Source organism: Amborella trichopoda, chromosome 11, assembly GCF_054954075.1.
Source record: "Amborella trichopoda isolate Santa Cruz 75 chromosome 11, AtrichopodaSantaCruz75HAP2 v2.0, whole genome shotgun sequence".
In the NCBI taxonomy this organism is placed as follows: Eukaryota; Viridiplantae; Streptophyta; class Magnoliopsida; order Amborellales; family Amborellaceae; genus Amborella; species Amborella trichopoda.
The window spans coordinates 47,466,017-47,575,461 of NC_142346.1; the positions used below are offsets into that span (position 1 = coordinate 47,466,017).

The 109,445-nt window shown below is 35.7% G+C and overlaps 6 protein-coding genes across 54 annotated transcripts; 2 read left to right on the top strand and 4 right to left on the bottom strand.

The window, feature by feature from the left end:
- Positions 1 to 653: 653 nt before the first annotated feature.
- Positions 654 to 6,935, bottom strand: LOC105420156 (pentatricopeptide repeat-containing protein At3g13880). Of its 2 annotated transcripts, none has more exons than XM_020663382.2 (3): positions 6,666 to 6,935; positions 6,323 to 6,382; positions 654 to 4,724 (listed from the first exon to the last, which is right to left on the bottom strand). In XM_020663382.2, the coding sequence occupies exon 3, from the start codon at positions 4,214 to 4,216 to the stop codon at positions 2,252 to 2,254; it is 1,965 nt and encodes a 654-aa protein (XP_020519041.1). In that variant the 5' UTR covers positions 4,217 to 4,724; positions 6,323 to 6,382; positions 6,666 to 6,935; the 3' UTR covers positions 654 to 2,251. The 2 variants fall into 2 exon arrangements, with proteins under 2 accessions (XP_020519041.1, XP_088707276.1); XM_088851150.1 differs by having other exon boundaries at positions 654 to 4,718; positions 6,666 to 6,934.
- Positions 6,936 to 8,381: 1,446 nt separating this feature from the next.
- Positions 8,382 to 24,108, bottom strand: LOC18427761 (CCR4-NOT transcription complex subunit). Of its 5 annotated transcripts, none has more exons than XR_016043784.1 (12): positions 23,753 to 24,108; positions 22,303 to 22,416; positions 18,079 to 18,165; positions 17,294 to 17,347; positions 16,175 to 16,332; positions 15,159 to 15,354; positions 10,684 to 10,821; positions 10,292 to 10,363; positions 10,109 to 10,182; positions 9,704 to 9,845; positions 8,884 to 8,962; positions 8,382 to 8,645 (listed from the first exon to the last, which is right to left on the bottom strand). XR_016043784.1 is itself a non-coding variant. In XM_006836807.4 (12 exons), exons 1-12 carry the CDS (start codon positions 23,906 to 23,908, stop codon positions 8,548 to 8,550), a joined length of 1,326 nt encoding a protein of 441 aa, XP_006836870.1. In that variant the 5' UTR covers positions 23,909 to 24,108; the 3' UTR covers positions 8,382 to 8,547. The 5 variants fall into 5 exon arrangements, 2 of the variants coding, with proteins under 2 accessions (XP_006836870.1, XP_088707277.1); XR_016043785.1 differs by having other exon boundaries at positions 10,292 to 10,370; XR_016043783.1 differs by having other exon boundaries at positions 10,292 to 10,370; positions 15,201 to 15,354; positions 23,753 to 23,879.
- A 7,504-nt stretch (positions 24,109 to 31,612) lies between these two features.
- On the top strand, positions 31,613 to 47,169 carry LOC18427762 (eukaryotic translation initiation factor SUI1 family protein). Of its 16 annotated transcripts, none has more exons than XR_016043788.1 (10): positions 31,613 to 31,691; positions 32,985 to 33,129; positions 36,788 to 36,899; positions 37,468 to 37,658; positions 37,794 to 37,888; positions 38,060 to 38,522; positions 40,557 to 40,665; positions 41,472 to 42,120; positions 43,948 to 44,038; positions 46,624 to 47,169. XR_016043788.1 is itself a non-coding variant. In XM_088851158.1 (10 exons), the coding sequence occupies exons 5-10, from the start codon at positions 37,809 to 37,811 to the stop codon at positions 46,727 to 46,729; spliced, it is 1,470 nt and encodes a 489-aa protein (XP_088707284.1). In that variant the 5' UTR covers positions 31,613 to 31,691; positions 32,985 to 33,129; positions 36,788 to 36,899; positions 37,360 to 37,658; positions 37,754 to 37,808; the 3' UTR covers positions 46,730 to 47,169. The 16 variants fall into 16 exon arrangements, 13 of the variants coding, with proteins under 13 accessions (XP_088707284.1, XP_088707279.1, XP_088707283.1 ...); XR_016043787.1 differs by lacking the exon at positions 46,624 to 47,169 and adding an exon at positions 44,807 to 45,388; XM_088851158.1 differs by having other exon boundaries at positions 37,360 to 37,658; positions 37,754 to 37,888; positions 38,060 to 38,494.
- CXE18 (carboxyesterase 18) lies at positions 47,116 to 67,537 on the bottom strand. 18 transcript variants are annotated; one of them, XR_016043790.1, is made up of 6 exons: positions 66,981 to 67,537; positions 63,034 to 63,337; positions 60,065 to 60,122; positions 50,936 to 50,982; positions 50,112 to 50,415; positions 47,116 to 47,444 (listed from the first exon to the last, which is right to left on the bottom strand). XR_016043790.1 is itself a non-coding variant. In XM_020663405.2 (5 exons), the coding sequence occupies exons 1-5, from the start codon at positions 67,528 to 67,530 to the stop codon at positions 50,313 to 50,315; spliced, it is 1,062 nt and encodes a 353-aa protein (XP_020519064.2). In that variant the 5' UTR covers positions 67,531 to 67,537; the 3' UTR covers positions 49,941 to 50,312. The 18 variants fall into 18 exon arrangements, 11 of the variants coding, with proteins under 11 accessions (XP_088707292.1, XP_020519064.2, XP_088707289.1 ...); XR_016043789.1 differs by having other exon boundaries at positions 47,116 to 47,460; XR_016043795.1 differs by lacking the exons at positions 47,116 to 47,444; positions 50,112 to 50,415; positions 50,936 to 50,982 and adding exons at positions 54,747 to 55,176; positions 62,246 to 62,333 and having other exon boundaries at positions 63,034 to 63,202; positions 63,294 to 63,337.
- Positions 67,538 to 73,284: 5,747 nt separating this feature from the next.
- On the bottom strand, positions 73,285 to 78,236 carry LOC18427766 (putative carboxylesterase 18). The gene is made up of 3 exons (XM_006836812.4): positions 77,586 to 78,236; positions 75,196 to 75,499; positions 73,285 to 73,591 (listed from the first exon to the last, which is right to left on the bottom strand). The coding sequence occupies exons 1-3, from the start codon at positions 78,178 to 78,180 to the stop codon at positions 73,441 to 73,443; spliced, it is 1,050 nt and encodes a 349-aa protein (XP_006836875.2). The 5' UTR covers positions 78,181 to 78,236; the 3' UTR covers positions 73,285 to 73,440.
- A 10,745-nt stretch (positions 78,237 to 88,981) lies between these two features.
- Positions 88,982 to 102,895, top strand: LOC18427767 (Zinc finger C-x8-C-x5-C-x3-H type family protein). Of its 12 annotated transcripts, none has more exons than XM_088851170.1 (16): positions 89,004 to 89,648; positions 90,958 to 91,113; positions 91,534 to 91,668; positions 92,001 to 92,193; positions 92,863 to 92,943; positions 93,180 to 93,308; positions 96,165 to 96,257; positions 96,355 to 96,471; positions 97,398 to 97,472; positions 97,708 to 97,922; positions 98,001 to 98,183; positions 98,262 to 98,429; positions 98,547 to 98,714; positions 99,768 to 99,926; positions 100,368 to 100,532; positions 102,149 to 102,895. In XM_088851170.1, the coding sequence occupies exons 6-16, from the start codon at positions 93,225 to 93,227 to the stop codon at positions 102,324 to 102,326; spliced, it is 1,605 nt and encodes a 534-aa protein (XP_088707296.1). In that variant the 5' UTR covers positions 89,004 to 89,648; positions 90,958 to 91,113; positions 91,534 to 91,668; positions 92,001 to 92,193; positions 92,863 to 92,943; positions 93,180 to 93,224; the 3' UTR covers positions 102,327 to 102,895. The 12 variants fall into 12 exon arrangements, 11 of the variants coding, with proteins under 11 accessions (XP_020519018.1, XP_020519019.1, XP_088707303.1 ...); XM_088851175.1 differs by having other exon boundaries at positions 98,013 to 98,183; XM_088851176.1 differs by having other exon boundaries at positions 89,018 to 89,648; positions 93,183 to 93,308; positions 98,013 to 98,183.
- The last annotated feature ends 6,550 nt before the right edge of the window (positions 102,896 to 109,445 follow it).

Sequence of the window (109,445 nt, forward strand, 5' to 3'; positions counted from 1 at the left end):
TATAAACAGGGGAAAAGTTTATATAAAGTTACAGAATTAAAGATGCATCTCCAAAATCAATAGAAAAATGTTGTTTTAATGTTGAAAAGACACGTTTTTTATGCGGCCAAGCCCGCATATGTAAAAATGCGGGCCTATTAATAAATCTATTTTTGAGTTTGATTTTAAGACTTAATTTTTAAAGACATGTAATCTCTAAGATAGAGATCATGAATATAAAAAAAGAAATAAATTTTAAAAACTAAAAATAATAAATTCAGGCAAGAAAATATTTGAACCATTAGTTTCCATTGTTTTTAGATGAACACCTACTTAGCATCCTTCTTTAAACACTTTCTGGACCACATATGCAGAAATGCATCCAGCCTGTATGAAAAAAAATTTCCTCTAAGGGCATGTTTGGTTTACATGAAAATGCTTTTCAAGAAATATTTTCATGTAAAAAAAAATCCCTCATGCGATTAAATGTAAGAATATTTTCTTACCAAGTAACTGCTAATTGGTGTAAATAGATGCACGGGACTAATAAAAATATTCTCACACCTACCCACATGAAGGAATTATTTCATGTGAAAATATTTCTTGAAAAATAATTTCGCGTGAAACAAACTTGCCCATAGAGATTTCAGTTTTCCACGACCAAAGGGAACATATGTCTAAAATCTTCATATTTTTTCTGGATTTAATTTTCAAATCTCAGAGATGAGTGCTTTAAACTTCCAAAGCACATGGAAACTTCTTTCACTACCAGTAAACTGACAGTTATCTTCACCATGGTTAGAACTCGCCTTCTATATCTCGGTTATACAAACAACCCAGAAATTAAAGAAGTATCCTCGACTAAAGAGTACTCCGTACGAACCTCACCCGATATTGTTCCACAGTAGATGGAAAAGCTTCCTTGTGCCTCCAACAAATGAATTCTAGCGACCTTCCACAAGAACCTGAATGGATTGATAGACTGGATCCATTCCTTGTGACAAGAAAACCCACTCCAGCTAAAGCCTTGCACTACTCTAGTAGTAGGGTTTGACAACGAAATGGACTTGTCACCTTAGGGGGCAAGAATAAAGGTTTGAATCTCAGATTTGAAAGAACCGGTCTTGCGAAAATGGGAAAAGGGGATCAGTATAACTTCGAGGCGATTCAAGAGATTGAGTGGAGGAGAAAGAGTAAAAGAATCCTCCCAGTTTGCTTGAGGTCTGGACAAAGGATGTCTTTCCATGTCAAGACAAACCCTGAGAAAGAGATGCTTTTCTCAGGTCTCATGAAAAGCCTGCCTCAGGCTTAAATCAAGTCTAAATTGAGCTGCACCCATGTACCCTTTTGACGGTATCTCGTCAATTTCTCTCACATCTGTTACATTTGCAAAAATCTCGATCTCACTATTAGCATTGAGTTTACATTCAAACCAAATAAAGTCATAACTTTGCATTCATTTGATCTATTTCTCCCTCCTGATCACTCTAATGTCTGCTCAAATCTACCCATCGCACAAGTTGTGCCATGTCCTCTCTTGACCCGCTCCTCTCTCGTCAATTCTGTGCTACCTGCTGAGAATTCCCTCTCACAAGAGAGACATGATCACCATTGAACCAGCCATTTAAAGCTAAATTAAGTTGCATCATTGCACTCTTTTGACCTTTCTCTCTGTAATTATTACACTATCATCTACAAAAAATTTACTCTATTCCCAGTTGGGAATGTCATCAGCACCGAACAAGCATTCAAGCTAAATTAATCTGTGTACCCAGTCATAATTTGACCTTCTCTTTCTAAACTTTTACCACATTTTCAGTGATTGCAAAAGATTTAACCTCGCACACTTTTGATTTCTATTTTCCCTCATCTCTAATATCTGCTCAAGTCTCCCTTTCACTAATTGTGAAAGGTAATCTGGACTGAGCCAAAACTCAGGGCAAATTAATTTCTCTCTCATCATCTATACTTGCACTCTCTTGATCTTCTCTCTTATCATCTCTCAAGTATTTTTCATAACTCTTTAGATCATTCTTTCACAAATATTCAGGCATTCTCTGCCTTCATCAGCTTTCCAATATCTGCTTTAGACTCCTTCACTGGTTGTTAAGACCATCAGCACTTTGACCAAAAATGAAGGCTAACTAAGATGTATACATGCACTCCTTTGACCTTCTCTCTCTCATCATCTCTCTTAACATCCGTAGCAATCCACAAGATTTCCTTTCTCTCAATAAAAAAAGACATGACTGCCAACTAAAATATCTCATTCTCACATTATATATAAGCTATACCCAGGCTCCCTCTCAAACTTCTTCTCTTTCATCATCTCTCTAATCTCTAATGAATCAGTAAAACTCTCAGTCTCACTAAACATATTCAAAGCCTGCAAATAACTTGCTGCCAATTCAGGTTCCAGCTCCATTAATGCCTCCGCGACTCGTCTACCCATCTTCAAATTCCCATGAATTCTGCAACTTCTCAGCAGTGAGCTCACCATTGTTGAATTCACCCCAAATGGTGAAGCTTTTAGTAATTCCTCTGCTTCATTTAGAAGCCCTCCTCTTCCAAGAAGATCAACCATGCATGAATAATGGCGAATATCAGGAATTATGCCATGATTCTTTTCCATTGTTTCGAATATCCTCTTCCCCTCTTCAATTAGGCCTCCATGGCTACACCCAGAAAGTAGAGAGAGAAACGTTACGCTGTCTGGTTTCAGTCCTTTCACTAACATGAGATCAAACAATTTCAGGCTCTCTCTCTCGAACCCATTTCGAGCACATGCCGAAATAAATGCAGTTAAAGAGGTAGTGGTGGGTGCCTGAATTTGATAAAAAATAAGGTGAGCTAGTTCAATCTCACCAAATTTTGCATAGGAATCAATAAGAGAGGTGGAGACCACTAAATTTGATTCAAAACCATTTTTTATGACTTGGGTATGGAACTGTTCATTCATGTTCAAGCTTGCCATGGAAGCACAAGCTTTGAGAATTTTAGAGAGAGAAATTTCATCTGGTCTTATGTTTTCAAGCACCATTGTTTTGAAAGCTCTAATGGCTTCCAAAGCAAACCCACACTCTGACAAGGCACAGATCACAGAGTTCCAAGAAACCAAGTTTCTATCATGAATTTCATCAAACACGTTTAAAGAGCTTTCGATGTCTCTGCTATTCCCATACATATCTATCAGAGAAGACCTCACATAATCAGAGCCATTTAACCCTAGTTTTAGAAGCAACCCATGAATTTGTTTCCCTTTCAAAAAGAGTTTCAGGCTACTACACTGGTTCAGAAGCTTGGGAAAAGTAGACAGAGAAGGTCTCTTCCCCCACCATAGCATTTCATAGAGATATTTTATGGAGGGTACGATATCTCCATGCTCTGCAAACACTGAAACAATTGAACTCCATGACAAAACATCCATGGCTGGAATTAGTTTGAAAAGATGCAGAGCCTCTGATAAAACCCCGCAAGAACAATACATATCCACAAGAGAATTCATCACAAATATGTTCGATGTTGCAAGCCCAAGCTTGATCATGTGGCAGTGGAGCTCTCTTCCATGGCATAGCAACCCTGCTCTCCCAAACCCCTGAATCAAGTAAGAGAAACTCACAGAGTTAGCCTCAATTCCTCCCTCTCTCATCTCAAAAAACAGCTCCTTCAACTCCAGGCCAAAACCCCATTCACTGTAACCTTTCAAAACGCCATTAAAGGAGGCCAAGCTCCTCTCTTCCAAGAGCTCGAGAAGCGTGCGAGCCTCTTCAAATCTTCCACACTGTGCATAAAGAGTGATCAAAGAGGAGCCTACATAAGAATTGGACTCAAACCCAAGAATCACAGTCTTGGAGTGAAGCTCCATGCCTTCAATCAAGGCACCATTGCTGGCGCAGATGCTGAGAAGGCTACTAAACGTGGAGGAGCTGCCATTTAGGCCACGATGGGTCATTTCTCGATAAAGTTGCAGAGCTTCGGATGAGCAGCCATAGCGTCCTAGACCTGAAATAACTTGATTCCATGTTATTGTATCTCTGGTTCTTATATGGTCACATGGGAAGGAAGCTTTTGGGAGGGAGCCTTGGTCTATGATGCTTTGGTTGGAGAAGAAGGCCTCTTCTTCTCTGAGAAAAACTGGGTAGAAGAGTTGGGAAGAAGAAGAAAAGGAGGAGAAAGGCCTAATTTTCGTTGGGAGGTTTAGGAGGGGTTTTAGTGGAGGGTAGTTTCTTTGGGGCATTTCATAGGAAGAGGTTCTTGGTCCTCATGGGATGGTGTGTATATTTCTTTGGGGCATTTCATAGAGAGAGCTTCTTGGTCCTCACGGGATGCTCTGTGGAGAGAGAGAATTGTCAAATACTTTTCCCTTGCTTTTGAACCTTCTATGTCCACTTTTCCCAAATACTACAGTTTTCAAAGTGTTAGGGGGTCCATAGTGTTGTGAGAGATTGTTGTCATTAATATCAGGATCATCCCACAAGAAAACAAACAAATTGAAGTAAACTAACGAACATAGTAGACAGTGAAATTAAAGCTTGTCCAACCATCCAAAAAGCAAACAACCAAACATAATGTCCGAGATGCCTTTAGGAAGACATCAACACCTATTTCTTCCCCCTTCGACATGGCTTCAACTATCCACGTGCATCACTCCCTGTCCTTCCTTGCCTGAGCAGCAGCAGCCACCTCCCTGTCCTTTCTTGCCTTGTCAAAATAGTGTTCACCAAATGTTCACATGTACTCTTAACCTTCATTAAAAGCATAAGCTCAGTCACTATCATTTATGTAATGCTCATGTTTCCCTACCTAAGTGATAGTCATTACAAATTTATTTATAGCAGCATAACATAGTTAATCAAAGTCAGCCTACTACTTTCTAAAGATAAATCACAAATATGTAATACATGCTGAATGGATACTTATTTCTCAAAAACTGCAGTCTCTTGATAGAAGTAGCAAAATAACACCCAAATACAACAGCAAAGCAGTATTAAAGCATCCTACATATAAGGGCTTGCATTGTGTTGCTTATCATGTCTATTGATGACAAATAAAAAAAATGCAGTTGCCTCAAAGGCATCGGCCTTACGCTTAATTGATGCCCGCAGAGATAATATACCCAGAAGTTGGGCCAGAAATCACTAGGTTTCAGACTAGAAAAGTGGATTCCAGAGTGCTAGAGTTGACCACAACTGTTTATGGATCACTACTGCTCTTAAAAATATTAAAGATAGCGGGGTGCTCCCCTTACAATCCCAGTTGCTTATGAAGTGTCACTTTAATTTTCTACTTTTTTTTGTTTTGCACAGTTAATAGGAAATGTCAATTTGAATTTCCTCATCATGCATAAGACTTGCCTCAGAATTGTTGATAATAAGCTGCATTCCATGAGGCTAAAAGCAATTGTTTAAATATTCACAAGCATTGAATGCCCATATGTAAAATGTTCAAGGGCGAGAGACATAAAAGAGTGCAAAGGGGCAGAGGGAACACATTGCAACGGCTGATTGGCAAGTGGTGTAATAGAGTTGTCCATGCTCTTTAAAACTCTAAACTAATAATCAAACATTATCATTAACACAAAACAATATTGGCTCTAAACAGAGAAAGCAGCACAACTAATATAATCACCAAACACCAAAAAACATGAGAAACATCCAGGAGTGAAATAAGACTTCAATAAAATTAGCAATACCATTCATCATTGTAAAGCTTAAATCCCATTTCACAGTGGTCTATGCAACCAGAATTCGAATAGTCATGGATATATGAGGGCCACTTCCCAAAATAGGCATACCACTGTATATGTGCTCATAGACAAAAAGAGGGACAATACCATTTTCAGGGGAAAAGAAACTTGGGTTGAGCAAGCTAGATAACTTGCTCGGTAACACAGGAAAAAAAAACTTGGGTTGCGGAAGCTGATAGATTGCCATACAATGTATAAATGAACAAGGGGAGAAGGAAATCAGTAACACAGAAAACTTTGGGTGTGACCGTTTGTTTACAGCAAGGTTTTCAATCTGGGGCCTTCAAATTGGGTAAAATGTTTCGACTCTGTGGGTCATTTTTGACAGTCTAGTACAGGGGAACAAATTAATGGAAAATCACACAGGGGATCATTGCCTTTAATCTAGCATTACTCTGAATTAACCAGACAAATTCTTGCAAAGAACTGTGACAGAACAGAATACGGATCAGAAACCAATCAACCTCACGAAACTCATTCATAGACATCCCATTTCAAGAAAACTCCAAACCATTAACCATAACAAAATTCGGAAAGAAAGAGATTCAACAGCATAGACTGTCAGTGAAATTGAGCCAGAAGTGGTATTGTACTCACACGGGGTGGGATGATGAAGTTCCGCGGTGCTGCCCTAGAAATCCACTCAGAGCTTCACTCCTGCCAGAATTTGCAGGATTCCATAAATCCCAGGGAGTGATCGCAGAGAGAGGGAAAGAGTAGAAAGAGAGGGAGAGAAATGGCTGAAATAGAGCAGAGAGAGAAAGCAGGGGGAGAGGAGATAGCGAAAGAAGCAAGGAAATAGAGCTCATAAGAGAGGATGAGAGAGAGAGGGAGAGAAAGTAGCAGGTAAGGAGAGAGAACAGATGAAAGAGGAGAGAGATCAGAGGAAGACGGGGATGAGAGAGAAGATGAAAGAGGGGAGGAAAGAGAAGAAGGTTACCTGGTCGCAGACGCTAGAGAGAAGAAGACCGGGCTAAGGCTTGCGACCTGCGGGATGGGAGCTTGAAGGCAGTGGCCAGGTCTAGGACACTGACGGATGGGAGCTTGCAGGCAGTGGCAAGGTCTAGGGCACTGAGCTGCGAGTTGGGATGGGGGATTGAAGGCAGTACAGTGAGCTGCGAGTCGAAGTCAGGGGGAAGATGGCGAGTAGGGCTGAGATGGGAGACAGGGAAACGTATTGGGTCTTGGGCACAAATAACTTCAAAATACAAGTCACTATAAAAAAGTTACTTTTTTTTTAAAGTAAAAAATAAGATACTTGAGGGAAAAAAATCTTCCAGTAAATTCCCGATACTGTAGTTTTTCTTGTGCGCCCAAAACAGGATTGCTACAATGCTAAATGACCTTTTCTTTTCTTTTTTGACTCAACGCTAAATGACTTATTTATTTTAAAGAACTAAATTCCCCCAAACAAACACAATTTAAAGAGAGAAAAAGAACTTAAATAACAATGAAGAGAAGAGCTTAAATACTCGAGAAAGAGGTAGCAAAAGAGCTTTGAGATGAACACAATCATCATTTAGAAATAAATGGTAGTTAGAAAGAGAGGGAATGGTATTAGGGAGAGAGAGAGTGTGGGCGTTTCGATCATATAGAGAGGTTATTGGTCATTAGAGAATTGCATTTAGAGAGAGAGATGCAGGGAGGAAAAAGCTTTGAATTGAACATTAATCAATGGCATTTTTAGAGAGAGGAGGGGGTGGCCTTTGAGCTTAACATTGGTCACTAAGGTATGGCATTCAGAGAGAGAGAGAGAGAGAGAGAGAGAGAGAGAGAGAGGAGGATTTCGAGCTTGATTCAAGGACTTTCGGAATCCAATTGGCCGAAGAAACTGCCCATTTTGCTATAATATGGATCTCTATTTTCCATGTGCTAATGAATAACTAATTACAAAATGAATAAACAATTACAATTAACTTAATTAGCTTAATAGAGAGCTGTAGGGCCATCAAAACAGAGCCTAAATTCCTCCTCTCGCGTCAGGGAATGAACCTGCTTGGACACATTGGATGACCACGGCCCTGTTTGGACACAATCCAACGAGAAAATGCTTATTTTCATAGCTTGTATGGTTCATGGGAAATCTCTATTTAGAAGAGACTTCTTTGATTTAAGCAGCTTTCTGGTGTTTGTTTCGTGGCAAAGGAATGCCTACGAAAGCGGGAATTCTTCAAGAGCACTACAAATTAGTGATGTTTCTTCGAAACCCATTTCTCTACTCTGGAGAGAAATACTGTTCATCAAACATGGGTAAACCAAAAAATATGTGGCCTCATAGCAGTGGTAGGCATAAATAAATAACTGGAACTTATCCAAAAATCCATGAAAGATGAATTACCGAACATTCTTTTGGTTTAATTTCCCAACAACATATAATCATGAGTTGGAATAGTTGAAATCGGTTAAAATGCTAAATAATTCATCTCTTATAGGTATTTTAACAAATTTCTCATGAATAATAAACAAAATTTCACTGGGAATAAAGAAAACCAGGTTCCCTTTTAATCTAACAAATTATTTAGAGCATTTCAGAACACTTATGAAAGCATTTTGAAAAGAGTAAGCATATTACAACAGATAGGCCCACCCCTAAATAATTACAAACCAAGCAGATAGGGCAGAGAGAGAGAGAGATTACAGCAGGCGAAGACCTGGCTAAGTTCTCAACAATGACATTCTATATGGTATAAAAATGATATTGTTTTTTATGCTGTTAACTTATGGCATAAAAATGATATTCCACGAATAAACAAATAACCAAGGGGGAAAGGTAAAATTGCGATTTAAAATGGCTATTTCTCAGCAAGCAGGTGTGCTTCTGCTCACTCTAAGGTCTTGAGTAACCTAAACAATCCGGCCGCCTCTCGTATGCGTGAGAACTCAATACAAAATGCCTGCACTTCTATAAACAGATCCTGAACTGCACATACAAACCACCAAAAGAAGAAGAGGAGAACAGTTTTCAGGTTATTTTTTCATTTTCCTTCAGAACCAAATGAGTCTCAAAAATGAACATTCTACCTGAGCATGCCAGTATATTGCAAATATGGAATGCAGTATTGCAATAAGATATGAGAGAGAGAGATGATTCTTCTAGGGTTATGCGTGCAAGAACACACAGATAACGAGGACCTTAGTTTTAATTCAGTAACAATTACCGTTGATAATCCTGTTTCTGATGAGGCTCTGTAGAAACACGCATACAAGTCTCACAAGTCTGTTCTGCATGTATTTGTCCTGTAGAAATTTTTCAAAGAAAAAACAGAGAAACAACAATTCAATAAAAGTAAACAAAAATGCTGTCAAAATTTCAAAGCTGTTTGAAAAAGCAAAATATGTTATATTTCCTACAAGTTCACTTTTCAGCTTTGGCTTTCAAATGCGGTTACAAAAAAATAATAGACGATTTTAAGCCAGCACACATTGCTCATTCAGGACTATTTTTCATTAGAAGAATAGAGAACTCCAAACATTGCTAGATTCATTTAATACAACCACATGCCTTAGCTTCTTTTGAGGTCTAAACTACGTTCTTATGTTTCTTTGTTTTGTACTATGTACAGAAATACCACAAAATGACATGCATGCATGATTAAGATGCCTTCGAGAACAACGGTTGCCAAAATGAGCTAGTGTGTATGAAACCCATTCCCCAATGCTGTTTCAAATTCCTTCCATCAGAGACCTAAGTTCTTACTCTAGATTTCTTTCTCTAGCTGAGAATGCCTTTATTATCCCACGATATCTGATGCAGTCTCATTAACTTTCATTGCAATTCTCTCGCTCAAGATTTTTTGTTCTAGAGGAGAACGCTCTTACCTCTTAGTATCCCATCAGTGTCTCAAACACCTTCGACAATATGTCTTGATTCTCAGTTTCTCCCTCTAAAAGGCCTTATCTTATTATCACACATATGAATCCTATTTTCTAAATTGAAGCAGCAGACAAAAAGAGGAAGTTGGAGAGAGAGAAAAGCACCTTGATATTTTCGCAGGAAGATATGCAGTTTGTGATGTACATATGTACGAACTCAGTTGGAAGGTCAGTAACTGTTGTGAGCCTGTTTACGACTTCCATCGAGTGCAAACTCATGTCCATGTTAACAAGAACTGTGAAGTAACTGCACCAACATTGACCAACCATGAGCTCTCTCTCTCTCTCTCTCTCTCTCTCTCTCTCTCTCTCTCTCTCTCTCTCTCTCTCTCTCCAGAGATGGCCATAATGAATAAAGGAATTCATAGAGAACCTCCACACATCGAGAGATAAATTAGGAAACTGAAATCGCACAAAGTTTCAAGACCTTACATCACAAACCAGGAAACTAGTCCAGAAAGAGAGAGTGTGTATCAACCTGACTACCCTGCAGTATCAATAAAAACTTACTCTGTGATTTCTGGAGAATTCATCAACTTTATTAGGACTTCAACAGCAATAAGTGGATTGTTTTCCACAAGTTCCTGAAGAAACAAATATCAAAACAATGTACAACCATCTCAAATATCAAAACAAAACTCACAGATTGAAATATAGGGTCAAACTAATACAGCCAATCGGGAAAATACATACAGGTAATCTTCGAGGAGCCAATCCGCAGTGATAGACAAGCTTTGGATCACTCGCGAGCTCCAGTAGAACTTGCTGCATCCTAACATGTGTTAAGAACAAAAGAAAAGTAAAAAAGAAACAACAAAACCCTTTCCCAAAGGACACTCATGTAAGTTGGAAGAATGCACCACTACACTTCCATAGAAGAATATATCAAACAAACAATTTCTCTTTGGTGCAACTCATATTGGGTCAAATTACTGTCATTTATTTCATATTTTGGTCAGCCATGTTTAGTCCAAACAACATGAATGGTCATTTCTTTATATAGATGCAATGTTTACAACTGAAAGAAATGGTACAGTGATACTTGTCAAAAGATAATCAAAAGTTAGATGAACATAAAAAACTACCTGTTGTTGGGCTGGTGCAAGTGGCCCCTTCATAGCACTTGCCATCAAATCCCTCACTGCAGCTCCCTTGCTAGAGTCAGCACACATGGTGTGATCCCATAATAGGTCATGGGTATTATCCGGGTGGAGCCACATAAGCTGACATACATGTAAAGAAGAAATGAGTATAATATTCAAATCCAGAAGTTAATGGGTTGGCCAATGGCCAAGATAAGTTTTGTTGATAGGGTCACCGAGATGCCACCTTGACATCTCTGATATCCTTGTTTCTATTTCCCAACATATTTAACCAGTATTTGAAAATTCGGCCACCTAGCCGCCTAGGCTGACCGGCCAAAGTGGCCTAGGCATTGAGGCGCCTAGGTGCCTGAGGGACCACCTAGGCACCTGCTGCATCCACCCTGGCATCTAGGCAGTGCCCCCAGCCCTTGGCGAGAAGAGGAGGGGATGCCCTCCACCCCTCACCCCAAAAAACAAAAACAAAAATAAAAAATAAAAAACTTTTTCTTCATTTCTCTTTAAAGGGAGAAAAGGGTTTTGGAGGACATTGCAACCCCCCCAAACCAGTTTTCCTCTCCTTAGAGAGAGAATAAAATATTTACAAAAAAAAAACAAGAGATTCAAAAAATTTCTGCACTTTTTGATTTAGCAAAATCGAAAATTATTCAACCCCGAACCTTTTGTGGGTTGAACTTGTTATAAATAAAACTTTTGGAAACCAACAGTCACTGACTTGAGCCATGATCTATTTCATCTTAAAAGGTCAGTAAATTTAAATCTTTTGTAAAGGGTAGGTCTATTTGATTTATATGAGTGTTCAGTTTATTTTTTCTTTCCCCTTTTTTTTTTGCTTGTTTGTTTTTTGTCATTGCAATTTTTTCCAAGTTTATATCCGGATTTGGGGTCCATAATCAAGAGTGTCTTTGAGTTTGTGATCAATGGCATTTAGTTAAGATTGGGTAACACAATCATAATAAAATTTCATGAAACTTAATCCTAATGGATTTTATAGTTTATTGATTGATTATTTGGCCTTCTATTTGTCTCTTGACTGTAAAAGGGCAACTAATGTAATTTTATTTTCTTATTTGGTTTTTGTTCCATTGTTCTCGTATTTTTTGCTTCAAAATTATATTTGGCTTTGTTGCCCATAACAAAGAGTGAGTTTTTGTTTGTGTTTAATGGCATTTTATAAGATTGGGCAACCCAATCTTAGGAAAACGTCAATCAACTTTAATCCAAATGGATTTCTTTACGATTATTGCCCTTAAATTTCTCTTTTGATTGAGAAGAAATCTCTCAATATTGAGCATTTATTAATTATATCTAGGTTTGGTAACTTCAGTACATCAAATTTCAATGATTACTTTAGCTTTTTATCCTCAACTAATTGCTTGAGTTTTGCAAATCATTGAATACTTATTGTCTTTTTCTTTTTTGAATCTAATTCTTATTGTCTTCTTTAATCTTCATATCCGGCAATTCTATTTTCAATGAAGTTTCATTTTATTTTACAGGGATTGATTAGGTGAATATGCCTTCTTCTAGTTCTAACAAACAATCCAATCCGCGATGGAAATATGGCTCATACCCAAATCCCAATGGTAACAATAGTGTTAGAGGCAAATTTTGTAAAACGAAATACAAATGTCGGGATTAATAAATAGAAGAAACATGTAGCAGGTATTAGAGGGGATGTAGCTCCAAGTAATCAAGTCCCTGCAGATGTTAGAAAGGAGATGTGAGACCATTTGCAAAGGATAAAAATAAGAAGGATGCGACAAGGAAAAAACTTGATGATATCACTAGATCAGGAAGGGGACTCCATTAATAGGCCATTGGAGATTGGGCAGAGCATGCCTAAAACAAGTAGCCTAGGAATTTTAACTTGCCATCCCCTAATCCTGAGGTTGCAATTTCAAAAAGAAGGGGCAAACAACTATAGATAATTTTCTCCATGTACAGAAATCAATATGTTGCAAGATAGATCTATCAAGGTGGCATCCCATTAAATGCCACTAGTTTGAAGAGCTTCCATATCATGATGGATGCAGTGGGGCAATATGTGCCAAGATTTGAAATCCCGGCACAATACCAACTCAAAGAGCCCCTGCTTAAAAAAGAGGTGCAACTCAGCACTAACTATGTCTTGTCAGGACTAACCATTTCAAGAGACAAAGGCATGTAAGGGGCAGATATGGGGTAACTATAATGACCAACACACGGACCAATGGAAGGCGCAGGAGTACTATGAACTTCCTATGTAACCTTGTCAAATAGAAAAAACTTAATGCTAAATTGTCTAATGGAGACAATGTTCATAAGGTCCATTGATGCATCAGAGAAGATGCGTGATGCACCTTTCATTCTTAACTTGCTAGAAAAATGCATCCAGAGGTGGAAGAGAGCCACGTAGTTCAGGTGATTACAGACATGGCTGCAGCCAACATGGCAAAGCCACACATCCTTTGGACACCATGCACAGCTCACAAAATTGACCTCATGCTTGAGGCAATAAGCAAGATGAAAGTCCTGGCCTCAACTAGAAAGCAAAAGCCCTCACGATATTCATATACAACACATATATGTTGCCCATGTTGAAGTTCACTGATAAAAAGGACTTGCTGAAGCCTGGAGTACCTAGATTTGCCGCCTCTTATTTGTGCTTGCGTTTTATTTGAGAACAAAACCTCAAGTTCAGGGCCATGTTTGTATCGGAAAAGTGGGTTCAAAGCAAGTGGCCAACACAACAAGTGGGAAGACGGTGGCTTATCTAGTTTTGGCACCTAAGTTTTGGAAAGTTGTTTGCACCCTCAAAACCTTTGAACCTTTAGTTAAGGTTTTGAGCCTTGTTGACAGTGAGAAGGAGCCAGCTACAGTCATATTTACAAGGCAATGGAGGTTGCCAAGGAAGAGATTAGGAAGAAATTTGAATATAATGAAAAGCACTCTTCTCCAATTTTGAAGACAGTTGATAAAAATGGAATACCCAATTAGAGAGGCCCCTTCACCTAGCAGGTATTATCTCAACCTAATTTATTTCTATGAAAATTCCCACATTGATACTAGATGATGCTTTACGCCCGAAATCAACTAGTGTTTAATGAGAGTTGTCCCTACTGTAGAAGAATGTGACCTAGTGTCAATGGAATTTGACAAGTATAGATTATCAATTGGGACACTTGGCATTAAATTGGCAATAAGTCAAAGGAAGACATTCTTTCTTGTTAAGTTTAAATTTTGTCTTTTCATGGTGAATTTGTGATTTGAGTACTTCGTTCTAGCCTTCTAGGTCTAACTTCTAACACCCAATTTGATGTCTAAATAAAGTTATCTAAAATAATACTTTGACTATATTTAGACATCACTCGCATAGTTAGTGCTGACCCAACACTATCAGTGAGATGGATGATACATGCGAGTGATGAGATGATCCTATATTCGATGGAGAGGAATTGACTTGGAGCCAAGTTTGTGAGGAAACAAGAAGTCAATTTAGCCCCATGAGAGCCACAAGATCTCAAACTCAAGGGTAGAGAATGAAGAGAGTGAGGGAAGAGGATGGGGAGAAGGCAGATTCACAGGAGAACGAGGAAGAGGAAGAATATGTGGAGGGAGACGACTTTGACGATGATGGCATGACATCATCATCGTCAAATGCATTTGGTGGTAGTGTTGGAGATCGAGATGTGGTTGGCAGTGATGATGAAACTCAATTGCCAATTTGAGTTCATCATAATTGATGCAACGTTAGACTATGGAATTTGACTGATGAGTTTTATTAGCTATGGAGGACTTGTAACTTACGATATGTGTCTTTCGGTTGCTAATAATGAATTGATAATAATGCAGAATGTTGATTTTGGGAAATGGGACATCTTTTGATTCTTTATAGTTTTATTTTTACTCTTTTTTTGAAGCCGATTTATTTTTAGACTCTTAGTAATCCAATTTCAAAGTCAAGGCAAATATAACATACATGCACATGTATCAGGGACTTGGATAATGTTTTATATTTGTATTTAAAATAAACAAATACTGTTTCTAAGCTTTCTTTGTGGGTTTTGGTTGGAAACCAAACCCCTCCAACAACATCCGTGGGGCCCAGACCCCCCAACATCCCTGGGCGGCCTAGGCAGCCTGGACCTCTAGCTCTCTAGGCGGACAAATCTGAATTTTCAAACACCGTATTTAACATAATGGTTATTTTTTAAAGGAAATAAAACTTAGTAATGAAGGTTCAGATTTTGTAGCTAGGAATGATAGCCTGCTAACCAAAAAACAGAACAATATACAACCAAAGAAGCTGGAATAGTAGTTCTTTTGACTAAAAAAAATACGTTGAAAGAAGCAAAATTTTAGGATTTTGGCCAAAAATTCATTTCTCAAATCCATAATAGAAGTTTAAACAAGAATTTTTCCCTATTTTTGGTCAAACTTCAGAGTAAATATCTTCCAATTTTGGCCAAATTCACCTATTTTTCTTCCATGAGCACTACCATTAGTATGGTGCTTGCCTCATTATCTTGTATTGGAAGCATAGGTGGAATGGGCCTAATCCATGGTGGTTCCAGCCCTTTCAGCGACAAATTGCTTAGAATTCCAGCTACTGCCCCACCCCTATCTCCAGCACCAATTCTTGTTTTCACTCCAGGAGGTGTGACATCAAGCCTGCAATTATTAAACGAAACCAATGACATAAAAAATATGGGACAGAATATAAACAGAATGCAAATGTAATAAGAATGATATAGCCCTACAATTCCTAATTTGGATATTCAAACTACGTGTTATCTGCATTTCTCCATATCTCAAGCAAAGAAAAAATGAGATAAAAGTTATCAGCCACAAGGGATTATAAGCAAAAGAAACAAAATAATATAATCACTTGAAAGCATATAGTGGAGATGGATGTTCAGCTAGTCTCAGTACAACTAAAAAGATAATGGGAGGAAAATAGAAGAGATAAATATATGGAATAAAAACCTAATAGAACATAGGAAGTTAAACTTGGTGTTAAGGGGACTTGATGTGACTCAGGTGCCGCTTTCAAGAACAGGAATGACGAACAAGGAAAATAGACAAATCGACATCAACTATCAAAATTCTTAATTAAAAAAAAAAAAAAAAAATTCCAACTTATGCCAAAATGTTCACAAATGACAAAATCGAAAAAACATTCCATCAGGTCATCACTATCCAGGGAAATTATGGATAAAGATGGAGCGGCAGGGACCCACCAGAGAAAGACATGACCTAAATGCTGGTTTCCACATCTCGCCATCACTGCCCATCATTCCAATGGACACTGATGACCTGATGGCCAATTCTTTCTCCAAAATGCTTTGCATTGTTTTACACTTCCCTATGAAAAATACAAGGAAAAGGCTCTGATGATTATGATGACGACAATGACGGAGAATACAGGGAAATAGATGCCAACATGCTCAGATTTTGAGGCTTAAAATAAGCCGTTAGAGAAGGCCCTTACTCTGGCAAATCTACATCGTAACCAGAAGGGATGTCGGGGTCTGGTATTACATTATTCACAGCACTATCCTTAAAGGCAAATTTTTTGGGGTCTGCTAGCTTCTTGTCGTAGTAGTATAGCTTCTGCAGCTGTTCACACTGCATGTAGACCCGTTCATCCTTCAAAACAACAGAAGAATTTGTTAACAATCATAGACAGCTTGCTGTTTAAAAAAAACAAAAGGATAGAGTTCTATCCACCAAACAATTTATTTATTATATTCCTAAGAGAGATAAATTCTCAAAAAAAAATCCTGAAACGATATTATAAGAGCATGTATGTTTGTATGTTTGTATATTTGTATTCTCTCAAAAGCACAGAGTAACCAAAACTAGATACATTACAGAAACTCCTTCTAGTAAAACTGAAATAAAGAAGACTTCATGTAATTCTGAGATTTCCTCAAATATATCACCAACCAGTAGTTTCTTATTTTTAGATAACTTGTAAGCTATAATTTTTCAAAGTGTATCCAGTATTAAAAAGAATAAAGGTATATTCACCTGGTTCAGTGTTTTGAGACAAACCTCAAGGGTTCAGATTCTTCAGACCTTTGAACTCCCTCCACAAACTGATAATGTCTACCACTACATAACAGACAAATTATAGCTGGTGCGCTTCTAAATACATCTTCTTTCTTTTGATAAATGGTTATTTTGAATCTTAAAGTTCGAAAGTATACAACCATACATCCCTTCTCCATGCTTTTGTAGCATAGCTCGTAACGTATAATGAGGGCCCTGATTGCTTGCACACAATATCAACTAAAAGGGTTGCTGTCTTTATATCTCCTAATGAAAGGATAGTACAAGAGTAGAAAAAAAATAATGGATGTTACGAGAGTTAAGGCGCGGAAAATTGGCCATTGTGTGAGGTCAGTTGGGGAGTTGATAAACATATAAAAGTGCTTACCGAGGGTAAAAATGAAAATTTCCCAACTCTATTCTACAATAAGCATCTGAGTCCAGAGCAAATAGCTTGCTCATACAAGGAAAATATTTCATTGTTCCAAATAAATATGCAGGATTACCCTTCAGACAAAAAATATGCAATAACAGCAGAATTTCAGGCAAAACTCACAGGTGACGCAGGATCGAAACTTTTGATGAAATCCACAGCAGACTGTTTGAGAACCTGCAGTTTCAATGCCACATTCACGAACCAAAACAAGATTGCATGAGATATTACCTTTTTCAATACATAATATTGATCACAACATGCAAAATAAAGGATTTCAGTTACGACCCTCCAAACTGAGCCCATTGGCAAACCCATCCATGTGAGATAAGCTTTTAGCAGTTCAATAGTAATATGAAAGTTAACTCATCCATGCTAACTCAGACGGATAACTCATCCATGCTAACTCAGACGGAAAAGAGAATCAGTGACAACTTTAGAACCAACAGAAGTCTAAAAAGATCTCGAAATTTTGGGGACTGTAGCAATGGGAATGGTATCTGTGGATATTGATACTGACATGCACCACTATGTTAAAACTGAGGATGAGATCATGTCATATTTAGTAAGAATAGAAAATACAAATTTATGTTGCGGTCACCAGGTCCTTGGTATTACATATTAACAAAGCACATAGGGCTCCAAGAAAACATATCCACCACAGCAACACGCATCACAAAATTGAATTCAAAAGCATGCTTCCAAGCTAATGACTCGCTCAAATTTAAATAAAATGAACCCCAATATGTACCACGACACACCGATACGAATTGATCTTAAGGAACTGTCAATATCCCAAGGCTGAAATCAGAAACCAGAAACCAAAACTCTTTTTTATTAAGTATAGGGGACCAGAATTTTCAAATCCAGATCCACTGTAATCTTATTAATTAAAAAATGCAAACTACCTCTTTATTGTTGTTGGTGGTAATAGAAGTCAGTAGCTGATGTACAAATGCACGCTCCATTTTCTCAGAAGTATCATTACAGGCTGCCTGCAAATTTTCAAGCAAGAAGAATCATTTGCATGTCTGGCATGCATTCACTCCAGAAGAAGACGCAAGATTGACAGGAAGCAACATACATCGATGAACATCCCTTTCTTTTCTATTTATTGACAATTCATTTCATAGTAAATAGAAAATAAAAATATAAGTCATATTAGTTAAGTCAGTGTAAACAAGACATCATCAAATCAATGAAAATGATTGATTTAAAATAACTCGTACTTGATATATCCAGTTTTTAATAATTCAAAGCATCATACATTGTAAATGAAAGCATTGGGGCCTGAGATAAATAACCACAACAAACAACTTCAAGGGCCTGGTGGGCAATTCAACCGGAAAAAAAAAGGCCATGTATAGACGCTTCAAAAGGTGTGTTAGCCTCAACCAGGTCGGCGACATGATAGGCAAGTTCACCTCATATTTCTTCCATGGATCCAAGACACTAAGGGTGCGGTGTGCGGTTGATAACAGAAAAAATAGGGGAAAGTCCACGACTTTCCCTTGTACTGTAGCTTTCCTCAGTTTGGGAATAGTAAAACTGGGGAACTCGGAACTCACTTTTTCCCCTTTTCATTGTTCCCTGAAAGGAAGTTGCCACCCAAGGGTACCCCTAGGCTGCAACTTTATCGGAAAATAAACACACGCCCTGATCCCATTAAAATGCAATTGAGCCCTAACCCTCTCTCTCCATTCACCTATTGCTCTTTCTCGATTGCACTCCGAACTTCACTGCGAGTAGCAAAGGCTAGAGGAAATCTCTGACTTTCATTACCTGCCCACCTTCTCTCTCTCGTTCCAGGTCTGGGAACACATTTCTCTGTCTTTTTTTATTATTTTCTTTTAATACTTGGATATTTCTTTTTGAAAACCTCTTCATTCAGTAATACAAAGTATATTTGATATTATGTAAATTTTTCTCTAGATATATTTTCTGTGAAACTGGGTTCACTTTCTCTGAGTTTTTAAACGAAGGTTTTCATTGAGACCAAATATTGTAATATATCTATTCATTCCTTTTGTCATTATATAAAAACTTTGTTTGTTAGGGGCAGAGCAGTTAGTGAAAAGAGAGCGTCCTGTTAATCGGCCCAAAAAAAAAAAAAGCGTGTCTTGTCACATAATTTGGGAATATTAATCTAACATTAAAGTAAAATTGTTTCTATTGTGAATCATTATCAATTTGGGTTTTGTGTGATCAAGTTGGTGATGCAGATAGGAATATTAAAACGCAATTATGTAATTACAAACTGGTTCAAATGAACCTATTAGTGTTCAATGTGTCCACCAATTTCATGCTAGATACATCATTAATGGCCTCCACCAAAACCCAAGTATAGCTAGTGAGCTAACAAACTCTTCCATTTGAGTTTTCAAAAAAAAAAAAAAAATCTATTTTGGCTTAAATGTACCTAGATGAGTTTAGTTTTCCATTTGTGCTTAAATCTCGCTCCTTTGAAAGAGCATTTCAGTCTGGTGAGCAACTTCACTCTAATATTTTAGCCTATGAATCCTTTGCTTTTATGAGTTGAGCACTTCTTCATTTGTACTGAACAACTGGATAGGTTGTGACGCAAGGATTTGTTTAATGAAATGCTCGAGAGAAAGTTGGTACGATGATCGAGGGTTGCAATTTGTCTGGGGATGCTAATGGCACTTTTAATTTTTAAGGGAGACAAGAGAGAGGTAATTGTCCAGATTTTGTTACCATGGCAAGTATGTTGCATGCTTGTAGTAAGGCTGCGTGTAGGAAATCAGGCCTGGCTATTCATTGTGTGATTGTTTTGAATGGTCTAGAGTGTGGCCTAGAGAGAGAATTATCTAGTGGTACTGGTCTTGTGTAGGGGGTATGTGAGCCATGACGGAGGTGTTAAAGCTCTGGTTCTCTTTGCCCAAATAATGTATCAGGCAAGGTTTCAAAAAACGCTAGGAGGCCCCTAGGCAGCCTGCCTGGCGCCCAGAACCTCGGGCGCCCCGTAATTTAAAAAAAAACAAAAAAAGCCTAGCCCTCCTGGGCGCCCGCCCAGGTACATCCGCCTGGGCGCCCGCCTAACCTGCCTAGGCACCCGCCTGGGTACATCGGCCCGTGTAGGGCCACTTGGGTCTAGGCGGGAGGATTTTTGGTCCAGGTCGCCTAAGCGCCAGGCGGACCGTTTTTTAAAACATTACTATCAGGGCATGAGACTTGATTCAGTCACACTTGTTATGGCCATATATTTATCTTTTTTGGTGTACTGGTGTCATTGCAATTTCAATTACTATTGGGTGTCTTCCACTTCGGTTACATAGATATAAAAGTAAATTCAATCGCAGCTGTACATTTTATAAGAACTGCATTAGATGGGTTGTAGCAAAAAAATCTTCTTTAAAATATGCATTTTGCACATCAAGTCAATAGAATACACAATGACGTTAAGACGAGAAGTTTCCGATTTTCCCCATGCCAAACAGGTGAAAATACTAGCACCACAGTTTATCAAATAGGGTTCCCAGCTTTCATGCTACCAATTTTTACTTTCATCCCAGATTCCAAGAAAGTTAACAGCAGGGATTTTCCGAGGGAAACTGCAGCAGAAGTTATCAAACGCATCCTAAGAAAGAAGGAAGAGAAGAAGTCTACAGGCACAACAAATAGGTGGCTTCAAAATGTTTTTAAGGTAAAATCCAGAATTATTAACTAGGCAAGAATCACATATTCACTGAGGTTATGCAAAGTTCACTTCGGCTAAATTCCCTATTTAATATGCACGTTACCTATTAGACTCAGAGAATACAAAGGGATTTTCGAAATAGGAGAAAGGTTCCACCCCGTCCAATAGAAGGATGTAACCCATATGTGTGTCTGTTGTGGGAAATTATGAATGAGAAACATGTGAAGAGTTTAAGTTTGTGTAGGATGGAAAACAGAAGTGACTCTTTCACATTGGACGGTCACAAAGCCATCGAAGAGATGATTGAGGATGTGTAGCACGCCTGAACGTTGCAGATACAGGAAAAGATACCAACTTAACTAAGACAGATGATGGAGAAAAGCTTTCAATGCTCGCTTCTTGAGGGCTCGGGCCTTCATATTTAACCTGCAATCCAAAACAAAGTGGTTTTCTAGAAACCTCAAAGGTACAAATGAAACCCAAAACTTAGGGAGTATTATGGTTTATGAACTACGAGACGGCCAGATGGGTGAGATGGCCATTCTACTAGTAGAATTTAGAATGATGTACATGGGAATGGTGATAGGAAGGAAACAATGATTTGGGAATTGGAAGAGTTGGCCAAATTTTCTGTTAAGCTTTGTGATGAGAAGCATGAGGCATCACGGATAAATGAATTTGGAGGAATAAAGGTCCTACATTAAGCTTGTGTTTCTTTTGCTCTCTGACAAATAACAATAAATTTTCTATGACCATTTGTAGGCATACAGCCATATGCATATGAGAATAGCTAATATTTGTCTTCTGTGTAGGGAGGTGGTAGAAACAGCATCTTTCATACTCAGTGTGTGCATGGGTGTGTGTTTGTCTTCTAACTAGAATTTATTGAAAAAAAAAATGTTAATCTTTTCTTTAAAAAAAAATTGTGTTACACACACATACACCTACTATACATACACGCATGTTTCAAAAACACATACACACAAATGCACATAGATATCCACATTAATATACATATAATACACTCAAACATAGATATCTTAGAGCAACAAAGTTGACCAAACCATGTTCCATCTAGCACTTCAAAATGCATAACAAAAACAGTGAAACCAAACAAGCACAGTTATCAAGAGCAGAAAACACCACCACCAGCTTGAAAAGGCAAGTGTAGTCTATCAATTGGTTAATACTAATGTTCTAAAGGTCATGCTACCATGAACTTGTATGTCAAGGATATTTTGGAAATACCGTTATGTATATCAAGTGCATACATCAGAATGTCATGAATAGCAGTATGATTATGTAAATAGGTTCTACACATAATCCTTTTGGAATAAGAACTCAGTTTTCTTAGTGATTTAGCAATTAAATAGTTGCAATTGATTTTTTATGTTAACAACAACTAAAATAATCAAAATGAAAGGTTCACAAGTCAGCATTCTAAAAGCATAATGGAGAAAGCCTAATCACTTACATCAATCAATATAGAAATAAAGGGGTTTGAAGGCGATTGCTGTGACGAATATATTTGATGCAGAATTGTGAAAGCAATCAACCGCTGATCGGCTGGAAATAGCTTTTTGTCAAACTGAAGACAAATGACGAGTGTGTAAATCCTCGTTCAATATCAACAATAATGAAGCAATTGATCTAAAACTAGTACATTTAAATCGACCACAATTTGAAACCCCGCCAATTTTATTCAATAGCAATTAAAAAGAGACATGAGAGGTGGACAGGAAACATTTAGGGATTGGATGAAATCATGTAGAATAAAATTTTCTTAGAATCATCATACAACTTGGAACATCAACCACAAATTAATCACCACTCAGGAAATATCCTACAGTAGAAACTCCATGATAATTTGTATATTTGAAATTAGGGCATCCAGCATTGAGATCCCAGAGAAAGAAATGATTAAAATATATTAGTGTCTTGTGATAATAATAGTTATGAACACTGAGATAGAAACAAAAGAAACAACATATGAATTAAGAATCATTAATTCTAGTCTCCATTCCAGCCGATATAAATTCCTCATTTCAAAGAGAAATTCCTCAATTAAGAGAGCGAGGGCAAAAAAAAAGGTAAAGAATCAAATGAATAAACTGTATATTTAAAAATACAAAGGAAGAATTGAAAATATTTTAATTTCATCTTTGATAAGAACCATATATTTAATCGCACAATACAAAGATTTGGATGGAAAGAAATGAAGCAGAACAAATTATAGGACCATTAGATGCTAGATTTCGATAATGTGAAATTACAATATGAATTCAAAACCACTGACAAATTCTCCATGCCCAGTCAAAATGATAAAGAGAACTAGAGGATTGTAAATAGCGTACGAGTAAAAAGAAGTCAACAGCTGAGTAAACAAGAAGCCATCCATTGAAAACTGTGAATCATGAAACCCAAAATGATCCTCACATTTCAAAAGTGTGTTGTTATAGTCTGGATTCAGAACAATTGACACTACTCGCCATTATCAGTGTCACTGGTAGAAAGAACTAGAGGATTCTTAAACACGTAAAGAGTTAAAATAAGAAACAAGTAGCCATGGAAAATCAACAATGAGAAAACAAGTAGCCATGTATCAAAATCAGTGATAAGACGCAAGTTTAAAAAATAAGTAATTTCTAGACTTTCTCCGTACAAGCCCTGACTCAATCCACAGTAGAGATAGAGAGAGAGAGAGAGACAGAGACAAGCCAAAATCATAAAGGACGAATAAGAAACCTAGTAAAACAATATCACTTCCTCGAACTTATGCAAAACCCTAACTTTTCATATCCATGGATATAGATATCACCAAAGCGAGAGAGAGAGAGAGAGAGAGAGAGAGGGAAGATATAGAAAGAGAGAGATGAGATGAACAAGGGAGCAATAAACCCTAAAAGTTCAGAGCTCTGAATCACCTCGAGCATTATGGCGAGCGCACCACATATGACAAGGTATCTGTCTTCTTGGAAAGTGGCGATGAAGTCTGAGACGATCTCATTTAAGGGCTTCTCAACAGAGAGCAGCGCCATTAAAGCCTGCGTCTCTTTGAAGGTTATCTTGTTAGGTTTCATGGCTCTGAAACAAAGTCGAAGAACACCCACCAGAAAGCGAGGGAAAAATTTAGAGAGAAATTGAGAGAGAAGAGAAAGCCGAGGAGCGGTATTTATATTGGGGAAAATATAAATCCGTACAAGTTTAGAACCTATGGCACTGAGATCCTTCTACGAAAGCAATTGGAACTACTTTTACCTGAAATTTGGAAAGTGGCACTCGGGAAACCATTAGTGGTCCCGTAGAGCCAAATTTGTACATTTAGTCCCACATGAGAAATTCCGCAATTGCTAATTCCAAGCCCCGATAAAGGAGGAGGTAGGGGTAGCAATTGACCCAACCAGACCCAAGACTCGACGGGTAGACCTGACTTCGGGTTCATATATGAGTCCGATTTTTTGACTTTATTGGTCGTATTTGGGTCTGGGTCCAGTTGGACCCGACCCTTACCCGTTAACCATTGGAAATAAAATATTTTACTTTAAGCCCTATTCATTTGGGTGCATTAAGCCGAACCTGACCCTTACCCGTAAACTATTGAAAATAAAATATTTTACTTTAAGCCTCATTCATTTGGACGTATGAAGAATCGTATGCAAAAAGAGCTCGTAATTATCTTTATCTACTAGACAACAAATAAGATGGCTTTAAATTTAATGGTGAGTGATTGTGACCTTGTTGCCAAATAAAAAATAGATATATGATTGTAAAAGACAAGGTAAAAAAAATAAAAAAGAAGCTCATAGTCATATGATGGGAATTGACCTATGGATAGACTTGGACCCGACAAATATGGGTATGGGTATGGGTCTAATTTTTTTACCCAACTCTCTGAGTCCAGGTCCAAAACACGGACCCGGATACCATTTGGGTCCGGGTCCAACCGGATCTGTTGCCACCCCTAGAAGGAGGCTTGTGTATTTGTCAAAAAAAGTACAAGGACAGGGTGCCAATGGACCTAAACCCAACGGGGTAAACACAACTCGTGTCCAGGTCTAGGTTCAAAAATAGGACCCAGTGGTTCGGGTCCAAATCTTAAACCCAAATACTATTCGGGTTTGGGTCTGGGTCTTGGTCGGGGCCCATAATATATTTTTAGGTCCCACTTTATGAAATATATTTAAATATATAGATAATTTTATTTTTGGGTCGGGTCTAGTAGGGGTCAGGTCTAGCCCCCACATTTTTTTTCCGGTGGGGTTTGGGTTCAAGTCTAGGTCCCATAATATATTTTCGTGACTGGGTCCTGGTCCAGCCCCAAACCGTTGCCACCCCTAGAGAAGGATTGTGTTAAATTTGTAATGAGCAGCAAACTTTTGCTGCATCTCTATCACAAATCTTGATCCAATAATAGCATAACAAAATTCATGTAGTCAACGCCCAAATGATGATTATCTGAATACACATTTGGCTTCGGGACCTACACCACAGCGGCCTCGATTGTGACTAAGTGGCTCAACCCGGGCCAGTCCGTGAAGTGACCTAAGTTGGTCCTATATTGGTTCTAGTCGAGGACAGCCCGTGCTTGGCCTTAACCTCGCATTAGGTTTCTTCTTTTTGGAAAGGTATCTAAAGGATGAAACAATCAAATTAGAGCCCACCTCATAAATTTTACTTAGAAGAGGTTGTTTTGATGCTCAAAATTCCTCATATTGATCATTTCGACATTAATATCCATGGCCATGAGAAAAAAAATGGATTTCAAATTTTGAAAACAGTGCATCTTGTAACATATTTTTCAAAATTGTCCCAAGTTAGCTCAGGTTATATATAAGATATTGAAAAATCCCTAGGTAGACTTCAAATTAGCCCAATGTAGTTCAGATCATGTTCAAGAACCAAGCAATTTTTTTTGGTTTGAGTTGGACTCCCATGATCGGAATGGGAGATTTGAGATTGAAACATTCATCAACATGCCATAAAAACTCCAAATCATTATTTGTAGGGAAAATTTAGCATAAATACTCCTTTATTTTTTTAATATTTTTAAATATTATCCATTTCCAATAATTTACACTTCGGTAAAAATGGCAGCCCATAACTTGAAATTATCTTGGAAAAATATCTCTATACCGCCAATTTTTAAGTTTTATATCTCAATAAACACAAGGTTTCAAAACATATAATGGGTCATAAAAATTATAAGTTTTATATCTTTTAACCCTCTAAGCTAATTTTATCCGCTTTAAACTTATTTTTTTTCCCCAAACAAATGTAAAAAGAACATATCCTTTTTACACACCATTATTTCTCTCTCTTTACATAAATTTTCCCTAAATCTCTCTACCAATTTCCCCTCTCTCCTCTTGTGTCTCTCACTCTCTCTCTCCCCCATTAGAGATACAAGGAGGGTGACCGTTAGAGAGAGAAATTTGAGGGGAACATATCACGTAAAGAGATGATGGGTTAGAATGAGTATGTCTTTTTTATATTTGATAGGGTTAAAAAAATAGTTAAAAGTGGGTAAAGTTAGTTAGGGGGTTAGGAGATATATTTTAAATCTTTTGATCTATTGAGATATGAAAACAAAAAATATGGGGTACGATATTTTCCCAACTATCTTTATTTTCTGAATGACTTTATAGCAGTAATATGAACCTCCGTAGTATTCTCTCGATAATAACCTTACTTGATAATGGCATACAACATTTTGAAGATTAAAATTTGAAAAGAAAAAAATTAAAGAAAATATCACTTTCTAGTTAGTGACACTATATCTCAAAGAGTAGCAAACTTTTAATATTAAAATATTTTTATTTAATAAATTTTTGAAAAACCTTAAATGCATCTTGTCTTTTAATTTTAAAAAAGTTATTTATTGTTGCCAAAATGTCACATGTGAAATTAAAGTTGGATTGGCGAAGTGGAGATGTGCAACCTGGTTTTTACGTGACCGCCACATACCAACGAAGCTAAAGGGCAAGTTTTTATAAGACAATTGTGAGACCAACTATGCCTATACCAGTGTTTAAAATATCGGCTGATTTTTTTTAAAATCAGCCGATTAGTGCACTGTCATAGTGCGGAGTCTACAAATATGTCCTTATAACATTTTTTATATATTTTATTATTTTTCTCTTTTCCCTATTATTTTATTTATCTTTTAAAAACCTTATATATTATTACAAATTCTTTATTTGCTAACTACAGGGTTTGTCGCATTGGGCGAGTTGGTCGGGTGCGACAAGGTGCCAAGCCCATGAGTCCCTCAACTTGGGAGATATAAAATTTATTCATTGTTCATCTTATTTGAACTCCAATCTAATACCTACACCACCAACCCTCGAGGGGCACATAGACACATAACACAGATATATGAGAGAGAGAGGGAAATTTATCAAAATTATCACAAAGAGACAATCGATTTTATACTTTACCTATATTATTAATGGAAAAAGTTTATATAAGGGTGCAACCTTAAAATGTAGAACAAAGATGCAACTCAAAATCCATCGAAAAAGGTTGTTTTAATGTTGAAAACTATCTAATTGATCATTTTGACATTGAGATATACGAATATGAACAAATAAAGAGATTTTGAGTTCCATAAACAGTGCATCTTGCAACACATTATCTAGACCATCTATTTCAAATATTTTTGTATGCACTACTTGATTTTAACCATTTTTTGAGTTTAAATTTTTTATAATTAGAGATGAAAATATATTTTCAGATAATCCTAATAATTTTTTACACCAAAATTACATGTTGTGATGAAATTTGGAGGCGCGCCTTAATTGGATTGTTTTAGCTTACAACATTATACAAACCACACCCATTTTTAATTGAATTCCAAAACACCTAAAAATATATATATGGTATTGAGATGAAATATTATACTATTTTATATTATTATATCATACTATGTTATATATTATATATGATTACATATTACATATAATATATAATATTAGTATATTAAATATATATTGATCATTGAAAAAGTATTGCTTTAGGTGCCTAATCGATTTCTCTAAAACCCATTTATGCTTATAATATTTATTTGTTTGTTTTTTTTATGTTACAACAAAAAAAACCAATATATGTAAACTTTTAATATTTTTTTTACAAAATTTTATATATTGTTTGGGATTTTTTGGGATTCTTTTAGGATTTTTTACCAAATTTGCATATTTAAAAAAAAATTCGAGGCACTAATTGACCGATCTAGTCGGAATCTGTTGGATTAATCGGATCGGGCCAGGACCGACTAATCGGCACGACCCGTTGTTTTGAACATTGGCTTTTACAATATCAAATGTTGCGCGATCAATAAATAATATGGCCATAGGATGAGTGTAGTCGAGATGGATGAGTGGCAAGATAATAAGGGATATAATTTAAAATGAATACAATAAGGATAATTTAGGTATAACACTAACAAGCGATAAGATAAGATAAAGTAAACTTAGGTGGCCTAGCCATGTGTGGCACAGACCTAGCACAATACCTATTAGGATGTGCAAGTTAATTCAAGTGGAAGGCAATTCGAGTGGAAGGCAATTCAAGTGAAAGGACTAAAAAGAGCAAGGGGTAGGCCCAAAATGACATGGTTGGATGTAGTGAAAAAATATATGAGACTTATGGTGTCATTGAGAATATAACCCGAACCATAATTCATATAGCTAACCTCAATTTGTTGGAAAAAATGCTATGATGATGATGATTTGTTGTTGCGAAATAAATAATTGAAAATTTGTCATCTAAATTTTAAAATTTGAAAGAGGTTAAAATAATAGTGCAAATAATATTTGAATAGTTTATTTTTTATTTTCTTTTGCAAATTAAATTGTTAATTTTGTAGGACATTATTTATATAAGAGAGGGAGAGAGATAATGTTTTGTTTAAAAAACTGGACGTGCTTCAACAAAAGATGACAAATTCTCAAGTGTAAGAGTCATTCCATAATACAAATGAAATTTTACAATAATTAGAACAAGAAAATAATAAAAAATAACAATGGATGGGAGCCGATGGTTTGGCCGATCCAGATGGGTTGGTTCCTCTACAGATTTGGTTTGGTTCTATCACCCATTCCGTGATAGAACCAGGCCAATCCATCAAAGTCAGACTGGTTCCTGATTCCAATAAGGAACTCAATCGATAGGGATTGAGTCATGCTCCACATTGACAATTCCCAATCTAGAACAAATTAAAACGAGGCATACCTTTAAATTATGTCCAAAGATGTAATTTTGATACCAAAAAGCTTTACGCATAAAAATCTATTGTCACCCTTAACTATGAAATTTTAAACCTAAAAAGTAGCATAGTTTATCTCGAAATAGAGAGATGAATTGGATGTTTTTGTGGCCTAGTAATAACTTTCCCTAATGGGTTTTTGAGCCTTGTTTAACCTTTATGTGAGCATTTTCTTCTTCCAAACATACGACAATATACTCCCGAGGGAGCAGGAAATCTCGTGGCTGTTAGTATTGTGTCCCTTTGGAGACTGGCCCTCATTAGACAACTTCGTGCATGGACACGTGCTATTTACTGTTATGCCCTTCCTTGGTAGTGGGCGACGGCTTCTACGGACGGCTCAGATGTTCCAAATGCGGCTCCCATCGTGTAACCAACATCGTCCACTTTCCTGAAATATAAAGATTACCATTGTAGCCCTTATATGCTGCCAATTTACCATTGTGCTCCTTATCTAGAAGTTACATGAGAATTACACATGTATTTCTTATTTAAAGTTGTAATTACAAAAATCTCTCTAATTTTTTGTATATTATTATGCACCTCTATTCTATGTATTATTTTTATTTTTTTCAATTTTACCATCACTCAAAAGATTGAAAATCCAAAGTCACGAGTGATATTTTTTAGTTGATTTTTCACTTTGAATATTAAAAATTTGAAATCAAAAGCGACGTAAGATTTATTGTGCATATCTCTTCTATCATTCTTATTTTTTTTTAATTTTACACTTATTTAGAAAATTGAAAATCTGAAGTCAACACGATATCATTATCATCCAAGCCTTATCCCAACAATCTTCGGCACATTAATCAGTCCGAGATATGGAAGTGGAGGATTCGAATCCCTTAAGTTTCTCTTATTATTTTTTGAGTGAATACCAGTAATGCCTTGTAGAGCATATTAAAAAATTCCACTATCTGCACAAATTGGTTTTATTCTCTCCATTAAACTTAATTTAAGCGTATTTTATGATTATAAATTTTCAGGACCCTATCTCTTTAACCCAATTACTAAGGTCAAAAGAAATATGCAAGGGAAATTCATCAATTCACCCGTAAGGGGTGAAATGCATTCTATTCATTTGCAGCCATTCTAACTTGATGTGATTTTTATGGGTATTTAAAAATAAATCAAAACATATGGGTAGGATGTTAATTCATTAATCTCTGGTGAAAAATTTGCTAAATTTCCAAATATGCAAATTGTAATTTGTGCTTGAAAAACAATGCCCCAAGATTAAAAAGGCCATCAAATTTTTAGAAGGTGAAATATAATTGTTGAAGAACTTAAAATCCATATTTATCTTTTAGGATGATCTATTTGGTGATTCTTACGTGCATTCCAGAATTTCAGATTGAAAAAGTCCACCCTAATAGCTCTATGCTAGTATAGGTACACATCGTGCACCCATGGGAGCATAGTATGCTCGCTGCAGTATTTTGATGATATAATTATCATGGGAACTATAAGCTACAATATTGGTGGGTGTACATATATATCATCATCAAATTATTTTTTCAATTAATTGAAGGTGACTCCATGAATCCTGGTCCGTTATTTTGTTTTATTAAAAATTATACTTTTAGTAAAATCTTAAGTCCTCATATATTTTTCTCACTACTTCTATAAGTTCTTATATATTTTCTTACTACTTTCAATTTTGGGCTTCCCAATAAATCCCTTAATTTTTCTCACTACTTCTAACCATGTTATTTTGAGCTTACTTATTGCCCTTTTTGACTATTCAACTCGAACTAATTCACACATTCTAACAAGTGTTGTACTGGGTATGCACCACACATGGCCAACCCACCTAAGTCTACTATCTATCATCTTATCACCTATTGGTTCCACACCTAAATTTTATTGAATGTATTCATTTCGAATTTTATCATTTATTATTTTGCCACTTATCCATCTCAACATCCTCCTCGTGAGTGTATATATATATCCGATAGGAGTAAACTGGTTGTATTCCCTTGGTAAGAAAACCTACTTGAGATGATTTTTGTATAATATGAAAATTTGAGAACCACAATAGCCGGATAATTTTATTCAAAAGAAAATATTTGAATTATGAGTTTGTTGATGCTTAGATCTCACCGTCCTAAAATTAGATGGTATTTATTCAATATTAAGATATTATTTTTTCAAGTATATTAAGAGCACAATTTGCAAATTCCCAAAACTTGGGGTCTTTTACCCAATAGAATCGGGGAAAAGTATTTTATGCAAGAAATAAAAACCAAGGGTTTAAAAATTTTACTCAAAATTTTATCATTTGTAGTTTTAAAATTTATTTTATTTTACATATTAATAATCTCTATATTGAAAACCACATATTCCTAAAAAACAGGTCGAAAATCCATCTTAAAAATAGCTAAGGGGGACGCATTACTCGGGAGACTCGTGAAAACCGTGCCCTGGAATAAACTAACAATATACTCCCGCGGGAGTATGAAGTCTTTTGGCTCGTATAAATAGCCACCGCTTTCTTTTAGCGGAAGTACTTTTGGCGGCGGCTTTCCTACATTTTCACGGAGTTCCAGAGACCTCTAATCGTTTGCTCTTAACAAATAAAACATCTGATTAATCAGGTAAAAATGAATTATTTTTCATAGTTCTTACACAATCAAGCTGAGTTTTTTCCCCATTTTGTCTTTTCAGTATTCAGGTAGAAATCAAAATATATTGGTTGTTTAATTTTTATTCTTCCCACATTTATTCTCTGTATATTGCGTTATTAGTCTGATTAGCACCTGCTCATGCTCCATTTTTTTGCCATTTTTTGTCTTTTTTTTTGCTGTTAAATAACAGTCATCTTATTGTTTATAGAGCAACTGTGATTTTTTGTGTTTTATTTGTTTATTATTTTGCAGTTTCTGCTTAATTTATTTTCATGTTTTAATTTCTTTTTTAGTTCTCATTTTAGCAGTTTATTTTTACTTTAATCAAAATGTACAACAAATATGAAGAAATAGCCACTGTTCATGTGTCGTTTTACTGCATTTATTCTGCATTTGATGCATCTGCTTCCTTGTGGTTCATCTTTTTTCTATATTTGTCGGTGTTATTTGAATATCTCAGATATGTATGATTTCCTTTATCCTGGTACTTCAGTATGCAGTTTCTATTCACATATATTTCCCTATTTTTATTTTTTTTGTTGAATAAGCACATATTTCCCTATTTTCTTAACCTGTATTTGATCAAGGGAGCGAGGGAGTGTACTTCATTTGCATTGCAGCAATTGCATGGTCTAATTTACTTTTATTTTTTTATTTCATTTGAAAATTTTCTACCCAAGCTTGTATTTTTTCTGAATCTGTATATTTGAAATATTTACAATCATTAGTCAAATTTGTCATTTATTGGCTCCATGGCAACTACATGTATTTAATCTTTGTGTTTTTCCACAGTGTTTAAAAAGTTGTGCTTGCGCTCCAACTAGGCTGGGGCTCGAGCCTGAGTCCCCCAGTCTGCCTCGCCCTCAGGCCGACAATTTTTATAAAAAAAAAAAAAAAGGAAGTACTTATAATCAGGAGACTTTGGCAACTCCGGGGTTTTTCTGCCTGGAATTGTCCAGTTCCCAAGGGAGATCCTAGAGGCCCCTGGGAGTTTTAAAACACTGTGCCACACAGAATAGTTATGTCTGTAAGGACTCAATACATATTTTATTCTCAGGATCATTTAGGCCTTAGCTATACTATTTCATGGAGTAAAATGAATCAACATATGGGTGGTGACCATAGGATTATTGGGCTTTTTCTTAACCCTTTCGTTATCAACTTATGAGTTATCTCGAGCCTCATTTAGGCTTTTGCTATAGCTTTTCATGAGTAAAATGACTCAATACATGTGTTACAGTGTTATTTGGTCTTTTGTGACAGATTCCTCATAATGTTCAAGAAATCGAGTGAAGCAAAGGCACAACAGCGCTTGTCTGGAGCCGATCGCAAGAAGCTCAAAAGGACCATTAAGGAGAGGTTTTCACATGCCTCAGATGCTGATATCGATACAATTTTGCCTCCAAAGGTAAGAGCATAATCTACTTTCATGAATTTTTCGGTGTTTGGTTTTTTTCATATCATTTTGCATGAGACCTGATTCTGATTTTCATACAGTTTTAGGAGTTTTGTTCTTATTGTTAGTGCTATTAGTACTATTACTATTGTGACTGTTATTATTATTATTCCTTCTCTTCAGCTACCTCCACCACAGATTTTGTTGTTATTGTCATCACCATCATCACCTTCATGGTTGTTTATTATCGTCCGCGATGGTTAATGATTTTAAACTAGACACTGGAATGAAAAAAACTGCAACATTTGGAGCTGGTGAAGGGAAAGAAATGGCTCAATAACAGTCCCATGGGTTGTCACATCCAAGAAAAATTCTAGTTTCTTCACCTGAATGAGAAATTCCTAGCGTATGCATACAAATCTTGGTTACATTCCCTTATATTCTGCTGCAAATTTTTTTCTCTTTGGGAGTCGGAGGTTGCTAACATGTAGATACATTTATGTGTACGTAGATATACTTACCAATCTCCATTGCATACACTGAAATGGTGGAATTTATTTGTGTGCATGCATATGTTGAGCATCAAGGATGAACCATGTATTAAATGATGGGAAGGACTTAATCCCATATTTCTCAAGAAGATATTGGCTAGACACGCTTTGGCCATTTTTGTACAATGAAACTCTATACATGGACTTGCTTTTATTTCATGGCCTCTTGTTTGTCTTCAGAACCTTCGTAATTGCATCTATCTTAGGTCTTGTAAGGTTATAATCTAACTGGAAACTGGAGACTAGACCCTACTTTCATAGTCTCTTGTATTCCCTTGGAGCTAGGCATGTGTGGAGATAAGCAACTTGGTGGAAGCTCTGGCTAAAGAGTGTGCTGAATCACTGGAACTCGTTATCCTACCGCTGGTTGAGGGTAGTCTTCCTCTAGAGCTATTTCTACTAACATAGGAATCTTCTTCTTTTTGAATATTTTCATTTATATTTGTGTCCCCTTTTTTTAGCGGCCTGCATCTTGTAACGATACATCACATATTGCAGTCATTTTTGCTCCAAAAAAATCCCCTTGGAACTTGTGTTATCAATGATACATCTCAGCTCTTGTAAAGTTGCGATATAAAACAGTCTCCATGACTATGTCCCTACTGTGCAACAAACTGTTATGGCCTTTCAATGTCACTAAGTCTAAAAAATAAAGACGAAAGAAGGAGTGGTACTTGCCTTATTGAGGCTGCAATGACATTATCAAGAATGTAGCCATACTACAAAACTTGGTAAGTGAAGAAGCTAAGATGGAAATGAAAGATCCTACAGAGACAGGAGAGAAGGGAGTGGTAGAACCTTCTCAATTAAGTCATAGTTGCATAAATTTGTTTCGAAGAAACACTTAAAGTAAAAAGAACAAATGATTCTATATTTATAAAGTATAATTGTAGATAATGTCACGAAAGGAATTATGTGGCTCCTTTCAAAGGATGGAACTTTGAAAGGTTCGGGCTTTCTAAATGTGTCAAAAAAAAGTTATACATAAAACCGCTCAATTGATCCAAACGAGCCTTTTGAATGGCTAAGCACACCACTCATGTTCAGAAATAATCTAAGATTTCTAGAGGAGGATTGATGTTGTATTTTCCCCTTGAGAGGATTTTCTTGCAACTTAATACCAATGATTTCTTTGTAAGTTATCAATGAACCAAGGAACAGAGGTTAGGTGTACGTTCATAAGACTGGTTCTTAAGAAAAGGATTGGTAAGTCGAGCAAAATCCAAGAGAATTTGGGTATGTTAGGATGAGACACAAATATATATATGTCTACTCAAAATGCTGCCACTTCATATTATAAAATAGTTTATTTTGATGGTTGTTTCTTTGGTATTCTGTGTTTTGTGTTGGGTTTGATTAGGGATTGTTTGGTGATGTCAAGAAGGCTTATATTGGTTGTAGGCTCCTTGGAAGCAGAAGCAAAAGAAGCGCCTTTATATGCCTATTGTTTTCTGCCGCCATTAGCTCTTAGGAGATGGGTTAAAGGGAATTTTAACCCTTCAAACAACCTTCAAGTGGCATCATGATTTTGTCCAGTCTTTTCTTTGGGGACTCATTTAATATGATAAGATGGCTTGGCATGGTGAACCCTCGTCCTCAGTTACTGGAACACCCAGAGAATGTCTATGGAAGCATGAGCAGGAATGGGTAGAGAGAGGATATGGAAACCTACATCCTCATGGGGGCATTAATGTTGGAAGTGGCAACAACGCCTGGGTGCAAGGTCCGTGCAACTGAATTCTGATCATGGGATTGTAGGCATATTGGGATCTTAAGCAATATTATTGATTTGATGATCTCCTTTGAGCATACACTGGAGGGCAATGAGTGTGTTATGGCCCAGAATTGGCTTTGAGGATGATCCCAGTCATGCCAATGAGTGTGTTATGGCCCAGAATTGGATTTGAGGATGGTCCCAGGCATGTAGGATTCTCTGCCGTTGTTGTAATATGCACACTGTATTGTGCCTCTTGTCTGATTATGCTCAACAATGACTTTAGTTATCAAAACTCTCACTTGGAAATGACTTTAGTGGTGTCAAGACAGCTTACATGGGTTCAAACAAAGTATCAATCTTCCATTATGGAAGAAGCTAGAACACTAAGCAATCTACATGGATTCAAAGTAGCCAACAAGGAAGCAAAAGCAAAGGCTTTGCTAAGGTAAGGGGACTGCGAATATTCATGCCATAGTTCAAGTTCTGGGTAGTAGGGAACTGATTTGATGCTATTGGATGGAATGTGACCCTTGTTCATTGGGGATTGGATACATTACTGTTGAGTTTCTAGATATTGTTGCCTCTGTGATGTTCTCAGTGTGGAATGTGCAAGGAAGCCAAGCTGACTGCTGGCTGGGTTTTAAAGTCTAGGCCTGTTATTTCACTCCCCCCTGATATTCCTCGAGGATAAGTTAGAAACATTCTTGGTGTCGTAAGCCTGTTGCATTTTTTCTTCATTCACCTTTAAAATTAAATTTAAAAAAGTGATCATATTTTAAAAATGTGATCATATTTTCTAGGATATAGTCTGATATCCTGATGGACTCCAAAACAAGTAGCAAGTCTAAAGACTTGCAAGATCTGAGGAAATTGAGACTTTCTCTTACACTGGAATTTACATGCAGATATTTAGACATATATACACACACATAACATTTTGAGGATATGTATAAACATTGGAGCTTGTTCTTTGAGGATATATAGATGATCCTTTTTATAACGAAGCTTGATCATTTTGGTCATACCTACTGCAATATCTCTTTTAATTTTTGAAGCCAATATTTGAAGTTCCGTTGTTATTTGCATACTTGGAACGGTCATTGGCATAGCCATCTGGTTGATCATAGTATTTCTCCATATTTATTTGTTTTGTGTATTCAATTTTGTTTCTAGTAAAAAATTTAATACTTGAAACCATTGCATATTGTAATTTTGCTTAACATTTCTTATGTATGAATGTTTTGGTGTTCAGATTTAGGAAAACATTGAAAATTTTCAGTAGATTTTGCGAATTTCTTCTATTGGAGTACTTTATGCTCTTTGTCGTAACTTAATTTTTGTTCTTGTTCCCATTCAGTGGCTCTCATCTTTTCCTTTCATTTTTTCTTTGTATTGGTTGTAGGCGGAAATAACTGTTGCAAAATATCCAAACCGAGCTCATGCCTATGCAATAGAAGGAGGCCCCCCTGTGCTCTTTGATGTTGATGGGCGAGGCACTGATATATTTCCTACAGGTTTGTTTTTCCCTATGAAAGTTCATTAATTTTCTCCATGCTAAATGTTGCTTGAAATGTTCTGTTAAAAACCTTTTATAGCCAAGATTCTCCTTCATTGATATTTCATCTTCGTGCATTATAGAATAATGACTTTTTAACTCATCTTTTTATATGGCTAGCTTATCCTTCTAGTACCTTGAGCAGACGCATGTTATTATGGATTGTTGATGTATGTCATCTAACATGAGAACTTGGGCTTTAATATATTTGTTCTGCCTTTTAATGATTAAATTTATTATTTGAAAAATATACAATATTTTCTAGGTTTCTTTCCCTAGTTGTTCAAAATCATTTATTTTAATGTTGCCATAAGGCACAAAATTCTGTGGTTTCTTCAAGAAGGATAATTCCTTGGTTGATAATGCATAGTAATGAGTTCACCTAGCCCAATGGGGCAAAAAGTTATCCTGATGTGTAGCTTGCTAGTTTTGCAAGGGACTCCAAAAGCGGTAAAACATGTGAAAGCAGCTGAGTTATTGTCATCCTTCCCAATTGATGGTAGTTGTACTGTTTGATAATGGCACAGTCTACGCACTTTGGAAAGTCCCGGACTTGCTGCCTTCTTTTATGCTCAAAGGCGGTGAAGTATCTCGCTTCATTATTGGTGGGGCGGATTTAATGTTTCCTGGTATTAGTATACCACAAGAGGGTTTCCCTTCATTCTTGGCAGGTCAACCATGGGCTGTAAAAGTACCGGGAAATGCTGCACCTATTGCTGTAAGTCCATCGTATCTCGTGCTACAGGTTGCAAATATATGATAAATATTGGGTTTCTATGTAGAAATGCATGTTGAATTATGAATCTTCTTCAGGCCTCTCACTGGATGCTTGAAGCAGTAACTTCTTTTGTAGGTTGGAACCACCACAATGAGTAGCACTGAAGCATTAAAAGCGGGTTTGCGTGGCAAGGCTTTGCGAATAATGCATTATTATCATGACTTACTATGGTAGGTATTTTTGGATTTGCCTATAGATAAATCTTTATATTTAACTCTAATTATTCCACTTTCTTTCTTTTACCATTCTATTATAAAATGAACAAGTGCCTACCAAAAAATAACTTAAATATTAAATTTACCTACCTTCGTAGCTTATAATTAGGGGGGTTTTCCTTGCAGGGAATCAGCAGAAAATCATTATGTGCCCAATGCAGGGTTTCTAGAAGATGTTGTTTTGGAAGATCCTGTTTTACAGCAGATGTGCCAAACATCTGCTTCGTGTGAATATTTTTTAAATCCTTCAAATGATTCAGTTAATGTTGATTTAGAAGAAGGACAATCAGTGGATCTCCAAGAGGTCCATTCAGAAGGGAATGAGATAGCCTCTGTTCATTTTGATGCCAAAAACAAAGTTTCTAGCAATATAACTGAAGATATGAGTAGTTTGAATGTAATGGAATCTGTTGTTGCTCCTGCTGAAGCGCCTAATGATGAAAAGGAGCAAGTGACGCTCAGTGTTGAAGAGATAGATTCCCTTTTGGACAAGTGTCTTCTGCAAGCCTTGCACACCACTGTCAAAGATAAAGATTTCCCTATGTCTGGGAGCAGCTTATGGTATTACATGCTACTTACTTTTTGAATTGTAAGGTTCAAACTACGAAATATTTTTCGAAATATTTTTTGGGTTTGCAAAGTTTTATTGGATTCTCTATGTTTGTGCTGATTGAGATAAAATTCCAATGTTATTCCCTTTTGTGTGACCTTTTAAGGGAAAAACTCCACTTATCTTTGCACGTTTATTTACCTCTACGTGTATATCTACTTGGAGTTCATAATGCTTAGTTATTGGTTCTGGAAAGACAGCTACTCTGCATGAACCCTAGGAAGCTCGAAGCATCTGGCCACAAGTTATGCTGTTTCTTCATTAGTTGTAATCATGCTGGCATGTTTCACAACTTTTGTGTTGGTCATTTGCACTTCATTGCTGTCTCTTGATTTTATGGTACCTTGTACTTGCGACCATGTTTCACAAGGTTCGTTATCCCCTTAGGCATATATTGGATTTAGATATTGTACATATTGAGTCATCTTGGAAAGATCCATGCATCTGTGCTTGGGCAATTTTTGCTTCAGATCTCATTTGGTTTGTCTACATAATAAATTCTTAACCCAGAATGGACTAGGGGTAGTCACATTGTTAAGGTGTAAATTAATTATTTCTGTGATAAAAACTCTAAGGACTACCTTACCACCTTTTCTGTATTTTAAGATTGAATGGATGATTTCCTCTCAGTTTAATGTTTGAGTTTTTAAGTTTTCACATGATACATTGTCCTTGTTATCCCAATACCAGTGGCTTATATATCTCAGATTGGTGTTCCCAGCGTACTATAGTCATAGTATTAGTAAGATGTAGGCTGGCAATAATTTCATGACATTGGCATTTTTTGAGACTGTTCCAACTGTCCATGATTTCCTATGTCCTACATGGTATACACATAACTCCAACCCCCTCTTTTTTATGTTGCATGGATGCTGACATGAGAATCAGCATCCGACTTGGATTTGAAGAACCTGACTTGCCTGCCCATATTCTGCCTGGTCCAGTACCTGTACGTTCACTATTGAGTGTTTATTTGTCTAGGATGCTATTTGGATTCATACTGAAGAAGGCTGTCTAGGAATAAGACAGGTGTGTAGTATAAAAAGGTGTTTCTTGTATCACTACAAGAAAAAAATAGCTATTTCTAGAAATTCTAAGTGTCCATATGAAGTGAAATAAATCCAGTTACCTGTGACCTTAAGAACTACTGAACATTTATGTAATGATGTCTATATGACATAATAGTCAGACAAAAGCAACATTTGTGACATCTGCACTATATATATACATTAAAAGTCACGTTATAATCCAATTTGGATATCCAGGAAAAAGCTTATATATGGATGGATGCACAATTAAAGAACAATTAGAAATTAGAACATTGATGCAACAAAAAGATAAACCATATGATTATATAATCCATAGCATCTGTGCACAGTTACAAGATCCCCACATTGAAAATAGACAAATTGAATCTGCAATCAATAGGCATGCTATGTGTACCATTAACTGGATCCTCCCATAATGAATCCAGACTTAGAACATGTAGAAAGTCCCACCATAGATGGCACCAGCCAAACGTTTACTAAAAGTACATAGTGGCTCCCAAAATATGACTCAAATACTCTACCTATAAATTTCTATGATGATTTCTTTTATATGTTTCATATTCATGCACATATAACTCTTGACGCTTAACTTGAATAGCCGGGTACATACCTAAACAAAAATGTGAGAATAAGGCAGTGTCATGCTGATCTTTACCATCATATGTAGTACGCAGAAAAGGCGGTGCCATGCCGATGTGTAGAAATATTTGAAGGTAGTACAAGCCTGATAAATGCTTGAAATCATTGATATTTGAAGTTTGAAACTTTTTATAAGTACAGACCTCCTTAATCAACGAAAAATATAAATTTATCCATGCATTTGACCTTTTTGGATTAGCGTAGAACATCATGCCTATGAAGCCTTATTTTTGTTCATTTTTGCACTTCTGCAGTAATTTGTTCTCGACTATAACTAAATTTGCAGGATTTCTTGACCTTACAGATTTACTCTGCTGTGTTGTAGGTCGAGCCATGTCTTGCCTTGTAGGCCTGAAGGCATCACTCTTGACATCAAAAAATCATCACACAAGAAGCTCTCTAAATGGCTGCAGTCAAAATCCTCTTCGGGACTGGTAGGCATTCATTACTTCTTCTAATGCGTGTAAAAGGAAAACTGCTACCAAAAAATCATTCCATTAGACGATAATAACTCCCTAATTTCAGATGCTCCCTTCATTCCAAAATTTGAAGGTGCTGAGAAATAATTGGTTATAACTGTCTTGTATTTCCCTTGGTTGAAGCAATTGGTGAACACAAATTTCTTCATTCTTCCGTTGTTGAGTCATTGTTTAATTTAGGTTGAAAACCCAGACCATGTTTCCCCTTATTAGGATCACTATCATTATTCCATCAGATCTATCATGCCCATGTGAACCTTCAAGATAGGGTTTCCTCTAGATCATCAAATTTCCTGAAGCTAAGGTTTCCTATGTTTGTCCCTCTTTCTGGAGTAACAAAGTACTTTAGGACACTAAGTGTATCTGGTGAAGTGATAGCTCTTTGGATGGCATTTCAATAATAAGCTTGTTCATTCTGTATGCATTGGGCTGACCCGACCCAATTGCCACCCCTAGCGTTCCCCGTTCTTTACAGTGTATTGTGTTTTGGGGGAAGAGTAATGTAGTCCAATGGCCTATGGATTTGATAATCCAAGATCCAATGTTACATACTTACATCCATTACCGTTCCTGCTTATGGATGGTTAGAGATTAACTGGAGTGGGGTCCACAGGACGTCACTCTGTACAGTTAATCTTCATCGATCAGTGGGTCCAAATGGATGATGATGTAGCTAGGATTACTATGTACTGCTGTCCATTAGACCATGGTTTACTTTCCATTTTCTTTTCATGCATGATCTAATTTCAAGCTCTCGATAGATTTCGGTGAAGGAAGACAAACATAAGAAGGAGTTCATGTTACTCTCTGTAAATCGGGTGCACCCTGACTTTACATCCTTTAGGCCTGAAAAGAAACGAGCAGAACGCATGGATGAAAACTCTGAATCTATTAGTGGTTCAAGCCAGCAAATAAAGGGGCAGCTTGAGGTTGTGGAGACCTACAAACCCACAACTCACGTGAATCCAATCTTCACTGCACTTGGGGCTGATACAGGGAAATACTACAGTGCATCAGAAGCAACTGAATTTGTTTTTTCTTATGTAGAGAGAGAAAATTTGGTTAAGCCAACTGACAAGGCATATGTAGTCCTGAATGTGACCTTGTGCGATGCCCTCTACAAAGGAACAGTGAAGAAGGGAACCACATACCCTACTATGATACATAAGAAGGATTTGGGGGGGACATTCGTAAACCGAATGCAAATACACCATAAGGTGACGAGGGGAAATGAATCTGTGGTCCGGAAGGGAGCGCTGAAAACGGTTCAAATAATGACGGAGCGTAGACAAGGAAACAAGAAAGTCACAAGAGTGTCGGGCCTCGAATCTTTCTTGATTGATGCTGAAGCATTAGCATCAGAATTGCAAAAGAAGTTTGCATGCAGTACCACTGTGGCAGAGCTTCCAGGTATGCTATCATCTCTCTCTCTCTCTCTCTCTCTCTCTCTCTCTCTCTCCCCCCCCCCTTCCCTCTCCCCCCTGCCCTGTCGTGTTAATTATTTTATTATGATAGAAAAGGGCATTAAAGTTATCTATGACTGTCTTCTTGAATATTAGTGCTATTGTTTCCTGGGATTTCAGTTGCTGAGTGTGATAGCTCAATGCATACATTACTTTGTGATAATCTTAATGAGATTTATTTGATTGCCATGATTTTTATGACACTATTAGGTTGAGGGAATATGTTGATTAAAAATTTACACCTATTCTTGCAGATAATGCGCTTCTATGAGTTTGCCCAATATTCTTGTCTAGGGATGAATTTGTTCTCTCTCTGGAAGAATTCTAGGCTTACATTTTAATTCAATGGACTAAATCAATAATTTCTTCCTAACAGGAACTGATAATATAGAAGTATCCAGAAGCATTCCAGGGACAAAAATCCCCTGACCCAAATCCCAGCACTGGTTACATAAATATTTGTTTAACTAGTTAGGCAAAGGCTGAAATGGATCACCGGCTTCTGAAAATCTCTGTTTTACTTCAAAGAATACCTCATTTTTTAGCCATCTGAAGAGGTTATATGTACTTCTGACATGGCCCAAGTATTGCCAGAGGCCCATGTTGCATCAAGTATTATGAACATCTTCATATCTTAGCATTAATAATAATGTCATTATCATCAACATCACAACATCGCCAAGTCTATCAACACCATTAGTAGTAGTCATGGTGATGGTGGTAAATAGTAAGAATAAACTAATAATACTAGTAATAAGATTAGTAGTTTTACCGATAGCAGTTAGCAATAATATTTACGGTAAACAATAGTAATAGTAGCAACAACATTGGATTGTAGTAGCAAATTGCTGTGCAGTTTATTAAATAATGATTATTTTAGCAGTAATGCTAATTCAAGAAGCAGTGGTAATAGTTGTAATATTAATAACTGCAGTTATCCAATTCCTTATGATCAACCATCAAAATCGATAATAAAAAGCAAAACCATTATCTCAATTATGTTGCATCAAGAGATTTTTTGATTTAGATTTTTGGCCTTGCACCACAAATTTCTACCCATCCATTATGTTGTCCACATTTCATCCATTATCACCTGAAATCTATGTAGCTCCTAGACTGCACGCACCCCAAACGTTATTTTATGCGGCCAATCCCGACTTAAAAGCCTAGTGTTGCTCCTCAGGAGATGTAAATTTGTCTAGTTGATTTTAGAAGTAATTATTGTTGAAAACAGTTTGTTCTTTCTTTGAGATAAACAGAATAGCCAAGTGTTGAACTGTTCTCTCTTGTTCATGCTAGGATAGGGGATGAGTTTGTGTATATAAACACGGATAACTACCACCAATGAGAAATTCCATCTGAATATTTCTGGAGATGCTCTCTATCATGCAATCTTTTCAAGCATTTGTCCTATGTATTTTTAGTGACAACATTTGGTATTGTTGTTGAATTAATCTAACAACTGCATATTCTGTTTATAGAAAAAACAACCGTATATTTTTTTCTGAAAAAAGAAAATCGTTATATTACTAGGACAAAATTGCAGTAGGCAATTCATCACAATAATTACTTGCCATTGGATCAAATCAAACGATGTTTTTAGCTTCCTGGTTCATCAAGAATATCCCGATATGTAAAACTGCAGCCAGATCTTGATATTGGGTTGCCTGTACTACTTTATATAGATATTTTAAGTGGAAGTGTTTTTTTAAGCAAGCTTGCCTCTACTATATAGATATTCATAGTGAAGAGGTACCTTTCTTCATGTTTATAGGTAAAAAAGGACAGCATGAAGTGTTGGTTCAAGGTGGAGTCATTGAAGACCTAGCCAAGCACCTTGTAGAGCAGTGTGGCATCCCCAAAAGGTACATTGAAGTCCTTGATAAAACCAAGAAATAGATTTTGAATTACTTCCATTATGTTTTCAAGAGGTTACTCATGAGAAAAATAAGTTTTTTTTGGAGTGAGAGTTGGTGATGACGTAAGTAACCTGTACTTTAAAAATTCCCAATATTTTCTATATGATGGTATTTAACTTATTGTATGAAAATGTCTTAGATAAGATATTGGGAATTAAAGTTGTCTTGAAAATCTATGATAAAATAGTGCTTAGCAGTTGTATAGTGGTGTTTTTTGAAGTGGTAAACATATATTAATGCCATGGATTACACATGACGGATTTGTTCACACAATGGGGATCTTGATTCAGGGTATGATGATTGAAAGTAAATATTTAAACTAGTAGTGGGTGAGTCGGTTGCTTCAATGCATCCGCCTTGGTTTTCATGGGATTTAGGACTTGAAACGCATCCCAAAATCATTGTAATTCCTTTCTGCCTCATATCCATGAATTTGGAGCTCCAAAAAAAATGCGGATTTGAAAAACAATACAAAATAGACCATTATAATTTATTTACTTAACTTATTTCTTTATTAATATTCATGATTGTGGTGGTCCGTATCACCATTTTTAAGGTTCAATATTAGACTTAAAAAAAATTTGGATCTAAAATTCATCCACAAGATATAACATCGAAACTAAAGTTCTTAGCCATGTGAAGCACTTGCTTCTCTCTGCTGCTATTCATTTCTCCTGTCTAATTAATTGCATGGTACATTGAAATTATTTTGAGGCCAAAAGGTTATACTCTCTCCATGGAGCAGAAGCCACTCCCTCAGGTGATCGTGTTTAGGAGTTATCTTTATGAAAATCCTATTTAGGAGTATTTGGGGAGCTAATCTTTGGCAAGGGAACCTCCTCAACCTGGTGAACAACCTCAGGAAAAAAATAATGAAAATCGTATGATTTCATATGCACTTGAGAAATGCTTCAAAAAGATAGTATCGTAAGATTGAATAGAGATCATCCAATTTTTTACCGGTGAGGTTAAAGCATCTAGGCTTAAAAGTGCTTGTGATTCTAAAGTGGATAATAAAGTTTCCTATGGAAGAAACCCTGTTTCTTGGAAGTGATCCTCTTGAAATCTTTTGCGGGCTGGTGATTGCACGGTGTTTGGAACTGCCTAATAGTAATCATAGGAATACACATTTTTTATTTGTTGTTATAATTTGTAAATGTCTGATTGGCTGGGTGACTGGTGAAGTGGTCATACTCTAATTACTACTGGGTGGTTCTTGTAAATTAATTTCCCTTTGTGGGAGTGGTTAGCATGTGGTCATGGTTTTATGATAAAAAGTAAAGCAGCAGTTGAAAATATCCCACATAAGTGTAGTACAAGCACAATAAACCTTTATGTTTGTTTTTTCAATATAAAAAAAACCCTCAAATCCGATCATCTCAACCTTGAGATGCATGGTCCTAAAAGAAATGGACTCCAAGTATTGGAATAGTGCATCTTGTAATGTATTATCTAGAACGTCAATTGGTAAGATTATTAAGTGTTTATAGATCTGTTTGATTTACACTATTTTTGAAGCTTTAAATTTTATAATTATATATGAAAATAATTTTTTAAGTCATCATAAATATTTTTGGTACTAAAATGATGTCATTCGACGTTATTTGAAGGTGCGCCATATTTTGATTGTTTAGGGCCTTAGCCTTATACAAACCGCACCCTTTAAAAATAATCCAAATAGTGGGTTGCTAAATGTATTAGTAAATGTGTGTATAGCATGTGCCTGCGGGTATACTGTACATTGGAGTCCCTCAACCAAAAGAGATGTTTCTTTGCAAATTGGCGCCAGTGTAGTGGTGTGGACTGTTCCCATGCATTGTGCAGACGTTATTGAGAGCAGATCAGGAATGGAGGGCATAAATGTATTCTACTTACAATATCTCTCTCTCTCTCTCTCTCGCTCATTCATTTATCTTAAAATACTAAAGCAATTAGAAAGGCTAAGGTCAATACTGAGAAAGGTTAGGTTCAAATTTCCAACACCTAATGACAATGTGCAAATGAAGAGGCATATGTAAAGGTAAAACCCAAAAAGAGAATTATAAAATGGAGAGAGAGAGAGAGAGAGAGAGAGAGAGAGAGAGAGAGAGAGAGAGAGATCCATAATGACTTGCCTATTCCTTCTCTATTCACAGCTTTTACTCAATAAGAAAACAAAGCATTTTTTCAACAATAAGCACCCAAAGTCCACAATTTCATTTGAACCTTTTACCACCCAAATATCAATCAGGTGCTCCAATGGTTTTGATTTTGCAGAAAGTTTGTTCCCCAAACGAAGGTCATACCCTTTCATTGCTAATCAATATGTTTCCTGTTTTAGGACATACTATAATGTGCTTTTCTAAATTTCTTTGCATATGCAAATGCATAAAGATGATACATTTTCAAGCCATTCTAGTAGAGGTTCCAACCCCGACTCGCTCAGGTCGGGTTGGGTAGGAGTCAACCTGATTAGGTATGTATAACAATATAATTATGGAACATGCATATACAAGAAAATATCTAATAAAACTTTTTACTTTTGGTATAAGGTGGTCGCAATCATCATCAGCTATTAGATATGAAATCGGGCTGTTGAAGGCCGAGGGTATGCCACATGCTGGGCTCAAAGTTTCAAAATCAATTTCTCATTTATGATGAAACCAAAGTTCTTGGATTTTCACAGGCTAGGAGTAATTGTGATTTCTTTGTACCAATTGATACATTATATTGTACAATTTTAGATTTTTGACCGAGATCCAACCCATCTACAGGCCTACCCTTCAGGTTTGAGTAGGGTTGGCAATAGATCGGGTCTGGTCTAGCCAGACACGGACCCAAAAATTAAAATATTGATGTATTTAAATATATTCTCAGGTCCAAGATTTGAACTTGGACCCTACCCGCCGGGTCCAATTTTTGGATCTGTACCCAGACCTGGTCGGGTCTACCTGTATGGTCCGGGTTCATTGCATCCCTAGCTTTGAGTTCAATAAGACCATCTTAGTTCTCATTACCCATCATATTCTAAGCTCACACGCTTAATTTTCAAATGTATAACTTTAAATTTCCTTAAGGGAACACAGTTCTTGACAAAAGCACTCACTTTTAGGGGAACATCAACAACTCATTCACTTACATACTTTTTGTCATAACAAAAGAAACAAAGTGAAGTTGAGATATTCCACTTGATTCATTGGCTGCATTTACAAAGTGAAGTTGAGATATTCCACTTGATTCATTGGCTGCATTTATCAATGAAGGCTTTTAAATCCAAAAAGAACTGGTTAGCCTCTGGTATCTCTGGAAATACATAGAATGCATGAATTGCTTTTGGATACTCCATTATCTCAGCCACCTTCCCATTTTTCTTCTGCCACTCAAAATACCTTAAATAAAAATTCATCAACAAAAAAAGTAATTATTCCTACAAAGTCAAGAATGAACTTACTTCAAATGCCTGCAAATGGTTTACCATATATTTGCAGTGTGCCGATACTCGCCTTAGCCAGGGAAGTCGCACCCCGGCCAAGGAGAGTTACTCAACCGAGTCCTACATAGGGCTGAAAAGCCCTAAATAAATTGAAAAAATTATAAAAATAAAATTATATAAAATAAGCTTAAAATGGTATTGGTGAAATGGATTTAGTAAAAACCTTGACCAAAAATGTATAAATCATACACAAAAAAAATTATACATCAACCCCACATTTTTTTAATGATTTTTTTTAATTCTTTCTAAAATCTTTTAGTATCCCTGAGTTGTACATACATCTCGGGGAAATTAAGCCACACATAGGGCAAGGCTGAGTTACACATGAACTCAGCCGAGTCTGGCACATTACTACTCACTATATATAGAATATGTACCCATTTTGAAACTTACAAGGTTATCTCCACACCCATCCACTGGCTGATCCTTGTAATAGATGGTGGGGATTAACTATACGTGGATGAGTAGGCCAAACTGTTTAAGAAATCATCGGGCTGACTCAGGACTCATTTGAGTTGGTCTAGATCGAGAGCCTAGCGATTCCGGGCCGAAAAACCTTAGAAATCATCCGACTCCCCCAATTTTAAACACGGCTTGATTTTTTTCTTTAAAATTTAAAATTGCCTAGTCCAACTTGGACTCGCCTGAGACCGACTAGAGGCACTCGGGCTCGGGCTCAATCCCCTGGCAAGTTCGAGCCCAAAGTTTTTAAACACTACAATGCACGTCTCCGATGCTGCATAGCCTCTCCCATGTCAGTTTGATCTTTTCCCATTATACACACTTTTCAGGATGACATCTATTTGTTAAACTCTAGTAGATATATACAAGTCTCTGGTGCAAAGACACATAAATGAAGTGTCCAAATCGTGTCAAAAATTCATGGAAATCTAACATGTGAGTGCTATATCATAATATATCTATATCCATGTTATATATATATGGGGATGTGTGTGTCAGTGTTTTATACGGACATAACTATTAGAAGCACCAATATCAAACTTGGTTTTTAAATGTACCATTTAAATATAAAAAAAATATAAAATAAGACTGTTCATCTTCTTTAATATCAGGAGGTCACAAATAATCTCCCATTAGATGTGAAACTAAGTAGCTGCATTTATTCGATTGAACAAACTTAAAGTTCAAAAGAAATTTTCTCGAACTTTGTGACACATCAAAGCCATCAAATTTCACATCTAATGGTCGAGATTAATTGTGACTTCCTTATACCAAAGGTAGATAGTCTCATTGTATATAATCCCTTTAAACATATGGAGATATGGGAACTTTTCAAAAAAACTATATAAGGATATGAGATTTTAAGAGACATTAAGTACCTTTTATAATGTTTCAAGAAAAAAATTAAAATATGTCTAAGTTCCTAAAGCATCAAACACATGCGACACCTATGTTATGTCAACAAATATCGGGCAGCAAGAGATTAATCACACAATGTCTAGGTCATTCTACATGGCCTATAATATGTTTCATGTCAAATTGTTATGGTTAAGATCTCCCATGCCATTTTCAAAATCTGAAAATTCAAAAGATTAAGTCCCTTTTGTTGATATTTATATCTTCAATACCATGTTGTCTTCCACTAGGATGGCTACGTTTCGATAAGAAAAAGGTAAAGCAAGGTTAGGTATAAAAAGATGAGAAATGACACTACGAGACCTTCCCACATACATGTGAGTGAAACCTCAAATGATCACCATTAAATTTTGACACAGATCTCTTAAAAAGTTATGACATGGGTGTGAGACTTGGGTGAATGGGTTTTTTAGAGATCTGTGTTAAAATTTAATGATGACCATTTGGGATCCTACTCACATGAGTATGGGAGGGTCTCATAGTATCATTACTCTAAAAAGATATATAAGTAGGACAATTAGGTAGACCTAAATACTACAAATCCAAGATTAAATTTCAAATACTTACAAAGTAATCCATGAGCAAAGATCAGGAGATAGTAATGGGGTCCTTATCTGTGTAGATTTGTTGTCCTTTGCTCAAAGAGAAACAATATAAAATGCCAAAATATGTTGAAAAATAGCTGTTTCGCTTGAGGGAGTAAGTATATATATAGTGTGCTCTCGAGGGAGTATGCTACCATAAATATGTCTGCCTGCCATCGATAAAAATAAAACTTTATCTAAATAGTGTTCTATGAAAGATTACGAAATTCATAGAGAGCGAGAGAGTGCACCTCAATTCATTATACCCTTTCCGTTTCACACACACACATATGTTGGACATATTTACTCGAGGATAAAGAACGAAAAAATGCCCTATAATATGTTATAAAAGACAATATCAAAACCCATTTCTAAAAACTTGAAAAAGAAAAAAAAATCTTTAAGTCAACAAGTATAAAATAAAAAAAAGTTCAATTTCCATCAAACAATTTAACAATTTGTGATCCAAATAGCCCACAATCAATTCAATGTTAAGACACATGATTTCCAATAGAATATGATCATAACTAACATAGATCTCAATAATCATAAAAAAAAAAAAAAAAAACAAAACAAGTAAGAATACCTTCTCTGCCAATCTTGGAGAGGGTCAAATCCTCCGATCACCACTAAACTTGCCGGAAAATCCAATTCACTGATGTCAGGTGAATTGGGACTAGAAACATTGCATGCAGGATGATCTCTGTCTGAATTCTCGGGCAAGAACACCTTCCAGTGCCAATCTGCGCGATCCACCGACACCAATGGCACGTTCTTTAGTTTGAGCTCAGAAGGTAAGCGTTCCTCGCCTCCAAAGAAGGGTTGTAAGAGAACATGGCCTACCACCTTTCGCGGCTGGAACTCGGCTGCGTCCTCTGCAATTTTCCGTCCTAAATTTTTTTTTTAAAAAAAGAAAAGAAAATGAGGTATTGGTTGAAAATCCCTTGATTTCCTCAATGCTAAAGAACGATTGTCAAAGAAAACAAACCACTCATATAAGTATAAAACATGAATTGTGGAATAATAGCCAAATGGGAAGCTTATCAAGATTCAAGATATACAAGCAAGAGAAACTATTTAACAATTTATCCATTTATTTGATTTAATTTTAAGAAGCTTGTAAAAAATACAGTTGAAAATGGATAAAAGGTTAATGGTCGATATGTTGAATGTATTTTGTGAAATTTTCCTAACTTAATACAAAGTAAATGTGATATAATATTGTAGGTTTAATCATATCGATTGTTAGATACTGAGAGGGATCATATAAAGGAAAAGACAGCATCGAGCTGAAGTCAATGTTTTGACATCATAAAATCATCAAAATTATCATTTCCAAGTCAATAATTGCAACTCTGATGAAAAGAATAGAGAAATATTCCAAGCCCGAAGAATAGTGTGGGATTTAACTCATTGTTGAGAGCCTCCATTTTCAAATGTTCACATATATGCTGGATCTGTTACATCAAAGTCACAAGAATTATGAATGAGAAACTATTAAACTAATGATATGTTTCGTTCGTGTGAAAAAGTTTTCTAGAAAATGTTTTAAAGTGGGGAAATATTTTCATACCAATTGGTCTTAGTATATCTTTTCATACTAATAAGAGAATTTTTTACAGGTAAAAATATTTTCACGCAAACCAAACGTGCCATAAGGGCTCCAACATCTTAATTAACATAAGAGATTTTGATATTTATATCAGGTGAGGTTTGTATAAGGTGCCCACCTTATACTATACAAGTAAGGCGCACCTTCAAAATTTGTCGGAACATATAGTTTTGGTATCATAAACTTTCTAATGGCTATAAAATCTATGCTCAACCCTAATTATGAAATTTAAAATTTTAAAAATAATACTGATCTAGTAGATCTATAGGCACTTGAAAATCTAAAAAATAGACAGTTCAGATAACTTCTTATAAGACGGGGCATTTTTAGGACCTGAAATTCTTTTTTTTCTTTATGTCCATATATATTGAGGTTATGGTGATCAATTTAAAGGTTTTTCCAACTTCGGTACACTCATTCCTACTAATTTTTGAGACGCACCTTATTTCTGTTGTATAAGGTTGCGACCTTATATAAACTCTTTCCAGTAATGTCATACAAGTACCTCCTCAAAACAAAACAAAAATACTTAAATTGTTTTGAGTTCATGTTTGAGAACTCTAAACAAATAGGGGCATTTTGGTAATTTGAGACAAGCCCAACTGGAGAACCGGCTTATTAAGGGTAGGTTCAATTACTAAAATGTCATTTTTTTTTTCTTTGATTCCAGCCGTAATAGGATAATTTAGGCAGGGACATTTTTGGAAAATTTACTAAAAAACCAAAGAGATGACATAATTAATTGTTTATCATAAATTTAATTACAAAAAATTATCAAAACATAGAGTGCAGTAGTTGTAAATTTAAAATATTAAATAGTTGACAGGTTTGGTGTATGTTGACAAACGTTATATAGGATGTACTTTCTATAAGCCTAAGCCTTATGAATACAAAGGAAAGCCTCGCCTCGAATCCGCATCAATTTGAGGATATTTGAGCAGGCATCAAAAACATCTTCTTTTAGTGAATTTGTTGAGGTGGGCTCATCTTGATCTTTTAGGGAATTTTTTAAGGTGGGCTCATCTTGATGTCCAATTTGAAGATATTTGAGCTTCAAAACAACCTCTTTTAGTGATGATTATTTATTTTTCTCTTCCAATAAGAGGTGGGTTCTAATTGATTGTTTAGAGCCCTTGATCCTCGATCTATCTAAACTTTTTATTTTATGTATTGTGAGAGTTGGGGTCGCAACAAGTAAAGCAAAAAAACCGAAGATCTAGACCCATACCTAAGAGGGGTATAGGTCCTAAAAATTGAGACCCACACCCATACCAAACATGCTTATGTTATGTGTTCGGTTTTAAACTCCTTTTTACACCGCTTTGAATCTATTCACCTATTCAATGTGGGATTAATCTCACCCACATACCTCCTATAAAAAAAGGAAGGTACGCAATTAATGAAGGGGTGAGACAGAGGAGAAGAAATTAAATCAGGGGGAGTGGCAGAGGAGAAGTAATTAAATACGTAGAGAGAGAAAGGAAGGGGTACGTAATTAATGAGGGAGAGAGAAGAGAGGATCGCGTACGTAATTAATGAGAGAGAGAAAAGAGGAAGGGATACCTAACTAATGTAGAATTAAGGATACATCTCAAAAATTTATTAAAAACGGTAGTTTTAATGTTAAAAAGCCTTTTGAATGATCATCTCGACATCTAGATGCATGACTATGAAAAATAAAAAAAATTTAAATTTAAAAAATAATACATTTTATAACATATTATCTATATTGTTCATTTTCAAGATTTTTATATTTATATAGATCTATTTGATTTTAATCATTTTTGAAATTTTAAATTTTATAATTAGATATAAAAATAGATTTAATAATGATACTATAAGACCTTCTCATACCCATGTGAATAGGACCTCAAAGATCATCATTACATTTTGACACAGATGCATAGAAAAGTTATCAATAAACTCATTCACTGAAGAAGTCTCACACTCATGTGATAACTTTTCTAGAGATATGTGTTAAAATTTAATAGTGATCCTTTGGGATCCTACTCACATAGGTGTGGGAGGGTCTCATAGTGTCATTACTCAAATAGATTTGAAATAATCTTAAAAACATTTTACATCAAAATTATATACAAAGATAAAATTTGAAGGTGCACCTTAGCTCTATAACTACAATGCATCTATATGCCAACTGCACCCAAAAATTAATTAGGGAAATAAAGAAAGAAGCTCTTTTTACATATTTAAACAAAAAAGAAAGACATAAGAGTGTCACTAGGAGAATATGGACAAGAGAGAGGGGGCGCACTTGGCTGGCTAGAACGCTTGTGGTCCAAAGAAAAGGCAATAACTATTTTTAGGACTAACAATATAATATTTTTTTAATAACTATTTTTAGGTTGGCATTGTGTGGGATTAATGCCACATCCAAGAGGTGTATAGAACCCCCGAGATGTAAGCTTTGTAAAAGAGGCAGGAAAACTTATGATTTATTTAAAAAATCAAATTATATAACTAATAAAACAGTTTTATTGAAATTATTGATAAATTATATATAATAAATACTTGTCTGGAATATAGCCATAATTAATGATAAATTATATATAATAAATACTTGTCCGGAATATAGCCATACTTGACTGATTGAGTATCATTTATTGGACTCGGATCTAGACTCTACTCAAGTATCTTTTATTGGACTCGGATCCAGACTCTACTCAAGTATCATTTATTGGACGAGGACCGTTCAATATCATTTATTGGATCCGGACCCTACCCGAGTACCATTTACGGGACTTAGACTCAAACCTTACCAACGGATCTCCAAAACTTGGACCCATACTCAGACCCAGACCCTACAAACTTGAACTCATACCAAAACTCAATGTCGGATATACTTGCCAGGTCCCGGATCCGGTCCATGTCCATCGCCACTCCTAGTGCGGAGAGATTTCCACAAACTCTGTTGGGCTTGTTATCAAAATCATCACAGTAATCATATCATAATCTCTCTGTCAAACTCGCAATAACGAGAAACTCTCTCACATCCAAGTAATCATATCACAATCTCTCTCTCTTCAAACTAGAAATACCGAGCAACTCTCTTGCAACGAAGTAAGCATGGTCTCTCTCTCATCAATGTCGAGATAACCATACTTATTAAAATCAGACAGAACCGGTGGTTTCTCATCAAAGCCAAGATAACCATAGTTATTAAAATCAAACCGAACCGGTGGTCCTTCAATCAGTGCTTTCAGTAATATATCGTCCCCGATAAAAATCAAAATTAGTTGTTTGGCCAATCAGACAGATATACTTTGATCCGTTCAATCAAATAATTAAAGTTTAAATATTTTTACTATATTTATATTTTTTAATCTTTACAGTGGAATTTTTATTTTATTTTTTTTCGAAAAAAGATCGAACTGGTTCAATCTTTAGTTGGAATCTTTTTTTAATAGAGCGAAAATATGGTTAAGTGGCCAGTCCGATCCTAACAGCAATGAAGACCATTGGAACTCCAGTCTCTCTCACTACTTCAGTGTTGTGTTTAATGAAGAGAGCGTACCCACATGGTGCACCACCAGCGCTGTCCCCAACTAGAAAACACCTCGACGTATCGGCGGTTTCGAGAAAACCGTCTTTCTCCAATACCCGTTTTCCGTCACCTCCATGCTGTTTCCCGGCGTTTGCGATCCACCTCACCACCTCCAAGCCGTCATCGTAATGCCCCGGAAAGCGGTTTTCAGGCGCGAGCCTGTAGTTCACCGAAACCACGACGGCCGGCATCTAGCCGGAAAACCGCTTGCAGAGATCGTGGTACCCCTTGGATCTCGGAGACATGAAGGTGAAACCACCGACCTGGAAGAACACGATGATCGGGGAACGGCTTCCATCTGGTTTCCAGTTGGGTGTGAAGACGCGGACCCACAGGTCTTTGCCGGGGTCTAGGGTTACGTCTCTGACCGTGAAGGTGGTTTCCGGTTTGCCGTTGACAATTTCCGGTTTGGCGTTAGCAGTAGAATTTTGTTCGACGAGGTTGATGAGACGGCGATTGATTGTGCCGTTATATCTCCTGCACAGGTCCATAACGGAGGTTAGTATGGAGAGAGATCCTAGTTTTCCATGGGAGAGTAGGGCAGGGCAGTTTGGTCTTTCTGTCCAGACATTTGGGGGTAAGCTAAAAGACACTAGGAAGACGAGAGAGAGCCTGGTTTCAATGAGATAGTAGGGGCATTTTGGTCCCATGGGAGAATAGTGGCAGTTTAGACTTTGAGGCGAGATTCGTTTGTACGGAATGGAAGAGAGGCATGAGTACGGGACGGAGTAGAGGCATCTCTCCGGGGAATTTCCGTAACAGGTACAGACGTAATAACAGAGAGAACCTGGTTTTCCGTGAGATGGTGGGGCAGTTTACTTTTTCTCTCCAATCATTGGGGCAAGATGAGTACCGGGTGGATGAGAGCCATAAACGTCGTCTTGTTTAAAGGGGCGGTTTCCGTTGGGTGGAGGCTCTAAACAACAAACACACCTTCAAATAGTAATAGACAAATGCGGTTTCAATCAATGTTATCAAATTGGCTCGCTACGGGTCGAAGCCTTCGGTTTTCAAGCATAAATCCAAACATAGTGTTTTCGCTTCGGTCATATTCGAGCCGCTACGAGTTACTTCCGTTAGATTCGAGTATGCTTCGATCAGAAAAGAAATACCTATATAATTTTTTTTAATATTTTTTAAATTTTTTATTTTTAATATTTTTATTATTTATATATATTATATATGTATATAAATATCTAATTTATATATATTCTCCCGAATCTATCGAAGCACCGAATTGCTTCATTTTTCTCCCCAAACCAAAGAAGACTTTGAAACGAATCTGACAACATTGGTTTCAATACTGAAAATCTTTGTGATAGTCTTAAAATATATTTTCTGTATCTAATTATAAAATTTAGAGCATAGAAAACAGTATATATTGAGCAGATCTATGAAAACTCGAAAATCTTGAAAATTGACGATCCAAAAAATGTATTACAAAAACTATTTCCAAAGCTAGAAATCCAGTTTTTTTCTCATGTCTATGCATCTGGATGTCAAGATGATCAATTTGAGGATATTTAGGCATCAAAACAACCTATTGTAGTGAATTTTTTGAAGTGCCCTCTTTTATGTAATATAGAAGTGTGAGATAAAGTTGTTTCAAGGGAAAGTTATAGATACTCTTCAATTTCAACTTTATACACATCCTATCATTAATACTTTTTCTATTATACCCTAAACCCCAATATTAAATTTTCCTGGATTTGCCCCCAGTCAATTAGTCAAAGCATTTTGAGACCAAAGTGCCCATTTTTTATTTCTCTTCCCCTTTTCAATAAATTTTTTTATATTTCTCTTTCAAACTCTCTAGTTACCAAAAAACTCTCACCCATCCTCTCTCTTTCTCTCTCCATTTGTTTCTATCTCTCTTTCTCTTTCCACCTATTTCTCTCTCTTTCTCTCTCTACCCTCCCTTACTATTTCTCTCTACCCTCTCTCACTATCTCTCTCTCTACCCTCCCTCATTATTTCTCTCTCTACCATTCATATGCCTATAATACAGTCAAGGACAAGGCGTGATGTGGCGGACGGCATTTTGGGTATGTAAAAGCTATTGGAATTCAATGCGGTCCGACACTTTTTTGTACTGGACCGAAATAGTTTTTGCGATCCGTCAGGCTTTTGTACTGGACCACGAATTTTTTTTTTTTGTCTAACACAAAAACGTGACAGACTACATTATGTGCATGTGAGTTGTAGAGAGAGAAAGAATGAGGTATGGGAGAGAGAGAAAGTGAGGGAGGATAGAGAGAGGAAGATAAATCACTAGAGAGAGAAAAAGAGAGAGATGATGGGTAGAGAGAGGTAGAGAGAGAAAGAGAGAGTCACGTGTCTAAAAGGACAGAGAAAAAAAGAGGAAGAGAGGGAAAAATGACATTTTAGTTTCAAAATGATTTGACTATTTGACTGGAGGTAAATGCAAAAAAAAATAGTGTTGAGGTTTAGAGTATACTACAAAAAGTATTAGGGACAAGATTGTAGAAAGTTGAAATTAGGGGTATCTATAATTTTCCCTTGTTTCAATTTGGAGTGGCAATAAGTGCTGTCAAATTCGTTTCGTTTCGGCCGAATCTTTTGGATTTTAGGCCTAGATCGAAACGAAGCAAAGTTTGGGCTATTGCTTCGGTTAGATTCTGATCATTTTGGGCTGCTTCGGTTAGATTCGGGTCTGTGTCGGGCCGACTCGGCCAAAGCAAAGAAATATGTAAAAGTATTTTGTTTAAGTTTTTTTAAAATTTATTTATAGATATTTTTATTTTATATAAATATATAATTTATATATGTTAAATTAAAATAAAAAAGTCCGAAGCCCTCTCCTAAATCCGTCGAAGTACCGAATTTTTGATTTTTCTTACCAAACCGAAGAAGACTCCGTACAACATTGGTGGCAATGGACCCGACCAAACCTGGGACTTGAGGCGTATACCCTATCTCATGTCCAGGTATGAGTCTAAATTTTGGACCCAAAAGGTTGGTTCTGGGCCCATGACCCGACCTATGTGTGGGTATTCATAAATGTTGCCAATAACTTATTACATAAAACAATAAGGAATATGGGTATATGTGAGTACTCATAAAATTGTGCAATACTGTAAATGTTACCAATGATATAGGTATATGATGGTAAAAAAAAAAGGAAAAAAAGAAAAGAAAAAAGAAGCTCATAGTCACATGGTGTCAATGGACCCGACCAAACCCGAGACCCAACGGGTAGATCCCAAAGGTCGGGTCTGGGTCCAAAACTTGGACTCGATCCGTTGCCCCTTAGTCTCAATGCTTGAAAACAATCCAATTGATCATCTCAACCCTCAAGATGTATGGATATAAAAATAATAATTAAATTTTAAAAATAGTGTTTCTATCACAATAATTACTTGCCATTGGATCAAATCAAAAGATATTCTAGGCTTCTCGGTTCATCAAGAATATCCGGATATGTAGAACTGCAGCCAGATCTTGATAGTGGGTTGCCTGTACTACTTTATATAGATATTTAAAGTGGAAGTGTTTCTTCGTAGCAAGCTTGCTTCTACTGTATAAATATTCATAGTGAAGAGGTAGCATTCTTCATGTTTATAGGTGAAAAAGGACAACATGAAGTGTTGGTTCAAGTTGGAGTCATTGAAGACCTAGCCAAGCACCTTGTAGACAATGTGGCATCCCCAAAAGGTACATTGAAGTACTCGATAAACCAAGAAATAGAATTTGAATTACTTCCAATGTGTTTTCAAGAAGTTACACATGAGAAAAATAAGTTTTTTTTTTTTTGGAGCGAGAGAGTTGGTGATGATGTAAGTAACATGTACTTTAAACATTCTTAATATTTGCTCTATCATGATATCTAACTTCATCATCATCATAGTTTTTTTTTAATTAATTGGGGTTAGCTAAACAAATCTCGATCCGTCATTCTGTTTTATTAAAGGTTATATCTTCAGTGAGGTTATAAGCCTCATATCTTTTCGGACTACTTCCATGATGATATCTAACTTATTGTATAAAAATATCTCAAAGAAGATACTGGGAATTAAAGTTATAATTATGAAAATCAATGATAAAATAGTTTTTTGAAGTGGTAAACAAATATTAATGCCAGGGATTAATATTAATCCTCTAGGGCTCATGGAGCCCCGGGGGTCCAAGCCAGTATTCAAACTTTGGCCACGTGTATGATGATTGAAAGTAAATATTTAAACAAGTATTTGGTGAGTGGGTCGCTTCATTGCATCTGCGTCGGTTTTGACTTGAAAGGCATCTCAATATCATCGTAAACCCATTCAGTCTCATATCCATGAATTTGGATTTCCAAAAACAATATTTGGTGATATTTGAAATATGAAATTGAATGGTAAAAAAAAATACAAAATAGACTTTTATAATTAAGGAACCCCACAATATCTTCCATAATAATTTTGATCTTAAAAGGGCTTATGACTTGTTTGATTGTACAAACAATACCCTTTAAAAACGTTCAATTATCAGGATCCCATAAAATTAAAGTGGGGATTAAATTCTTACAGCCTTTTTTTTGGCTTTGGCCTCTGCTTCACGCATGCTTGCTTGCACGAACCCATGAAAGGGGAAAAAGTTTATAGTAGAAAACCTCACTCTATTTAAGCTTTTAGAGAGAGAAAGAGGTAGAGATGGAGAAGAAAAGGCCATTTACAGAGAGAGGATTGGTAGTATATGTGAACGAGAAGCCATGGGCATGGGCATTCAATTTCTTTGTGGTTTCTATTAATTTTTGGATCCCTTTCCTCGACGAAGATCTGGTTGTAAAACGTCTTGTGATAGAGGAGCTGAGAGAGGGTTGTGTTCACTGTTTTGTACTCAATTTTCTTTTGAGTTTTGTTTATTGTTTTTTAGCCTAATAGTGAGACCATGGCTTCCCCATTTCCTGTGTTCCTAAAAATCAAAGGAAAAAGTTTATACAAGGATGCTTGCTACCTTATAAAGTACAACTACATGGCTTCCCCATTTCCTGTGTTCCTAAAAATCAAAGGAAAAAGTTTATACAAGGATGCTTGCTACCTTATAAAGTAAAACTACTGATGCCTCTAAAAAAATTATCGGAAAAGGTAGTTTTAATGTTGAAAGATCCTTTGATTGATAATCTCGACATCGAGATGTATGACTATGAAAAATAAAAAGATTTTAAGTCTCAGAAACAGTGTATTTTACAACATATTATCTACACCGTCAATTTTCAAGATTTTCATATGTTTATAGATCTACTTGATTTTAACCATTTTTGAAATTTAAAATTATATAATTAGATATAAAAATAATTTTTGAGATAATCCTAAGAGCATTTTACATCAAAATTATATACCATGATAAAATTTGAAGGGCACCTTACCTCTACACTTACGGAGGCATCCGTATGCCAACTGCACCCACAATCAAATATTCTTGATCTGAGAAAATAACAGCCAAACATGCATAAAGAAAGATATATTAGAATAATATACAATTCAGAACTATGCAAAGTAGTCAATGCCTTCATTCATATTTTTAAAAAGTTGAATATTTATAGTCTGTTTTGTCAAACAGAGCCTTATTTACCTAATTTATTTGTTAATGATGAGAAAGGTAGCTTCCAATTTCCAACAGCTAATGACTATGTGCAAATTAAATAGCATATGTAAAGGTAAAGCCCAAAAAAAAGAACAAGAGAGAGATCCATAATGACTTGCCCATTTCCTTCTTTATTAACAGCTGTTGCACAGCAAGAAATCAAAGCATTTTTTCAACAATAAGCATAAAAAAGTCCACAGTTTCATTTGAACCTTTTTCCTCCCAAATATCAATCAGCTGCTCCAAGGATTTTGATTTTGCAGAAAGTTTGTTCCCCAAACAATGGTCATGCCCTTCCATTTCTAATCAAAATGTTTCCTGTTTTAGGATGCTTTTCTAAATTTCTTTGCATATGCAAATGCATAAAGATGATACATTTTCAAGCCTTTCTAGTAGAGGTTCCAACCCCAACTCGCTCAGGTCGGGTTAGGTAGGAGTTAACCTAAGTATCTGTAATAATATAAATATGCAAAATGCATATACAAGAAAATATATGATAAAACTTTTTACTCTTGGCACAATGAGTTCACAATCATCTTCTACTGTTAGATGTAAAATCGGGCGGCTGAGGGCTGAGGGTATGTCACATACATGCTGAGTTCAAAGTTTTAAAAATCAATTTGTCAAATTTTGTGATGAAACCAATGTTATTAGATTTTGTATTTGATGGCTAAAAGTGAATGTGACTTACTTGTACCAAATGATATATTATATTGTACAATTTAATATTTGTAACCCAAACCAACCCATCTACAGGGCTACCCTTTAGGTTTGAGTAGGGGTAGTAATGGATCAGACCCACCCAGACCTAGCCCAAAAAACTACTATGGGACCCGGACCCAATGGGACCCAAAGTCACTGAACCTAGACCCGGACACAAAAATGTAATTTGGTACCCAAATCGGGATATGGACCCGACTAGACTGGACTCGACCTAAAAATTAAAATATCTATGTCATTAAATATAGGGTGCGGTTTGTATAGAGCCTAGGCTCTAAACAATCAAATTAGAGCCTACCTTCAAATAGTGTCGAGAAATATAGTTTCAATGCTGAAAATAATTGTGATACCCTGAAAATATATTTCCATCTTTATTTATAAAGTTTAAAGCTTAAAAAATAGTATAGATTGATAGATCTATGAAAACTTGAAAATCTTGAAAATTGACGGTCCAAAAATACGTTATAAAATACACTATTTCCAAAACTTGAAATCCATTTTTTTTCTCATGTCCATGCATCTTGATGTCGAGATGATCAACATGAGGATATTTAGGCATAAAAACAACCTCTTCTAGTGAAATTTTTTAAGCAGGTTAAAATTTGATTGTTTAGAGCCTCGGCTCTATATAAACTTTTCCCTTAAATATATTTTCATATATTAGAAAATGTGAAACCTGGACTGTACCCGGACACAAATAGTATTTAGGTAAAAAATTTGGACCTGCCGGGTCCAATTTTTGGACCCATACCCAGACCAGAATCGGGTCTACCCGTTGGGTCTCTGGTCGGGTACGGGTCCATTGCCACCGCTACCATTTTGAGTTCAATAACACCATCTTACTTCTCATTACCCCACCATATTCTAAGCTCACACGCTTAAATTTCAAATTTGTAGCTTCAAATTTCCTTAGGAAACATGGTCTCGACAAAAGCACTCAGTTTTAGGAATGAACATCGACAAGTCATTAAGTTACACGCTTATTATAATATCAAAAGAAACAAATTGAAGGTGAGATATTCCACTTGATTTATTGGCTGCATTTCTCAATGAAGGCTTTTAAATCCAAAAAGAACTGGTTAGCCTCTGGTATCTCTGGAAATCCATAGAATCCATGGAATGCTTTTGGAAACTCCACTAGCTCAACCACCTTCCCATTTTTCTTCAGCCACTCGAAAATCCTTAAATAAAAAATCATCAACAAAAAAAGTAATTATTTCTACAAAGTCAAGAATGAGCTTACTTCAAATGCTCGCAAATGATTTACAATATATTTGTTGTGGCCAGGGAACCTGACCAAGGTGAGTTACACGGCCGAGTCCTGTATAGGGCTGGAAAGCCCTCAATAAATTGAAAAAATTAAAATACATATATATAAAAGGAATCCAAATAAGCTTAAAATGGTATTGGTAAAATGAGTTTACAAAAAACAGATTATAGTTGGGAATATTTTAAAAATCCAAAAAAAAAAAAAAAAAAAATTATGGCAAAACAATAATAATCAATCTTTACCGTAAGGAATAAGTTTATATAAGGTTGAAACCTTACATAGTGGAATTAAAGATGCACCCCAAAAATCCATCAGTTGTTTTAATATTGAAAAACCCTCTAATTTATCATCTCAACATTCAGATATATGAATATGAAAAAAAAAAAAAAAAAATTTGAGTCATAGAAATAGTACATCTTGCAACATATTCTCTAGACCATCTATCTTAAAGATTTTCATATGTTTATAGATCTACTTAATTTTAACCAATTTTTAAGTTTAAAATTTTATAATTAGATATGAAAGTAGATTTTGAGATAACCTAAGAATTTTTTAACCCAAAATTACATGTTATGATAAAATTTGGTAGTGCACCTTAATTGAATTGTTTAAAGTTGCAACCTTATAGCAACCACACCTTTTCACTAATTGTGATCCAAATAGCCCACAATCAATCCTGTTTCTTCACACAGGAATTCCAATAGAATATGATCATAACTAACGTAGGTCTCATTAATCGTAATAAAAATAAGTAAGGATACCTTCTCTGCCAATCTTGGAGAGGGTCAAACCCTCCAATCACCACTAAACTTGCAGGAAAATCCAATTCACTAATGTCTGGTGAATTCGGGCTAGAAACATTGCATGCAGGATGATCTCTGTCTGAATTCTCGGGCAAGAACACCTTCCAGTGCCAATCTGCGCGATCCACTGACACCAATGGCATGTTCTTTAGTTTGAGCTCAGAAGGTAAGCGTTCCTCACCTCCAAAGAAGGGCTGTAAGAGAACATGGCCTACCACCTTTAGCGGCAGGAACTCGGCTGCCTCCTCTGCAATTCTCCGCCCTAAATTTTTAAAAAAAAAAGAAAAAAAAAAAAAAAAAAAACCGATGAGGTATAGGTTGAAAATCTCTAGTAATTCCTCAATACTAAAGACTGATAGTCTAAGAAAACAAACCACTAAGATAAGTGTAAAACATGTAATGTGGAATAATAACCAAATGGGAAGCTTATCAAAATATACAAGCAAGAGAAACTATTTAACAATTTATCCATTTGTTTGATTTAATTTTAAAAATCATGTAAAAAAATACAATTGAAAATGGTTTGATAGGGTTGCAGCCTATCAAAATAAGTAAAGTCTCATAAAAAATTGCAATTCATCTCATCTTGAACATTATGGTTGTGTAAAAAAAATTTGATTTCAAATTCTAAAGATAGTGTATATTGCTACAAATCATCTAGAATATCCATTCGCTATAAAAATAAGTATTCATAGATCCGCAAGTTCTGTAACATCTTTTGAGTATCAAATTTTATCGATATTGTTGGAAATTAATTTTAAAGCCATCATGAAGATTTTAGATGTTGAAAGTGCTTTCCGGATGAGGATTTGAGGTGAGACTTTATTTTGTCTTTATAAAGCCTAAGCCCATAGAAACTGCATCTTAAAATCATCGATCTTATTATCTCATCAGCCTTTTTCTCAATTAATTAGAGTCGGCTACATGAATCCTGATCCACCATTCTACTCTATTAAAGGCCATACCCTCAGTGAGGCCATAAGTCCATATATCTTTCCGAACTACTTCCATCCACGTCCTTTAAGGCCTACCCCTTGCACTTTTAAGTGTTTCCATTTAAACTAACTTGTACCTCCTAACAAGTATTGTAATTGATCGACGCCACATATAGCTAGCTCACCTAAGTCTACTATCTCTCAGCTTATCGCCTATTGGTGCCACACCTAAATTTTTTCGAATGGATTTATTTCGAATTCTATCCTTTCTTGTCTTGTCACTCATCCATCTCAACATTATCATCTCCGCTATACTATATTGTTTTTTGTCCACCCACCATTCAGCCCCATAGAGCAAAGTTGGTCTCACAACTATCCTATAGAACTTGCCCTTCAGCTTTATTAGTATGAGGCGAACACATAAAATTCTAGTTGCCACAAAACCAAATCGGTTTTCAGATACACTCGTTTCATGTCTTAGTGATAGGCTTAAGATTTAGTAGATATGAGAAAGACTCCAATTTCATCGTTCATGCTTTAGTGATAGGCCTAAGATTTAGTAGAAACGAGAGAGACTCCAATTTCAGCCCAAGAAGCAAGGTACTTCAAATCTGAAAAATTCCAGGCGGTATTTATATATAAGTCTAGAGTTTCATTTAACTAACATAGGAAACAGAAGGTGAAATCCTTGCTCCATGAATCTACCGTTTCAAATCTCTTTAGCTTCATATCGCTCTTATCATCCCAAGCCCCATGTCCATAACTGAGATTGCAAAACTAAAACCGTAAATCCTTGAATCTTAGTTATTTTTAAATTGTTATCGTAGACTCAAAGAACTTCTTTGCAACTTCAAGATGAAGACTAAGGCAATAGGCCTCCATACTCTATTATTCTATCTCATTTCAATTGGGGGTTCTTTCCATTGAGCTTGCAACGGCTGATCCTAAATGTAATTTATTGAACAAAGGTTACAGCCAATACCATGTCACATATTCAGTTGTGTTCTTTGAGAATCTGAATACTTCTTTTTCAGAGATAAGTAACCAGCTGCGTAGGAAGAGTTTTGTAGCAGGGTAATAGGTGAAGGGCTCCGACCCTGTTTATGTTGTGGCCTAAAAGTAGAGCGGAGAGAATGAAAAGAAGGCAAGTGAGGGCATGGGAACCCTGGTTACTCTCATTGGGGAGGGTGCGAGATCTGTACCGTCCAAATATACGGACAATGCTAGTTTTCTGTCTATTTCGTAAAATCCTCACCATCCAAATTAATCAACGGTGATGAGCGCTTCCACTCGACTTATTTTGATGGGGCTACAACGTTATCAAAACATTTTCCTTTATGTATTTTGTGGAGGTATTTATCAATTACGAACTCCTTTTCTCTTGTTATCAAAGAGGAAGCAATCATAATCATAATCTCTCTCTTGTTGGGATCATGATGCAACTCACCCTATTTTGTATTTTCTCTTTGTTAAAAGGTATTTTCATCATAGAAATAAGTCTTTTATGAAAGTATATAAAATATATTTTTAGAGAGAGAAAACATAAAGAAAGAAAGCAAAAGAAAGAAAAGTGTAGAAAAGCTTTGAGAGGTAGAAATTGGAAGTTATGGTAAGATATGTCTATTGAGCTTTTTTTTTTTATGTATGAGATAATGTGTACAAAACCTTAAGCATGTAAATTTCTTCATTGAGATAGCGAATGCATTATTGTCCTCTTGCCTATTGACATAGCTCATTTTGGATGAACGACGTTAATCTGCATGTATTCAACTTTTTGCTTGTGCTATGGTTATAATGATTTTTTTATATTACTTGTTTCTTGATTCTATAATTTTTTCAAATATATTGTACAAACATTATTGTTTTTGGAAGGCCTTTCTTTGAGTTGTTGGATTCATTGTTGTGGGTTGCTCACCACATCAAATAGAGATTTGTGTTATTCTGATTTGCCAACAAGGGGTAATCGAAAAAGCCTAGGTTGCCAACCTCTCTATCTTCAAAGTTCAAACTCACAATAATGAAAAACTCCCTCTCATCAAAGTAAGTAGGATCTCTCTCTCATCAAAGTCAAGATCGGACGGACCCAGTGGTCCAACCGATCGGATTGTCAATCAGTGTCTTGGTTGTTTGGTTCTAAATAAAAATTTTGGTTGAAAATTAGTTAAAATTAATGATAAAAACCCAATTTGGTTGAAAATTGATTAAAATTAATGTTGACCGGTCCGACCAACATACTTTGACCTTTTCGATCACTTAAATAAAGTTGAACATTTTTTACTATATTATATATTTTTAAATTATTATAGTATATATATATAGGGAAATAACCTTATAAGACCCTCCCACACCCATATCCGTAGGATCACCATTAAATTTAGCACAGATTTTTCGACTACTTAAATAAAGTTGAACATTTTTTACTATATTTTGTATTTTTAAATTATTATAGTTTATATATATATATATATATATAGGGAAATAACCTTATGAGACCTTCCCACACCTATATCTGTAGGATCACCATTAAATTTGACATAGATTTTTAAAAAAATTAAGTCTCACATCCATATCTATAGGATCACTATTAAATTTGGCACATATTTTTAAAAAAATCAAATCCCACATCAATGCGATAACTTTTTTTTTTAGAGATATGTATTAAATTTAATGGTGATCCTTTAGAGTCCTACACATAAGTCTATTAAGGGCTCATAGGATCATATATATATATATATATATATATATATATATATATATATATATATATATATATATATATATATATATATATATATATATATTATAGTATTTTTATTTTGTTTTTCAAAAAAGGAGTAGTTCGATCCATAATTGGACTATTTTCTTTCCTCGATCAAAATCTGGTTAAATGGCTGGTCAACAATGAAGAGAATTAGGAACTCCATCTCAAATAAAACAGATCTCTCTTAGTGTTTAATAAGGAGAGCGTACCTACATGGTGCACGATATTGCCACCAGCGCTGTCCCCAACTAGAAAACACCTCGAGGTATCGGCGGTTTCGAATAAACCGCCCTTCTCCAATACCAGTTTTCCGTCATCTCCAAACTGTTTCCCGGCGCCTGCGATCCACCTCACCACCTCCACGCCGTCATCGTAAGGTGCCGGAAAGCGGTTTTCAGGCGCGAGCCTGTAGTTCACCGAAACCACGATAGCGGGCATCTCGCCGGAAAACCGCTTGCAGAGATCGTGGTACGGCCTGGATTTCGGAGACATGAAGACGAAACCGCCGCCGTGGAAGAACACGATGACCGGGAAACCGCTTCCCGGTAGTCCGTCTGGTTTCCGGTCGGGTGTGAAGACGCGGACCCACAGGTTTTTGGCGGGATCTAAGGTTACGTCCCTGCCCTTCACGGTGGTTTCCGGATCGCCGTTGACAATTTCCGGTTTTCCGTTAGCAGTAGACTTTTGTTCGAGGAGGTTGAGGAGACGGCGATTGACGGTGCCGTTCTCTCTACGGCAAAGGTCCATGAGAGACCCCATTAAGGAGATAAAGATCCTGGTTTTCCATGGGAGAGTAGGGGAAGTTTGGTCTTTCTGTCCAGACATTGAGGTAAAAGAAAGCTATTTCTCAGGCGAAGTTCCGGAAAAGATTCTAGGAAGAAGAGAGAGACTGGTTTTCAATGGGGAATAGGGGTAGTTTGGTCTTTCTGTCCGATCATTAAGGCGAGATGGCCAGAAAGGTCGTTTTATAAGCTCCAATTTTTGCTGGTTAATATACAACCCTAGACAAATGTGAAAGGGTTCTTGGTCGCTGGGTATTTCAAAAAAAGGCAAAAGTTTATATAAGGTTGCAGCCTTAAAATGTAAAATCACATATGCACCTCAAAAATCTATTACAAATGTTCTTTTAATGTTGAAAAAACCCTCTAATCGATCATCTCGACATCGGCATTCATGACTATGAAAAAAAAAAAATCGAGTCTCGAAAATAGTGCATCTTGCAATACATTATCTAGACAGTCCATTTTCAAGATTTTCATAGATTTATAGATTTACTTCATTTTAACCATTTTTGGAATTTAAAATTTTCTAATTAAGTATGAAAATAGATTTTAAGATAATATTAAGTATTTTTTACAATAAAATTACATGTTATAATAAAATTTTAAAGTGCGCCTTAATTGGAATGTTTAAGGTTGCAACCTTATAGAAACCGCACTCTTAAAAAAAAAGATTAAAAATATAAAATTTTAAAAAGGGAAATTATCAGTTAAGATACTTTTTATTTTAGTAAAATCGACTAAACTTTTCAAAATCTCCCCTACACTCTTTCTCACGAATTTCGGCTTTTTTTGGACCAAAATGACTTTCACAGTAGTTTTTTTACCGTAATACATTTTAAGCTTTACAGTAATTAAAACATCGTAAAAAATTCAAAAAGTATTATAGTAATTTAAATATGATAAACATTTGAATTATTATTACCATTATTATGTGGGGAAGTCTTTATAGTGATCTTATTACCGTAATACTTTTCCATCAAATCCAAACGTATATAGGTTTAAAAGCTTCAAACTGAAGCTAATATCAGGGTTACCCCTCTTCTCCCGCGCTTTGTGAACCAGAGGAAAAGATGAGTTCGAGAGAGAACTCGAGCAAAGGAATTGGTAAGGTTGGGAACTTCCAATAGATGTCTTCAGTTGTAGCTATTGAAATAGGTTTTTTTTTTCCCCATGATTTATACAAATTTTTAATGCATTTATTTTCTATAATAAAAGTGGGGTTTTTCTCTTTTTTTTCTCGGTTCACTATTTTTTATGAAAGAGTTGTGGATGCAAATTTCCATAAAAAGTTACCAAATTTCGTCGAAAAAAAGTGGAAAGATTTTTCATGTCCTGTCAATTGGGTGATCGAAAAAAGTTGCAGATCTTGCCGTGACCAGAGTCAATTAATGTTAATCAAGCACCAAGAATTGAGATTTTTGATGAAGGGTTAGAGAAAGAGAATTGGGTTTCAAAACGTTAATGGTTTCCTTTACATATCAGAGAAAGACAACAAAAAGTATGGAAAGAGGCAGGAAAGATATGGGTTTTTGAAGAGAAGTGTAGAAAACACATGGGGAAGGGAGAAGAGGCGGGAGGTTTGAATATGGGAGTCTAGAGAGAGAAAATATTCGAAGGAAAGAGGCTCGGGAGAAGTGGGTTTTTTTTTATATTTGAGACAGAGACAGAGAGAGAGGCGGGGGAGTACCGTAATATGTGGAAGACATTATGGTATTTCAAGTACCATAATTTTATGTTAATACATTATGATAATTAAATTACGGTATAAAATGCCTAAGAATTAAGGTATATAAATTATCGTATGGCCTTTTCTACAAATTATGGTATTTAAATTACCGTTATGCTCATTGTGGTAAAAAGACTACCGTGAAGGTAATTTTGGTAAAAAAAAAAAAAAAAGGCCTAAAATAATGAAAAAGGGTGTTGGCAAGGTTTTGAGATTTTAGGGATTTTTTTTATGATTCTACTAAAATATAAGTATATTTGCAATAATTTCCCTATTTTAAATCATTTTGGCGGCAAAAAATATATTTTTCATTACTTTTCAACTTTATTTGGATGTGTTTTATTTAATAAAGTTTTAAATATACCTTTCATATTTTATTTATTTATTTATTAACACTTTTGGACCGGCCGAGACCTGCCCGGTTAGGCCGGTTGAACCGGCCGATCTATCGGTTACTCGGACCCCGTTTCTATGGCCGCATTTATTTTGGTGGGAATTTAGGTGGCTGCTCACCAATTTTAGAGGGTCCTCACTAGTGTTTATTTGTATTAGCAAGCCATGGCTCCTTTTGGGCCATTTGAGAAGCCACGTTTATGGGGTGCAGATCTCCTTGACAAAACTGTAGCCCCGGTTTACCTATAGTGGCATTTGACAAGACTTGGCTTCTTTTGGGTATTCGATAATGGGGTGTAGTTTGTATAAGGCTAAGGTGCACCTTTAAATGATGTCGAAAGATGTTCCAGCATCGAAAATGTATATGGTGGTTTAAAGTTTATTTTCATCTCTAGTTATAAAATTTAAAGCTTCAAAAATAATATAGATCAAGCGCATATAAGACTATCTGAAAATCTTGAAAATTGATGGTCTAGATAATACATTATAAGATGTATTATTTCTAAGACTTGAAGTCATTTTTTTTTAACATTCATGTATCTCAAGGTCAAGATGATCGGATTTCAGGGTCTTTCATTATCGAAACTACTTATCGTGAATTTTTCAGCTGCAACTTAATTTAATTGTTTTGAGCCTCAACCTTATATAAACTTTTTTATTTGATAATTAGGATTTGCAAATTGATGTATGGAATCGCAAATGAAAATTAGTGAGATAGAAATTGGAAAACTTTTTCCTTTCATAATTAGGATTTGCAAATTGATGTATAAAATCGAAAATGAAAATTAGTGGGATAGAAATTGGAAAAGTAACCTGTCTCAATTCCAATGGTGACAGTTTTGCTTTGTTTGGTAACCTGAATTGGCTTGTTTTATCCTTTTTTGTGTAATTTATGAATTAGATGTTGAAATTTATCTTCTGAGTGCGATTTTTCAGTTTTGACATGTGTTTGCAGTTGGCATACGGATGCATCCGTAGGTGTAGAGGTAAGGTGCATCTTCAAATTTTATCATGGTATATAATTTTGATGTAAAATATTCTTAGGATTATCTCAAATCTATTTTTATATTTAATTATAAAAATTTAAATTCTAATGATGGTTAAAATAAAGTAGATCTATGAACATATGAAAATCTTGAAAATGGACAGTGTAGATAATATGTTGTAAAATGCACTATTTCTGAAACTTAAAATCTTTTTATTTTTCATAGTCATACATCTCGATGTCAAGATGATCAATCAAAGGGTTTTTCAACATTAAAACTATCTTTTTCGATGGATTTTTGAGGGGCATCCATAGTTCTACATTATAAGGTAGCATCCTTATATAAACTTTTTCCTTGAAAAAATGTAAATCTACAACATAATTATTAGATTCTGCAGGGGAGCGATCTTGTTCTTTTAAATCAGTTTGATTCATAGAGAATCGCTAGGTGATTCTGTTTGAAGAATCACCTGATTTCCTCCCAATTGAACACCCCCATGAAAAACTTAACATTTTTCACTCACTTTTCAACAATTTTTACTGACATTTAAGACGTTTTCTTCAATTTTTTAACCCTCTATCAGATTTGTATAAACGGCTTGTGGATCAAACCTCCAAATCAAAAAAAAACAGGAGGACAAATTTTGGCTATTTTTTCCTTTTATTCATGCCCGATCCAGTATTTTTCTAATTCTTCTAATGTTTTTCAATAATTTTTTACATTATCATAGGCATTTGTTTGCCGTATATCTACATGGAAGATTATTGGATGAACACTCCAAATCGAAGAAATCTAAGTTTTAACGTTGGTTGATCCATCATTCTTTGATTTTCTCTCTCAATTTTCAACCATTTTTTGTGAAATTATTGTCTTTTTTAGCTTTCAATCTTCTATAAGGCCGTCGTGAATTTTTTTTCTGATCTAATCCAAGAATCAAAGAAATTTCAAGTCACAATTTTTGGGTTTTTCACTATTTTCTGTCCCAATCCACCTTTTTGCCCATTTTTTCTTAATATTGATCTATTTTTAAAGAATAATTTAATCTCTGCTAACTACTCTACTGGATCCATAACAAAAATTAAAAATTTTTGGATCTCCCATTATGCTCTGAAACTCTCTTGTCACTCAAAAATCAAAATAGATTATTTATTTTTGAATGGATGGTCTATCTAAAGGATTCGAGCTTTTTGGAGCTCAAATCAAATCTTATTAGGACAATGATGATTTAGACACGATTTGTGATTTTGTTTTGTTCCCTCCCTAACCTATCAAAAGGAGGGGTGGCAACGCGTCGGGTCCAGATAGACCCGGAGCCGACCTTTCAGGTCCAAAATTGGGACTCATATCTGAACTTGAGGTCTGGTCTATATGTTGAGTCCCAGGTCTGGTTTGGTCCATCACCACCCTATGACAATGAGCTTTTTTTTTCTTTTTTTTCCCTTTGTTTATCAGCACATACCCATATTATTAACAACATTTACAGTATTGCACAACAGTTATAAATACCCACATATGTAATATGCCCACATTCTTTACCGTTTTACATAATAACTAGAAATTCCTAAGAAACAATAGTTTTGGCAACATTTATGAAGATGCACATATTACCCATATTATTCAGGTCGGGTCCGACTGGACCTAGACCCAGACCCAAATAGTATTTGGGTCCAAGTCTTGGACCCAGACCCAACCTTTCGAATCTAAAATTTGAATCCATACCTGAACCCGAGGTTGGGTCTACCTATTTGATCCCAAGTCTAGTCGGGACCATTGCTACCCCTACTCAAAAGTCATTTTTTACGTGCTGAAGCATTAAGTCTAATTATGATCATAGGGAATTACATATTTTTGATAGGCTTCAATGACATCTTTATGCTGCCTAGAATGTCTTCAAGTTCTATAGGATTACCATCCATTCATTTTTTTTTAATAGTTAAGTTAACAAGGGGATGATGATCATGAAGTTAGCGAGGGGTTTGAGCGTATATCTCACCTGTATAAGTGATGTATGAAGACTATAGAATTTGATTCTCCATATTATCTCAATGATACTTTTGCGCTCATCCCTTGATGGAACAAGCATTGTGTCCCGGATGCTAATGATTTTTGTTTTTTGTTCTCATCTTTCTTGCCAAATGACCCATTGTTGTAGTAAGTGAGACTTTCCAAACCCAATTTGTTCACTTTTTGTTTGAGGATTGTATACTATGAGATTATTACCATTGTTGTAAGGAGATCACCATCATTTCTAGACATTAGACATTAAATGGATGGCTTGGAGTGTATCGCGTAGTTCAAAAATTGTTTTATGAACTTCGAGTCTAGTCAATAACACACTTACAACCATCCGATTTAGAATCTAATGGACAGGGCTGAGCCTAGGCCATGGCAATGACAAGGCCAACCTTGTGTTGTCAAGCCTGACCCGTTTTACCTTATTATTTTTCTCTTTATTTTTCTTGAAATATATTTGGCCTTCCCTAGCCCTACCCTACAGGGTTAGGACAGGATCAAGGCCAAGGCCTCTTCTGCCTCTGCCTAGTCAAGACCAGGCTGGGCCAGGGCTAAGGATGGCCCTATCCTAGCCCGGTCCGATTGCCGACCTTTAGTGCAAGCAGGCACACAATTTTCATCTAAATCACTTCAAGGTTTTCATATTTTTACATATCAACACTCTCAACTTCTAATTTACTTGGCATAACGACTCAACAACTTCGCAAGCCAACCTTCCACTTAACATGAATATCAAGTAAATGATTGAAGGTGAAATATTTAACTTATTTCATCCCTCATATTTTTGAATAAACGCCTTTAAATCCAATATTAGCTGGTTAATCTCTTTGGCCCCTGGAAACGCATAAAAGGCATGAAATGCCTTAGGGTATTCCAACAACTCCACCACCTTATTGTTCTTCCTTAGCCATTCAAAATACCTTAAATAACAATCAACCAAAAGAGAAAAATTAGCTATCATTAAATTAAAATGAAAGCAAAATGAAATACTAATGCATGTGAAATTCCAAATGTTTTGGACACGTTTTGTGAGTTCACGCATCTTTTTGTATATAAAGAGACCATTTACCTTCGGTACAAGAAGGTCACAATTATTTATGATCATCTGATGTGAAATCAGATAGCTTGGGTGTGACACAAAGTTCAAGAAAAATTATTTTGAACTTTGAGCTTGATCAATAGAATAAATGCAGCAACCTAATTTCACATCCAATGGTCAAGATTAATTGTAACCGCCTTATACTATAGATAAATTAACACATTTTACACTTTTCCTTAGAAGTCTATGATTATTTTTTTGGAAAAGTATTTGGTGAGTTGGCTGATGCATTTCCCATGGTTTTTGAAGGTTTTGGAACACGAAACACATCCCAAATAACTGCACCATGCCGACCACATATTAATGGATTTGGAGCTCCAAAAACAATGCGAATTTCATGATATTTGAAGAATTGAAATGAACGGTCATAAAAAGTGCAAAATCTTCAATCTTTTGTTTTATTTTTTTTGTTTTTTGTGAATTCATGATCATGATGGTGGAATAGACGATAGAGCTGCAAAACTTTGGATCCCACATCCATTTCCAAGATGGATCCTAGGATAGTAAACACACCGTAACAAATGCACCCCCAAGAGCACCTATAGTGGATTACAAGCTATATATTCACCAAAAATTTAATCATATTAAGTTACAAGAAGATATCAAAATATCTTAATATAAGTCGGAACTGAGTGGTTACAATCTCAAGATCCTTTTTCCTTTGAAAATTCACTTGGTGAATCTATAGTGGATCGTAAAAAATAAAGATAAAAAATATCCTCATCCAAGTCCTTTTCCTAAGAGACTAAGTGTATATTGTGGTCTAAAGGTAACTCGCCAAACTTGGTCTCTTTCTAGAAAAGTATTGTACATTAAGTTGGCCGATATGTGGCGCCACCTATTTATAAAAAGTATGTCATTTCTATTCCTAGTTGTTTGATTTTATTGGACAGAGGAATGTCACAAATGTTTTAGGGAAAAATTACTAAAACCCCCTTTTTATTTTCGTGGATAAGTAATTACTAAAGCCCCCTTGACTCAGCTTGCTCTACATCCTTCCCCAACTCTATTTTCAATTACAATTTTTACCTCAAAACTTACTTTTACAGCAAAGACTCCCCCAAGTCAAAAAGTGTGTAAAGATAAAAATGCCACTTTTTGTAGGCCTCGGCGTCACATTCCCGTTACGCACTACATCATCATTTGAGCTTATTTGTTTTGAAACGCTATACAAAACAGTAGAGGGGTTTAGTGAATGATCTAAAAAGTTGTTGGGGGGAGGTTGTCTAAGAAGTCAAGAAGTTACATCTTGTGGGGTACATGTAATTTATTGTATGTTTTATATGTGGGTGATCTCACGTGTAAAAGTTTCCCATAAATGTCGAGGAGTAGATTTATCAACTAGCATTCATCTCAATACCTATAAAAGTCACCAAGTAAATGCATCAACTAGCATTATCCATCTCAATGGCCATAAATATGTACCTTCTTTGCCAATCTTGTAAGGGGTCCAATCCGCCAATCAACACGAGACTTGCCGGAAAATCCAAATCGCCGATTTCCTGCGAGTTTGGGCCGAAAACATTTGATGCATGATGGTCTCGATTTGAATTCTCTGGCAAAAAGAACTTCCAGTGCCAGTCAGTACGATTTATGGATATTATGGGCGCATTTGTTATTCTGAGCTCCGATGGCACCCGCTCCTCGCCTCCGAAGAATGGTTGCAATAGAATGTGACCGGCAACCTTTACCGGCCAGAATTCATCCGCTGATTTCGTGGTTTGGTAGCCTATGCAACAGTAGTACAGTTAAGTATGAAAATACATTGCTTTAGAATCTCTATGCAATGGAAAAATTTATATAAGGGTAGGCCTTAAACAATCAAATTAAGATGCACCTCAAAAATTTACTAGAAGAGGTCGTTTTGATGTTCAAAATTTCTCAAATTGATCATCTCAACCTCAAGATGTATGGAAATGTGAATTTAAAGATGCATGGACATGAGAATTTATCGAGTTTGCAAGAGGACATGAGAATTTATCGAGTTTGCAAGAGCAATGAGAAGAATAATTATGATTGCAGGCGTAATACTTGATAAAAGTGAAAAAAAATAAAGAATAAAATAAATTTGATACAAGCCTATAAGATCTGATTCTAGCCAATCTCCACTATTCGTTCCCTAAAATGGATGGTGTAGATGATATGTTAAATTACAAAGTTAGGTATTGTCCGTCAAGCGAGATTGCTCGCTCTTCAAAAACCGGATCTACAAAGCAAGATTAAAAACCATGTATTACTCCCTAAAACTATATTGAAAAACCCATATATTTCTTTCTATAAGTCCCACACATAGAGGAGCTACCCCCTTCATGAATCTCAACCTTTCTCCCTCTTCCTCGCCATCTTCAACCATTAAAAAGAGCTTAGGATTATCTCAAAATTTTATCATGATATATAATTTTGATGTAAGGTGCACCTTCAAATTTGATCATGATATATAATTTTGATGTAAAATGTTCTTAGGATTATCTCAAAATCTATTTTTAAATCTAATTATAAAATTTTAAATTTAAAAAATGGTTAAAATCAAGTACATCTATGAACATATAAAAATCTTGAAAATGGACTGTATAGGGAATATGTTGTAAAACGTACTATTTTTTAGACTTAAAATCTTTTTATTTTTCATAGTCATACATATCGATCAACGTTAAAACTACCTTTTCCGATGGATTTTTGAGGGGCATATATAGTTCTACATTATAAGGTAGCATCCTTATACAAGTACTTGTAGCATCCTTATACAAGTACTTGTAGGTTGGGAGACTACCCAGTCAACCTTGTGTTTTCTCTCCCTTTCTCTGCACCATCAATGAAAGGGAAACCTTAAGCCTTTGCAAATTTGTATTTGCACTTCGTTTTCTTCTCCATTAACAGGAGAATTGTAGAAAAAACCAAGCCTCTATTAGATTTCTGTTGATTCCTCTTCAGTGAATGAGTTTATCATTGTAGCTTAATACAAATATTTCCCCAAAAATTTGATCACTCAAGTTTTAAGACAACAACCTTTGAAGTTGAAACAGAGGAGAGACTAGTAGTTTGAATGGGAAGAAAGAAGAGCAAAAATGTAAAAATACAATTTGAGTTAAAACACTTTAAAAGTTGCCATTAGATAGGGTGAGATTTAAGATAGACAGTCTAGCAAGGTGTATTGAAAGTCCCATATCCTTCCCGGAAAAAGTTTAAATAGAGTTGAGGCTCTAAACAATCAAATTAGAGCCCACCTCAAAAATTTCACCGGGGTTTGTTTTAATGCTCAAATGTCTTCAAATTGATTATCTCGACATCAAATAGTAGGGATATGAGAGAGAAAAAATATATTTTAAGTTTTGAAAATAGTGAATCTTGTTAGGTATTTTTGGAATTCAATTTTCAAGATTTTCAAATTTTCATAGAGCTGCTCCATCTACACTATTTTTTAAGTTTTCAATTTCATAATTAAATATGAAACTATATTTAAAAGCTATCACATATTTTTTAAGCTTTCAATTATTTTTTAAGCTTCTAATTTTATAATTAAACATAAAACTATATTTTAAAATTATCCAAAAGATTTCCCCTATTGAAATCACATTTTTCCGCACTATTTAAAGATACACTTTACTTTTGATTATTGAAATCACATTTTTCCTCACTATTTAAAGATACACTTTACTTTGATTATTTAGTGCCTCAGCCCTGTAAAAACCGCATCCATTGAAAATACACATGATCATCCCATTTTTAATTAGCTATTACATTTCCTTTTTTTACTTAAACTCGTCATCTCTCTCTCTCATCAATCTCACACTTAACTGCATAAGAACCATACGTACCAACATGGTGCAAGATATTTGCACCCGCACTGTCCCCAGCCAAGAAACACCTCGACACATCTGCATTTTCCGGCAACGCCCCATCGCCGGAAGACTTCCTTCCGGCTCCCGAAATCCACCTCATCACCTCCACTCCGTCCTCGTACGGCGCCGGGTAACGGTTTTCCGGCGAGAGCCTGTAGTTCACAGAAACCACGACGGCTGGAATCTCGCCAGAAAACCGCTTGCAAAGGTGGTGGAAGCCCCTCGAGGCAGGCGACCCAAAGGTGAAACCGCCACCATGAAAGTAAATGATGACCGGAAAACTGCTCTTCGCATTACCTTCGGGTTTTCCATTTGGTGCGAAGACGCGAACCCACAGGTTTTTGGCTGGATCTAGGGTAATGTCCTTGGCTGTGACGGTGGTTCCTGGTTTTCCGTGGACGGTTTCTGGTTTTCCGGTTGCCGGGATGGTTAGTTCGAGGAGTTTGAGGAGACGGCGGTTGATTGTGCCGTTATCTCGCCGGCAAAAGTCGGTGACGGTTGTTCCAATGGAGACGGCGATCCTGGTTCGCCATGGCAGATCAGGGGCAGTTTGGTCATTTGACTGAGACATCGCAGAGAGACGAGGGCGACGCGAGACGTTCTGGCCTTTTTATGACCTTCGGTTTTGTGAAAGGAGGGAAAAAACCCCATCTTTATTATAAATTTCGATAATACTCTCAAGTCTCAACAATTCGTGAAAGGGAAAAGTTTATACTGGGCCGAGGCTCTAAACAATCAAATTAAAACCTACCTCAAAAAATTTCACTAGAAGAGGTTGTTTTGATGCTCAAAAATCTTCATATTACCTCAAAATCAAGATACATTGACATGAGAAAAAAATAGGTTTCAAATTTTAGAAATAGTGTATTTTGTAATGCATTTTTTAACCACCAATTTTCAAGTTTTTATAGATATGTCGATTTACACTATTTTTTAAGATTTAAATTTTATAAATAAAGATGAAAATATATTTTGCGGCTATCACAAAGATTTTTGGTGTTGAAACTATATTTTTCGACACTATTTGAGGGTAGGATCTAATTTGATTGTTTAGAGCCTAGGCTCTATACAAACCGCACCCATTCTGAAAAGTAAGTTTTTTAAAAAATTGTTGGGGCACTTGGATCCTCTCTCCGAAAAACTGAGTCGAATCGGCAGTACAGATCAGAGAATTGGACAGATAGGCCTGATCCAACCTTCAAAAAAATTAAAACATCAATAAATCTTTTTAAAAATCCGAGTGTTTAAGTTTCCAAAATAATACTGGTAATGCATTGCGATTTCGTTATTTTACTCAAAATTATATAAATATTGAAAACCTCTCAAATGTCCAAGTGTTATTTATCTATTACATTTATTTTATAGTCAAAATAAAATTAAAAAGTACAATTCATTGCAATAAAATGGATATTTCTAACTCGAATTTTTACAGTGAAAAAACATTAAAAAAAAAAATGTACAGTAAGTCTTGAACCTTTTGATTTTGTAGAGAGAGAAAGAAAGCTGGTATATATTGCCAAATAAATAGACTTAAGGTATAATAATTAGTATAAATAGAAATATAGAATTTGAAAATACAAGCTGGTAATCACATTTTATGTAGAACCATAAAACTAGATAAATAAATGGGATTGTATACAATGAGACAATTTACCTTTTGTATAGGGAGGTCACAATAACTTGCAACTATCCGATGTGAATTCTGATAGCTTGGGTGTGTGACAAAGTTCAGAAAAATTTCTTTTGAACTTTGAGCTTGGTCAATGAAATAAATGCACCCACCCAATTTCACATCCAATGGTCAAGATTAATTATGACCACCTTGCATCAAAGGTAAACGGTTTCATTATATACTTTTCCTAAATAAATTTATGTTTGCAATGAGGAATATAATAGATGGGATTGTTTACAAATAGACTATTTATTTATTGTACATAGAGGTCACAATGATCCTTGTCCTTTAAATTTTAAATTAAGTGGTTGTAAGAGTGTCATTGATTGCATGCGAAGTTCCAAAAAAAAAATTCAAACTTTACGACTTACTCTAAGCCATTCAATTTGACATCTAATAAGTATAAATCATTATTCTCTTAAATTTCAAAATAAGTAATCGTAAAAGTATCATTGAATGCACACAAAGTTAAAAAAAAATATTCTCGAACTTCTTGATTTACCCAAGCCATCCAATTTGAATGATTGTGATATCTATGTCCAAAAGATAAATGGCTTCTTTGTAAACAATATCATAATATATAAAGCCAAAGGGAAATAAAGGGTTGTTAAATTTTGAATGTGGACTTAAATATCCAACATACAATGCATCTAGTCATGACTTGAATGTGGGCCAAGTAAAGCCAAAGAGAAATAAATGGTTGCCAATTTTTTATGGGAAAAGGCTTATGTACGTATGAGGCTCTAAACAATCAAATTAAAGCACACCTAAAAAATTCATTAAAAAAGATTGTTATGATGGTGAAATACCCTCAATTTGATATTCTCAACCTCAAGATCAATAGACATGAAAAAAGGAAGTCTTCAAGTATTGAAAATAATGTATTATCTTGACTGTCAATTTTCAAATATTCATAGTGAAAGAAATACCTATGTGATCTTTTACCGAGGAATACATTTATTTATTTATTTATTTTTTTCACCCTTTTCTTTTGGCAAAATATCACTTATCGGTCTTTATTATAATAAGATAAATTTCAAAATAAAATCAATATCTTAACAACTTGATATCATTGAAATAACTATGCACTATGCTTGAGAATAAAAGATAAGATTATAAGAAACAAAAGGAAGAGTGCTGGAGATTACCTCAACCGAGCTTATTACACCTCCCACCGAGTCACTACCATCCGATGGCATGGGATCAACGGTCTAGCTTCAACTTCGAACCGAGAAAGCAAATTTCGTCTAAGCCACACAAATGGAATATGAATCCTTTGATCACAAACGCAAACCCTAGGTAAATTCTCTTAGCAACCTAGTTTGAGAGAGATGAATTCTCTTTTTGCTAAATCCTAAAACAATGAGCCATAAATCTATATTTGAGAGATAGAATAGAAGAACTCCTTAACCTAAACCATTAAGTTATTTCACAATATGGGAGAGAGAGATCAAATACGAGAGAGTGGTGCGTGTCCCCTTTTGGGGATATGATAGAGAAATATGGGAATTAGGTATAAGAGATAAGGTGTAGAGATTTTTGGGTAGAGACAATCGATTTTTATAGGTTTTAAATAAGATTAGGCTTTCTTAAGATTTTCCTTGTCTCTTCTTGTGAGATTGAACATAGACCGTCGATCAAGGGTAAGAGATCTGAGCCATCCATTCCATAGATGGGCCATCAACATAATGAAAGGTGCCCGAACCATTATCCCCTTTTCCTAAACCATTTTCCCATCAAAATATTTAAATAAAATAAATATCATGCATTATATAAAATTGCACGATCCATATCACATATTTCATAAGGATATGTTAAATAATATCAAGTAGATAAATACTACCAAATATAAATAAGATAAGGTCCATATCAATATATCCCTTCCAAGATTTGACTACATACCACACATCAAACTAATCTTATTTTAAAAGCAAACAAGAGAATCCAAAGAGGATGGGGCGTCCCACCCTTTTGTAGCACATGTGGGCCCCCACCCACATGTCACATGGTGGGCCCCTGTGCACTATGGGCCCCTATGAAATATTATAAAAAAATATTATTTTAAAAATTGAATAAAACATTTTAAAATATATATTTGAATTTTTATAATTTTGTAAGAATAATAATTGTATTTTTATAAGTCCAAAAATCACAAATAAAATATTGAGAGATTCATAAAAATTCAAATAATAAAACTAAAATCATTTCAAGAATAAAATAAACACAATTAAATTAATATGATGAGAAAATGATCCATATGGTTTTAGGAATCCAATCTGTAATAACGAGGTACTCCACCTTCAACTGTGGACTATAGACCACACTAGCTTTATCAAACCGACTCAATGTTTTTCATGACTCACAATCAAAGCCGGGGCTCATTAGGTGGTTACCAAAGTCAGGTTGATGAATCAAGGGGTCGCAATCCCAGTATGTGGATTACAGGTCCTCCCCTAGAGACGCGTCAAGGTCACCACAACCTGATGCGACCACAGCTCCATGACGCATAGGGGTATCTCTCGCACATGCATACGCTGCACCCAAATGTGGATATCTGGCTTTCCCGAATAATTTATCGATATGCATGCCGTGTGATGGCATATGGATGAGGCTTTAACTCCTGTCTCTGTAGGCCACCATCACACACAAGGGTCTCACAGTCCCTTGGCTTACTCATTCGAGCATATTTTTCGACTTCACCAAGGGCTAACCCATTAGAACCCCTATCGGTTTGTTCTTTATGTGCAGGTAACATGGGTTTTTTCAATCGACTGGCCTAAATCGTTAAGCACAAATCGGTATCAGCAAACCATCGTTTATTTAGTATGGTCCACGAGGGACCACACTCCCCTCCCACTAAGCTTATGTTCCACTATATCATTTCATTTTACAAGCACTCATAAGGCCTTTAAAGGTCACATAAACCCAACACATAGATCTACTCGATCCAAAGTTTTTGAACTTTAAATTTTATCATTAGATAAAAATATAAAAGTCTTCAGACCATCATAAAGGTTTTTATATTAAAACAACATATTTCAGTACCATTTAAATGTGTGCCATATTTTAATTGTTTAGAACAGTGGATTTTACAAACCACACCCACTTTGATTTAACCTGCTGAACTTTTGGGGTAAATTTTAACTGGTTGATTTGGCTATTAAAGGTTTATCCTCCTTTTAAATGCTTTATCACTCCAATTTAATATTATAAAAATAAATATTATGTCCCGGTTTCTATGCGGCAATCCCGTATATGTAGAAATGCAGGCTTCTTAATAAATCTATTTTTGAGATGGATTTTTGGGCTTAGTTATTAATGACATGTAATCTCTAGCATGGATATCATGTATTGAAAAAAATAAATAAAATTTAAATATTATAAATAATAATTATAGTAAGAAGACATTTGGATCGTTAATTTCCATTGTTTATAGTTGAAACAGTTATTTGCATCCATCTTTAACATGAATGCTTTACACTTTTTGGATCGCATATATAGAAATGAAATCCAACCAACATGAAACAATTTTCTTAAATATTATTAAGATAAATGGGATTTATCTTTGACATTAAAAAAAAAAAAAAAAATCCAAAACGTTGAGTCCTGGTAAGGCACCACGTGTGGCGCAATAAAATTAGAAAGTATGAAAGTAAAATGGTAGGAGGTTTTCAAATGAATGTATCGGTGGTCCGCCCTACTTGAAATTTTTTTCAAATTTCAATTTCTAAAAAGTGGGATCTAGTTTAGTTATCCGGTTCATGCTAGAGCAGGCCAGTTCTTAAAAGAATCGGCCTATTAAAGAGGTGACCGTGTAAAAGGGGGAACCGGTCGGTTTTCAATATTTTATGTGAACCAGTTCATTCTCGAGGATTCATGATCTGGATCAGATGAAACCAATCTAAATTGGTGTTTTATGAAAACACTGTTGGAAGTATCGTGAGTGTCCTACTCGAACAATGAATTAAATGTTTGAAAACCTGAAATAGGGTTCCAGATGGTTCAATCATTTTTTGGTGTGATATGTTAATGGTAAGAATGCAGGTGGGATGTTGTTGAGGCATCTACCTCTATGAGCATTGATGCCCCGATCACAATCCTATTATATGCCATTCACTTTCTCTATTGATCTATTGATCTGGATTAGATGTATTTGGCATTCCATAATGGCTAAATAGGCAAACTAATATAATGTTGAAGGGAAAAATAAAAAATAAAAGGTAAAAGAGTATAGTAGCATGGAAGTTTGGACCAAGGTTTCTACAATATAAATCATAAAAAATAAAATAAAAAAATTTGATGAGTAAAGTTAAGGGGCTCGATACTATTCATTTTAGTTGGAAAATATAGATTTGACAAACCTTTAAAAACAATATCAAAATCTAACAAATCTTTTAAAACAAAATAAAATTTGTGCCATCCAAACTAAACGTACGATAGAAATCACTAAAGCATTTATTCTACCTACAAAGTTCTTGTCTTATATAATTGATGAATAAGGTTAAGGTGTCTTATACAAAGTTGTTGTCTAATAACTAAAGTCAATGTGTCATATACTATTCATTTTAGTTGGAAAGTGTAGATTTAACAAGTCTTTGAAAACAAAATCAAAATTTGATAAATATTTTAACACAATATAAAATTTATACCATCCAAACCAAACGTAAAATATAAATCACTAAAGCATTTCTTCTGCATACAAAGTTGTCTTATATAACCCTTTTTCTTTTTTGAAGTTTAGATTATAGAGAGGTGACTAAATAGGATAGCTTCACTCTCCCTATCTCAATTCGATCCAGATCTGACCCACTAAGTCAGGTCGGGTCTGTCTTTATACATAAAAAATATACAAAAAATTATTTTTATATATTTTATAGTATATATTGAGTATGATTTATATATATTTTACACCAATATATTCATGTCGGTCGGGTCATTTGGCTTCAATCAGTACCCAACCATACCCTATAGAATCTAAGTTAGACCCACACCAAGGCCAAGTTGATCAAAGTTAAGTGGACCACACCTGACCCAATCAGGTCCATTGTTTGAGTCGAGACCCAGACTCGGTCAACCTGTTGGGTACACAAATCGACTCATACCCGATCCATGTCGGGTATACCTAGCGGATCTCAGGTTGGGTCTAGGTCCATTGCCACCCCTAATGTTGGGTCTTGCTTGAGGGAGCAAATATCCCATGAGAGCGTATAGACGTTTCGGCTTTTTTATATAAAAAAATTCACGATATTTTGCACTCGTGCATGAGCATTCTATCCATTTGCTCCCTAGGATAAATCTTAGTATAGGATTACTTCTAGGGTCTAAAATTTTGGGATGTGTAGCACATACCTAGCACAACACGTGTTAGGACGTCCGAGTTAGTTCAAGTGGAAGGCTAAAAAAAGATAAGAAGTATGTCCAAAAGGACAAGGTTGGAAGCAATAATAAAATATATGGGAACGTATGGTTCACTGAGAGTATGACCCTTAATAGAGTACAATGACGGACGAGAATTTATATAGTTGATCTCAATTAGTTGGGAAAAAACTTTGACGATAATAATGATGATTTTCTTAAACCTAACAACCAACTTCCAAATAAAAAAGATAAAAAGAGAGATAAATAAAGAAAATCATACGACTATCTATGAGCCTAAAAAGAAAAAAGAAAAACCCGCAATCGAATGTGGATCATTCCATTTAGGGTTGGGTAGATCTCATTGTTAAATAACTAAAATCTTTTTCCATCTTTCTTCTTTTCTTTCTTACTTTTTTTTTTTTTTTTTTATAATGATAACATGATGACTCTGAAGTGGATCGCAAAATGTCAGCTCCAAAAAAAACTTTGTATATAACCTTTTTCACCTGACAGAAAGTAATTGAACTGTATGGCCCTGCGGGAGCACAATAGATGTGCTAATGATGCAATTAGTGGACGAAACCTTTTGAGGCTAGCAGACTAGCATTGGGCATTTAACCCGGTGGCTGGGTGGTCATGGATGTGGGCCTTCCCCAGCTGAAGTTTTGGAAATATGGTCCCGGCCCTCAAGCACCACTTCCAAGGTTTAAATATTAAGAGATAGATAATATGGTACCCTAAAAAAATTTGCTAACAAAAAGGAAAAATAAAGTTGTGGGTTGTACAAGTGTGAGCCTCTAGACAATCAAAGTAAGGCGCACTTGAAATAATATCAAAAAATGTTATTTTAATATTTCAAATTATAAAATTTAAAATTTTAAAAATAATGTAGATCGAGCATATCTATGAACATTTGATAATCTTGAAAATTGACAGTTTAAAAAATACATTACAAGGTGCACCATTTTCAATATTTTCAATATTTTTTTTCTCATGTTCATACACCTTGAGGTCCACATGATCGATTTGATGATTTTTGGGCATCAAAACAACATCTAGTTAATTTTTGAGATGTGCATTTATTTGTTTGTTTAAAGCCTCACCCTTATATAAATTTTTTCCAAAAAAAAAAAAATCGCATGCACTCCGGGGGGTAGTTTTTAGAATGCACGCACTTGATAAACAAATTAAGCACTGTACATTGGCTTCTTAAAAATCCAAATCCGGTACTGACTAGACTGGATCCAATTCTTATTCCCTCTGTCTTGCTTGGACGAATCTTGAGTTGGACTCATAACCTTTTCAGATTTGGGTGATTTTAAGTCAGATTGGCTATTTTTTTTTATCATTAATGTGCACATCATATCAATCTATACATGTAGAAATAAAGAAAATGGAACATCGTGGGGCCTTCACCTTCAATTGTTGGTCTTGTATAACCCAATCTATGCATGTAGAAATAAAGAAAATGGAACATCGTGGGGCCTTCACTTTCAATTGTTCGTCTTGTATAACCCAATGTTAAAAAGGTCGAATCGGGTCAAGTACTCGGTCCATGCCCGTGCCGAGTACTTGGGTCGAGTACGAGCAACTCAGCCCGAGTAGTGGCGAGTACTGTAGTAACAAAAGAAAGGTTAAAAAATTATAAAAAAATACAAAAGAAGTAGGAAATGTAGCAAAACACTTCAAAATGAGGATAAAAAAGGAGAAAAAAATAGATTTTAAAAATTCAACTTGTGGCAGGGGATATTTTCAAAATGATCCAAGAAGATGAAAATTGTGAAAATAAGCATTTATGGCCAACACATTTTTCAATCTTTGTCAAAATGATAGAAACATAATAAAATAAAATTATATATATATATATATATATATATATATATATATATATATATATATATATATATATATATATATATATATATATATATATATATATATATATATATATATATATATATATATATATATATCACAAATAAATTCCTTATTTTTTTTATGATTTTTTTGAATATGTTTTTAGTATCCCCGAGAGGGATACCCAACTCGAGCTAACTTGGGCTCGAGGGTGCCAAGCCCAAGTATTCGGCACGACTCCGTAGTCAAACATTGGTATAACCACACATCATGTTCTATTTTACTAGACAATTCTACTTTGAAAAAGTTTAGGATAAATTATGTCCGCAATATAAGTAAAATAGTGAATCGTGCGGAGGTCTAAATTTTTGCAAATTTTATGTGGAGGTCAATTTTTTTTTTTTTTTCTAATGTTGTCTTTTGTCTGATGTTATAGATATCATAGTGCTTTTTTGTTCTTTCAGTTTTTTTTTAAGTGACATGTCTAAGGTTTGGATCATGCGACTGTATGTGCCACTAAGTGGTATGAGGTTCGGAACCTCTAATCGGTACCCCAGACTATGAATTTTAGTTTAAGGATCTGTCTGTTGTTCCAAACCTCTGACCACTTGGCTTATGTGAATATTGTGCATGTCAAGTAGTCCAAGGGTACAAACCTTTGACCGATATTTGGTATGTGAATTTCACAGCCCAGGAATCAGTCCGCACTTCCTGACCTTGGACCACTTTACTTGTACAATCTTCACACAAACCAGGCGGTCTGAGGTTTGGAACCTCGGCCTAGGCCTTTTGAGACCTAAGTTTGGTCTAGGGCAAGTGGTCGGGCTCAGCATGTTGTCAGCCCTATACTCGATATTCAAAACGATAAAGAAATACACAAAATAGAAAAAGATAGTATTGGGGAACAATATACCAAATGATTTTGATTGAAGTGTGAATTAAATTGAGCTCAATAACCACATGATCAGAAAAAGAAAAAGAAAATAAAATATTACTTCCTAATATTTTGAATAAAAAAACTGAGAGCTTGTTTGGTAGAGGTTTTGGCTTCTGAAGCCGAAACTTCTGCCTCGCAGAGACACCCTAAAAATCAAACACACTGTCCCTTCTAAGATAAGATCAGGGCAGACATTGAAAAAAGAATAATATTTATGTAGATCGATTTTCTAGTGAAATAATATAAAATAAATTACAAATATGATACGTGGATGTGAAATTACATATGTATGGTATTACAATGCACTAAAAACCCTTAAAAAGTTACTAGAAAATAAAAAAAGTTAAAAAAATTTATCAATTATTAAAGAAAAACAGGGTTTATGATTTGAAACGCGGTTGATTACTTGAAGTGATGTTAAAATTAAACATTAAAAATTTATAGTTAAGGGTAAATGGAGAACTTCTTTGCCCAAAAAAAACAAGTGGAATTAAAAGATGGCATCTGGGCTTCTCGTTGTGCAGGCGTAAGTTTTTGTGTACAAAATAAAAATAATTTGACATTATTGGAGATAATCGTTGCTACGCTTTGTACACGGCTGCGGTTGTTTTTGGCTGGTGGAACTTGCGGCTTTTGGGCCAGTGGAACTTGCGGCTTTTGGGCCGGGTTTCCGCGGCAAGCAAGGGCTCGAAAGCAACATGCAACGGCTAGCCCAAAGGCTGTTGTGCTAATGTGTATCAATTGACAAGGTAGCAGCCCGGGCTTGGCTGAGCTTTGTAGGCCTGAAATACTTTTGGGACCGGCCTAGCCCACTTTTTAGTTTTATATTACACATAATAGCCTATTTTTTTGGGGGAAAATGTTTATATAAGATTGCAACTATATACTATATAAGGGGAAAATGTTTATATAAGATTGCAACTATATACTATATAAGTAAGATGTACTTCAAAAATCTAGTAGAAAACAATTTTCATAAGCTAGAAAAAATTCCAATGGATCATTTCAACATTGAGATATATGGATATAAAGGAAAGAGCGTGGTTTGTATTAAATTGACGCCTAAACAATCAAAGTACCTCTAAATAGTATCCAAAGATGAGTTTTTCGTAAAAAAAAAATATTTTTGATTGCATGAAAATTTAGTTTCGTCTCTAATTATAAAAGTTAAAACTTAAAAAATAGTGTAGATCAAGTAGATCTATAAACACTTACAAATATTAAAAATTGACTGCCCAGATAATACATCTCGAGATCACGATCAATTTGACGGTTTTTTTTGACATCAAAAGAACTTTTTCTAGGGAATTTTTGAAGTGCGTCTTAATTCGATTGTTTTAAGTTTTAACCTTATATATAAATTTTTTCTAAAAAAATAAAAAAAAAAGTGAATTTCGAGTCTTAAAAATAATATATCTTATTATGAATTATCTGATTTGCCTATTTTTAAAATTTAGATATATATATATATATATATAATGTGCTCTATTCATAATATTCTTAAAATTTCAAATTTTATAATTAGAGTTGAACATAGATTTCTAATTTACATTGAACATTTCTGACACCAGAGGTATCTCTTTCGGCAAAACTTGGAAGTACGCCTTATTTCACTCCTTTCTGTTTCCCTCCAAATGCGGGCCGGAAAACAAGTTCTGGCCATTTCCTGCAAAGTTCCGGCACAATTAGGTCACGATACCGATCAGTTAATTATTCGCTCGGCTTCCAGTCATACCAAAGGTATCAGGTCAAATTAGAAACTCCGGCAATGATCAGAGAGATTCCAGTCGTTTTTCTGCAAAAACGTTTCAAATATCAGTTTCTGGCATTGCTATTTCAAATTCTGGCCAAATAGCCTTAGATTCCCGCCACGAGCTCGGATTCTGGTTATGTTCTGGCAAAAATGCGTGAGATCCCGGCGGCTGAAACCCTAGCTGGTTTGTGTCGAAAAGAGAAGAGGAAAGCAGTAAAAAGGTTGAAGAGGAAGCAGCTAAGAAAGGAGACTGCGTTAAAGGAAAGGGAAGAGGAGGAGGCTAGGGCAAATGATCCTGAAGAGCAGCTGCGAATGAGGGTTAGGGAGCAGGAAGAGGCGGAAAGGTTGGAAAGAGAGAGAAATGAGTTTGATGAGAGAGAGAGGCTTTGGATTGAGGCTGCAAAGAAGAGGGCAGAAGAAGAGGAAACGAGGAAAGCCTTGGAAGAATCAGAGAGGAAGCAGGTTTGGTTTACTGCTGATGCAGATTTTGGTTCTGGTTTTTTTCTGGCTTAGAATTATTTAATTTTAATGTTATTGTCCTTCCTTCTGATTTATTTTTTGATAGCTGTCTCTGTTAGTGTTTGGAGAAAGAGAATTTCAATTATTTCTGAGTTTTGTATGTTATAGATTTATTAAGTTGTTGTTATATATATATATGAGAGAGATAGAGTTTCACACCAACTTATGAAGTTTATGAGAAGCCAGAAGCACACAGAGATGGAATGCTATCACATTAGAAAGAGTACAGCACCTCTTGAATTATGATTTTTTTTTGCGTTGTTTGATTTAAGCGAAAATGTATTTCAACTGAGGTCGTTTTAACTAAAAACTACAATAGCATGCATATCAATTTGGGTCTACATACATGTTCTCTCCAACTTGTGGAGTTAGAAAAATTCATGCTTGTTGTCTTAGGGATACCTCAGTAACTTATTGGTGTCATTTATATTACTTTTGGTGCATGCCACAAGTCATGTATACTTATAAGCGATTCAAGAATCGCCTTACCAACTCGGGATTCGACTGAGGACACCAAATTGAGAGGGCTGGTGATTCTGGGGCCGAAAATCCAGAATCACTCGAGTCTTGGTATTCCAGTTTTATTATTATTTTTAATTTAATGTTTTCCTTTTCTATTAAACATAGCCTGATCTGACTCGAGAATTTGCCGAGTCCCGGAATTGGACTCAGACCCTTGCTGTGTCAGGACGCTGATGTCTGAAACTGACACTTATCATTGAGTCTGTTATAAATATACAATAAGCATGTTATTTCTCCTGTCTATATAAATAAATTCGAAGATGTCACTTCTCTCAGCAGAACTTCATGTACACTGTGTTTACCTGAAGTAAGTCTGACTTCATGTATACTTGTTGTTTGATCAGTGAAATGTTGATGATAAAAAAGATGATAATTTAAAATGTTCACCTTTTGATCTGTATTTATATTTCATTTAAACATAAAATTTCTAGTTTCGCTTTTGATACCTAGTTTTCCTAAGCTAGTAAATTTCTCAAATCATGTTTCATTAGAACCTGAGAACATATTCGGTCACAGCTTCAATAACTTCTAGTAAATTGAATCTCACTTTTTATTCAGTACATTGCATGACTGGGCGCTATTTGGTATTTGCATTAGTTTTTTTAATATAAACTCAAGAAACTTCTAATTTCCAAGCTCAACTTTGAGAAGATATATGTACATTTTTTTTTCCTTTTTCCTTTTTGTATTTTGCAAGAGTGTGTCAACTGTTTATTGAATCTCTTGGCAGATAGATCAGGATAATAATGGGGCAGAGGAAAATGATAGTTGGGAGTATGTTGAAGATGGTCCAGCTGAAATTATCTGGAAAGGGAATGAGATTATTGTGAGAAAGAAAAGGATCAAGGTGCCTAAGAGAAATAGCAGCCAGGGAAAAATCCAAGAGGTAATATTACTGTAATGTTGAAATAAATCCACTTATTCCTAATTTCTGGACTTGAGAATGCATACTTAGGTTCAGTGACTAGCATGTTTGTCTATGTGGGGAGGTATATTATAATTCACTGAACTCTGAAAAGGTGTAGTCCAACTTGGGGTTATCGCTGTCCAACGAAAGGATGGGTGTTGATGAAGAGATAACTGAGTCCACCTTTAGTGTCTTCCAGTGGCTGGTGTTGAGCCCAATGAACTATGGGTTTCCATGGTCTACTGCACTAGAAAATGTTTTGCCATTGTAATTTATCATAAATTATACTCCTTTGTGTAAATGCATGTACATGTGTACGTGTGCATTTGGTTTCGTTTATTAATATTAATGTTGCTGTTGTTGTTATTACTTTATATTGAATGTTTTCGATGTTCACAGGATGTCGACAAGCCTAAGTTTAATCCTCTTCCTCCACAGTCTGCGGCTTTTGCTGACCACAAGAAGATGGAGTCCCTCCCACTCCAGACGATTGAAAGTGTTGCCCAACAAATTCCAAACTTTGGAACTGAGCAAGTATGCATTACTGAACTTCTCCTTCCTTACATTCTATGTTTTGGGTTTGTATTGTCTTTTTAATGTTTCTCTTCTGTTTTTTTTCTTCAGATGCCTCCTAGTGCCTGTCTATTTCGTTATTCTTTTTCTGTAGTTCATCATAGTTTTAACGAACAATATCCATGTTTTATACTCTCTTGTGCAACATTTATGATCCTAGGGTTACTTTGTTTTTTTTTTTTTTGGGGCAATTCTTAGTTTTGATTCTCTCTCTCTCTCTCTGCTTCCATCCTTCCCCTCCTCTCTGTTTTGAGGCCACTCACATGCATTCTTGTTAATTCTTCTACTGGCAGGATAAAGCTCACTGTCCATTTCACCTCAAAACTGGGACTTGCCGTTTTGGGACCCGGTGTAGTAGGGTGCATTTTTACCCAGATAAATCTTGCACATTGCTCATAAAGAATATGTACAATGGACCTGGGCTGGCCTGGGAACAGGATGAAGGGCTCGAGGTCTGTAAAATGTTGCTTTCATGTGCCTGATATTGTATCCTACTCATGGCATAGCTATCTTCTTCTTGCCTTTTCTTTTTTAACAAGTAATGCTATTTTAAGGACTATTAATGGGAGTTGAAGAAGCATATAACTTGGGAAGAGCACCTCAGCAACCTAGATTTATCACGGTGGGATCGTAAGTCCCATTCATCAACCCTATTCAACCTGGACTGCCTCTTGGCTTAGTTATCTGCCTGGATTTTCTACATGAGTGCTTTGTATTAATGAAACAAGTTATGTTTCATCGAGGACTTCCATCCATCTTTTTTTTAAACTTTAGAAGTTTGAGTCATGCTTTTGGAAGATGTATGTTCCTCTTTCTTTTGGCCATAGCTCTTTTTGTTCACATTTAACTTACTGAGCCTTGCAAAGTACTTGTGTTAGCGTGTACGAATTGAATTTCTTGGTTCATGGATGTCTGTCCTTTATGCATTTTGAGTGTTTTTTGCCTCCATGACTGGCCTACATTAGTTGCCTTGTTGACCATCAGAATGTGTCTTTATTTCAACTCTATGTTCTTAATTTTGAAATTATTTTTCATTTTCTTTTCCTGTCAAATGACACCTAGATTGAAGTTCTAACTTCTTGTTGTAGACTCAACATAAAGTAAGGTCCTCTCTTTTATGGAATATTGTTTCTGCTTTGACTGAATTTACTTCAGAAAATATACAATGATCACCTCAATGGAGATCCGATGTTTGGACCATGGCTGAGGATGGAGACTGACAGGTTAAGCCATGCTGTATCCTGAACTGGAATGCTTTTCGTGGATTAATGGGATAATTGAATCTTTTTGTTGTGGTTTTCTTAATTTAACTTTCAGGTCTTTGAGTTCCTAAGTACCATAGTGTTTATTTAATCATCTGATTTTGGCACATTGCTGCTTACCCTCTTGCCGGATGGGTATTTTCACTGTTGTGGGGGATTATAAGCATATGTGCTTGAGTTGATGAGAGAGTTAAATCCTTGACTTTTTAGTAGGTCTGCCCTTTCTGTAAGTTAAGGTTGAAGTAATTCTTCCAGATGCCTCCCACTCTTTCATATGGTCTGAATTTATACAAAGTACTGCAAAGTACCAATCTGGTTTTCGCGAGGCAAGCTTATATGGTATGCATTAAACAACAGTATTACAATGTAATTTACTCATCATAGATAACATCTATTTGCTAGACTACCTGGTATATGTCTTTAAACTTTGTATGTGCTACTTTTTCCTAATTGACCAGCTAAAACGAGGGTTTTAAGAACTCTTGTCAATGTGTGTGGATGATGGATGTTAAATGCTGAAAATACTGCAATTATAAAGAAAATATTGAGAAATACAGTGATGTTGGGTTGGCATGATTAGGTTACAACATAGGGTTATGCACAATGGAAGACATAATCCGTATCCTTGATAACATAGGGTTATGCACAATGGAAGACATAATTCGTATCCTTGGATATATAGTACAACTTTTCTCATCAATATATAGAACAAACTTATTCACTAGGTTTGTAGAGAAGGAATGTAGAATTGCAACAGTGACATCTTAATAACTGGTTTCTTTTTTGTGTTTCAGTAATTCCTTCTTCTTTTTGATGGTTCACGAATACTTTGACTTGTTTTATGATTTTTTGACGATTTAACAAAAGTCAGATTTATTATTTCATGACCATTTTAGGGCTTTCTGCTTCTCCTGGTTCTAGTTGTTTGTGCACAGGAGTCTTGTTGATAATGAGTCAATGAAACCTAAGGCTTCCAAGCTTGAACATGATGACAATGGGATCTCAGACTTCCCAGTTGCAACCATGAAACTATTTACTTAAAAACAATATACGTTTTAAACACCACAGTGGTTAGAGCTCAGCTCAAGAAGATCAAACAAATATATGTCTTAATGCATGCAAAAGCAAATTTTGACATCAGTAGTATACATTTATTTTGATAAGTGACATCAATAGTCTACATTATTTATAGTAATCATTGTGTCTTGGGGTGCCTTCTAGATACAGTTCATATTTGATATCACACTTTTGGCAATATCACTTGTGAGCTGAGTTTATTAGGCAGAAATGTAGCCCTCTGTACTGCAAAACTTCCTGGTGGGAAAATTTTGGGAAGAATTTTTGCAACAATTGCTTATCAGAGTTTCTTATCCATAGAAAAGACCTAAACATGTCAATTTTTTTTTGTTATTCAACCCTGTCAAAAAAAATTCAATATTCAACCCTCCTCACAAATCATACGGTTTCTGCTTCTCTTTGCGGCTCTTAGGTATACCAGCTTAGCAAGCAGCTGCCTTTGTTTTTAATGCGAATGTTCACGTACGTGGAACTTCCACTTTTAGCAAGATCACAGGTGCTGGTTCACGTTTTATGCACTACCAAATGAGAAAGGTTTAAGGATTATTGAGGCTTACAGTCTCGTCTTTTACATAGCTTCTGGCGATTATCAAAGAAATCCCCTTCTGTTGGTGAGCGATCATTCACTGTGTTGGGCTGAAGCCACAGATCCTAGCCTTAGCCCTAGGTTTAATATTAATAATCTTTTAGTGAGACTTTGATGATTGTTACAACCAGATATGTGAAATGTGCTCCTGCATTCCAACCAAACTTACCAATATTGGAAGATGAGGTTTCTAGACACGCTTGGGGCTTCTCTTCATATTCTTTAGATTGTATGTGATGCCACAAAGTGGTAAAGAACTGTAGAAAGCCTGTATGAGTGTTAGAAAACCCGACCTGGGAACAGAATCCGGCCATGGGCCTGGTCTGGGTAACCCAGAACTGGACCGGGTATCCAGCCCTAACTGGGCACAAGTCCTGGCCAGGCTAAAAAGGGTTAAAAAGTTAAAAAAAAAGACTAAAAAAAGTCCCAAAAAATATGAAAAGTATGTTTCAGGTATAAATAAACAAAATACATCCAAATGAGATTAAAAAAGTAGTGAAAAATGGATTTGAAAAATCAATTTGTGCCTAGGAGTATTTCAGAAATAATCCAAAAAGAAGGGAAAATGTAAAAATAAGTATTTGTGGCCAAAATACTTGCCAGTCTTTTCCAAAACAATAGAAAACATTAAAAAACCTATTACAAACAAATTTCTTATTTTTTTGGATTTTTTACTTTGTTTGAAGTTCCTTGCTTGACCACCATAACCAGCCAAAACCAGCCACAGCCAGTGGCCAGTTCCAGGTAACCCGCCAGGTCCGTGTCGACCTGGCCAGCTTTGCAAACACTGGGCTGTATGGTTCGTTAACAATGACTCCTTTACTGATCATTAATCTTCAGATATGACGAGAGGGCTCACCATATTTTAATATTTACTTACTAATGGATTTTCATAATTTGATTGCCTCATTGAGAGTCACTGATGGTGTGTATTGCAAGCTGATCCAGACATGCTTGTGTTTGGTAGAAAGGAACGACTGTCTGCCACAAAAAGGCGAATCGGTGAATTGCTGTAGTTGATAGTAAAGGCACTAATTAGACACTGTCCTACAAACTTCTAACCCTGTTGGTCATATGGTCTTTGCTGTCATGCTTATGCACTTGTACAGGTCTGAAATAAGTACACGTGTTATGGTAGAATGCTATTGCTTTTCATTAAGCCGGGCTTAATACACTAGCCTTAAAAGGAAGTCCAGCAATTTGTAATGGATGAAGAGGGAACACTGAGGGAGGAGGTTATGGATGTAGTATAGAGTAAAATTTTTCATACTTCGAGAACTATGGTGGACTTCCCATTTCTTTGTGGCTGTTAAAGCACTACGTAAGGTATTAGGAAGTAGGAAGAGGGAGGGGGGGGGGGGGGGGGGGGGGGAAGGCGGAAGAGAGGAGGGTGGGGAAGTGTAAGCTAGACTCCACAGCTAGTGGTGAGACATATGCGTTATATAAGTATAACTTGAGGATGTGGGCAATTTCTGACAAAAGAATTCCTTTTTATATTTTTCTGTTGATTTAATCTTGCTTCTGTTATACAGTACACTGATGAAGAGATGGAACGAAGCTATGAAGAGTTCTATGAAGATGTGCATACGGAGTTCTTGAAATTTGGGGAAATTGTGAATTTCAAGGTAGCTGATCTCTGCTGACGATTAGTCATAGTAGATGGAATAACAATTTCAAGGTAGCTGACCGCTTGATTTTCTTTGTTTCAATTTATCTGTCCAGGTTTGTAGAAATGGATCTTCCCATCTCCGTGGCAATGTTTATGTGCATTATAGGTCCCTGGATTCTGCAATTCTTGCATATAATTCAATCAATGGCCGGTACTTTGGTGGAAAACAGGTAATCTTCCTCCCCGCTTCTATGGCACTGCTAGGCTTTCAGTTGTAGAGAGAGAGAGAGAGACGGGGTGTAGCAGGGGGATGTGTTGCTACCTTTAATGTCACACTACTGAGAGAGAGATGGATCGCGGCAGGGTAATGTGGAGCTACACTTAATTGCTCAGTATCTGGCAGGGCAATGTGGAGTAACCTCAATGTCGCAATATCTAGGATAGATTGATTATGCTAGGTTTGGTGGGGTAGTTTTGTAAATGTACCTTGTACAGCGAATTCATGGGGGTTGTTATGGTTTAGTAGTTCTGTTGCTTCCTCATTTATGGCTTTCTGGGTAGGGAGACATTTATAAGACTTTTAGTCAAGAAGATATTAGATAAGATTAGGTCTATCTCTGTTGGATTACCTTCCAAGTTGTAGGGATCAAGATGGATTACAGTTGTAGGCCTTGTAGTGCTTCTTGATTGCTTTTGAAATAGTTTTTCCTCTTAGTGTTTTTAGTAGCAGATTGTTGGTTTTTTTTTCATATTATGCCATTAAGAAATGGAGTGGATCGAATGTTTCATTAAAGTGTTCGATGACTCGTACGTAAGAAAAAATACATTTAGTCATGATTGGTGGGCCACCAAAACTGGACTGCTGTCTTACATTTCTGATGAATAAATCCCCATGAGAATTCCAATTTCTTTCATGCTGTATCCAAGGATATTAAGCTGACCTTAGTAATTTCACCACTTCTCTCCTTGGATTCATAGCTCCAAAATGCTACTCCATGTGTGTGGTGTCCCCTGCAGATCTCTAACTGGCAGAACTTCCAAATGACGCAAGTCCCCCCTGTAGGAATGGGTCTATCTCACACACGTTCACATGCACACACACGAATTGGTTAATTTTGTTACCAATAGAAAAATAAATGTTTGTATTTTTCTGCAGATAACATGTGAGTTTGTTGGAGTGACCCGATGGAAGGTTGCAATATGTGGAGAATACATGAAATCAAGGCACAAGGTAATATTACATCAGCTTATGCTCTTTCTTCTACTTTATGGTCAAATAGTTGAAATCTCGTGAATTTTCAATAGAAACCTGGCATATCTTTGTGGATGATTTTGATTGTGATATTAGATTGCTCAGACTGAAAAGTAAATGCTTTATATATTAGATTTTGGATATCACCTGATTTTTTGTTTCAACTTTCATAGTTGCTCTGTAAGAGAAACTGATCTTGGCTTTATTGTATCAGACTTGCTCTCGTGGAAGTGCTTGCAATTTTATTCATTGTTTTTGCAACCCTGGTGGAGATTACGAATGGGCAGACTGGGATAGCCAGCCTCCAAGATACTGGATTAAGAAAATGGAGGCCTTATTTGGTCCTTCACTTTACTGGGAAGAATTGCAATATGATAAGCATTCAGAGCTTCAGCGCTCTAGCTCTAGGAAAACATCAAATGAAACAAGGTATTTGCTCTCTCTCTCTCTCTCGCCTCCCCTCCCCCCCCTCCACGCAGAAACCAACACATGAATAGAATGGAAAAGTGTGACTTGCAGGTATCACAGTTCAAGGTCTAAATCGCGTGACGCTGCTCGATGGAGCAATGAGTCAGATGCAGATTTTGAAAGAAAAAGGGGGTCCACACCAAGCCGAGATGGAGCAGGATATGATAAAAGAAGAGAAAGGCTAAATCACTCTAGGAGTAGGATAATGTCTACTGTCAATGGGTATAAATTATTCTCTCTCTCTCTCGCTCTCTCTCCCCCAACAAAGAAATGAATAGAATGATAACGTGTGACTTGCAGGAGTCGCACTTCAAGGTTTAAATCACATGAGGCTGCTCAATGGAGCGATGACTCAGATGAAGGTTATGAAATAAAACAGGGGTCTACACCAAGCCGAGATGAAACAGAATATGATACAAGAGAGCGGCGCAGACACTCTAGCACTAGGAGAATGTCTAGTGTCAAGGAGTATAAATCTCTCTCTCTTTTTCTCTCTCTCTCTCTCTCTCTCTCTCTCTCTCTCTCCTCCCCACAAAGAAACAAATAAAAATAAAAAGTTTAACTTTGCTGGTGTCACACTTCAAGGTCTAAATCGCATGAAACTGATCGATGGAGCGATCAATGGAGCAATGAGTCAGATGGAGATTATGAAGAAAAAATGGGGCCAACACCAAGCCGAGATGTAGCAGGATATGATAAAAGAAGAGAGGGACAAAAACACTCCAGTAGTAAGAGAATATCTTGGGCCAAAGGGTATTTATTCATCTCTCTCTCTCTCTAAATACTTCGGCAGTAGAAGTCTAGTAACATTAGGTATTGATTCATCTCTCTCAATGTCTAATACCAATAGGAATTAATTCATCTCTCTCTCTTGAGAGTGACGAAACAGCAGTAGGAGAGTGTCCAGTGCCATGGGGTATTAATTCATCTCTACTACAGATACGTGCTTTTATCCACACACACACACAAAAAAAAGATAAAAATAAATAAATAAATAAATTTTGAATTCTAATCAGCTGACAGCCTACTCTCTCTCTCTCTCTCTCACACACACACACACACACACATGCCTATTCATGCTAACAAACATTCACCTACACATGAGTCATATGGACCAGGTACGTAAAGGGAAGCCCCACTAATACTAATCGACTTTGCACTATTTATAAGAGAAAAAAGTTTATATAAGGTTGCAACCTTAAAATGTAGAATGAAAGATCCACCTCAAAAATCCATCGAAAAAGGTTGTTTTAATGTTGAAAAACCCTCTACTTGATCATCTCGACATCGAGATGTATAAATATGAAAAAAAAAAAAAAAGATTTTGAGTCCCAGAAATAGTGCATCTCACAACATATTATCTAAACTGTCCATTTTCAAGATTTTCATATGTTTATAGATCTACTTGATTTTAACCATTTTTGGAGTTTAAAATGTTGTAATTAGATATAAAAATAGATTTTTAGATAATCGTAAGTATTTTTTACACCAAAATTACACATTATGATGAAATTTGGAGGTGTGCCTTAATTGGATCGTTTAAGGTTGCAACCTTATAAAAACCACACCCTTTATAAAATGACCAAGATATCCTCTTCCTTCTCATAATTTTCTTTCTGTCGATCATGAGAAGTAACCTTATATGATTAATTTCCTCCTTTTCCTTATATTTTTTATGCCTTTTATTTTTCCATGTACCAAATTGCCGTTCAAGATCTCATTATCTTTAATTTTTACCCATATTTTTCTCTTTCTATGGGCATCGGTTATAGGAAGTAATGAAAAGGAGTACAATATGGATTGCAGGCACCATTCTTGCAGGTCTGAGTCACATGAGAGTGATCAATGCAGTGATGGTTCTGGTGAACACTCTGATAAGAGTGCGGTGAACCAAGAAGAGGAGAGGCACCGTAAACATAGAGAGTTGCAAAAGCACTCTCGGAGGAAAACCTCCCGCAGCACTAGGTATCTCTCTCTCTCTCCCCCTCTCTCCCTAGAAATTATTTAAATTGCATGTTTCCTTTCCTTTGTAAGTATACAAACAAGGATCTCTCTTTCTCCGCTCCCACCCTAGCAGGGGGTAATATGTATTCCATTTTTTCATTTTCTCAAAAGCTTTGGGGCATGGATTGGGGTTTGCATTCAATATCTAGATTCTACAAACGGCAGTATGTGCAACAAACAAAGAGCTCTCTCTCTCTCTCTCTCTCTCCCCCAAGTCATCATCATCAACCAAGCCTTATCCCAATTATTTGGGGTCGGCTCTCTCAATCTCTCCAAGTGATTTGTATATTCCATATTTTCATTCCATCTTAAGAAAATATACACCAAAACTGCACCGGACTGCAGCAAAGATCTCTCTCTTGATAATGTGACAATGACTTTAAAGAGAAGTTGTTGTTGCAGCCACCACTCTAGAAGGTCTTTATCTAGTGAAGCTAAAGCAAGGGAAGGTGATTCGAGTGAAGACAATGAGAGGAGTCCATCGTCATTGAGCGAAGAAGTGGGGTATCAGAAGAACAGAGAGCTGCGAAAATACTCTAGCAAGAGAAAGTCATCTAGACATGGCAGGTATGATGCATCTCTCTCTCTCTCTCTCTCTCTCTCTCTCTCTCTCTCTCTCTCTCTCTCTCTCATTTCCCATGTATTTTTTTTGGGGTTAAATCTCTGGTCAGTTTTCCAAAACTTTTGATACATTCGTCTTATATATTGTGCTAAAATACCCACCCTCCTAATAGACCGAGCTAGGACATCTTACTGGTGATATAGGGAATCTTATCTGTTTTTGTTGGTTTTTATCATTATCGTTATTATCGTCGTTGCATGAAAATTTGAGGAGCCGGCTAGGAATCTCCTGGGTCGTCTTGCAGCCAGACGTCCACAGTTCCAGATGGTTTTAACCAGGGAATCTTTCGGGTTTGTATAGAGCATGATGAACCCTCTATTCACTTTAAGGACTTGGGATGATTCCCAATTTCCTGACGGTTATTCCTTATTGCTGTTTTTTAAGCACTAGTTATCGTTATATCGTGGGGAGCTGTTTGTAGTCCTCATTCGAGTCCATTGGTCAGAGGCTGTGATAACTAGAATGAGAACCATTAGGGCCTCGGGATGATTCCCGAATTCTTGACGGCCATTTCTCTTTTTTTTTTTAATCACCATGTAGGCTGACTCTCCTGGATTTGGTGAGCTGACTCATTGGCGAGTGCCCAAGACAACACCCCATTTCTGTTTTCTAAGCACCAGTTATCATTATTCTTGGGGAGCAGATTGTAGTCCTCGATTGAGTCCATTAGTCAGAGGCTGTGATAACTAGGATGGGAACCATCAGGGACTCAGGATGGTTCCTGAATTCTTGACGGCTATTTCTCTTTTTTTGTTGTTTTTTTTGGGGTAATCACCATGTAGGCCGACTCGCTTGGATTTGGTGAGAGCTGACTTAGATTGGCGCGTGCCCATGACAACAACAACCCATTCCTTTTTTTAAGCACTCGGTATCATTATATCATGGGGAGCACATTGAAGTCCATATTCGAGTCCATTAGTTAGAGGCTGTGATAACTATAATGGGAACCATCAGGGACTCGGGACGATCCTCAAATTTGTGATGTTAAATTCTCTTTTTTTGTTATTTATTTTAATTTATTTTTTAAATCACCATGTAGGCCGACTCACCTGGATTTGGTGAGCTGACTTAGATCAGTGAGTGCCCAAGGTAACACCCCATTTCTATTTTTTAAGCACTAGTTATCATTATATCATGGGGAGCAGATTCTACCCTCATTCGAGTCCATTAATTAGAGGCTGTGATTACTAGATTCGGAACCACCTCTGAAGTTGTGTCATGTGTCCGTGGATCGCACTCTCTCTATCATCATACAACCATAGTCAATCTTCTATAGTCTTGGGGACTGTAATAGACTTTCATCTTTTGTATTATTGATGCATGCATTGTTTATACATGAATATTCAGTGGTTTAAGTTGGGCATCTGATGATCTCCCCCGCCCCAGCCCTACTCGCCTACGTCAGATGGGTACTAAAAAGAAATAAAAATTTTCCTTCAAAAAACTGAGAGGCTTGGCAATTCTGGCGTTTTTCAGCCTAGAATTACCGGGCTCTCGATTCGATTGGGAGTCCTGAGTAGGACAGGCGATTTGTTAATCACTGATAACTTGTGTCTTTCAGGGCCCACACCAAGCATGCTAGAAGTTCATGGGATTGTGGACAAGATGGAGATTCTGATGGAAATGAAGGCCCTTCTCATAGCAATCGAAGGTCCCCTCTAGAGGAAGGCTATAGTGACCACAAGAGGCACAAACACTCCAGAAAACATATATCTGTCAATGGTGGTCATGAACACTGAAGACAAAGGCATATGGCAGTTGGTGAAGAAGATTGGCAAAGAGAGGGAAAGGGGGAAGGAGGGCTGCAAGGGGAGAGAGAGTAGGTAGGTGCGTTAATGGGTGTGGTGGCGGGTCACAGGGCTGATGTTGGTTGAAGGCGTGGCAAGGACCACGGGGAATCAAGGAAGAGATGGTTATTGTGAATCGGTTGGGGGATGATACTGAGTTGTTTGTGAAAGGTATAGGCTCTCTCTCTCTCTCTCTTCCTCTTGTAAATACAAAGTAGATGTTACACAAATCTTGTTCATTTCTCAGTCTCTCTCCATTCGTCAGTCTCAATTTGGCCTTTCTCTTTTTCGAGGTTAACATCTCTCTCTCCATTTTGTCAGTCTCAATTTGATAGTATCTCCTCTCTCTCTCTCTCTCCATTTTTCAGTCTTTGATAGTATCACATTTTGAAGGTTAACGTCTCTCTTGTTCTGTTAATGTTAACTACGAATTTCATTGCAAAACAAAGAAGCACATAAAACGCACAATTATAAGACAGATGTAATCACTTACAATGATTGGTGAAGATTACCTTTAGCTAGAATCAGTATTTTAAAAATCGGGTGATCCGGATCGAGTATTGTTCAGCTCATTCTGGATCTGGTAAAAAAATGGGATCAAAACCGGTTTATTTAGAAAAAATCATAAGTCAGATTTGATGATGTCATAAATCGTTTTGTATGGATCATTTTGGAATTTATATAAAATAAACGGTATACGAATTAATTATTTACAAGGGTAGCTCTCAAAATTTGTTTAAAATTCGGATGGATTATTTTGAAATTTATATAAAGTAAATGGTATACAAATTAATTATTTAGTTACAAAGGTAGCTCTTGAATTTGTTCAAAATTCACATGGATCATTTTGAAATTTATATAAAATAAATGGTATATAAATTAATTATTTACAAGGGAAGTTTTCGAAAAATCTTCAATTATGTATAAGGGTAGCTCTCGAAAGTTTTTCAAAATTGAGGGCTTATGATGCCACGTTTTTTGCCATTTGTCAGCTCCCATTGAACACGTACCAGTCATGCAATTGTATTAAAGTGTACGTGCCACATTTTTTTATAGTAGTGAATTCGTTTTTAAAGTTTCAATGTGGAATACTCAATGCACACCTGTCTCTCTCTTATAAAAGGATATCTATCAAATGAAATGGTTTATAATTTTTTTTAAGATTAATTATATTTATTTATTTTTAAGATTTAACGTTTTTAAGGATTATATATAATATACAAACATACAGGGTATATAATTAATCTTTAATTACATATAATAATTTATAAAAATTAACATAATTATTATTTATTTATGTTAATAATTTAATATAATTATGTTAAATTTATATCAATATAATTATTATTATATACATTAAAATTATTTTTAAATTATATGGAAGTGTTTTTTAATATTTTAAATTATTTTATATAATATTATAATATTATATTATAATTAAAACAAAAAACAATACTATATTAATGTTAACATAAGTTTGTATAGAGAAAGAGCATCTTAATATTCACAAATTGATAAAAAAAATAAAAGTTAATATTGTAGTGCTTCTATTTCTTATTGGATTATTCAAAAACGACATTTATAAAGATTTTTAATAAATTTTTAAAATTATTTTATTGGCGAATCCGATCGATTCGATCGATTCTAAATCCGAACTGTCGATTCACCGATCCGAATGTGCTTTTGAGGTACCCAATCCAGGGCACCGATCTATTTTTTAACCCACTGACTTACCTTCTACATAACAGTGTAAAGAATGAATTTCATGGACGAGAGCTATTACTCTCTACGGTGTTTTCATCTACCCTTTAGCCCATGTAGTAACTTTATAAAAATTACCTTCGATCACCCTGTGCTACCCGTGTACATATATCTCTCAATGAGAATTGACTTGTGCCTACTTCAACGTGGGCACGTCCAAGGAAAAGAGTCCAGCATTGATTGGTTAGCGCATGACTATTTACATCGTTACCTCCTACGCTCAATTAACGTGAGCACGTCAATTCTCGTATGTGATGATAAAACGTAGATCGTTGGTTTTTTTAAGTGGACCATAAGTTCTCCCCTCACCCGCTCTCTCTCTCTCTCTCTACCTCTCAACAAGAGACAAAACTGTGGTATGGTAGGGTACCCTAAGAGTCACAAATAGCTTCCGGGTTTCTTTCTCTCTCTATAAAGTACTCAAAATGCATTCTAGGCCGTTGTGGATGCATGTGAGACATGAACCTCGAGAGAGAATTAAAGAGAGACTACCCACTTTATAGAGAGAGACAAAGAAACTTGAAGGCTATTTGTGACTTTAGGGCACCCTATCAGACCACAGTCTTGTCTCTTATGGAGAGGGAGAAATTATGGGCCACTTGAAGAAACCAACAAGCTGCGCTTTATCATTGCATGCGAGATTGGACATTTGCCTATGTAGAAATAGCGCACACATGCACTGGTAGAAAAGAGATAAAAGTGCGCTTTATCTTTAGAAATAAAAGGAAAAGGAAGGGTGTGCTTTGCGTAAGGCCGCATCCTTCAATAATCCAAGTAAGATGCACCTCTAAACTTCATCACGGGGTATAATTTCGGTGTCGAAAATTCTTATGATGGACTGCCAAAAAAATAATAAAATAAATAATAATTCTTAAGATAGTTCAAAAATCTATTTTTATCTCTCATTATAAAATGTTTGAATTTAAAAAATAGTTCAAATCAAGTATAACATATGAAAATTTTGAAAATAGAAGGTTCAGATAATGTGTTGCACGACGTATTATTTTTAGCCTTTGAAATATCTTTTTCTTTCCGTATTTATATATTTCGATGTCGAGACGATCAATTAAATATTTTTTCAACATCAAAACAACTTTTCTCAAAGGATTTTAGAAGTACACTTTGATTCTACATTTTAAGATGTCAACTTTTTTCAAAAGATTTTAAAAGTACACTTTGATTCTATATTTTAGAAATACACTTTAATTTCACAAGTCCAACATAGTCTGAATTCTTTCTAAAATTTTGTCCTAGACAGCTACTGATAATCTGGTATTCCTGGAGATCTTTGACAAAGTGACTCGGGCGAATGCCAGGGGTGGGTGATGTTGTAGATGTTAATTAGGTCTCTTGGAATGTTACCTTTCCTTATAGTACACTTTGGCGGATTCGCTTGTAAAGGGTGGTGCTATGCGCCTTCTCTTTTTATTTATGATAATGTAAGTTTCTTTTATTTAGTTGTATAATAAATAAAAGTTATAATATTTGTAAAAAAAGAAAAAAAAAGAAAGAGATGTCAACCTTATATAAACTTTTTTTAAAGGGAATGATTTATCTTTTGAGAAGGAGAGGTAGGAGAAAACATAGGAACGTGAACTCTTATCCTACGGTTAGAGAGAGACCAATGGAAGGCTTTACTTTAGAGAGAGAACAATGGAAGGCGTTATATTTGAGAGACACCAATGGAAAGCTTTATGTTTGAAAGAGAGAGTGGAAGTTTTGGTTTTTTTTTTTTTTTGAGAGAGACTATTGGAAGACTTTTTGTTTGAAAGACAGGGTGGACGGCTTTTCTTTATTAGGAGAGAGACTTCAATTTTTAGAAAGATACCAATGGAAGGCTTTATATTTGAGAGAGAGACAGGGGGTATTAATCTTCAAAAAATGAGAGAGATTAACCTTCAGAGAGAGATTTAAATGTAAAGCTTTTTTTGAAAGAGTTTTCAATGGAAATCTCATATGAGAGAGAGATGGAAGGTTTTAATTTTGTGTCTGAGTGAGAGAGAGAGAGCAATGGAAAACTTCATTTTTTTAGAGAGAATTTAATGGAGGTTTTTGATGTGCGTATGAGAGAGAGAGGGGGAGAGAGACCAATGGAAAGCTTTATTTTTAGAAAGAGTTTATAGGTCTTTAAATATAGAGAGAGAGAAGTAAGGGGGGGAAGGATTTAGTGTTATGAGACAAAGGCAATAATGGGATAGCGATAAATAGCATCACCACGCGCACAAAATCATCAAGTTGAATGTCAAAAATATGGGTGGCATCCCATTCTCTAAAGATGCTGACAAAATGACTAGGGCACAAAAAGGATATTCGCTCAGATATCCACCATTCCTTTCTTTCTTGAACAAATTTATTTGACCTTTTATTTTGAATTTGGGAAGTGATTTAATGCAATGATTGTATCACAGTACAATACAAAAATATTCAAAAATCATGTTAGGACCGTTTGTTTGATCTAAATTTTAGAATATACTTTCTTTTCATTCTAATGAACAATCACAAAAAACAAAAAAAGAGAAGAAAAAAAACACAACTTAAAAAGTATTTTTTTAGCCCAATTAATATAGGCTGTCCATTTTGATAAGATGCTTAGATCTAGGTCTTAGAAGGAATTTTTTTTTCCTTTTCCAATTTTTTTAGATGGCTTTATTATTCTTAGATGAACAATGTTGAAAAAGAAAAAAATGATTTTGAGTTTGTAAAGGCTAAGATGTTGAAATTCACCAGATGCATGGTTTAGATTCGTTGTTGGAGGGAACTCATTTTGACCATAACTAGGGTTCAAATTGAATTTTTTTTTTTAGGATTCATTATTGAGATGAAGGAAGTGTGTGTGCAAACTTTTTGGGTTATACAAATACCACAAATATAGTTTTTTAGAAGTGTAGTTGAATTATACTATGATACAACCATTGCATTACATGACAACGATCTAACGGCTCTCATTCTACTTATATTACTATTCATTATAGTTGTTCAGCTATTGTTAGTTTTTTTTTTTTTATATATATATATAAACAGACTATTAATTTTTTATCCAGAGAGATCACAATCATTATTGTCTCTTAAATTTCAAAATAGGTGGTTATAAAAGTGTCATAGAATAAACACAAAATTCAACAATTGAAATCGAACTTAAGATACTCCATTTCTACTGTCAACTACTAAGGCCAAGCCTTCTGCCCAAATATTAAAAGCATCTTTGCCCTATTCCGTGGCATATAACGGAAAGTGGTGTTATTTTTGAACTTTTGTCGCTATTCAATATGGAAGTGGACCCACGAAAGAATCAGGTTCTGTTTTATTTATTTATTTTACCAATTTTTTTTATTAGAATATGAAGGAAAAGCCAAAAAAGAAAGAGCGTGTGGGTCTGCTTTTCTTCTTGAATGTATAAAAAAAGGCCATGTGTTTTTTCATAAATGAAAAGCAAAAATGGAAAATTTTAAAAGGATGCTCGGTTGTTACTTTAGAAAAGGATTGATGGAAGAATACTTCAGAAGAAAGGAAACCTTTGTCCCAATGAGAGAGAGATTTGGTAGATTTTATTGTATGTGAGGGGGAGAGAGAGAGATTGATTTAGTGGATTTTATGCATTTGATAGAGTCGTTTAGTAGATTTTATGTATTTAGTAGATTTTATTGTATGTATGTGAGGAAGAGAGATATTTAGTAGATTTTGTGTTAGAGAGAGAGAGCAATTCTTCAAGAATCAAAATGAATAAGAGAGGAGAGATGGAGGACAATGCTTCAAAATAAATGAGGGAAAATAATTCTTCAAATTGGATGAGAAAGAGATCAATTCATCAAAATATGAGAGAAAAAATCCTTAAAATGAATGAGAGAACAATTCTTCAAAATGAATGAGAGAACAATTCTTCAAAATGAATGAGAGAGAACACTTCTTTAAATTAGATGAGAGAGAGAGAGAGCAACTATTTAATATGTGTGAGAGAGAGAGAGAGGAGGAAGGGATGAGAAGGGAACGGGGTAGCAATGGACCCAACCGGACTCGGGAACCAACAGGTACATTTGACCTCTCATCTGGGAATGGGTCCAAATATTGGACTCGAAAAGTCAGGTCTAGGTCCAAAACCTGGAACCAAAAACTATTCGTATCCGAGTCTAGCTAGACCCCACCTGACCTGTTGCTGCCCCTAGTGGGGGGAGGGGTTGGGATTGGAACGTGGTGTAGAATCCCTAAAAAGTAGTAAGAACACTTGGAAATGCTTGTTTTTTCAGATATTCTCTCGTTTAAACTCTTAACTTGGAAAAGACGACAATATATCCATGAGTTTATACCTTCCCTAAAACCCTATGTGAGCTGTTTTTTTTTTTTTTGGGTAATTTAGTAGGGAAGACATGCCCTTACCCGTTTTATTTATAAGTAGATCAGAAGTTAGCTTGAAGGTGTTAATGGGGCGGTGCTAGTGGTGAGAATGGAAACACAACATGGTGAATAGAGTATTGAGTGTGGAGTACTACCACCCCAAGCCCAGCGTATTTTCCAAACCCAAGTAACCTTACTTCAACAATAAAAATAAAAACGAATTAAAAAATAAAATAGAAATTCAATTGAAAATTTTGAGAAAAAGCAATCCAGGGCACTCACATAAACTGATTATTTTATATTCATAATTTTATTTTATTTTTTTGTAGATCAAATTAAGCCAAACTTGATTTACCCAAAAAAAACAATTTAGCCAAAATTTGGAGCAACCATAATTCTCAAGATAAAAAACAAGGTAAAAATACTTAAAATTTGCCAAAAATAAAATGATTGTTAGGAATCATTAAAAGACAATAGAAGATGAAAAAAAAAACTATAAAAGATTGAATATTAAAAAAATTGATTTATACCTTGAATATTCATAAAACCAAAAACAAAAAAAAAAAGAAAAGAATAAATATCTAAAATCATCTTAAAAACCATCAAAATCATCTAAAAGCATTCATAAATATATGGACAATTTTTACTTTTGTGTTTTTAACTTCTTTTTTTTTAACAAATAGTTTTAACTTTTTTTTTTTTTTGTACTCAACAAGTTATTCACCCCAACCCTTTGTCCAACTCGCCTTGCCAATAGGGAGAGGCCAAATACTTGATCAAGTCTGAGTAAATTTTGGCCGAGTCTAAACTAAATGATTTTAAGTATTAAAAAACAAATTACAATACACCGAAAAGTGAGGCTTAAGCTTGAGTTTCAAAATGCTGGGGACATTTTTTCAAGGGGCAGTTTTCATAAGTATTGACATTAAACGGCACACCTCCAGACTTTGTTTGACAATGTAGTTTTGGAATTGAAATTTT

What these genes read in the sequence shown, in the direction of transcription:
- CXE18 (XM_020663405.2), bottom strand. Translation starts at nt 67,530, where the DNA reads ATGGGGTCTCTCATGGACCTTTGCCGTAGAGAGAACGGCACCGTCAAT. An exon ending in CAATATCGTGCACCATGTAG is followed by an intron (nt 63,338 to 66,980) that starts GTACGCTCTCCT and finishes TTAAAAATTTAG; the next exon opens with GGCGGAGAATTGCAGAGGAG. An exon ending in CTCCAAGATTGGCAGAGAAG is followed by an intron (nt 60,123 to 63,033) that starts GTATCCTTACTT and finishes TTATTTTCTCAG; the next exon opens with ATCAAGAATATTTGATTGTG.
- LOC18427767 (XM_020663359.2), top strand. Translation starts at nt 89,337, where the DNA reads ATGCGTGAGATCCCGGCGGCTGAAACCCTAGCTGGTTTGTGTCGAAAA. An exon ending in GGTACTTTGGTGGAAAACAG is followed by an intron (nt 96,472 to 97,397) that starts GTAATCTTCCTC and finishes ATTTTTCTGCAG; the next exon opens with ATAACATGTGAGTTTGTTGG. An exon ending in AAAACCTCCCGCAGCACTAG is followed by an intron (nt 99,927 to 100,367) that starts GTATCTCTCTCT and finishes TTGTTGTTGCAG; the next exon opens with CCACCACTCTAGAAGGTCTT.
- LOC18427766 (XM_006836812.4), bottom strand. Translation starts at nt 78,180, where the DNA reads ATGTCTCAGTCAAATGACCAAACTGCCCCTGATCTGCCATGGCGAACC. An exon ending in AAATATCTTGCACCATGTTG is followed by an intron (nt 75,500 to 77,585) that starts GTACGTATGGTT and finishes ACTGTTGCATAG; the next exon opens with GCTACCAAACCACGAAATCA. An exon ending in TTACAAGATTGGCAAAGAAG is followed by an intron (nt 73,592 to 75,195) that starts GTACATATTTAT and finishes TTGTTATTTAAG; the next exon opens with GTATTTTGAATGGCTAAGGA.
- LOC105420156 (XM_020663382.2), bottom strand. Translation starts at nt 4,216, where the DNA reads ATGCCCCAAAGAAACTACCCTCCACTAAAACCCCTCCTAAACCTCCCA.
- LOC18427761 (XM_006836807.4), bottom strand. Translation starts at nt 23,908, where the DNA reads ATGAAACCTAACAAGATAACCTTCAAAGAGACGCAGGCTTTAATGGCG. An exon ending in TTATTTCTATATTGATTGAT is followed by an intron (nt 18,166 to 22,302) that starts GTAAGTGATTAG and finishes GAAAATTTGCAG; the next exon opens with GCAGCCTGTAATGATACTTC. An exon ending in AATTCTCCAGAAATCACAGA is followed by an intron (nt 9,846 to 10,108) that starts GTAAGTTTTTAT and finishes ATGTTGGTGCAG; the next exon opens with TTACTTCACAGTTCTTGTTA.
- LOC18427762 (XM_020663434.2), top strand. Translation starts at nt 32,995, where the DNA reads ATGTTCAAGAAATCGAGTGAAGCAAAGGCACAACAGCGCTTGTCTGGA. An exon ending in CACTGATATATTTCCTACAG is followed by an intron (nt 36,900 to 37,467) that starts GTTTGTTTTTCC and finishes ATAATGGCACAG; the next exon opens with TCTACGCACTTTGGAAAGTC. An exon ending in CAAAATCCTCTTCGGGACTG is followed by an intron (nt 40,666 to 41,471) that starts GTAGGCATTCAT and finishes AGCTCTCGATAG; the next exon opens with ATTTCGGTGAAGGAAGACAA.